General features: G+C 38.2%; 2 protein-coding genes across 3 annotated transcripts; one reads left to right on the forward strand and one right to left on the reverse strand.

Annotated features, from left to right (window-relative positions):
- The first annotated feature begins 29,030 nt into the window (after positions 1-29,030).
- On the forward strand, positions 29,031-44,236 carry LOC131955673 (uncharacterized). Its single transcript, XM_059319870.1, has 30 exons — positions 29,031-29,281; positions 29,641-29,700; positions 30,206-30,350; positions 30,785-30,981; positions 31,256-31,425; positions 31,659-31,858; positions 32,308-32,399; positions 32,850-32,891; positions 33,104-33,303; positions 33,406-33,499; positions 33,648-33,734; positions 33,848-33,942; positions 34,083-34,483; positions 34,918-35,038; positions 35,468-35,819; positions 36,124-36,195; positions 36,402-36,494; positions 36,651-36,738; positions 37,073-37,198; positions 39,207-39,283; positions 39,549-39,689; positions 40,032-40,159; positions 40,285-40,389; positions 40,576-40,709; positions 41,341-41,427; positions 41,688-41,777; positions 42,023-42,183; positions 42,674-42,863; positions 43,144-43,250; positions 43,721-44,236. The coding sequence occupies exons 1-30, from the start codon at positions 29,139-29,141 to the stop codon at positions 43,905-43,907; spliced, it is 4,185 nt and encodes a 1,394-aa protein (XP_059175853.1). The 5' UTR covers positions 29,031-29,138; the 3' UTR covers positions 43,908-44,236.
- Positions 44,237-44,244: 8 nt separating this feature from the next.
- Positions 44,245-110,431, reverse strand: LOC131955674 (protein bicaudal C homolog 1-B). 2 transcript variants are annotated; one of them, XM_059319872.1, is made up of 21 exons: positions 110,210-110,431; positions 100,723-100,772; positions 89,457-89,526; positions 74,564-74,643; positions 69,087-69,248; positions 67,800-67,853; positions 62,804-63,031; positions 61,529-61,741; positions 59,270-59,327; positions 57,900-57,973; positions 54,287-54,443; positions 53,964-54,089; positions 53,341-53,478; positions 52,987-53,067; positions 52,284-52,575; positions 51,702-51,853; positions 51,272-51,432; positions 50,156-50,285; positions 49,930-50,075; positions 48,697-48,796; positions 44,245-48,225 (listed from the first exon to the last, which is right to left on the reverse strand). In XM_059319872.1, exons 1-21 carry the CDS (start codon positions 110,394-110,396, stop codon positions 48,026-48,028), a joined length of 2,859 nt encoding a protein of 952 aa, XP_059175855.1. In that variant the 5' UTR covers positions 110,397-110,431; the 3' UTR covers positions 44,245-48,025. The 2 variants fall into 2 exon arrangements, with proteins under 2 accessions (XP_059175855.1, XP_059175856.1); XM_059319873.1 differs by having other exon boundaries at positions 52,284-52,572; positions 110,210-110,430.
- Positions 110,432-123,839: the final 13,408 nt, after the last annotated feature.

Here is a 123,839-nt window from a genome sequence, read left to right on the forward strand (position 1 = left end):
TAACTCAGTTTGTTCCACAACCAGGTTCTGTTGATATGAGTGAACCAAGTTGTCTGGAGTCAGAAAATGTAAATTCTGGAGTTAATGATTTAAATCCTAGACCTCCTGAGATAGAGAATCCAGATGGTCAGAATCTTGAGTCACCAAGTCAGAAGCCACTGAGAAGGTCAAGCAGGACAATCAAAGTCCCAAATAAGTTAGACCTATGATTTTAAAGGTCAAAAGGACTTTGACATCATTGTTTTGTATCTTGATTATGTTGTGGCATATTGTGCATTGTTTGTAAGGATGTAATCTACCATAATGTTCATGTTACAATATAATTGGTGATTTTAGGATACTATCAATTGTTCTATTGAGAGATGTGTTATTGTGTTCTAAGGGTAAAGGGATGTAATAGATTGAAATAATTGTGAGGTCAAGGGAACTCACTCTTCTGTATTAGTTATATTTATAATATTGTTATCTTGAGTGATGTCCCTTGTGTACTTCCTCCGCCCTCTCTGTGTGTTACCATCGTGGTAGTTAGACCCAATTAAATGTGTTATATACAACCACAGGCTTCTGTCGTCAATCTATTATATTTATAATATTAATGATTATTAGCTCTGTAAAATGAATGATTGTTTAATCATTCTTATATTAATTTTTTAAGCAATTAATTAATCGAAATGGTTTTATTCCGTTAGCTAGTTTGTACTGTTTATAACTATAATTAGAGTCTCAACGACAGAATCAAATGAGAATAGTATGGGATCGGCTGCTTAAGACTTAAGCAAACGAGTCGTAGAGTCTAGATCTAGATAATTTCAAACCTTCATTATTTTATATAAATATTTGTTTGGTTAATTAAAGATACAATTTAATTTGAAAGTTACTACGACTAGACTTAGATCTAGATCTATGCGCTTAAATCAAGTTGCACAAGGAGACTCAAAGTATTAAAGTATAGTATAAAAATACATCTGTGACGTATGAGTTAAATAGCTAAGTTGCTAGAGTAATCGGCTTGCATGCGGATGGCACGGATTCTAGATCAATACGTCAATGATAAAAAAAATATTTTAAGTTTATTTTATTTTTTAGATGTGAATGATAAAGTTGCCTATCTGAACTTGGCGGGATACAGTGCAGGTGAAGTAGAGTTCATCTGTTTATTTGTCCTAAGTATATGAAGGGATAGTGTTGTCAGAAACATGCTCGGCTGGAATCGTTTTTTTAAACAATAAAAACATGTTGTCTGAGACTTGGCTGGACACTGGGCAGGTGAAGTAGAGTTGAGTAAGTCACCTGTGACGTCAGTATATGAAGGGATAGTCCGAAATCGGTGTTTTCGGTGTTTTTAAAAGATAAAAATCATCTTTTTGAATGTGGGGTCTGTTTTTTTGTGACGATGAGTGACACTGCAGAAACGTAGCGAGGGGGGGGGGGACATATGTCCCCGGGCGCCGACCTTAGGGGGTGACAAAATGGGTTGGAAAAATAAATTGAAAGGTTGAGGGGGGTGCAAATCAAAAGTTTAAGGGGGGGGGGGTTGCAAATCGAAATCTTGAGGGGGGGGGGGTGCAAATCGAAATCTTGCGGGGGGGGGGTTCAAATCGAAAAAATTGTCCCCGGGCGCAGGGAAGGGTCGCTACGCCTCTGAGTGACAGGCGTGATGTTTTTTATGGATGACCCCCGAAACCCACAGTTATCCAACGGATGACGGGTAGTCTAGTAAATTATTAAATTTTAACCAAACAATCTTTTAAACAATCCAATATTGAAACTCACAAACTTATAGATCTAGAATTTAGCATGCACACAAAGTTCTACAGATAGAGAGTCTATCTAGATCCAGATCTATTCTAGTTATAAGATTCTAGGCTAACGTGTTCCCAAAAGAAAAGTCAATCGGGGATCGGATGCTTCAATCTTCTAAACAGTTTTTCTTCCAGACTTTTTTCTCCGGGGGGGGGGGGGGGGCTGTCTACATTTTTTGGAGGGGGGGGGGGGGGGCGGACACTAGTAGAAGTGTATTTTTACTATATCAAATCTATCTCGTTCGGGGGGGGGGGGCGAAGAGATCTCTGGAAGAAACTCTGCTTCTAAAACAATGCAAGTCGGTTGGTCGCTTGGGCCAATCGAGTGTAAGAGAGCTGAAACCCCTAGTCCAGTGGTTCCCAACCTTTTTCGAGTGGCGACCCCCTTTTATAAAAAGTAAGTGACCCGCGACCCCCATAAAATTAAAAAGCCGAATTTAGTATGGAAATTAATAAGCACTAAAATAAGATTTTCAAGAAGACTTTCAATATGAACTACTCTTGATAACTGTTTTGATACGATGAGTAAAATTGCATGCTATTTACTAATCATTCGCGGTTAAGTTATTGTTAACGCCAACCTATGTCATTATCAACATTCAATTTATTTCTTAATTTTGTTTTTAATCGGAGAATAGTGTTGAAAGGCTATTCTCGAAAAGTCGATCAATTTTACGTTTGGGTATGAATGGTGAATAATACACCAAAATTGTGTGAGCAGTTTTTCATCTTAGGCGGAATCATTCTGCAAATCAAAGAATTCATCTTGTAATTCATCGGGAATGCTGGCAACATCAAGGGAAGTAGAGAATGTGTAATGCGTCAATGCAGATTCTTCTTCTTTCAGCTCAGAGAAATAGCGCCGCAGTTCGTTTTCAAGAGATTCAAGATGCCCAGAAATCGCTTCTTTCAAAATTTTAATTATCTCACAATCAGGTTCATCTACCACACTGCAGAGTTTCTCAAATGTACAACATTTCCAAGATTTATTTTCTTCGCCAATTTTGCAGCTTTGATAAAAATGCCCCGAGATTATTATGGAAAGTAATAATCCTCGTTCATTTTCCCTGAAGATTCAGATTAAGCTTACGTTGATGTTCGAATATATCTGCTAGGTATGATACTCTCCCCAACCACTCTTTGTCGTTTTAAGAATACCTAAAGGTCTTGTTTCCTTTGCACTTCCAAGAACAATTTGATTTCAGATTTCAATTCAAAAAACACGATTCACAACAATTCGTTTGACAGCCAGCGTACTGTAGTGTAGAAAAGCAGAACCTCGTGATCTATATTAATGTCTTTGCTCCAGATTAAATATAGAGTACGACTGTTACTAGCAATGGAGTCTTGATGATGAGGGCGTACTGGTAAATCACGCAGTGGTTAGTTAGGGAGCTAAATCTTTTCTGTTTTCTGAATGCCCGATTTTGACCTAAACCTGGATAGCGCACCATCCATACAAACCCCCACAGCCGTTTTAATCTTCCAGTTTAAAAAAAAAATGTAATTATTTTCTCCATGCTATTTCACAAAATAGCAACTCTTCTTTGCTATCATCTGAATGAATATAGACAAAGACCAGCAACTGCGAACACGAACTCACGTCTGTTGATTTATCAACTTGAAAAGCAAACAATGGTGAACGCTTGATTTCATTAAAAATTTGTTATTTAATATCTAAGGATACGTCGGCTATAAGCCGCTGAGCAGTATTATTAGGCAGAGATATTTGTTGCATCTTTACTGCACTGGAATCCCCAAGAATTAAATTTACCATCTTCAACATGCAGCGTTTGATGAGATTTTCTTCTATTGTGTGTGTTTTTTTTTTTTTTTGCTTGGCATTTTCTATCGCGACTTTATTTGATGCTTGCGCTAAAGCTGTATTTCCTTTGTGAAAACTTCCTGTTCGATCAAGTCTCCGACGTACGTTTGCAACTAGCTTCATGCCGCCGAAAGAACACGTTATCTTTTTTAGTGTGTTCCGAATGACTCGTCTCAAATGACGTTTTAGTTTTGAAGATTTTATAAACTCGTGACTGAGAACAACTTTGCACAGTAGGCCTACGCTTTGCTTCTTCTCTATTTGAATTCCAGTGATGTTGGTAAAGCCGAACTTCAGATATTCTTCTAAATATTTATGTTTTGTTTCTCATTACTTAGGTTTAGGACCACCAGTTGGCGACCCCCACAGAAAGCTCTTGGCGACCCCCAGGGGGGTCGCGACCCCCAGGTTGGGAACCCGTGCCCTAGTCTAACGTAGGAAATGGAATAACAAGGAATAATGAATGTCGGTAACGTATAAAAAAGATCGAAGGCTTACACCGCGGTGTCACGACATGTCTATGCTATACTCTACATTTTTGAAACACAAAATCCGCCAAAAGTTATTTTTATCTGGAACAATTTTTTCCACAGAACATGTATACTTTAGCGTTCACACTTACAGAACATGTTATAGAGTATTTTATAAAACGAGCATGACCTTTGACACGGAGCGTCTGATATATAGACCCAGACAATTAAAATAAAGAGTAATCAAAGTAAAAGAAAAACAACGTAGATAGTGGGCAAACAACTTTATGTTTTTAAAAAAAAAGGCAAATGGTGTAGCCACGGTGCTTGCGAAAGTGCGATTCAACAATGAATTAGATTTCTATCTAGAAATTAGAGAACATGCAAGATTTTATAAATTTTATTGGAGTGCCAGCAAATGGAGTTTTTTTATAAATTTAATGCTCGGGTTGTAGACATTACCCACATATTATTACCCCCAGAGTTTCTTCCAGGTATGTGACACGCATTACCCCTCCCCTCTTAGTTTCTTTATGTTAAGTATGTCCCATCTAAACCTAAACAATTAGCCTATGATTTTTTTATCTGCCTGTTTTTCTATAGTCAGTTGAGTATGTGTGATCCCACGAGCACATTCTGGTGGGCTTATCGATTTATTCATGTCAGACGGAAACTGAAAATATGTTGATACACTTAAAACAAAACATTGGTCAAGGAAAAATTGGAGATACATTTGGTTAAATTACATTTTTTAATTAATTATTTTTTTCGTAATTAATACCTAAGGAGTCGTCCATAAATGACGTCACACTCGTAGGGGGGAGGGGGGGGGGTCCGTAATTTTGTGACGGTGTGTGATGAGGGAGAGGAGGGGAGGTTCAGCTGGTGTCACGTCACACTTTTGCATTATAAAAAAGCAATGTTAGAAAACGGTTTTAATAAATTGTAATAGGAATTGAAAAAAAATACTCTGTTGACAGAGTTCTGACAAGATTTTGGAAAATTATCGATGTTTTAAGAAAAAAATAGCAATTTTATGTGTGTGTGGGGGGGGGGGGGGGGAAGGGGGGTTGTAGGCTGAGGTGTGACGTCATTTTAGGGGGGGGTCTGGCTTTTTGTGACGACGTGTGACGGAGGGGCGCGGGGGGGGGGGGGATTGTCCAAAAAAGCGTGACGTCATTTATGGATGACCCCTAAACTGGTTTTAAGGCAAAATTGTAATGCCTTGGACATTCATCATGATCATCATCATTCATTTGTGGCACCTGGGGAGCAAAGGGCTGCAACCACACATTTCCAGCGGACTCGGTTTTGGGCTGCTCCCTTAATCTGTGCCCATGTGAGCCCAGCTGTTTTCGCCTCTTCTTCAACCATTCTTTTCCATGTTTTCCTTGGGCGGCCCGCACTCCTTTTTCCCTGGGGACTCCAGTCCATAGCATGTTTTGCGATGTTTTCTTTTTCTCTTCCTTTTTCTTTTTTTACCGGCCTTGATATCTTTCTCTATTGGCTGTTGCTTTAAAATTTGCCACAGGTCTTTGTTTGATATTTTGTCTGGCCATCTTATTTTAAGTATATGTCGTAAGCATTTGTTTACAAATGCCTGTAGCCTATCAGTATTTGTCTCCGAGCCATAGAGCAGCACTGCCTTGACATTTGTGTTGAAAATCCCCATTTTGCTCCGGAATGACAGGGCCGTGCACCTCCACATTGGGCGCAGTGAGTTGAAGGCACATCTTAGCCTTGTTGATACGGCCTTTTATGTCCTCGTCTGCTCCCCCGTCCTTATTGATCATGCTCCCCACATATGTGAATGTGTTTGTCTCTCGTTGATCTTCTCCATTTAGATGTATGGGCAGGTCCTGAATGTTATTGATTCTGATGACCTCTGTTTTATTTTTATTGATTATTTAGTCCAACTTTAGAGCTTCTTCAGATAGCTGATTTAGTTTGGCTTGTGTGTGTTGATGCTTGTGAGATAGTAGGCAGATGTCATCGGCAAAATCAAGATCTTCCAGCCTTTTGGTGAAACGCCACTGGATTCCTGTGTCGCCTTGGACATTACATTTTTAAAAATTAAAACGTGTTTGGGATTTAATTAAAGAAACAATAAGTTATTAAAATGTAATTTTTAGTAGGGCCTAGAGAAGTTATAAATAATGAAATCGCGGGCTCAAAAACTCAAGATCAGTATAGCCTATATTAATTTTGCAATCAGCCGAGACCTAGGATGCACTTATTACTTTTCGACGCATGCGCACTCATCTTAAAATTCAGAACGTGTCATAAGTTTTCGCGTGGTTTTGTGCCCAGCGACTCAGAAGATGTTCCATATACTCGTAACATGTTTATTATACACTTTAGTAGGTCAAGTCTAATATACAGTATAATACATGTCGTAAGTGTAAACGCGGCAAACGAGAAAATTGGTCCGTTGAGGAAGGATACAACGGGCGCTAGGTTGATAGTGCTGTCTCTTTTCTCTAAACTAAAACCAAAACCAAAATCACCACCTTAATTCAATTTAACCGGAAACGAAAAATGACATTGAAAACGGATTTTTATTCAGAATCATCATTTTTATCACATTTAAGCTTGATCTACACGTAGTTATCGCGCATTTATACTAAATATACTAAATATATTTAATATAGTCGTAGCCATACCTCTAAACCAGGGGGTCTTTCAGTCCGAGGGCCAATTTCTTCCAGGCATGTCTTTGATTTTTCTGGGCAAAGTTCCTCAGCCATCACCAACAAACGTTTTTTCCGTGGACAAAAAGATCTCCGCGGGCCGGATGAGAGGACCTAGCGGGCCGCATCTGGCCCGCGGGCCGTAGTTTGGAGACCCCTGCTCTAAACTATGCACCTAATCTAAATCATGACAAAAGTCTCATTTAGAGTTTCTTTCAGGCAACTATTTGGGAGGAAGGGGCTCCGCACAGCCCCCCCCCCCCACACGCATCAAAGCACCCCTACCGTCCCATTCAACAATATATAATTATATACTTTTTCCAGTCCGTCCCCTCGCGGAAAATTCCACCCCGCCCCAGAAAATTTCAAGCACCCCCACCCCTCTCCGGTGAGGAAAAAGTCTGAAAGAAACACTGGTAGCATTTGTTGATCATACAAACTAAAGGTAGAGCCTGGGAGGGGCTTCGCCCCTACCGGAAGAGATTTTGTATTTGTAGATCAAACAGACTCGTTACATCGTTTCCTACTTTTGGCCGATAAACCTTACTCTCGCAGACAGTGTTTCTTTCAGATATTTAACTGGGGTGGGCACTTGAATTTTTGCAGAGGCGAATAAAATTATCAGGGGCGGAGGGAGGACGACACTGGTAAAGGTAAAATATATTTTCTATATCAATTATATTTCGTTTTTTTTTTAGGCGGAGGGATTAGACGTTCTATCGCGCGGGGGGGGGGGGGGGGGGGGGGGGAAATGGGCTTCGCCCCTACCCGAAGAGATCCATGAAAGAAACTCTGCAAGCAAACATTTTTAGATTGGACACATGAATTAGGCTGTAATTTTATTATAGAGTATCGATGACGACATTTCAGTTTGGTGGGGAGGGGCGGCTTAGACGTTCTTACGCGGGGGATGGGCTTCGCCCCTACCCGTAGAATTGTATGAAAGGAACTCTTCTCGCAAACCACTTTTAAGATTAGACAAAATTAGCTTTTTAATTTAATGTTTACTCCAGAATCAATGACGTCATATATCTATCTATCTATGCTGACTTGTGTGCCACAAGTGATTTAGTAATTGGAGGTAGTCTCTTTCATCACAAAAGGATACATAAAGCGACATATCTACGGAAAACCAGATAGACCATATATGTATCATAAAAAAGTTCAGGAGATTGCTTCAAGATGTCCGTGTCAGGAGAGAAGCTGATGTTGCTTCAGACCATCACCTACTGGTAGCTAAAGTAAAACTCAAACTGAAGAAAAACATGTTGGAAAAGAAAAGGAAATACATATACAACACAGGCCTGCTTAAGGCCACCTCTAAAATCAATGAATTTAAACTCCATACTTCCAATAGGTTTCAGGCTCTACAAGAGCTAATAGAAGAGGAGATGATAGAGGAAACGTGGGAAAAACTAGAAACATTAACATCAACATTTGAAGACGTGCAAGGCCCTATCAAAAGACAAGCTAAGGAGTAGATTTCAGCAGATGCCATGATACCCCTCAACGGTCTTCGACACATCGATAGGAGTTCATACGCCTCATCGCCATCAACACATTGATAATTCCAACTTTTAAAATGGTTCTCAAATCACAGACAGTTGATACGCCTCAACGGTCCTCGACACATCGATAGGAGTTCATACGCCTCATCGTCATCAACACATCGATAATTCCAACTTTTAAAATGGTTCTCAAATCACAGACGGTTGATACGCATCAACGGTCCTCGACACATCGATAGGAGTTCATACGCCTCATCGCCATCAACACATCGATAATTCCAACTTTTAAAATGGTTCTCAAATCACAGACGGTTGATACGCCTCAACGGTCCTCGACACATCGATAAGAGTTCATACGCCTCATCGTCTTCAACACATCGATAATTCTAACTTTTAAAATGGTTATCAAATCACAGACGGTTGATACGCCTCAACGGTCCTCGACACATCGATAGGAGTTCATACGCCTCATCGTCATCAACACATCGATAATTCCAACTTTTAAAATGGTTCTCAAATCACAGACGGTTTATACGCCTCAACGGTCCTCGACACATCGATAGGAGTTCATACGCCTCATCGCCATCAACACATCGATAATTCCAACTTTTAAAATGGTTCTTAAATCACAGACGGTTGATACGCCTCAACGGTCCTCGACACATCGATAGGAGTTCATACGCCTCATCGTCATCAACACATCGATAATTCCAACTTTTAAAATGGTTCTCAAATCACAGACGGTTGATACGCCTCAACGGTCCTCGACACATCGATAGGAGTTCATACGCCTCATCGCCATCAACACATCGATAATTCCAACTTTTAAAATGGTTCTTAAATCACAGACGGTTGATACGCCTCAACGGTCCTCGACACATCGATAGGAGTTCATACGCCTCATCGTCTTCAACACATCGATAATTCCAACTTTTAAAATGGTTCTCAAATCACAGACGGTTGATACGCCTCAACGGTCCTCGACACATCGATAGGAGTTCATACGCCTCATCGTCATCAACACATCGTTAATTCCAACTTTTAAAATGGTTCTCAAATCACAGACGGTTGATACGCCTCAACGGTCCTCGACACATCGATAGGAGTTCATACGCCTCATCGTCTTCAACACATCGATAATTCCAACTTTTAAAATGGTTCTCAAATCACAGACGGTTGATACGCCTCAACGGTCCTCGACACATCGATAGGAGTTCATACGCCTCATCGCCATCAACACATTGATAATTCCAACTTTTAAAATGGTTCTCAAATCACAGACGGTTGATACGCCTCAACGGTCCTCGACACATCGATAGGAGTTCATACGCCTCATCGTCTTCAACACATCGATAATTCCAACTTTTAAAATGGTTCTCAAATCACAGACGGTTGATACGCCTCAACGGTTCTCGACACATCGATAGGAGTTCATACGCCTCATCGTCATCAACACATCGATAATTCCAACTTTTAAAATGGTTCTCAAATCACAGACGGTTGATACGCCTCAACGGTCCTCGACACATCGATAGGATTTCATACGCCTCATCGTCATCAACACATCGATAATTCCAACTTTTAAAATGGTTCTCAAATCACAGACGGTTGATACGCCTCAACGGTCCTCGACACATCGATAGGAGTTCATACGCCTCATCGTCATCAACACATCAATAATTCCAACTTTTAAAATGGTTCTCAAATCACAGACTGTTGATACGCCTCAACGGTCCTCGACACATCGATAGGAGTTCATACGCCTCATCGCCATCAACACATCGATAATTCCAACTTTTAAAATGGTTCTCAAATCACAGACGGTTGATACGCCTCAACGGCCCTCGACACATCGATAGGAGTTCATACGCCTCATCGTCATCAACACATCAATAATTCCAACTTTTAAAATGGTTCTCAAATCACAAACGGTTGATACGCCTCAACGGTCCTCGACACATCGATAGGAGTTCATACGCCTCATCGCCATCAACACATCGATAATTCCAACTTTTAAAATGGTTCTCAAATCACAGACGGTTGATACGCCTCAACGGTCCTCGACACATCGATAGGAGTTCATACGCCTCATCGTCTTCAACACATCGATAATTCCAACTTTTAAAATGGTTCTCAAATCACAGACGGTTGATACGCCTCAACGGTCCTCGACACATCGATAGGAGTTCATACGCCTCATCGTCATCAACACATCGATAATTCCAACTTTTAAAATGGTTCTCAAATCACAGACGGTTGATACGCCTCAACGGTCCTCGACACATCGATAGGAGTTCATACGCCTCATCGTCTTCAACACATCGATAATTCCAACTTTTAAAATGGTTCTCAAATCACAGACGGTTGATACGCCTCAACGGTCCTCGACACATCGATAGGAGTTCATACGCCTCATCGTCATCAACACATCGATAATTCCAACTTTTAAAATGGTTCTCAAATCACAGACGGTTGATACGCCTCAACGGTCCTCGACACATCGATAGGAGTTCATACGCCTCATCGTCATCAACACATCGATAATCAATACACGAAAGTGGTTCTCAAGTCTTTTAGAAAGCATAGATAAGCGGATGTCCTTGAAGTCTTATTAGAAAATAATCCAGAACTGTTTACCTGTGCGTCCGCTTACATAGTCGCGTAGTCGCATCGAATATTATCCAAATAACACGATTGAGTTTACCTGGGTGTCCGCGCATAGAATTGTCACGTCATTGATTAAAGTAAACAAGAAAAATAAAAACTTTTACAGCCAAAAGGAACGAAACTTCCCAAAGCTACACGAAAAATAATGACGTCATTGATTGTAGAGTAAATAAATCTTATTACAAAAAATAAAGCACATTAACAGTGACGTCATAGATACTGGTTAATAAAGACGTTAACATACCGCCTGATGGACACTAGTGAGTTGACGAAAATCCTTTCGTAAATTTGTTGACATGGAATAAAAATCTAGTAAAAGTAAAAGAAGACTGAAAGAGTAAAGAAGACTTCGTAAAGTCAAGTGACCGTCTAAAGAATCAAAGATTAAAGATAGGCTGTTGCTCGTAGATTTAAAACTCTAATTTCAAATAAATTTATACCACAAAAAATTATTCTGTATTATATCCTGGCTACATCTTGGCCCAATAATGGCTATAATTTGGCCCAATATGGCCAATAATGGCTATACCTTGGCTCATCCTGTATTATATCCTGACTACATAATGATAATACATATTGGCTCAAAATATTATTTTCAACATACAAAAAGATCCATTCTCATATCAGTCATATTTACAAAATTATTTAAAAATGTGAAAGAAACTTTAATCAAAATGTAGTAAAGAGCAATACATGCACAAAAACTGCTTATCTATCATAGTCTGTATCATACCATCCATTCAAATGTAAGAAAACTATAATTAGACTATAAAGTACTGATTGAAAGCGAATATCCAATATGTAAATAGTAGTGTAGTAACTTTCATTTTGACTTTTATACAAATTAAAAACAAATATACAATCATTTTCATATAATGTAACAGATGTTAATTACAGTTTAAATTAAACTAATGTAAAAACTTAATTTACTGTACAAGAATACAGAAACTGTCATGTACTATATGGTACGTAAAAATAACATTAAAAATTAAAAAGTATAAAATATTTGTCTAACAACATTTAAGTACATAGCTCGTTTAAGTATTCTTTTTAAAGCAGATTACAGTTTAATGCTGGACTAGTCTGCCTTGTACATTGTACATAAACCGAGCGAAAATATTTTCTGGATCTCTAGATAATAGTTATGGTTAAAAAGTAGTAAAATGAATGCCATAGTCAGTGTAAACAAAATGCACAATTTTCTTAAAAGGACTGGTGGTTCAAGGGTTTATATGCATTGTGTATAACTGGAATATCACTGCGATATTAAATAAATATGTTTTTTCAGCCTCGAGTGTGAGATATTTTATTATAGTAAACTGAATATATATTAATTTACTTCATTAAATAAAATTAAATATCATGAGTAGAAGTATTGTCATAACTTTAAGAAACACAAATGTTGCAAACTTTTTCAGATTGTACAATGAAATGAAATAATGAAAGAAGTTTGCAAATAATTCTTTAAAGAAAAAAATGTAAATTGTACACTGCATCTCAATTAGCACCTTAAATCTACACTAAACATACATAAAATGCAAACTTAAATTGTGAATTTATTAGATTATTACAAAGGGAAACAATTTATAAATTTACAAATAAGCATTTTTCTTAGACTATTTTGGTAAGATAATCTTTTCTTTTCGTTAAGTATTTAAATGCAATATGTATCAAACTGTTAGCTTGATCCAATTGATAAAAAAAAATTGAAAATCTGATCTAAAATTATTTTGAAAATCACTGTCGTCTGTGGAGCTGAGGGACACAACACCTCTCTATCATACTTGGTTTTGGGAGATTCCCCAAAGTTGGGTCCATGACATTCTGCCTGCTTGTGCTTTGTTGGTCTCTGATAGTTTCCATGTTTGTTTTGGATAACAAACTTTTCTCTTTCCTTTGGGATGCAAATCCAATATAAAATTAGGTAAAATCTTAGTTTAGCGTTGTAAATTCCAACGTAGATCTTGCTAGTAATGTGCGATGAACGTAACTAATGAGTATTTCTTTCATTTGGCCATATTTATGTCATATTTTACATAATATAACAGATAATTGAATAACTAATCACAATCCAAGACCAAAAATATCCTGGAATAAACGGAATAAAGCGCAAAACAAAAAGCGCAACAGAAAAAAGGGCAAACGGAAAAAAGCGCAAAGAGAACAAAGCGCAAACAGAAAAAGCGCACACAGAAAAAAGGCCCAAAAGGAAAAAAGCGCAAAGAGAAAAAAGCGCAAACGGAAAAAAGCGCATACGGAAAAAAGCGCAAACAGAAAAAAGTGCAAACAGAAAAAAAGCGCAAACAGAAAAAAGCGCAAACGGAAAAAGCGCAAACAGTATATATATATATATATATATATATATATATATATATATATATATATATATATATATATATATATATATATATATATATAAGCGGGCAAGTAGTGTGTCAGTCCTTCCTTCCGTCATCGCTATAGATTTTGGAACCATAAAAGTAAACATCGCACCATGTAGTGCTTTGCAGTGCATCGCATTGTCTTATTATAAGTATTAGAGTAGGGTTTGTTTATATAAATCGACATAGAGCTATTTTATAATTTCCACTGTTTGTACAATTTTGCATAACGTAAAGAGAATATTAAATACACGCACATTGCTAAAACATATTAAAAGGATCAATGTCAAATATCGTTTTCGTTAATATTCCTAGAAAAAGTGGATACATTTTAATAACATAATAACTGTAGGTTAGAAAAATCTAATTAAACTGTTTAGTAATTTTGCCAAGGGAGGTATTTTAAAAATAAATTGAACTCACGCTAAAAATGTGAATGCAAAAATCTGCAAGAAGGAATAATTGTTGGAATATATAATTAGCAAAATGTGAATGCAAATTATGCAGACATGTAAGAGTAGGCCTACATTATTTTTAGAATATTATAGTTAGCATTGATTGATAAAAGGCTATCTTTTATTTATTTTATTCACTTAATGTACAGTTTACTAATTATAATTTTTTAATCAACTATTCCGCAATATTATAGGACGCGCCATCACGTTCATTGGGTGCGGCAATGGTTTTAGTTATAAAACTATTGTAAAATTTTTAAATTTAAAAGTACTGGAAAAAAAGCGTGAATTGATAAAGTGATGTATGGTAGGTAAAACACGGATGTTTTAAATATTGCCTATTATTTATTGTATGTTATTTATTTTAATTCTATCTTTCGGCTTGCGGACAAGCTGGGGGTTTTATAGGAGAGACGTAGCGAGTGGGGGGGGGGGGGGGAAAATTGTCCCCGGGTGTCAAAGTGGGTTGGAAAAAATTTGCGACGGGGGGGGGGGGGGTCGAACTCGAAAGTTTTTGGGCGGGGAAGGTGGGTGCAAATCGAAAGTTTGAGGGGGGGGGTGCAAATCGAAAGTTTAAGTGGGGTTGGGGTGAAAATTGAAATTTTGAGGGGAGGGGGTGCAAATCGTAAGTTTGAGGGGGGGGGGGGGGTCAAATTGAAAGTTTGTCCCCGGGCGCCGGAAAGGGTCTCTACGCCTCTGTTTTATAGTCATTCACTGTGTCAGGACGCGTCCACCGGCGCTCGGAAAGGGCGCGATTAGGCGCTACGGGCTAGACTGTGAGCAATATGCCTTTATGATTGCATTTAAGATGTGTTTATGTTATGAGTGTTGTGTTTGTTTTTCGTTTTTTTTTTGCGTTCGTTTGTGTTGTGTTTAGTTTTGTTCTGTTCCCAAGTTGGTACATTTAAAAAAGATTTACCGTGGCGGTGCACGGGATGCAGCTAGATATATATATATATATATATATATATATATATATATATATATATATATATATATATATATATATATATATATATATATATATGTATATATATATATATATATATATATATATATATATATATATATATATAATATTATATATATATATATATTATATATATATATATATATATATATATATATATATATATATATATATATGTATATATATATATATATATATGTATATATATATATATATATATACATATATATATATATATATATATGTATGTATGTATATATATATATATATATATATATATATATATATATATATATATATATATACATATATATATATATATATATATATATATATATATATATATATATATATATATATATATATATATATATATACATATATATATATATACATATATACATACATATATTATATATATACATATATACATATATACATATATATATATAATATATATATATATATATATATATATATATATATATATATATATATATATATCAAGGTATACAAATGATTCGACAGGATGACATAATTTTTACTATTTATTGCATTACATACAAAGGACGACTTGAACGAACAATACCAAGATTTCGACATCACCTACACTAAAACGTCACATTCTTGCGATCCGCCTAACTATTTAATGCGTCATTAACTTTCGCACTAATATTCTACCACACCAATCCTTGTTTAAACATACATAAAACATACATAAAAACTATATGTATATATATATATATATATATATATATATATATATATATATATATATAGATATATATATATATATAATTCTCTTCTGGGAGCCGTTAGAAAACAAGCTGCAAGCGCCTCCTTGCAGCCCCTCTCTTTCTCTCTATCGCTATCACTACCACCCCCACCCCACCCGACATTGTCTGGTGAGCTGTGGTCACGCTAAATGTTTACAAAGGTAAATGTTTACAAATCGTAGAGCCGGGTTTCTATTAGGGGCAGATAATTTAGTTCGATTTTAAACTTACAGGAGGTAACTAAGAAATAACTAAGAGGAGGCTGCTTTCACGGGGGAGGGGGGGGGGGGGGGGGGGGGGGGTGTAGGGTCGGGGTTAGGGGAAAGAGGGGGGGGGGGGGAGGGGTTAGTGTTTTAAAGCAAATATTTTCAGTGGAAGCATTGGTATTCTCGAATTCACAAATTATGAATTACTGAAAAGTAGAAAATAAAACAACTAAATAGCGGCGTATGATACGCTGCGGGTCGGCTCGTATATATATATATATATATATATATATATATATATATATATATATATATATATATATATATATATATATATATATATATATATATATATATGGTACCAGAAGGAACCGCAACGGAAAAAAGCGCAACGGAAAGAAGCGCAAAACAAAAAGCGCAACCGAAAAAAGCGCAAACGGAAAAAAGCGCAAACAGAAAAAAGTGCAAAAGGAAAAAAGCGCAAAAGGAAAAAGGCACAAAGAGAAAAAAGCGCAAACGGAAAAAAGCGCAAACAGAAAAAAGCGCAAACGGAAAAAAGCGCAAACAGAAAAAAGCGCAAACAGAAAAAAGCGCAAACAGAAAAAAGAGCACACGGAAAAAAGCGCAAACGGAAAAAGCGCAAACAGAAAAAAGCGCAAACAGAAAAAAGAGCACACAGAAAAAAGCGCAAACAGAAAAAAGCGCAAACGGAAAAAAGCGCAAACAGAAAAAAAGCGTAACCAGAAAAAACACAATGAAAAATGTGCAAAAGAGAAATTTAGTACAAAGACCATATGGGACTACATGACACATTTATACATGATTGTTAGGGCTGCTGTGAGAGTGTGTGTTTGATCACGTGATCTACTACCATTTAAAGCGTACCACTACCATGTGCATTCCCATCACCACAATACAGGCGATAATCACTTTACACAATGCCTATTATTTTCTTGCTCAATAATTATTCAACTACTAGCGTACCCGCCCCCCGCGCGTTGCCGCGGGGATAGAAGAAAGTTTGACGAATATATTAGAAGGATTTCACCAACACGTTACATAATCCTATATTCTTAGACGCGTGACCTTTTCTAAAAATGAGTTATTTAAATGTAAACAATGCCTGCGCTTGGATCATAAATATCAGGACACGGGTTTACCTACACTACCCCATGAAAACCTAGTGAGTACATTAATCACTCACCGAAATAATGGGCATTTTAATTGAACACCAACATTAGTAATCAAATTAAACGTCGCATAAGTGTTATTATGAACACCACTCTATCAGTTAGATAGCTGGCGAACGTACCCGGGTTCTTTTAGATGGTTATACACAGATGGCATAAAGCATAAATGATAGCTAGCACAACAGTTAACGAGGACACGTACTTAACGTCTAGGGGATACACTCGATGAACTCCTGATGCCAACAACACATTTAAGACTCTAGCTTTATACAGAATAAAATGAATGAGTAGAATAACAAAAACCCAACTTACAATTTGAAGAAAAAACACTATTTAACACTATCACAGGATATGGCACTTAGGAAAATCACCACAGCTTATACGACACTACTTAAAGCACAAAATATTACTTAAAACCACAAGTAATAAAGGAAAAATGCTGCTTAAAACTATAGGCTACAAAATAGTGACACTCAAGGCTTTCTCTCTCAAAGATGTCTGGTCTGACTTGCTGCTATGGACTGCTGCGGTGGACTGTCTGCAGAAAAGTGTGTGCAGACTATTTGACACCTGAGGCAACATGGGAGGTCACCTTCAAAACATGAGACTATTGGTTGGGACATCTCTGATGTCCGAATCAACCAATCGAAAGTATAAAAGTATTGCACCACCATTCGTGATGGAAAAGTACTGGGTATATGTCTTTCTTAGAACTATGGAAAATTACCGGTGGTTGCACCACAGGTCACTCATGGTTGAGTAATAAAAGTCAAACAAAAAAATACAAGACCTAAATAGGTTACAGTGTCAAAACGGCAGTGCTTGTTTTTTTTTTCTTTTCTATAAAATTAGCCAAACGGTCGGTGGTACCGGTCCATGACGTCACGCGCGAGCGTTAACTCAGTGACGATGTGCTAAGTGGGGGAATGAAAAGATGGGGTTTAAGAAATGCGACTCAGCATACTTTTTACTTTTCTTGACCCTTCTTGAAACTTCTATCGTCCCCCGCTGAGAAAATGGATCACCAATGAATGACGCGTCATACTTCTACAGCTGGTCTTTCTCCCACAACCATCCCGTTTTCAAAAGAAAAAAGAACTGACCCGTCTCAAAATCACATCGCTGAGTTCTACTCAACCTCTCCTCGCCACAAATCACAATTTCTATCTGAAACAATATTCTCATATGTTTGTTCTGTAATAATGCACGCTGTCATTACTATCTTAAGAGCGACGTCATTTATGGGCGATCTAATATTAATTTGATTACTGCAAAAAAAGTGTTCAAAAGTTCGACCTCCCAACTATTGTTGTGGTCTTGGATGCACACTATTAAGTCTGAAAAGGTCTATTAGTCATTCATGACAACTATATTGAAAAAGAAAAATTACTATACAGGCATATATTAAAACAATACAAAACAACCATATTAAACCACAAAATCTACACAACAGACATGCGAATAGAAAACTTTTCAAAGGAAACTACTCTATTATTGTTTTTGAAACATGGCCGCTGCTTGTATTTACTAAGTGTTATCTCGATCGGGGTAGTTTAAAGTTTATTCCAGGATATTTTTGACTGGTTTGGTTATGTATTGTGATTTGTTATTCAATTATCTGTTAAATTATGCAAAAAAATTCATAAATATGGCCTAATGAAAGAAATATTCATTAGTTACCTCCATCGCACATTACTAGCAACGTTGGAATTTTCGACGCTAAACTAAGGTTTTACCAATATACTTATATTTAATGACATATTCATTAATTCACTCTCTCCCACATTACTAGTTTTGGCCGAATTTACGACGCTAAACTAAGATTTTACCTAAAATTATATGCCTGGTGCTGTTGTTTCTGATTTGTGCAAGGTATGTCATAATCCATCCACATTCTAAAAAAGAGATGTAACATACTATAAATCATTTATGGAATAATTACAATACACTGCTTCTTTTGCACCAAATTTGTATGTTTATTTTATTTTGCACTGTACTAAACATACCACAATAAGCCCCTAATATCAGGTTTGCTACCTTAGTAACGATATATTATGTAGGTATAAAGATTGGTGGTCTGGAGTGTTCATGCTACCTAGGTAAATAATAAAAAGTGGCCATATATAATTTTAATTAATAGTAGAACTGCAGTTCCTTGCTGCTCAACAGGATCCTTTACAATGTGCCATTACATCACTGCATATATATATAGGCCTATATATATATATATATATATATATATATATATATATATATATATATATATATATATACACACACATATTTATATATATATATATATATATATATATATATATATATATATATATATATATATATATATATATATAGGCCTACATACATACACACATATATACATACATATGTATATAGTTACCTATGTTATATATGTTTCTTTTTATAAACAAAAGTGAAAAACAAAGATCTTTTAATAGAAACATAGTATGTATCCCCCTTACCTTATGCCTCGGAGTTAAGGAAGTGCCAGACAACTTTTGAGCAATTTCATCAACTTTATCATTTCAGTAAACGATGTGATCCCTTCAGCGTGACCCAGTATTAATGCTGTGTGCTGAAATTATTTTATTACTATCAGTAATGGCAGAGCCGGCGTTAGGAATACGCGGGGCCTATGGCCAACCATCCGCGCGGGGCCTGCTTTTTTCCATTATATATATATATATATATATATATATATATATATATATATATATATATATATATATATATATATATATATATATATGTGTGTGTTGTGTGTGTGTGTGTGTGTGTATATAGTCCTATATAATATGCATACACACATAATAACACATAAATGTTTTGGAGTTTATAAGACTTTAATAACAGATGTTAACCTCTCCCACGTTTTAACCCAATGTTCTTAGTGTTTTTTTTTTCTTGCTAAGATATTTAATAACTTTTGACAGATATGTAATTCATACCAAATCACTTAAGAAAATTCAATCACGTGCCAAATAATTAGGAAAATAAAGTTGTTTAAATTGTTTGTTGATGACTAATTGTTAATATAAAAGCATGGGCGTAGCGAGGGATGGGGTGCGGACCGCACCGGGTGACACCATTTAGGGGGGGGGGGGACACCAAGGCAAAAAAAATAGCATAGCAAAACATATACAAAAAATGATAGTTCCACTTTAAAAAGTGGTTAATTTGAGTGTTAAACAGAGTTTCTTCCAGGCATCTCTTCGGGGGGGGGGGGGGGCTTCGCCCCCCCCCCCCCCCCCCGAAAAATTTTTACCGCCCCCCCGAACGAAATGAAATTTATATAATTTATATAGAAAATATATACTTTTAACAGTGTCCGCCCCCCCCGAAGAAAGTCTACCGCCCCCCCGAAAATTTCAACCGCCCCCCGGAGAAAAAAGTCTGGAAGAAACACTGGTGTTAAATAGTCTTTAAAGAGCAAATTTGATACATTCCGACAAGGGTGGAGAGGGGGGGGGGGGTGACACCATGACGTAAACCTGCTAATGATAGAAAAAACATGCTACATCAACACTTTTAACTTTCTTCAAAAGAAATAATAATAAATCACTCTGTCTAATGCCCCTTGATATAGATCCTAAGGGCTTTCCACCCCCCCCCCCCCCCTCCTCATCGCCCTCTTCCCACCCCTCTGCACGCAACTGAATATTACTTTTTTTTTATACCAAGACAAGTAGGCATACATATACGACATCTACAACAAGAAAGTCAGGACTAGCGTTCATCAGGTCACTAACTGTCTACTACAGGCATCCCTCTGCTCACTAAAACGACGTCTTCATCGGTCCGCATACAATAGAGTATCTTTTTACCTGTTTCCCAAATTTACATCCCATGTCAGGTCGTGGGCTAATTCTCGACTGCCTTCTTCAGTCAGCTCAGGTCAAATGCCAGGCGACCGCACCCTACAGGGGAGGTGTGTGACACTGTTTTCGTATCGAATTACGGCCTTTCCCAGTTCAGGGGGGTGATAACTCACCAACATCAACCGTGGCCTCAGTTATAACAATCAACAACGTCGGCATTCGACCATTTAGTTTTTCCCAATTGAATTCAGCAACAATTTATTTAAGTTTACAAACTAATTAAGATAACAATGACAGTGCTGAAGCGCGGGGCCCCTTCAGGCGCGGGGCCTAGGGCGGCCGCCCCGTTTGCCACCCCCTAACGCCGGCTCTGAGTAATGGTATTAACTACAAATGCTGATCAGTAAATGCAAACAGAAATTACTAAATTAATAATATTATTCACTTTGAAACAATCTGAACTTACAGTTATTAAGTGTTAAGAACATTTAGTCATCTTCTGGTGTGAAACTGTTTGGTGAAGTATCAAGCAGTGTGGACCTTAATATTTAGTAAAAGATTGATACAGTGGGCTGATGATGCACACAACACCTGGAGACCTGCAAATAAATGTCATTCTTAGTTATCTATATACTACTAAAACTCAAGTTTATTTACATGTTTGAATATTTATTTTTTTTGTTTGTCTGATCGATTATTGTGAATACTTCTATTCTATCTGGAGAGCTGTAAAATAGTATGTAGGTAGAGAATAATTTTTTATTGCAGACAGACTGTTAATCACAAATTTATTTAAAGACGTTAATTCATTTATTGATTTATTCATAGGTAGATTAACCACATTTTTTAAAAAGATTAGAAAGACCAATACACTCGACGGAAACAGTGACGTCACATGATGTGTTTATTTTTTTACATCAATAATGGCGGCCTATCGAAGAAGATTGTGTTCCCATTCCAATGTTTAACGCGTTCTAAAGCTAATTTTCTGTCTGCTTTAACTTTAACAATACGTCCGTTTGCTGTATTTATTACGTTCCAACACTTATATCAATTTTCAACTGTCTTTTTCATTTAGTTTTACGATAAATTTCTCTAGATCTACAATCTGTCCTACAAAGTTATTTATAGATCTAGATCTAGAATCTAGCTCAAATCAAAGATTTATTAGTTATAAATACAATCCAAAAAAACGAGACTTAAGCAAACCAGTCGTAGATCTAGAATATAGATAATCCTATCTAGATTTAGATAATAATGAGTTTCTATATACTAAAATATTTTAGACCTTTATTATTTTGTATAAATCTTTGTTTCGACTATGCAAATTTTGAAATGCTGGATCCAGGGCCTATTTGCGTAGCTTAAGATTCATACGCGGCTTCGATACCGGTAATTTTGCTAAATTATAAACGTAAATTCTAAATATAGCTCAGTCGTAGATCTAAAATATAGATAATTCTATCTAGATTTAGATAATAGTGATTTTCTATATACTAAACTATTTTAGACCTTTATTATTTTATATAAATCTTTGTTTGGAATATTCTAATTTTGAAATGCTCGCTCCATGGCATATTAGCGTAGCTAATGATTAGATCTAGATTCTAGATCTAGATCTAGATCTAATCATTAGCTACGCAAAAACTAAACTTAAGACTTAAGCAAACGAGTCGTAGAATCTAGATCTAGATAATTCTATCTAGATCTAGATAAGTTCAGACCTTCTTTATTTTATATAAATCTTTGTTTGGCTAATTTAAGATAAAATTTAATTTGAAAGTTACTACTACTAGACTTAGATCTGAACTTGGCAGGAAACAGGGCAGGTGAAGTAGAGTTCATCTGTTTCTTTGTCCTAAGCCAGGGGTCTCCAAACTTTTCAGTCCGAGGGCCGCATTAACTATCAAATTTCAGTTCGGGGGCCAGTTTCTTCCAGGCATGTCTTTGATTTTTCTGGGCAAAGTTCCTCAGCCATCACCAACAAACGATTTTTCCTTGGACAAAAAGATCTCCGCGGGCCGGATGAGAGGAATTCGAGGGCCGCATCCGGCCCGCGGGCCGTAGTTTGGAGACCCCTGTCCTAAGCATATGAAAGGATAGTGTGGTTAGAGACATTCTCGGCTGGAATCGTTTTTTAAACGATAAAAAACATGTTGTCTGAGACTTGGCGGGACACTGGGCAGGGGAAGTAGAGTTGAGTAGGTCACCTGTGACGTCAGTATATGAAGGGATAGTCCGAAATTGATGTTTTCGGTGTTTTTAAAAGATAAAAAACATCTTTTTGAATGTGGGGTCTGTTTTTTGTGACGATAAGTGACACTGCAGTAGCGTAGCGAGGAGGGGTGGGAGGGGAGACATATGTCCCCGGGCGCCGACCTTAGGGGGCGCCAAAATGGGTTGGAAAAATAAATTGAAAGGTTGAGGGGGGTGCAAATCGAAAGTTTGAGTGGGGGGGGGGGGTTCAAATCGAAATATTGAGGAGGGTGCACATCAAAAGTTGGGGGGGGGGGGGGTTGCAAATCGAAATCTTACGGGGGGGGGGTCAAATTGAAAAGTTTGTCCCCGGGCGCCGTTAAGGGTCGCTATGCCTCTGAATGACAGACGTGATGTTTTTTGATGGATGACCCCTGAAACCCACAGTTATCCAACGGATGACGGGTAGTCTAGTTACACCTAAAACTAAAATTGAAAAACGTCATCCCAAACAAACTTGCATACTATTCAATACACAAAAAGCGCTGCCAAAATTAACAGGCCTCTTATTACGATTTTAGTGATTTAGTATTAAAATCTAGATTCTATCTAGATCTAGTAGTAGACTAGCACAATAATTAAAATAATTAGCCTAAAATTAACATTTCTGAAGGTAAGATATTAAGATTAAATTAGACAATCAGAACTTTAGATTTAATTTTATATTTTAATGTTAGTTTAGATAGACTAGTTATTTCTTTGAAAACATAGATCTACATATAGAACTGAAAAACCGTAAAACGATCATTTAGATCAGGGGTCTCCAAACTTTTCAGTCCGAGGGCCGCATTAACTATCAAATTTCAGTTCGGGGGCCAGTTTCTTCCAGGCATGTCTTTGATTTTTCTGCGCAAAGTTCCTCATCATCACCAGCAAACGACTTTGCCTTGGAAAAAAAGATCTCCGCGGGCCGGATGAGAGGAGTTCGCGGGCCGTATCCGGCCCGCGGGCCGTAGTTTGGAGACCCCTGATTTAGATTATTGTAAAATTGTACCTAATGCCAAAATAAACATAACATAGAGTCTAGTACTTTAGATCTAGATTTAGAATCTAGGCTCAAAACCTCAAATAAACTACCTTCTAATAAAAGTTTGATTTAATGACATATAGATCTAGATCTATACTTAACTATACTAGACCTAGATCTATACCGTGCTGACTATACCTAGATCTACGTCACACTCGTAGACGGGAGGGGGGTCCGTAATTTTGTGACGGTGTGTGATGAGGGAAGCGGGGGGGGGGGGGGAGAGTTCAGATGGTGCGACGTCACACTTTTGCATTATAAAAAAAGCAATGTTAGAAATAAGATGTTTTTTCACGTTTAAGAAAACTGTTTCAATAAATTGTAATATGAATTGATGAAAATACTCCATGTTGACAGAGTTCAGACAAGATTTTGGAAAAATATCGATGTTTTAATTAAGAAAAATTCAACTGCAATTTTGAGGGGGGTTGTAGGCTGAGGTGTGACGTCATTTAAGGGGGGTCTGGCTTTTTATGACGATGTGTGACGGAGCGGAGGTGGGAGGTAAAAATCATCAAAAAAGCGTTACGTCATTTATGGATGACCCCCTAAAGGCCTAAAGTAAAGTTTCCAACAAAGAAATACGAGTTTTCCAGATTCTGTATAAATAAAGTTATACTACTTCTCACTATTGAACGAAAATGGCTACCAGAGGCATAGCGACCCTTCCCGGCGCCCGGGGACAAACTTTTCGATTTGCACCTCCGTCGAGATTTCGATTTGCACACCCCCCCTCAAACTTTCGATTTCCACCCTCACCCCCCTCGAGATTTCGATTTGCACCTCCCTCAAACTTTCGATTTGCACCCCCTCAACCTTTTAATTTATTTTTCCAACCCATTTTGGCGCCCCCTAAGGTCGGCGCCCGGGGACACATCCCCGCCCCCCCCCTCGCTACGCCACTGATGGCTACAGTGGGCCTATCTGTTTTACTAAGATTGGATACAAAGCCTTTTGTTAAGAAAAATGGCGAAGAACCGGGATGCTGGCTTGCGAACAATAGGAAGGAATGTGGAGGAATATGAACAAAGGGACAATACGCGATAGGGCCGGCAGTAGCGCCCTAAATTTTTAAAAGTTTAACACATGCAACATAGTTGTTTTTATTAACCTTATGTTTAAACTAGAGCATGATATTAAAAGATAACTTATTTTAGTTAACATATATTAAGTTTAACAATCATATTTTACTAAAAATGTCTGCAGTGAATACATAAATCATTGTAATCTTGGCAGCCAGGGTAAAAACGGTTAAATTTCAAGGTATCAAGGGATGCAAGCGCGTACACATCTTGGCTGTATCCTGGCGTAAGCTTGTCCCGTGTTTAGCCAAGAAAACGACATTGGGCAAATGTTGGGCCAATATGGATTTCGCATACTGTGCTGACTGGCCTATCATTGATTTATTACATACATGAGATGAAGCGTGCTCATTAGCCAGGCTGGATATCACTGTCATTGGTGATATGCCTCTCGAATGCGTTTTTTTAAAGACCAATAGGACAGAATAACCCTACTATAATGCTAGTATCACTCTCCTAAATGTGTATCATTATTAAAATAAATTCCATAAATTAGATAGATTCCAAGCAGTGTTTCTTTCAGACTTTTTCTCCAGGGGGGACGGGACGACGACACTTGAAACTTTCGGGGAGGGGGGGAAACTACATTTTCCAGGTGAGGGGGTTGTCTAAGCGGTAGACGTTTTTCGTGTGTGTGTGTGGGGGCGTTGAGGGGCAAAGCCCGAAGAGGTATCTGTAAGAAACTCTGATTCTAAGTTGAGAAAATCGAGGAGTTCGGAGTGCCGATCGGTTGGGGGGGGGGGGGGGGGGTGACATCATCAGACTTTTGCAATTTAAACTTTTTTTTAAAAAACTGAGATTTTTTTGTTGTTTCGAAAAAAAAAAACTAGCTTTTTTACTTTCTCGTATATACGAAGTATAGAGAAAGTCTTGTAATCGTGCAAAAAAAATCGAGATTTTTACAAATCTCGACGTTTTACACCTCACTGATGCGGAAAAACATAATTTTGCAATCTTAACCGTATGTCTGTGTGTTTGTGTGTGTGCGTGTGTGTGTCTGTGTGTAAACACGATAACTTGACAGCTAAGTTGATGAAATTTCATATATAAGTATTTTATCAAAATCGTAGATCCGTATCAACTTTTGAGCGATTTCCGATAACCGGAAGTGGTACTTTTTCTACTTTTAATTTTTCAAAAGCCTATAACTTGAGTACTATTTTAGATAGATAAATGAAATTTCACATGCAAGTAGAAGATCTAATTCTCTACCTTCAATCAAATTTTGATTAATTTCCGTTGACCGGAAGTACTAATTTACGCTATTTCCGATTTATCAAAAAACGCATGAAAATTTATAAAGTACTAATAATATTGCGCACTATTATGCATATTTTGTTTTGGCGTTCGATTGGTGCGCAATTTTTTTTCTATGAGATTCTATTTATTTATAAAAAGTTTAAGTAATTAAAAATCATGTCTATCTTCCGAGTTGCCATCCCACGTAGTGTTATATAAGAATATTCGAGAAAGTTTAGGGGAGATCACTCCCGGTTTATTTCTGTTGTAATCGTTTAACTATATTTTTGTATGTGATACGGTGTGGTGTATTTTAATTTCAGTTTTGATAATCGATATTGATATTACGCCCTTTTATTTATTGTTTTTGTTCATTCAATAAACTGAATAAATATGACAGCTCTAAACAAAACTTGTTGCCTTTTTTTTAAACACTTGAAACAAACGCGTTTACCTGTTTCATAAATAATGTGTTGCATTAATTCGTTTATTTTTAAATTTGTTTTCCGGGTTAGTCTGACGACCTACTTTCTAGAGTTATTTTTATTGTGATAAAAATATTAAAACCTAGGTTGGGAAAAGTTACGGAATTATTTAGTACCGGGAATAGGTTTAGCGTTAAGGAATTATAGGTGCGTTCATCTCATATGTCCTATAACGTCATGCGGATATTTTTCTGACATCATGAAGGCGGGGGTTCCCAGCCGGCAGCTTTTTCGACAAAAATTAAGCCCACGCATAGGATTATGTTAGGATAGTATTATTAATAATAATAATAAACTTTATTTTATAGTGGTAACAACAATAAAAACGGAGCATATTATTTTTTTTTTACATTGGCCGTTTTTTAAACACACATAATAACAACAATTTAATTTAAATTAAATAAATAACAACATTTGAATTTTTAAAAAAAAGTAATTAAATATTAAAGACGCGGTAGTAAAATAACATTTAAAATGTGAATTAAAAAATAATTCTACATTGTTATTTATAATGCATTATATATAAACATGATGAAGGAGAAATTCTGCGATGACTCAGTATCTAGGCTACTCCTGATGCTGTGTTGCAGAGGTGTAGCGACCTCTTCTGGCGCCCGGGGACAAACTTTCAATTTGGCGCCCCCCATATATTTTTTGTTTATAATTCAAAACTGCAGCTAAAATGAGCTTTTTATCTTTTTTTCCAAACCTTTATGGCGCCACTAGGGTCGTCGCCCGGGGACATATGTACCCCCCAATACCCCCCCCCCTTCGATACGCCTCTGCCGTGTTGATACAATTTTTACTCGACCACCGTTTAAAGAAAAATTAAGTGGCCTATTCTATACCTCACCGAAAGGAACAGATAGTTAAAAAAAAACTTGGTAAAGTTATCAATATCATGACAATTTCAATTCGAACACCTTTTTAAAAAAATAAATAATTAAATAGCCTATTCCATACCTCACTAAAAAGAACAAATAGTTTTAAAAAAAACAACAACCTGGTATGCATTATCAGACCAGATAGCCTAAGTGGCTATAGATCTAAATACAAAGCTGTATTGGCATAGCTTTTAAAAAAAGCTTACAAATAGTAAGCCAAGTTGAAGGTCGTGCTTATCACATTGTTTTCAACTGCTGTACAAACTGTTTACATATATGGTAGGTCATCGCGACCCTCTTTCACGCGCGCCGTTATAAAATCATGTTTAAATAACAATACGCGAGGGCTAATTAAAACTTGTGATGCTGGAAAAGTACCTCATGTGGCAAAACGAATACTAAGGGAGAGAAAAAAATGTAGAAAATACAACGTTTTTAGATGGACTTCAAGCTCAGAAATCGGGGTAAAACAACACTTGGTTCAAAACAAAATTAAAACGTAGCCCCTGTAAGTTTTTCCGTACGTGATATTACGTATGTACCTGATGGACTGGGATTATATGTTTTTGTGACGATTTGTTGTGTGCTGTTGGGAGGGGGCGGGGGTAAGAAGAAGAACAGGCACACATCTTGACCGAAATAGGAAAACATAATTTATAGAGAACATACTTTGACCAGTGTCCGACCCTCTTCCCCATGAGAAATTTCAAGAACTACCTGGGGGTGGGGGATGACTGAAAGAAACCCTACATATGAAGCATATTTGTCATAGGCGGCCCGGCCGCCATCCATTTTGATTAAAATATTGATAAAGACAAATTTCATAAACTTCTGTTTAGCCTTTAGGCCCCACTTAAGCGATATTATCTTGGTTATTATAATTTCGGATTTCTGTCATATTTTTTTATCAATACTATTTAGAATCTAGGCAAACGATTCTGTCGTTGAGATGATCCGCATGGGGTGATCTAGGTAACATTTGAGCACAGTTGTCACGTTTATATCCACTCCAGCTTTTGACTATACATTGTCGTTTTTATTTTGAGCTTAGAATATCAAATTTGAATATAATATGAAAAAGATAATTTATTTTTTAACCTAAATCACAATATCAGCGCCTATACAGCTCCTATATAAAATTAAAAAAAAAAACTCGTTTTAATACGAACATGCGCATTAATAACAAAGTTGGCTTCAACTGGGAGAATTAAAAAATTACCTGGTATGCTTAGCCCAATGTCTACAATATTAAAATTTTTATCTGGCAACCCTGGCGGTAAATTTAACTTCTAGGTTAATCGAAGGAAGACAAAACAAAAGTAGCAAAGGCTGGCTGTTTTTAGACATAGAGCTAGATTCCAGATCTAGATTTCCACTGAAAGACTTAAAATGGAAGTAGATGATCACGAATGGGAACTAAGTAAGGAAAATGTCCAACCACTTCGACAAGGTCGCCGTATATCATCTCTCGTAGCGGCGTTGCACTCTGATCAAGGAGACGACCAACACAAAATAATAAAGGAACAACAAAGGTAAAAAATAATAATAAAGTAAGACAGTAAAGTAAGAGTATCTTGTCCTCATCTTACTAACTTATATAACTATCTCTAGATGCTAGACTAAAATCTAGATTCTAGAGATCTAAAATCTAGTCTAGATCTAAATCTCAAGTTCTTAACTCCTACAAACCTACACCACACACTGTCACTTACACTACAGTCTACAGTGTCACTAGATTTAGATCTAGATATAGATCTAGTAATAAATCATGGTATCTAGCTTGAAGTATAAAAATGTGTACCCCCTGGTGAGCGATCATTTTAAATTCAAATTTATTTTGTGGCAGACATAAATAATAACATGTAGCCTAATTATTTCTTCAAATTTTCAGTAATTTTGAACTAGAACTTCGTACATATAATGGAGATGATCCCTTTGATGTTTGGTATAGGTAAGTTAGATTTGTTGTTTTTCAGTGGTAAACCTGATTTTATTTCATAGCAATAACTCAACTGTAAAGTAAAATAGTTCATAGTAGAGGTGATATTTTATTTACTTACGATGGGCTTTTTTACTCCAGGGTCAAGAAGTTAGAACTATTATTGATAAACTGAGCGGTTAGTTTTTGGGGGAAAGTGTTCAGTAATACCTAGATTGTTCTGGTCCTCTATACTGTTGACCTATTATAATATTGAACTAATTTAATTTGGTGGTATTGATACCTAAACCTGTTATTCCAAATTTTAACAGTAACACCAGTTAGAAAAGAGATGAACTTGCTGGCATTAAGAAACTCATTTTACAGTCCTAAATGAAAAATGGCAACATTATTTTAAAACAGAATCAAATTATTTATTTTTGCTGTTTTATGCTTAGAACATTTAGAAAACAATTTTGATTGATTGATGTTTTTCAGAATATTTATTATCAGTTGTTTATATGTATTATATTTTCAGATATATAAAATGGACTGAGCAATATTTCCCTAAGGGTGGTCATGATGGACACTTGTTAAAGTTAGTTGAAAGGTGCCTTCGAGAATTTCAGGATGTCGACAGTTACAAGAATGATCCTCGTTTTATTTATGTATGGATAAAATTTGTAAGTAACTGACCTAAAATAGAAAACGTTAAAAAAAAAACTTACTTTCTTCCAGGAATGTTGAAGTAGAGAAGTAGAGCTAGTTTCTTGTGACTTGATTTACTCTCTCTATTGCTCTCTTACTATGTATGAGTTAAATAAATGTGGTTGGGGATATATAATTTGTTTATTAAAGTAAAATATAGTAAAGTTCCCCTTTACACCTAGAGATCCATAAGACAGATGAAGTAGAATTCATGTTTGTTGACCTCGCCATATAAAATTGATGGTGTCAGCACTATGCCCTGCAGCCTTTACTTTCCCTAAAGTGAGTCAGGCATCCAGCAGATCTGGGTGGACTGCAAGATCAAATCTTAATTAATATTTTTGGGTTAGCTTTGTGAATTTTAAATGTACCTTGGTAATATAGTCTTATGATTATTTGTAATTTTTAGGCTAGCATCACAGACGACCCTTCAGAAGTCTATGCATATATGTTTGACAATGCTATTGGTGTTCAAGTTGCAAATCTCTATGTTGAGTGGGCCCTTACTTTTGAGAAGAAAGGAGATAACAAAAAGGCAGATGCAATATTTACAGAGGGCTTAAAACGCTGTGCCGAACCAAAGGATCTGCTGCTACAGAGACAACAGTAAGTAGTGTTAAAACTGTCCTACAGAGTTTTTAACCTGTGCCAGCTTGTACATTCAAATTAGCAGTAAGTAGTGCTAACACTATCCCACAAAATGCAAATTCTATTTTAAATGTTTTTGTATAAACAGAAATTATTTTTATCAAGATGTTAAACATTTATTGATATTGAGACATTATTTTTAGTGACCACAATGTTTTAACAGTGTACTGTGAATGATCTTTTAAGATTTAAATAACTTGCTTGTAATTGATTATACAACAAATAATTCCAGACAGTTTCAGAGTAGAGTTGCGAAGAATATCACTCTCCAAATAGCTGAAAGCCAGAATCCAGGTATGGACATAGGGAGTGATGCAGATAAGAGGACAGCCTTAGTTCGACTAAAGCCAACAGGATCATCCCACAAAGTTGGTGCTGCAAGAACAGGATCTGTTGTTTTAGGCATGTTTCTTGTTCAATTTTTAAATTATCGTTTTACCTTAGTTCTCTATTGCAATGTTACTGAGCACTGTTATAAAGTAAAATAATTAAAAATTAATAAAATTTAAACAATGTCTATGTTTGTCAATACAATAAAAAAATTAACACAAGGGTCTTTATGTTATTACTATAATTAAATGATAAATAAATTTTAACTATAAAATATTTAAAAGTAGTTTATATTTATATTCCAGGCTCAGCTGGCTCTTTGAAAAGTTCCCATGTACCTGCATCCAAGCAGATCCCGTCTCGTGGTATTCCTATTTTCCAAGACAGTGAAAATAACCCAGAAAGTATACAACCTCAGCAGACATTTGAGTGGCAGTCTCTACCAGTAAAAGCAATCAATAACAGGGAGAATGATAAGAAGCCAGGGGTTTGGACAGACGCTAAGGTTTGATGTGTTTATGCTATAAGGGATCAGGCATATATTGTGACAAAAAAATGTGTGTGTTTCCTATCCCAAAGATCATTGAAAATCATTTAATTACTTAGACAATCTTTCCTCTCTTTTTAAAATTTCTTGGAACCCTCTCCCCCTCCCAAACATGAAACAATATATAATTGCATTGAATGAATTTTTAAATAAAATATGGGGGGAGGGGCTGTACAAATTAAGCACACTAAAGAATATATAAAGCATAAAGAATATGCTGATAAAGGGAATGTTGTTAGACATTGCTTACTACCACCACCCCACATAACGATAAACTACTACTTCAACCCCATCTAATTTAGTTTGCACATAATCCATTACAACTGTATCATAGAGTATATATATATATATATTGGAGCCTACTATCAATACACTTTAATCAGGCTCCAGATTTCATGTATTACCAGGTGAAGCAGAAACCAGGTTCTGTGCCTGAGGTTCCCCCGCCAGCCCCTTTTCAAATCCACCAAGATCAGGATGCTGAGATTTTATCCCATATGTAAGTCAATGAGTCTTGTCTTTGAGATTAGAAAAATTTCTGCACTGTTGTCCACAAATCAATTGCTTGGCAAGTCACTGAAAACTTCTAATCCTAAATTCAAGATGTATAGTAAAAAAGGTTTCTGTCCTAATAAATTAACTTTATTATTTCATTTTCTACACTGTATGTAGTCTGTCTATTGGTTAATGTGATAATTAGCTATCGAATAATCATACAAATGTATAAACAGCAGCCTGGAAAGGCCAGGGGAAAAAATTATTTTTTCTTAGAAATCTATTCAACAGTCCAAATATAGAAATGTGTAACATTGTCATGTCCTTTCTGAGTCAGAATCATAATCACAATCCCAGTGATTTGTTTTACATGTATGAGTTTCTTTTGCCTATCCAACATTCTCCACAAATATTACTGTAATTAAATGTTTATTTATAAAACATTTTTGTTTAGAACACCAAGAAAAACAACACTGATCAACACACAACCTCTAAGGTAAGTTCAAGTTGTTTTTTTTTAAGTTAATTACTTTTCAAAATAATAATGATCTAATCATACTTGTACCATTTCAGTGAGAGTTCAGGTACTCTATAAGATATCAAATCTCTGAAATTATTATTTCTCAAAAAAGGTTTTATATTTTATATTATACGTAAGATATTAATAAACAAACCCATGTTAAGCTATAAGACTTTCTTTTCCCGCAGCTCGCGTAAAGCTATACAGAAAGATCTTCTGTGCAACATAAAACAGCCACAGTCTTCTTCAGATTCTGGTATCCCCATGTATCAAAAACTTAAGGTGTACCAAGGTCTTGAAGAGTTTAGCTTTGAGGAGCTTAGGGCTGTCAAGTATTTGCAGCGAAAGAGAGAGAGGGAAATGGAAGCAGAGAGACTTCGTAAAGAAGGTTAGCAAAATCTGTTTCAGTTTATTATCTTTTAAAGATGTTTGTTAAGCTAAAAAAAAATTTTAACAAATGTAGCTGTCATTTAAAATCTTTTCATTTTAGAGGAACAAAGACAAAGAGAAGAGATTTTACTCAAAGAACTTGAGCAAGCCAAGGAAAGGATAGCTTTGCTTCAAGCCCAATTAAGTATTAACAGGTATAAGTTTTTCTTTGTTATTTATTTAATTTATATTGTTAGCTGATAAAAATAATTTATATCATCAAGACGGTGCAGTCAAAATTTTAATCCAGTTTAGAGAAATTATTTTGTAATACAATTTTAATGCTGTCTTAATTTCCTCTAGTTCTGGTAGCTCGCAAAAGTTATCTGTCTCTAATAGTGATATAGGACATCCGCAGGTACTTGCATCACCATTAAATGCTCTAGACAGGTCAGTGGTCATTTTATTACCTATACTCCTGGTACAGTGCTAGATATTTTTTTTTTACTTAAAGCAGTTTAACCATGTAGAACAAAAACCTTAATTTTATTTTATTAATTCAGTCACTCATCGTCTGATAACCATGAGAAAATGGAAGTCACTGACTCAAAAAATGAAATAGTAACACCAGTAAATATTACCAATCAATCTTCTTATGGTATGTATGACATGATATTCTGTTATGGAATCATCTCTTGTATTCATATTTATGTGTTAATATAGATTAGTTATGCATGAAATACTTTTACAAATTGGCTTATTAAAGTAAAATATTCTGTAATATTTGTGCACTTCTAGCTAAGCCTGGATACTCAGGGATAACGCCAAGCTTTAACACCTCAAGCAACTCCTCTGGAGGCTTATCCTCTGCTAGCACCTCTCTCTCAGGCATGGTGAACAGATCTAACAGCGCAGCCACAAGTAGCGTCAGAGCTTTTGTACAGGGCAAACATTTCCCTCCAGCTCATCAGTCCAGTCTCACCCCATCTCTGCTTGCTTCAAGCAGCACCAACACCAGTAGCTGCAGCAATGAAACCCCAGCTAGCCACCCTAACACATCATCAGTTCCCAGTGATACACCTCTGATGTCCCTTAAAGCCTGCGAGTCTTTCAGTGCCTCTCAAGGCCTTTCAAACCTTAGCCACTTGAGCACACCACACAGAGGTCCTACGCCAGATAGCTTTACATTTAAAAAAGGGGTATGTTTACGTTTTGACCATTGGCTTTCTTATAAAATATTGATTACTCTTATTCAAGAGTATGAGCCTCCAGCATTAACTGTTAAATGATTTATTAATTTTTTTTCCTTTTTCTATGCCTATACTATTTAAAAATCTGTTTTTATAAAAACAAATATTTCATATATTTATCTACTTAAAAAAAATAAAGCTCCCCTTTCAGACCTAAATTCCATAGGACAGATGAAGTAGAGCTCATATATTTCTTCTCCTCAGTGTATGAAGGGATAGTGTCGTCAGCACTATGCCCAGCTGCTTTTACTTTCCCTAACATGACTCAGGGGAGTCGAGGTACTAAAGTCCATGATTAGAACTTTTGAGTTAGTTGTCAAGTGCTCCACCACACAACTGTCCCATCCCATCTACTTATGTATCCCAAATAAAATTTCTTTCAGAGTTTGACTGCAGCATCTCCTACAGTATTTACTAAAGAGGCCATGCAGTTTGTGAATGGAATGTTGTTTAATACATCTTTCAACAATGACAGTCAAACTGCTGATTTAGAGTTTATTAGTGGTGAGTTTTCTATTTTATGTTGGGTTGTGGCAGGGGTCGGCAACCTTTTGAAGCCGAAGAGCCAAAAGTTACAATTTTCAAAATTTCCCTGATTTTAAAGAGCCACTAACATTTTTTTTATTTCAAATATTTTATTTTTTATTAAGATTATTAGTATTTGTACAAGGAGCTGGAGAGCCGCAGGTTGCCGACCCCTGGGTTGTGGTAATCAGATATAGTAGTCTTTATGTGGCTGGCTTTTTAGTTTTACTTTCTCTTATATTGTAATTGTATGATGAAAAAAATTGATATTTTGATAAATCTTGTTGTTTTAAACATTTTTGAGTCAGAAAATGAATTCCTTGTCTGTTATGTAGCTCACTCCTACTTTAAAATTTTTTCTTTTTTTTTTCCAATTTACTTTATTTAAATTTTATTAATTGTATACAGCAGCTTCAAAGCCTGTGCATCGTGCACCCTTTGAGATTTATGACGGCTCCACTGCACCTAAGGTCCATGGTCTAGTCAATACAGAGCGAAGACCTTTTGTAATATGTGAAGACAGGCCAGTTGATCCTCCGAGACAAAATTTAGTGGCCCCTGCACATGCCCCTTTTAAAATCCTTGAAGATGATTGTGAATATAGAGCCGCTGATCCTCCTAGACAAAATTTAGTGGCCCCTGCACACGCCCCTTTTAAAATCCTTGAAGATGATTGTGAAACCCAGCGCCAGGCTTTGAAAAGTTCTAACCGCGGAAAAGGTCTCCAGATCTTCTGCGACTCTGAGAGTAAAGAAAATATGTATGTTGATTTCTTACTTATTTTTAAATATTACATATTTAGTGCTTATGGCTATAGTACTTATATAGAACACTTTCAGTAGTTAATTTTCTAACCCAACCACTTGACTTGCATCAAACACCATTAAGAGTGAAGTCATGCACAGAAATTCTACTTCACACACAATTTGTTTGGGTCATGTGTCATTTATCCTTTAGTATACATTTTTTATTTTATTGAATGATGCAGCTGTTGAAGATGTTAATGACCAAATCTATGTAATAACAGTCACTAGTAAGGATAAAAAAAATGATTTGTTCCATAGGCCTAAAGAAAAGATGGCCACTTCACTCAAGGCATCCACAGGAATCCAGATCTATTGTGATGCTGAAAATGAGTAAGTCAGCTATTTTTTAAAAAACGTTTTATGTTATTTGGCTTAAACAAAGTTGGATGTGATACTTTTGAACAGACATTTTACACCAATGATTTTTTCTTTCAAGGCAACAGAATGTACCAATGTTTTTTTCTTTCTAGAGAACAGCATTTACCAATGTTTTTTCTTTCTAGAGAACAGCATTTACCAATGATTTTTCTTTCCAGAGAACAGCATTTACCAATGTCTGTAACCAAAGAGAACAGCTGTAGAAAGGGATTTGAAATTTATACTGATGGTCAGCAAGACATTGAAAATGGGTAAATTTGGTTTTCTCAAGAATTATTCTCAAGCAAGCTGTTCTTTGTAAACATAATGGGTTAACGTAGATTCAACAGCACGAAAGCTGTTGGGAAAAAATCATATTTAAGAAATCTATCATTGCATATGCAACTTTTTAAAACTTATATTTACAGCCTGAAGGCAATGAGTGTGAAAAAGAATGCATGTCGCAGCCTAGGGTTCCAAGCTTATGATGTTGAAATGGCAGATGGTGACCAGGAGGTGAGTGGACAGTGTGCTTGTAACTAAAACCTTAAACTACTGATTTAGATTGATTTTTTTCCTGTTCTTCCACCATGGTCTAAGAATGAGCAGATAATTTTAGAGGTCAAATTTAGATCAATTTTAAAGCAAATATTTTTAGCTCACTTCATTTAGAGTGAATTACCTAATAGTGAAAAATAAAACAAATATAAAAACATTGGTCTCTAAAATGTGTAAGAGATCTCATGAGCGACCAATGGTCATATTTTCTTATTTTTAGTGCACCAAAAAGCTTATCATCATACGGTCTTTTGTGTATTATTTCTAATAATTTTGTATACCAATGTTTTAGTGTCAGTTTGCTGACTACACCATAGAGTGCCAGGCTAAGAATGATTTGACTCTGGCCCCACTAGATAGTTTTGTCGTTCAAGCTCGATTAGCCTCAACTCCATGTGCTGCTAACTCACAGTCATCTGTAAGTCTCACGGTCAAACCCCATTTACATTTACCGACATGTTTACTATGCATACATGTCTAGAGAAAAAAACTCGCAACAAGTTATGTGGAAATATTTTCCCACTGAACAAGTGTTTTTACTTGTTACATTTTTTCCCACGTTTTCTTTAACTTGCTTTCGCGTCTGTTTGTTTGGTTCTCCAATCAAATCTTGCGATCGAAATTTCGGGCACTTCCCAGTTAGCTAACGCGCTGAAATTTTCAGGAAAGCTTTGTTTCCCATGACAATAGAATATTCAATTGTTATTATTACTAAATTGATCCATGGAAAATTTTTATTGATCATTTTAGGCCCCTATATATTTGTACAAAAAAAGGGACATAACCTAGTAATTGTAATTTGATGAAAACAAGGTTCGGTATTCTCCCTCTTTTGGCTTACTGAGTAGTGGTCACGCGGTGTTTGTGTACAAACAACGGTGAAAGAAACGGCAACACAGAAAAAAGGTCGATTGGAAAAGGCACGTGTTTTTTACGAGTTGTCTTCGTTTACCCAAAAAAAAAAGTGAATGCGAGAAGATAAAATCGATAGCAAGATTTGAATGCAAACAAACAGACAAAGACTAAAAGTAGAAAATAATTATCATTAAAAAAGTTTTAAAAAACCCACGTTTTCTGATTGAACTAAAAAGTAGATAATAAATGCTATACATCACAATAATGCAAGCGATCACTCTACTATAAGCGATGAAAAACGTGGGGCGCCGTTATTTTCTTACAGTTTTTAATACTGTTGACTCTCTACAAGCTCCCTAATAAAACTCAATAGTATTATCCAATCAATAGTAATATAACTTTTACATCTTATATTAACAATGACCGATAAAAAACTTTTACTTCGGCGCCCCACGTTTTTCATCGCTTATAGTAGAGTGATCGCTTGGATAATTGTGATGTATAGCATTTATTTTCTACTTTTTAGTTCAATCAGAAAACGTGGGTTTTTTAAAACTTTTTTAATGATAATTATTTTAGACATGTATAGTATAAACATGCTGAAGAAGCCAGAGAAGTAGCTTTTGGGGAAATACGCTTTTTCTGTTTGAGGATAATTTCCCATAAAAAAAAAATCCAAATTCTTTCAGCCAATCAGTTCTTTTGCTTGCAAATAATAAACAGGTGGATTTATTTGAAGACCTATTTAATTCAAGTCAGGAATTAATGAAGTCAAGAAAATCACTATTTAAGAGAGAAAAAAAAAGTATATATACTCTATGATATATACATATGATGTAAAGTTAGTTATTTTGAGTTTATTATTACTTTGAAAAATACTAGATCCATTTACATAGTCTAAGCTTTGACACAAGTAAATGATTTATTATAATTTATTATAATTTGATCATACAATTTACCAGGGCCTTGATTTATTTGTTTTTAAAATTATGTTTCAGTTTTTTAAAATGACTAAAGAAATCTTGAAATAACTGAATTGTTTGAAAAAATTACGGCTGCTACTACTGCCCCCTATCTTCCTGCTCAAACACCCCGCTTATAAAAAAATTCCACTTTTTTTTTCTTTTTGCGGCCTCTTACATCTCTGTAGAGTGTATTCGTTTAAGCTCACTTGTTTATAACTGATATGACTATATACATGCAACTTCCACATTGTGACAGTTTTTATTGTACTCAGGGAAATCTTGTTCCACTAGTTTTATGTTGTTCAATGAAAGATATTTATAAGGGTGCCATGTAGAGCACACAGTTGCTAACTTGTAAGTTCCTTGAGTTTCTGAGTATATCCCTTCATGAGCCTCATTATCAGAAACTGGTGAACTCTACTCAATCAACCCTATTAACAGTGTCTATTTAACAAATATTTAACAAAATACCTTGACCCTCTTTACATCAGAGCAAAGGCAGTCACTTTGGTTTTAAAACTACCATTGCAATATTGCATAATATATAGATGATATTTGAAATCATTTAAAGAAACATAATGAAGTTAATTTTACCCTTGCTTCAAGAAAATGTGTGAGTCTACATACTCAAGTTCTGTTACTGCAGAGAACATTGAGAGAAATACTCCTTCCAAGCATCTCAGGTGAGACAGACATAGCATCCAACAATTCTTCATCAAACTATGCATATAAATAATGCTTATAATTAAACTAACTTGTCTTAACATACATATTTTAAAGCAAAAATTTCATTTTGGTATTTGAAGTACATTACATTAGTTTTGTTTGGAAGAATAAATATTAAAAACAAAATTAAGATCGAAAGGTCATTTATAATAAAATTGAACTTTTTCAAAGAAAAAGTTGTGAAATTTTGAAAATGTTCTAATAATTTTATTTTTTTACCAGTCCCATCTTTGAAGGAAGTGGGGATGGTAGTGGAGAATCATGTCAACAGACAACACACTATAGGAGTGGCATTGAGCCAAGTAAACTACACACAGAAGAATCCATTCCACAGAAAAATCTGGTACAAGAAAGTATTCACAGGTTAGTGATAATCAAATCAAGTACTCATAAACATGTGTTACAATCATTGAGGTGACGTAATAAACAGGCAAGTGTCACTATACTCACATATATACACAGACCAGTGTCACTATACTCACATATATACACAGACCAGTGTCACTATACTCACATATGCTAAGACAAATTTCACAATACACAAATAGACAGACATGTGCCATATTAGACAAATGTTTTTTAAAAAGTTGTCATTTTTTTTTTTGTTAAACATATGTGTGTTATGTTGTTCTCATACAAAATACAGTGTAAAGTAACAAACCATTGTAAATAAAATGTAAAAAAAATCCTCTCCTACCACCACAGTGATGGATACAATGAGAGCCCATTGGACAGAACCTGCCAACATTTTATTGATACAACAACCTGCCTGCCAGAGCCTGAGAACCCTGCTCAGCTGGCTTTGATTGATCCGTTTGATGATAATGTTATTGGTAAAATAAAATTTTTATGTTAACAACCCTGTATACAGTATAATTAAATTATATGACAGTGTTAGTCATGCTCGATTGTGAGTTTTGTTGATAATTTTCTTACAAACACTTGTTTCTATTTTCAGCCTCCATCTTAAACTCACTTGAACCTCCATTATCTGATTACCCAAACATTCACTTATCCTCTGGCCCAATGCCTGAAATCAAGGAAATGTCCTACCTCTCAGACCGTAAGTTTTCTTGATGTTTCATTGAACTCTATAGTTTTACACTACTTGATGGTACACTTTGTTAAGTTACTACAATGGTACATCAGCTCCCATTGCATTTTCTATTTATTTTAAGCCATCTATTGTAAAAATGACAAGGAAATTAATTTCTAACCATGGCTATGTCTGTTCCTTTTCTCTCGATAGCCACAGCAGATATGTTCATCACTATTGATAAGTGCATTGGCGAAGGGGGCTATGCTAAAATCTATAAAGGCTCAACAATATTTCTAGAAGCTGATGAATATACAGTGTCTGGTAACCTAGAGAAAGTTTTAAAGGTGAGGAAAAATATCAATTTTATACAACAGGGGACATGGAATCTAAAATAGCAGCTAACTCTAGCTGTTGATACCCTAATTATTTTAACATCATCATGTTTTCCTGTTTGTGCCCAAGACACTTGCGGCAGATAAAGAGTTCATCTGTTTCAGTAACCTTGGTATATGAAGGTGTAGTGTGGTCAGCATTATGCCCAGCTGTCTTGGTTTCCCTAACCAGTCAGGTACCCATCAGAGCTGGGTGGACTCAAGGATGTCTACTTTTGTTCATTACCCTAATTATTTAGGTGTCTTGTACTATTTTAAAAAATCTGGACCCAAATATCCTATGGTGGCCAACTATATGCTAGTGTATATTGTTACACTAGATTAACCCATTACTTGTATCTGGTTGTTCATTGTGTGTAGTAAGTAGAGTGATTTAGAAATTTAGCTGCTCAACTTTTTATGCATCAATGCTAAGTTAACACATCACAAAGATTTCTAGATATTGTTTATATATGACTTTACTTATGTTTACTGTTTATGGTCTATCTATTGTCTTGAAACTTGACTTTTCTCCTACATGACTGTTTATGGTCAATATATGGTGAATATGACTTGAAACTTTACTTTTCCCATCTGCCTGTAGGTTCAGACTCCCCAGTGTTACTGGGAGTTTTATGTCAGCTACGAACTCAGGAGGAGACTTGCACAGCTCAAGTGTAAGATGGATGTGGTATGTGGATCTCATTCTTTCTAAAAACTTTCTCCTCAGGCTTTGGAGGCCTAGTTTTATAGACTAATACAAGTCTAACCTAAATCTTTGTGTACTTTCTAAACTTTACTTAAATTATGTTTAAATCTCACCTTTCTTGAAATGATTGTATGTTAATGTACCATCAACATCAAATGTTAATGTATCAACATCAAATGTTAATGTATCAACATCAAATGTTAATGTACCATCAACATCAAATGTTAATATACCATCAACAGCAATCAGCTGTGATGGAAGTGGAAAAAGGATTGTTCTACAGTGATGGAAGCTTGTTGATGATGAAATATGTTTCTGTTGGCTCTTTACTTGTAAGTTTGGTTCTAATATTGTGTTGACTTTTGACTATCAGATTCAAATTCAAAGAAAGTTCATATCTTTTACTTTGTTTTTTATTATAGGAATTAAAAATAATCCACACTAAAGATGGTAAAAAATAACCAGTTTGGCTCTGAAAAGCCTTCCAATTATAAATTTTATTACCATGAGTAAAAGCAATAGATCTAAGTTCTGTTTATTAATGACCACTATGTATTGTAAAATATTCTCTGGACAGAATGTGGTGAACCTGTACAAAAATGACAGAAATTTGCTCTCTCATGTGGAACCTTTTGCCTGTCTGCTGACCATTGAACTGCTGCACATGTTTGAGCAGATTCACAAAACTGGTTTTATCCATGCTGACGTCAAGCCTGACAACTTTCTTTTCCTGGGACTGTAAGTTTATATCTACAACAATAGCATAGCTCAGATTTCTTGTCTTACAAATATGCTACAACAATAGCATAGCCACTCAATGTCATTGACCTGGTGGGCTGAGTGGTACCAGGCCACCATTGTTGACATGGACTACAAACATTTTTGTCCATAGTCTTATGAGTACCTTTACACTTTAAAAAAATATTTTGTGAACGTCTAATTTATTATTTACATAACTGGTAATTACCAAAACAAATTAAAAAGGATTATGTTAAATATTAATAAATAAATTAAATTTATACAAAAGTGATGCTAAAAATACAAGTTTAAATTTGTTACAAATAATTTTAACCATAGCTTAGTCCACATCACATGTTTAATACAAAGATTTTATTCTAACCACCTATCAAAATTTTCTACTGTCTATTACACAGCTTCAGTAACACTCAATTACTATTTATATTAGTTTAAATAGAACTGAATAAACTAACTTGAAACCTAATGTCAGTCCTAGCATCAAGAAGAGCAGCAACCCTGAGGAAGTCTTTGGGTCTTGTCTTCGTCTGGTGCAGCTGATTGACTTTGGTCAAAGTATTGACATGACTAAGTTTCCTCCTGGGACAACATTCCGTGCCAAGCTGGCCACATCAGGGTTCCAGTGTATTGAGATGATGACCAACAGACCCTGGACCTACCAAGTAAGATTCTAAGTGCTGGTCTTGTTAGATTAACCCTTTCAGGATCAAATAGTTCACAGAATACACTGACTGGTTAGTACTATGCCCAACCCCCTTTTTTTAATAACTTTCATAGATTAGGTATTACACATTAAGGGTTAATAGACAGTGTAAAAAAAACTTTATCACTCTGACCCTTTGTCATACTAGTTTAACACAAAAAATGTACTTGTAAATGTTAAATTACATCTTTTGTATGTGCATATTTTATTTAGATAATCCTCAAATATTTGTTCCACAGACTGATTTGTTTGGCCTGGCTGGGACTATACACGTTGTGTTGTTTGGATCTTATATGAATGTCTATCAGGAACATGGAGTCTGGAAGGTTACTGGCAACTTTGTCAGGTAAATATTAATCTCTTGATTCTTGTAAGCAAGTGGTTTTTTTTTTTATTCCTGTAAGCAAGTGGTTTGCCAAGACTACAGCTGTATTGCGTTTTGTTGTAATGATGCTTCATGCATTGGAATAAATAAAAATATAGCATATTACAACCACTATGATTATATAAGTGAATTCAATGATGAATAAATTGGCTTTATATAATTTATACATCAGTCATTGAGTTCCTTGTAAATTTGAATGGATTGAATTCTTTCATTACACCAAAAGGTGAAACAGAAACATTTGTGAAATAAAATGTTTCATAAACAGCAACAAAAGAACCATTTTAAAAAAAAATCTCTTTGAGAATTGACCGAGATAAATGAATAATACAGATGGTTATAAGGAATTATTGAAGAAGTGTAGTATGGTTAAAAGTTGAATAATTGAAGAAGTATTTGAGAACTATGTTAACAAAAAAATGTCTCAACAGGAAGTGGAACGTGTCCTTATGGAAAAAACTGTTCAAGGAGCTTCTGAATATACCATCATGTGACCAGCAGCCAGACCTGGCATCTTTAAGACAAGAATTTGAGGACCACTTCATGCAAAACTTGATCCCAAGCTACAATGATTGGATGCCACAAATCAAGAGAAAGCTAGAATACAGCACTTCTTAAAGCAAGATTTCTACGATTGTACTTTAATAAAAACCTAAGTAATTGAAATGCTCGTCAGATTTGTTGTACTGGTTGAACAGTAGGCAATTGTGCCAGTTTAATGAACTACTTCATATGGTTCATATTGGAATTATTTATATTTTTGTCCATTTTATTCTAGGGGTTGAATTTGAAATATTTGGTATTTCTTACTGTTATGTCCTAATCAACTTGATTTTAGAATTGTTTTAAATTTTTGTACATTCTATTTGTTGCATTAATTTAATATACTTTTAAAAAAAATTTCTTGCTACAAATATGTATACCTACAATTCATTTAATAAATGTTTCAACAGTACAAATGTATTTATATAAATGTAACATTAATAACTGTTTAGAATGTATTTTGTAAAAAAATTTCCTCAACTAAAATTGTGCCTTATATAGAGTCAGTAATTACTAGGTAATCCATGAACTTTAAGGAGCTTGTAAAGATAACTAATATGTTTTTGGTCTAAAAATGTACTTTATGCACAATTTTTAAAAACAAGAATAAAACAAAGAATGTTTTAAAATGTATTTCTGTAATTGCATAATTCATATCACTTCTCATCTGAAGATTTTCTCAACTAAATTTAAGACAAAAAGAAATAAATCAAATAAGATTTAAAACAGCTCAAATAATACTAGCTGGTGAAAATGGACGGATCTACAACTAAAATCTTAATCATAAAAAAAAAAAAGTTGAACCCTCAGACAAAAATAATCAAAATTCTACTTTAAAACAAGCATATTAGAATTAACATCTGTAAGCTATTCATAGCAGCAGTGACCCAAAGACAACATCAGAATCATACCATTCATACATGACAACATTAGAAAAACCTTAGAATGACTTTGGCTGCTCTAAGCAGGCAGCTCAAGCACCACATTTCACTGGCCAGAAACTGTAGACCTCAGCAAAGCCAAATTTAAAAGAATTAATTTCAATAGGTTCTTTAGAAAAAATAATTTTGGACTTGTTTTTTTGGTAAATGCTCCAGTGATTGTGTGGGTGAGCTGCCAGCCTCTTCCCCACAGCCTGTGTGGATTGTGTCATTGGTAAAGCCAATCTTATAAAGCTTCATGGACCATCATGTTTTCAACCTAATCGCAGTTCATAGTGCTTCAAAAGAATACATTTGTCAATGTGTTTTTTTTCTTATCATGGCAATTTGTGAGGAAAACCCCCTTATTTGTTGGGTAATACTGCAGATTTTTCCCACTAACCATTATAACTTATATAGGTACATTAGTCAAAAGCTTCATTTTTTCTCTTGAAATAGCTTTATAACACTAACAGACAGCAAAAATAATTAAATGGTAATTAAAATTTTGAGTGAAAATTACAAGTTTTTTATCAAATAAAAAAAGTTTTTAATTTTTAAAAGTACACTACATTCAAATAGATATAACATCAAACTTGAAATAGATTCTAAGTGAAAAAATTTAAGATTGAATGTAGTTTGGGGTGCAGATAATTAATTACCATTCGTCAAAGTTAGGAATGTCGAGTCTAACGAGCTCTAGATAATGAACCAGGTTGTTGAGAACATGAGGGCTGGGGTGGGCGCGGTGGATCTTGCTTGGGGTAACAACATTGAAAAATTGAACCAAAAATTTTAAAATGAATTATTGAGTTAAACAACATAAACTTGGTTATTTGTTTGTATTTGAGCATACAGAAATAAAAACATTTGGTATATACAACTATGGACAAACACTCTAGTCCCAAAAACCATCAGCATCTTACATCATCAATAACAAGTTATGGAATCATCTAGTTGGATAATTACACCAACTTTCCCAACCACTTCATAAACACATTCTATTTAAACAAACCGATATATTGTTTCTGTTGCTATATTGGGACGGAAAAGTTAATATATTTACAAATTGGGATACAGCACCAAAGGAAAAATGATCACAGTTATATAAACATGCATTGTTATATACAGATATATTGTAAAAATGAGTCTGTGTGACTTGCCAACCATTTGGCTGTATGTAAAATACCACAGCTTGTAAGGGGAGTAATCTATGTGAGACAGGAAGTTATCACCAAGTTTTGTTTGCGCTTCCTCGGAAACCAAGATGGAAGCCAGTTCTACATTTCCCTAGTGTAGAAACTCAACAACAATTTTTAATAAAAAAAGACTGCTGCTTAAAATAATGAGTGGATAAAAATAACAAATGGTATAACAAAGGAGAATACATCCTGACAACCACTAGAAAAATGTAACTAAAACTGTGGAGAGAGATGTGCGAGGAGTTATCAACAAATCCTGTGACTGATCAAGCAGTCTGATATTCATGTCTAACATTTAATTTACCACAGCTTATTAAAAAAAAAAGTGTAACTCCATTAAAAGTATTAAAAAAACCAACAACCATGAATTGACTTATATTGTCAAATGTGTTAAGAAATTAATAAAAAAAACATGAGTTGACTTATCAAATGACCAGACAGACAGGCCAGCACTGGTACAAAGCTTCACTAACCTTTCAAGTGCGTATAGGAAAATTAAAATAGGCAATCTAACTCTTTGCTACATTATAGATTTTTTTAAAAATTCTATTTATGTGTAGTAGAAGCGAGAGAAAGGTAACTTTGGATTTAAGTGGGTTTTTTTTTTGTAATGTCAAGGAAAAATTCAAGTGGTTTGAATTAAATGATACATTTTTCTGGAAATATTTATAAATAAGTAATTTCAGTGTGGTAAAATTAAGAGAAAAACTTGTGGTTTAGATGTTATGTAAAGGAAACAACATATGTGGTTTTAATACAATTTTAAGGGAATTAACCAAGAGGTTTAAACAAAAGGGAAACAACTTATTGTCAGTGGTTTAAATCTAAGATTTACATGTAAAAGATGAAATGTATTAGTATTAGAGAACTTTAAATGTGAAGAAAACAGCCAGTTATACAGTTATTTTAAAAAGTAGTTTCAAATGATTAGGGATTATGTGAATTAGCTTGTTCCTAAAAACCCAATTATTTAAGTCCAAAAGGTTGAAAATGTCATTTTGATAATACATTAAAAAGCTTTAAAATTTTTATTTTTAAAAAGTGATAAAACTGTACATGAAAAATTATTATTAGTCACTGCTGCATAAAAAGAAATGAATCACCTTTAGTAAAACTAAGAGTCAAAAATGCAATTTAACTTTTAATAAAATAATAAATAGTTGGCACAAAGTTTGGTCAGCAGCACCTTTAGGCAGCTTTATCAAATTTACAATTGTATCCAGCAATTTGGATAGAAAAATACTGCTCTCATCAACACAAACGTAGAAAATGAATAAGACATTGCATAATTTGTGAAGATAAAAAAAATAAAATGCCATCTGATGTTTTCTAACAACAGAACGGGGGCAAGTCCATTTATGGCATCCACATGGAGGGGGGTGGTGTGATGAGTTTGATGGTCAGCCATTGCTGACTTGCGATGACTGGGGTGGTGTTATTAGGCCTATGTGGAAGTCCACATGCTGAATCAATAAACTTATAAGCAACAAAAAAGAAAACAATTTATCTCAATACAAAATGTTTCTGATTGAAACATCAGAGATTACATTTTAAAAATTCTGGGCTACTTATAGATTAGTTTTATAAGGATAATAAATTCTGGAGTGGGGGCATTGTTTGAAGGGGATTAATGTGGATATCATAAATGGATGGCTCCACAACAAATTAACAATAACTCCTTTAATCTAACAGCAGAATTTACTTTTTTTCAAAGTAATTTTTTGAGTCAAAAAGTTTAAATTTTTTAAACTTAAAACAATAACAGGAAATAGAAAAAGTTAACAATAAAAAAAACCAACATCAAGCAAGATCCACTGCTCAAATTTGAGCAAGATTGTTGTCATGGGAACAAGAGCATCCATTCAATAAAATTTCGTCCTATGAGTTGTTACGTTATAAAAAAAACAACTGAATGACCTTCTCTCACGAGAGACAAAACACCAGCTGATCAACAAGTTAGGTCACATGACCAGCTGACTGTTATTGATTGCTGTTTGAAATGAGCTTCATTGGACGGAGGATTGAAATTGTCACACAGTTATCTACCCTGTTTGCTGGTTTTTTGAGACTTTCACCAGTGACCGTTAAGGCTACCAAGGTCAGGGCCACCGCGAGCACTCATCAGAGAAGGGGTGGGGTTGGGGGAGGGGAACAGCTCACTGCTGCCGCTGGACAACTCCCTGTCTGGACCCTGGGGGCTGGAGGCCACATGACCCATGGAGGATGTCCTTGAACTTGCAGCAGGCAGCAGAGTGCCGCGTTTGTTCAAATCTGAGAAGATAACGTTGGGTTAACAGTAACACACATTGTATTATTTGCTCTCTCTATAGTGACATCTGGTACCATACAAACCTTATAGGGCAGGTGAAGTTAAGTTCATCTGTTTTAGTGATCATGGCATATGAAGGGTTAGTGTTTTCAGCACTGTGCCCAGCCGCCTATACTTTCCCTAATGAGAGTCAGGTACCCATCATAACTGGGTGGGATCAGGGATGTCATACAAACTTGAGCCCTGGATCCAAACTCAAGACTTTCGGGGTAGCAATCAAACACTCTACCATTAGACCACATTGTTCCTTCCAGATACTAACCATAACCCAAATTTTAGTCCTAATCCTAAAATTCATGATATAAACCAATAATAAAATTGTATAGTGTTATATTACACTAGCTGCCCCCCCCCTCCACTATTTGAAGACAGCAGAGACCACCCAGTGTAGGAGAGAGGTTGTGATCACTGACCTGCAATAGCTAACAACATTTTTCTTCTAGCACCAAATGTTGAGATTCCAAGTTCTCTCAGGTCATGGTCAGATAGTGTGAGAAATGTGCAGAGATCAATCTGGAACAGACAATACGGTAGGTGAGTTACCTATAGCTTGTGATGCAGGTGCAGAGAAGCAACTAAGTACAGGCGGATGAGTTAGTAAATCTTCGGTTACACAAAATGTAATAAACAGGTGAGTCGGATGATGATGTATAACAGGCAGATGATGTGGGTGTGTAACTAGCAAATGATGTGGATGTGTAACAAGCAGATGATGATGTGGATGTGTAACAAGCAGATGTGGATGTGGATGTATAACAAGCAGATGATGATGATGTATAACAGGCAGATGATGTGGATGTGTAACAAGCAGATGATGTGGATGTGTAACAAGAAGATGGTGATGTGGATGTGTAACAAGCAGATGATGTGGATGTGTAACAAGCAGATGATGATGTGGATGTATAACAAGCAGATGATGATGTGTAACAAGCAGATGTGGATGTGGATGTGTAACAAGCAGATGTGGATGTGGATATGTAACCAGCAGATGATGATGTGGATGTGTAACAAGCAGATGATGTGGATGTGTAACAAGCAGATGGTGATGTGGATGTGTAACAAGCAGATGATGTGGATGTGTAACAAGCAGATGATGTGGATGTGTAACAAGCAGATGATGTGGATGTGTAACAAGCAGATGATGATGTGGATGTATAACAAGCAGATGATGATGTGTAACAAGCAGATGTGGATGTGGGTGTGTAACAAGCAGATGTGGATGTGGATATGTAACCAGCAGATGATGATGTGGATGTGTAACAAGCAGATGTGGATGTGTAACCAGCAGATGTGGATGTAAGTGTAACCAGCAGATGTGGATGAAAATGTAACCAGCAGATGATGATATGATATGGATGTGTAACAAGCAGATGATGATGATGTATAACAGGCAGATGATGTGGATGTGTAACAAGCAGATGATGTGGATGTGTAACAAGAAGATGGTGATGTGGATATGTAACAAGCAGATGATGTGGATGTGTAACAAGCAGATGATGATGTGGATGTATAACAAGCAGATGATGATGTGTAACAAGCAGATGTGGATGTGGATGTGTAACAAGCAGATGTGGATATGGATGTGTAACAAGCAGATGATGATGTGGATGTGTAATCAGCAGATGATGACAGATGAATGTACTCACTTCTTGTTGCTGAAACAAGTCTGTGTACTTGCCCAGGCTGAGGGCACTAAAAAGTTCAGCCAGGTCAGTTTTTGTTGACCAGATGGCTTTACTGTTGGGCAGACTGGCACTGTCCACGTGGTTGCTATGGCTGAGGCCATATTGAACTGGAGGAAAGTGGAAAGTTGTCAATGATACAGCAAGGAAAAAAAAAACATCAGCCATTAACAACACTGAGCATGCTCACATTTTTTTCTGGGACTTGGATACTCTCCTGGAGCCTTGTTGAGTGGACGGTTGTTGACCACTCTCTCGGGACTTGGCTCTTCACTCCAAAGATCTTTATCAATACTGAGGTCAATTTCTGGACGTGATGTCTAAATGGTAAAAAATAAAATGTATTAGAGACCATCAGAATAGTTTACACAGTATAGCAATTTTAAGGTGGGCTCGATAGCACCACCATCAAAACCTTCAACCCTGATTGAAGTGACAGGTCACTAACCTCAAACCCAGAATGTAGGGATGTGTCAGTAACCTCAAATCCAGAATGTAGGGATGTGTCAGTAACCTCAAACCCAGAATGTAGGGATGTGTCACTAACCTCAAACCCAGAATGTACGAATGTGTCACTAACCTCAAACCCAGAATGTAGGGATGTGTCACTAACCTCAAACCCAGAATGTAGGGATGTGTCAGTAACCTCAAACCCAGAATGTAGGGATGTGTCACTAACCTCAAACCCAGAATGTACGAATGTGTCACTAACCTCAAACCCAGAATGTAGGGATGTGTCACTAACCTCAAACCCAGAATGTAGGAATGTGTCACTAACCTCAAACCCAGAATGTAGGGATGTGTCACTAACCTCAAACCCAGAATGTAGGGATGTGTCACTAACCTCAAACCCAAAATGTAGGGATGTGTCACTAACCTCAAACCCAGAATGTAGGGATGTGTCACTAACCTCAAACCCAGAATGTAGGGATGTGTCACTAACCTCAAACCCAGAATGTAGGGATGTGTCACTAACCTCAAACCCAGAATGTAGGGATGTGTCACTAACCTCAAACCCAGAATGTAGGGATGTGTTACTAACCTCAAACCCAGAATGTAGGGATGTGTCACTAACCTCAAACCCAGAACGTAGGTATGTGTCTCTAACCTCAAACCCAGAATGTAGGGATGTGTCAGTAACCTCAAACCCAAAATGTAGGGATGTATCACTAACCTCAAACCCAGAATGTAGGGATGTGTCACTAACCTCAAACCCAGAATGTAGGGATGTGTCACTAACCTCAAACCCAGAATGTAGGGATGTGTCACTAACCTCAAACCCAGAATGTAGGGATGTGTCACTAACCTCAAACCCAGAATGCAGGCTGGTGTCAGTGACCCTGGCACTTATGCCCATCTGCCCCAGCTTGTCCCTGATGGCAGACTCTGGCATAGACTTAGAGAAGCCCATGCCAGCCCAGATGTCTGTGGGGATCCTAGATTCACCCTCAGGTTTTTTCTGCATGGCTGGAAAAAAAACAGAAACATCAAATTGTTGATGTGTTGTCTTATATCAGTTTTTTTATGTCGGTCATTGAGGTTTAGTTATGCCTACATCACTAGAACAAGGAGATAAGCAACTTTTGTTTCATTAAAAGTTTGAAAGATGTTTTTTTATGTTTTAACTCGTAATTAAAAAAGGTGGTTCTTTGTTGCATAAAAGCAAAATATAAAATATATCAAATTTTGCAATGTCTTTACAAACTGATTTGAGAAAATAATACTAGAAAGCCTACCTTTCATGGCTAACAATTTCTTCTGTTCGTAATCAAAGCCAAACTGTAGTGGTGAATTGAACAGGGAAGTGCTGGAGTTTTTCCTCTCAATCCCTGGTGCCAGTTTCTCTGACATGTCCACGGGGCTAGACTCTCCAGTTTTATCACCATTTCTACAAGAAACACGTGTTGTTTTAAAGTTTAATATTTTTTAAGGAAATTTGTTTTTTTAAAGTTCAATACTTTTCAAGGAACATTTGTTTTGAAAAGTTTAACATTTCTTCATTTGTTAAAAAAAAGTTTAACATCAGCATTTGAGTACAAGTAAATCCCCCACTCCCCCCTAATGCTAATATTTCAGTTGGATGTATTCAAGGTTATTATTTTGCCAGCATCATTACCTCAACCCTAGCTGTGACCCTAACCCTGATAGCTAAATACTCAAGATAATACTGTAGTGTCCTAGCAGCAAGTTGTAAAGAACACTAATGTGTGCTGCATCTCTACACAAATCCGGAATATCACACATTTTGCTATATCCACATCCAACTCGGAGATAAAGACCACATTAATCTCTTGAAGTTGAAGATGGCTGGGACTTACAACATGTGTGAGTGGGTCAGTCCATTATACAGCTGGGGGTTGGCAGGACTCTGTGAGAGTGAGCTGAGCTGGGTCAGGGAGCAAGTCTTGTTGAGCATGTCCTGGGAGTGACAGCTGTGGTGGTGCGCATGTGTCTGGTGCGTCAGGGTCTGGTGCGCAAGTGTCTGGTGCTGCACCTTCTGCTGGAGGGTCTGCTTGGGGTGGTGGTGCAGGGCCCCCACCAGCAGACCATTGGTGTTTTGTGACAGGGCCTCCCCCAGGGTCCCACGCTTCTGTAAGTTGGCCAAGTCTGCTGAGGATATGACAGCGTTAACACTGTACTATCTAAACAAATATCTAGCCAATATAACTTAACTTTCTCCAGCATGAACTGAAGATCTTAATGCTTAAAGTGTACTAGGATCATATTTTTATCACAACCAAACAATAAAAAAAGTAGTTTCTATTACTCTACTTTAGCTTTTCTAAATTAAAATAAGAATTTGTACATAATTACTGAAGACACCCCCCCCCCCCCACTTTTAATACAATAAAAAGGACATTTCATGTAGACTGCCTGAATTTGTAGCTCCATTACTACAATGTTTATTTCTGACTACCATTTCAATACTTAGTCAATAATCAGATACTTAGTCCAATTAAATAAGCCATTTGAACGAGTAATATAATACACGGTCAGAAGGTTCTAGAAGGAAACACATACCTGCCGTGCTACACAGAGGAATTGGACTGTTGGAGGGGGAGTTGGTTGGGCTGGCGGTGCCACTGTTGCTGCTGCTGTGACCTAAGATCAAATCTCAATGTTACTAACATCAATCACACAGTTTCAAACAAATTTAATTTATCCTGGGATTAAAATTATTAAATCACATAACTACTTAAATGCTAACATCAACCACAGGTTTGAAAAAATATTTAATTGAAAGAACAAAACCAGTATAACAGTATCGCTTTGGATTTTATGAGTATAGCAGTATGTAACAAGGTAGGTATTTAATATATAATTTTATTTTAGTCTTTTGCTTAGGATATGGTGAGTGAATAAAAGTCTACGTACCATGGTCCAATGGAGTTGGGACTCTGATGAAAGCGCTGGTAGAGAAGTCAGGGTGGTAGCCATTTGAGCTGGGGCTGAGCATATCTACAGGGGGGACGCTGGTGGCTGGGGTCACCACCATCAGGGGGCTGTAAACACCTGTAACATACATGGACGTACAACACTAGGTGAGTGGAGCATACAACAGGAATGTACAACAGTAGGTGAGTGGAGCATACAACAGTAGGAGAGTGGAACATATATGGACATATAAATATAGGTAAGTGGAATGTATAACAACGCATTAGAGGAATATACACCAGGTAAATGGAACATATAACACAAGGTAAATGGAACATATATGGACATACAAGTATAGGAAAGTGGACGTACAACAAGAGGTAAGTGGCACATAATAGACACCTACAGTGCTGGGCAATTAGTAACTGGATTAAAATTTACGTCATACAAGTCACATTTGCAACATACAACATTAAGATACATAAGATACATCAAACACTTAAATTCTAGAACAAAGTATAACTGATCAACAACTACAATATAAGACAATACAAGTCTAGCACAATTCACCCACCTGGACTAGGACTAGATTGTAGCCAGTGGTTGTGGCTGAATCAACTCACCTGGATTAGGACTAGACTGTAGCCAGTGGTTGTGGCTGAGAATCTGACCGCTCACACAGTGGGTGCCGTTGACACCTGAGCTACCCAGCTGTCCATTGAGCAGGAAGTTGTTGGGGCTCATTAACCCTGGTCAATAATTATTTAGTATGATTACACATACAAAACCTGATCAGTAATTAAGCTTATTACTTCTGGTCAATATTATTGATCATGAATGGACGTATATTAACCCTGATAACAAAATATTTTATAATTAAACATTATAATTAAAAATTGTACATGCATGGAAAAAAACAATAGTTTTAAAAAACTGGGCAACTCACCTAATCCTGTCATAGATAGAGCAGCTGGTCCCAGCTGACCAGTGTCACGCTTCAGCGCATTGACAGGGGAGTTGGCATCAGACTTGAGACCCAGCAGTATTTCTCTGGTCCAGTACATGTTGGCAGCATTTCTTTCAATACTTTTGACTATCACAGACTAGACACAAAGTACAGCTACATTTATTTCTTTGTTCATTTTAAACTGTCACAGACTAGACACAAATACAGCTACATTTATTTCTTTGTTGATTTTAAACTGTCACAGACTAGACACAAATACAGCTACATTTATTTCTTTGTTCATTTCAAACTGTCACAGACTAGACACAAATACAGCTACATTTATTTCTTTGTTCATTTTAAACTGTCACAGACTAGACACAAATACAGCTACATTTATTTCTTTGTTCATTTTAAACTGTCACAGACTAGACACAAATACAGCTACATTTATTTCTTTGTTCATTTTAAACTGTCACAGACTAGACACAAATACAGCTACATTTATTTCTTTGTTCATTTTAAACTGTCACAGACTAGACACAAATACAGCTACATTTATTTCTTTGTTGATTTTAAACTGTCACAGACTAGACACAAATACAGCTACATTTATTTCTTTGTTCATTTTAAACTGTCACAGACTAGACACAAATACAGCTACATTTACTGTCAAAGTTCATTTTAAACTATCAGAGACTAGACACAAATACAGCTACATTTATTTCTTTATTGATTTTAAACTGTCACAGACTAGACACAAATACAGCTACATTTACTGTCAAAGTTCATTTTAAACTGTCACAGACTAGACACAAATACAGCTACATTTATTTCTTTGTTCATTTTAAACTGTCACAGACTAGACACAAATACAGCTACATTTACTGTCAAAGTTCATTTTAAACTATCAGAGACTAGACACAAATACAGCTACATTTATTTCTTTGTTGATTTTAAACTGTCACAGACTAGACACAAATACAGCTACATTTATTTCTTTGTTGATTTTAAACTGTCACAGACTAGACACAAATACAGCTACATTTATTTCTTTGTTGATTTTAAACTGTCACAGACTAGACACAAATACAGCTACATTTACTGTCAAAGTTCATTTTAAACTATCAGTCAGAGACTAGACACAAATACAGCTACATTTATTTCTTTGTTGATTTTAAACTGTCACAGACTAGACACAAATACAGCTACATTTATTTCTTTGTTCATTTTAAACTGTCACAGACTAGACACAAATACAGCTACATTTATTTCTTTGTTCATTTTAAACTGTCACAGACTAGACACAAATACAGCTACATTTACTGTCAAAGTTCATTTTAAACTATCAGAGACTAGACACAAATACAGCTACATTTATTTCTTTGTTCATTTTAAACTGTCACAGACTAGACACAAATACAGCTACATTTACTGTCAAAGTTCATTTTAAACTGTCACAGACTAGACACAAATACAGCTACATTTACTGTCAAAGTTCATTTTAAACTGTCACAGACTAGACACAAATACAGCTACATTTATTTCTTTGTTCATTTCAAACTGTCACAGACTAGACACAAATACAGCTACATTTACTGTCAAAGTTCATTTTAAACTATCAGAGACTAGACACAAATACAGCTACATTTATTTCTTTGTTCATTATAAACTGTCACAGACTAGACACAAATACAGCTACATTTACTGTCAAAGTTCATTTTAAACTATCAGAGACTAGACACAAATACAGCTACATTTATTTCTTTGTTGATTTTAAACTGTCACAGACTAGACACAAATACAGCTACATTTATTTCTTTGTTCATTTTAAACTGTCACAGACTAGACACAAATACAGCTACATTTATTTCTTTGTTCATTTTAAACTGTCACAGACTAGACACAAATACAGCTACATTTATTTCTTTGTTCATTTTAAACTGTCACAGACTAGACACAAATACAGCTACATTTATTTCTTTGTTGATTTTAAACTGTCACAGACTAGACACAAATACAGCTACATTTATTTCTTTGTTCATTTTAAACTGTCACAGACTAGACACAAATACAGCTACATTTATTTCTTTGTTGATTTTAAACTGTCACAGACTAGACACAAATACAGCTACATTTATTTCTTTGTTGATTTTAAACTGTCACAGACTAGACACAAATACAGCTACATTTATTTCTTTGTTCATTTTAAACTGTCACAGACTAGACACAAATACAGCTACATTTATTTCTTTGTTCATTTTAAACTGTCACAGACTAGACACAAATACAGCTACATTTATTTCTTTGTTCATTTTAAACTGTCACAGACTAGACACAAATACAGCTACATTTACTGTCAAAGTTCATTTTAAACTATCAGTCAGAGACTAGACACAAATACAGCTACATTTATTTCTTTGTTGATTTTAAACTGTCACAGACTAGACACAAATACAGCTACATTTATTTCTTTGTTCATTTTAAACTGTCACAGACTAGACACAAATACAGCTACATTTATTTCTTTGTTCATTTTAAACTGTCACAGACTAGACACAAATACAGCTACATTTATTTCTTTGTTCATTTTAAACTGTCACAGACTAGACACAAATACAGCTACATTTATTTCTTTGTTCATTTTAAACTGTCACAGACTAGACACAAATACAGCTACATTTACTGTCAAAGTTCATTTTAAACTATCAGAGACTAGACACAAATACAGCTACATTTATTTCTTTGTTGATTTTAAACTGTCACAGACTAGACACAAATACAGCTACATTTATTTCTTTGTTGATTTTAAACTGTCACAGACTAGACACAAATACAGCTACATTTATTTCTTTGTTCATTTTAAACTGTCACAGACTAGACACAAATACAGCTACATTTACTGTCAAAGTTCATTTTAAACTATCAGAGACTAGACACAAATACAGCTACATTTATTTCTTTGTTGATTTTAAACTGTCACAGACTAGACACAAATACAGCTACATTTATTTCTTTGTTCATTTTAAACTGTCACAGACTAGACACAAATACAGCTACATTTATTTCTTTGTTGATTTTAAACTGTCACAGACTAGACACAAATACAGCTACATTTATTTCTTTGTTCATTTTAAACTGTCACAGACTAGACACAAATACAGCTACATTTATTTCTTTGTTCATTTTAAACTGTCACAGACTAGACACAAATACAGCTACATTTACTGTCAAAGTTCATTTTAAACTATCAGTCAGAGACTAGACACAAATACAGCTACATTTATTTCTTTGTTGATTTTAAACTGTCACAGACTAGACATTAACAACAGTAAAAAATTACTTCCCTTGCTCATTTAAATGGTCACAAATATAAATGTTACTATTTTTGGTAACCATTGTAAACTAGAAATAAATAGTTATAATTGTTTATTTTTCCATTTTCAATAACTAATTAACCTAAATTATCATATTACTAGATGATAAGTCCGTTGTCACATAACTAATTAACCTAAATTATCATATTACTAGATGATAAGTCCGTTGTAATAATACTTTAACTTTGATAGAATGATGATCACTACAACAGTTACTTTAACAGTGACCTACTGACCTTGCTTGGCTGCTTTGGTTTAGGTTTAACAGTGATGTAGACATCCAAGGTTTCCATCAGGTGAGTTATTCTACCTGTAGATTACAACAATCAGGTGAGTTATTCTACCTGTAGATCACAACAATCAGGTGAGTAATTCTACCTGTAGATTACAACAATCAGGTGAGTTATTCACCTGTAGATTACAACAATCAGGTGAGTTATAACACCTGTAGATTACAACAATCAGGTGAGTTTTTACACCTGTAGATTACAACAATCAGGTGAGTTTTTACACCTGTAGATTACAACAATCAGGTGAGTTATTACACCTGTAGATGACATCAATCAGGTGAGTTTTTACACCTGTAGATTACAACAATCAGGTGAGTTATAACACCTGTAGATTACAACAATCAGATGAATTATTACACCTGTAGATTACAACAATCAGGTGAGTAATTCTACCTGTAGATTACAACAATCAGGTGAGTTATAACACCTGTAGATTACAACAATCAGGTGAGTTATTACACCTGTAGATGACATCAATCAGGTGAGTTTTTACACCTGTAGATTACAACAATCAGGTGAGTTATAACACCTGTAGATTACATCAATCAGATGAATTATTACACCTGTAGATTACAACAATCAGGTGAGTAATTCTACCTGTAGATTACAACAATCAGGTGAGTTATAACACCTGTAGATTACAACAATCAGGTGAGTTATAACACCTGTAGATTACATCAATCAGATGAATTATTACACCTGTAGATTACAACAATCAGGTGAGTAATTCTACCTGTAGATTACAACAATCAGGTGAGTTATAACACCTGTAGATTACAACAATCAGGTGAGCTATAACACCTGTAGATTACAACAATCAGGTGAGTTATTCTACCTGTAGATTACAACAATCAGGTGAGTTATAACACCTGTAGATTACAACAGTCAGGTGAGTTATAACACCTGTAGATTACAACAGTCAGGTGAGTTATAACACCTGTACATTACATCAATCAGATGAATTATTACACCTGTAGATTACAACAATCAGGTGAGTTATTCTACCTGTAGATTACAACAATCAGGTGAGTTATAACACCTGTAGATTACAACAGTCAGGTGAGTTATAACACCTGTAGATTACAACAGTCAGGTGAGTTATAACACCTGTACATTACATCAATCAGATGAATTATTACACCTGTAGATTACAACAATCAGGTGAATTATTCTAACTGTAGATTACAATAATCAGGTGAGTAATTCTACCTGTAGATTACAACATTCAGGTGAGTTATTATACCTGTAGATTACAATAATAATGTGATTTATCTACCAAGTCAATGGATCAACTCTAATACATTGAGTTCCCTTACCTTGATCAAGCTCTATTGTTTCTTTCACATCAAACATCAACACAAGGGGCAGACAACCCTGAAATAAAGAGTTGTCTCATTTACTTTACACATTTTTACTTGATATTTCAGATGCATAAAGCTACATAAACATAACCCTTCTTTGTAGCCAAGTCCTGCACTAAGCTCACAGCAACATTTATTTTCTTACACAACTATTGTGAAGATAAATGTGTTGCCGTGGCAACTGACAAGCTTCACTCCTCAGCCTTATCAAGTTTGGTGCACACTGAGCCTCCAGTGTCTGGCTGAGATTGGGAGTTTGAAATACATAAATAAAGAAATAACAATAAAATCTCTGGGGGAAATTGATGGCAGTAGGGGGTAGCAAGTGAAACATTAGAAAATTTTATTGCATCAATGTCGTTTTAGAAATGTTTAATGTATCAATGGATTATTAAAAAACTGGATTGGGTCAATGATTTAGGAAATTTTGAATTTATCAGTTTATAATCAATTGTATTATCAGTGTATTTTATTGTATCAATATCCTTATAGAAATGTATATTTTATCAACGTATATAAGATAATATTTTAACAATATCCTTCTAGACATGTGTATTTTAATCAGCATAATATTGAAATATTTCTAGCTATGTCTTTTTCGAAACTTTTATTATTTCAATTCAATATTAGAAAATGTAATTGTCCCCTTATAAAATTGCATCATTTGAATTTCCTAGTACAAAACTTGATGCTGATTTTTTATTTGACTAATTTTAATTGTGAGTGTTAAGAAAATAAACTGCAAGAATTCTAGCACAATGGTAGCAATTGAACAATTAAATAATTGATTCGGGTGACCATGATGAATCAGGAAGTTTTAAAGAGGAGAAGATTGATTCAATGTAGAACTAATCAATACACCTGCTAATACTGCTGGTTAAATCTATATATGCCAACATGAACTAGATGCAAACAGAAATAGAGAGAGGGGGGTGGGGGAGGGGAGAGATGAGAAATGTATTGAAAGCTGTTCAATAAAAAAAATCAATACAAACATTGATTGCTACACAAACAACTATCAGCCAATCATAATGATTTTATTTTATTGACCTGTCAAAGAAACTGGAAGCGATTCTTTTGTTTTGCTTTAGATCAATAGAAACTAACTAGTCACAAACACAAACAAAAACTTCAAAGCAGCACATCAGATCTGACCCAAACAATAGCACATTTTCTTATGTAAATCTTTCTCCCACCTGTTCCTATTTTATTTTCAGATGTCACACAATCAACAACTAAGATTATTTTCTTAGGACTAATTATGTGAATTTAAAAAAATAAAAAAATAAAACATAGGCCTATATATATATATATATATATATATATATATATATATATATATATATATATATATATATATATATATATATATATATATATATATATATATATATATATATAGATATAGATATAGATATATATATATAGATATATATATATAGATATATATATATAAATAAATAAATAAATATATATATATATATATATATTATATTTATATATATATATATATATATATATATATATATATGTGTGTGTGTGTGTATACACACACACATACATTCACATCAACACTAATCTATTAATCATCTAAGCCTATAAATAATGTACCATGAAGTCAGCCTAAACGCTTTATTTCCCTTCACAACCATCAATCTTTCACCTGTCCTAGAAAATGAGCTTACCCCTACAGCCTACCCCTCCACCCAACATCAATACTAGTCACTCAAATTTACGCCAGAATTTTTTTTATGGTGCTTTGATTTCTATTTGAAAGGAAATTTCCCTTTTTATTAAAAAAGAAATACGACCTAGAAAATTTATCTGGCACAGTTTTCAGAGAGCTGGGTAGCAGGCATGTAAGTAATGATTCATTAAGCTTGGCTGTAGAAAGTTTCTTATCTACAGCACCCTGACAAGGAGAATGCAAGAAACTCAGGGCAGATAGCTGGCTATCTTTCAGTTTTTGGTTTACATATTAAATATCCGGTCCAACTATTTATTTCAATATTTTTTGTTTAGTCCTACATTTTGTTTTAATATTTATTTTATCCAACCCAACAATATAAAGAAAAAATTTTAATCTGGTTTAACAATTAGTTTTAACATTTATTTTATCCAGTCATACAATTTATTTAATATTTACTTCCTATTATCCAACACTATTATATAAAATTTCATTTCCAGTCCAACAATAAAAAAATGAGAACTTACAATCAGGTGCTGCCGAGCCAGAAAGACACTTTCAATAGTTCCGCTGATGAAGACGGTTCCCTTGCGCTGTGGTGTTGCTGTGTTGGGGTCTGGGAACATGATGTTGGCGCCAGTTTGCTGCATGATGTGTTTGATGTTGACGCCAGCTCTGCCAATGATGAACATGTGGTGCTGTGGGGCTATCTCCAGCTGCATGGAGACTGGGAGGCTCACCTGGTCAATTCAACAACAAATATTACATTCAGTTTTAACCAAACAACAACAACAAATTTAACAACAAATATTACATTCAATTCTAACCAAGCAATAACAACAAATTTAACAACAAAAATTACATTCAGTTTTAACCAAACAACAACAACAAATTTAACAACAAATATTACATTCAGTTCTAACCAAGCAATAACAACAAATTTAACAACAAAAATTACATTCAGTTTTAACCAAACAACAACAACAAATTTAACAACAAATATTACATTCAGTTCTAACCAAGCAATAACAACAAATTTAACAACAAAAATTACATTCAGTTCTAACCAAACAAATTCAACAACAACAAATTCAACAACAACAAATTCAACAACAACAAATTCAACATCAAACATTCAATTCAGTTCTAACCAAACAAATTCAACAATCATTCAATTCAAATTTAACCAAACAAATTTGACAACAAACATTCAATTCAATTTTGACCAAACAAATACAACTACATACATTCAATTGGGTTCTAACTTAACTTTTGTATACTTTCTTCAACTGTTAAATGTATTTATTTTTTTTAGCTCAAATAGAATCATGTCACAGCTAAAAAAACTAAAATATTGAATTTTTTTTAATGATAATATACAGAGGTAGGGTCTAGGTTATTACTAGGCATAGCTGGAAAAACAATTTTAAAATAAACAAGACAGGTATCCAACTTTTTAAAGTTCACATAGTGAAGAGGAAATAAATGAAAATAATTTTTTTTAAACTTTAATTTCCTACTTCGAAGAAAATGTCTTAACAAAGCAAAATGTATTTTGATTTATCTGGATTTGTCTGAAAGCGTAAGTTGTGGTTAAATTATCAACTCATGACTCAGGTGTTTAAACAGCTTAGCTACAAGAGCAAGGAAATATCTTAAAGAGCTGAGCTAAAGAAAGAGCTTACATTTCCTGTCAGCTGTAAGTTGTGGTTAAATTATCAACTCATGACTCAGGTGTTTAAACAGCTTAGCTACAAGAGCAAGGAAATATCTTAAAGAGCTGAGCTAAAGGAAGAGCTTACATTTCCTGTCAGCTGTTCCATCAGGTGTGCTGTGACCTGCTTGACACACTTGGCGCTGTGGACTGACCCCCTGATGATGACCGCATACGTCCGGGGCCTCTGCTTGAAGTTGATGGTGATGTTGTTGGCCTGCTGCAGCTGCTGGATGAATGGTGACGTCACATCTGGGACGGGTGTCACTGGTGATGTCACTGGCAGCTCAAACATGAACACTAAGGGCAGTAGTTCCTGGAAGAAGAGGGTTGGTATTTTGTGAACAATGCTATACTTAAACACTCAAGACAAGTTTCTGGAAGAAGAGGGATGATATTTTGTGAACAATGTTATACCTAAACAATAAAGACAAAAGTTTCTGGAAGAAGAGGGATGATATTTTTGTGAACAATGTTATACCTAAACACTCAAGACAATTTCCTGGAAGAAAGGGATTGATATTTTGTGAACAATGTTATACCTAAACACTCAAGACAAGTTCCTGGAAGAAGAGGGATGATATTTTTGTGAACAATGTTATACCTAAACAATAAAGACAAAAGTTTCTGGAAGAAAAGGAATGACATTTATGTGAATCATTTTATTCAAGAGTAATTCTCGTTATATATACACAATACATGGTTATATATACAAATTACACAGTCAATGTGGATTACAAGAATACATTTTCTAGTGTCCTGGTCTGACACCAGTCTATGGTTTGTGTGTATGAACAAAACAACATTTTTACATACATCTAAATCCTAGTTGAAAGAAGGAGATACTAAGTCAACATTTTTCTAACATCCAGGCCACAGCATGCTTTAACAAAAGAAATATCAACACAACAGGGAACATGCCAACATTTTTTGGTGTTTTGTTTCTGAATGTTTTGTTATTTAACACATTTATGCTTCTAATGATGTAAAAATAACCATGTCTTGTAGGAGAAAGCAAAGGTTTGCTATAAGTGTAATCATTACATTGATCCAACATCTCTTCACCATGCCATTTCAAATGTACCATAATAATGCTAAGTTGTTGTTTTATAATTTAAACATAATGATGAAGACATTTGTACATTTACTGAATATTTACTAGAGATTTTTACGTATTAAATCAGAAAATTAGGCAGGAAAATGAAGATTTGCCTCTACACCTAGGGATCTCATACTTTAGCTGGTATAACTCCCCACCACACAATTAAAAAACTAAGCGGTGTTGTTAGAAGTTCAAATCTTTTCTGCTCAAATATTTTTGAAGGAAATTAGTAAGATTAGGGCATTAGTTGCAGTGACCTTTTGCTGTAATAACACAACTGGAATAATGGTGCAGAAGGTGAGTATTTTACACATCAACTACATTTTTAAAAATAAATTATTGGAACAGTCTGGTTTTTTTACCAGTTGCACAAGTGTGAGAAATTCTTATTTGTTTATAATGCCTACAGTTTCTCCAGTTTAAAAAAAAAAGCTGACATAAAAAAAAAAGAGTGCAGCGTATTTTTTGTGTTAGTTTCCTGGGTGAATTTAGCAGGGGGGAGATAAGATGATGACAACAGGCCATGATAACTAAAAGGGTATTGGTGAAGCCATCTGATACAACTGTTATAGTGGTCTGACACAAGGTAATTGTTATAGAGATCTGAGTAAAAGGTAATTGTTGAAAAGGTCTGACGCATAGTAATTGTTGAAGAGATATCACATAAGGTAATTGTTATATAGACAGATTAAAAGGGTATTGTTGAAGGTATCTGTTGTTGGGTGTATGTTTTTTATGTGATTGATTACTGTTAATTATTTCGTAGTCCTACTTTTTAAGTTTATGTAAGTGAAAGTCAACTCTATGTGTATGTGTTTTATATTTTTTTCTTAGTCTGATTTGGATCCATGTTCATGTCCTATGCATGTATGTGTGTTAAGTCATGTGTAGATTTGTTTAAGCTTGTTATATTCTGCATAAGTTTGTGTATGTTTTTATATCCTATATGTATATTATATGGATGTGTTAGATCATGTATATGTTGGTGAATTTTAGTTATATTAGGTGTGCTGTATGTATATGCTATATTCCTTGTATATGTGTGTTGCAGGTATATGTTAACATCCCCTCGTATGTGAGCTATATGTAAGTGTTGAGTGTATGTTTGTCCTGCAGGTAAGACAGGTTCCCCTGCTGTCAGTGCCGTGAAGCTTATCTCCCTGCATACTCCCATGAACTGGTGACAGATATCTGGACCATCCAATGGGAGGTAGACACTCATCAGATAACCACTGGCAGCCATCTTGGCTACTCACACACTGCATTTATTTACAGGTGGCAGCAGCCACTTCAACATTTTGGACCATTTTATTGTGTACCTGTTTAGTCCACAGACCACTGTAGTAGATAGTCACAAGGTACTACTTGTGTAATGTAACAAGATCAATAAGCTAGGGAAGTAGCTAGACTATTGCTGCAGCTAGGTTAGTAACAAGACTATTGCTGCAGCTAGGGAAGTAACTAGACTATTGTTGCAGCTAGTAACCAATGCTATTACTGCAGCTAGGGAAGTAATAGGACCATATCTACAGCTATTGAACAAGAACATTGCTGCAGCTAGTGAACTAGGCTATTAAACTAACAAAGCTATTCTTATAGTTGTACACTAACAAGGCTGCTCATACAGCTATTGCTACAGCTAGTAAAGATATAAGGTTATGATATTGCTGCAGCGATTAAAATAACAGGGGGAACACCAGACAGTCAGTCCACTGTGCCTTCTCTGGCTGTTTCAATTAAAGGTAGATAACCACTCACATAGGGGGGGGGGGAGAAGGTTGAGGAGAGGGGTGGTAGCAACAGGGTTATATTACAAGTCATATGTCAAAACTGGTGAACAAATTGGTAGCTGGAGAAATGTTAATGTGGGTGTACAGGGCAGTAGGTGTTCAACTACAATCAAACAGGAATGTGGTGCTATAGGGACTGGAGACAGTGCCAGAGATTTTAATGCACGGTAAATATACACTGGAGTGGGTGGGTGGGTCATTACACAGCATCCATACTAGGTCATGTACAATGGTGGGAGGGTCATTACACAGCATCCATACTAGGTCATGTACAATGGTGGGAGGGTCATTACACAGCATCCATACTAGGTCATGTAGCATGGTGGGAGGGTCATTACACAGCATCCATACTAGGTCATGTAGCATGGTGGGAGGGTCATTACACAGCATCCATACTAGGTCATGTACAATGGTGGGAGGGTCATTACACAGCATCCATACTAGGTCATGTACAATGGTGGGAGGGTCATTACACAGCATCCATACTAGGTCATGTAGCATGGTGGGAGGGTCATTACACAGCATCCATACTACTAGGTAATGGAATGTACTGATACTTTGAACTATTGTCAGAGAGTTTGTACAAGTTCTTATTTTAAAAAAAAAAGCCTTCAGGACAATACAGCAACAATCTGATGGAAAAATCAAGCAGGTTTGTCATGTGAGACCCACACAGCTTCACACATACTCCACACAATCAACATGGATGTACATCACACAGCTCACACACAAATACATCTCAAATACACCCACCACACAAAATCCTTATGCACACACTCTCCATACACACATACCATACACACCTCACACACAAATACACCACACATACACCTGCCATACATAATCCTTACGCACACACACAAACCACACACACACAAATCTCATCACACATACACACTACATATGTTTCCACACACACACACACACATGATTCAAGCCACAGATGTTGAAACCAAACAGAGATGAAAGCTATGCTAATTATTTCCAGTGTTGTGACATCACAAGCAGGTGCCTGTCTTGTCAGCACGGAGGAAATTAAAACTTCTGACAATTTCGTGCAGACTGGTGACACATATCAAACAACTTTTTTTTCTCCAAACAGCCATGAATTGTTCATTAAAGCTGTTCATTAAAATAGATACTTGGCAGGTTGCATCTTTTATGTGGGGTCTGGGTTGTAGGGGTAACTTCATTAGGGGGAGTTGTCTTTGAAAATTCCCACCTGTTTTACAGGGAGACAAGCAAACTGAGTGAGTCATTTGAAGAACAGGGTGACCTTCTCTTGGTTTTGTCAAGAGGGTTATCAATGTGGATTTGTGTAATTCTTAACAGAGCCATCATTGTGTATTTGTTGTTTGTGCAATTAGTTTGTGTCATCATTGTGTGCTTGCTGTTTTTGAGTTCTTAATAGAGCCATTATTGTGTATTTGCTGTCTGTGTAATTGTGGGTAGTGTGTGTAATACATTACTGTTTCTATCATGAAGTCTGTGAGTCAGCATTGCCTGATTAGTGCCATCTGCCCCATGACATAAGCCTAAATATCTGGCACTCAGGTTTTCAAACCTATCCTGCCACAGGTGATAAGGTATCCATGCTAGATTTTGTGACTATCATATAGTATCTCCATGTTTTATAAAGTATCCATGCTATCTTACAGTATCTCCAGACTGTTATGAAGTATCTATGCTATCTTACAGTATCTATATACTTTTATAAAGTATCCATGCTATCTTACAGTATCTCCATGCTGTTAAAAAGTATCCATGCTTTTATAAAGCATCCATTCTATCTTAACTCCAAGCTGTAATACAGAATCCATAATATCTTACAGCATCTCTATGCTTTTATAAAGTATCCATTCCATCTTACAGTATCCATGCTATCTTACAATAACTCCAAGCTGTTACACAGTATCCATGCTGTCAGGATGATGTAAGAAAGAAACAAAACTGTCTTACACTAGGCTGTCACATATGAGACACTTGTCACACATGAGACACCTGTCACACATGGGACACCTGTCACACATGAGACACCTGTCACACATGAGACACCTGGCACAGTTGAGACACCTGTCACACATGAGACACCTGTCATACATGAGACTTGTTACACACGAGACACCTGTCATAGATGAGTCACCTGTCACACATGAGACACCTGTCACACATGAGACAACTATCAGACTTACCCTGATCTGTGCCCTGGCTGTCTCTACACCATCTGGCTGACCTGCTATTGATACCTGGACAAAACCAAACAAATACCAGCCATTACTACACAGAGAGCCTACACTAACAAGTAAACATGTGCATCTCAGGAGTCATTTCTTACAGCACCTTAGGTGACCTGTCTATTGTTAAAGTTGCCCCCCCCCCCCGTCATGTAACTGGTCTACTGAAAGTTGTCAGCCTTGTTAACAAACCATTCTGTTGGAAGATGTCTCCCTGTCATGTAACTAGTCTAGTCAAAGTTGTCCCCCCCCTGTATTGAAAGTGGTCAAATGAAAGTTGTCCCCCTTGTCATAAAATTGGTGTAATGAAAGTTATCCCCTCTCTAATGTAACTGGTCAACTGAAAGTTATCCCCCCTCTCATGTAACTGGTTTACTGAAAGTTGTCCCCCTTGTCATGTAACTGGTTTACTGAAAGTTGTCCCCCTTGTCATGTAACTGGTCTACTGAAAGTTGTCAACCTTGTCAAGTAACTGGTCTACTGAAAGTTGTCCCCCTTGTCATGTAACTGGTCTACTGAAAGTTGTCCCCCTTGTCAAGTAACTGGTCTACTGAAAGTTGTCCCCCTTGTCATGTAACTGGTCTACTGAAAGTTGTCCCCCTTGTCATGTAACTGGTCTACTGAAAGTTGTCTCCCTTGTCCTGTAACTGGTCTACTGAAAGTTGTCCCCCCTGTGGTGTAACTGGTCTACTGAAAGTTGTCCCCCTTGTCATGTAACTGGTCTACTGAAAGTTGTCCCCCTTGTCATGTAACTGGTCTACTGAAAGTTGTCCCCCTTGTCCTGTAACTGGTCTACTGAAAGTTGTCCCCCCTGTGGTGTAACTGGTCTACTGAAAGTTGTCCCCCCTGTCATGTAACTGGTCTACTGAAAGTTGTCCCCCTTGTCCTGTAACTGGTCTACTGAAAGTTGTCCCCCTTGTCATGTAACTGGTCTACTGAAAGTTGCCCCCCTTGTCATGTAACTGGTCTACTGAAAGTTGTCATCCTTGTCATGTAACTGGTCTACTGAAAGTTGTCATCCTTGTCATGTAACTGGTCTACTGAAAGTTGTCATCCTTGTCATGTAACTGGTCTACTGAAAGTTGTCCCCCTTGTCCTGTAACTGGTCTACTGAAAGTTGTCCCCCTTGTCCTGTAACTGGCCTGCTGAAAGTTGTCCCCCCTGTCATGTAACTGGTCTACTGAAAGTTGCCCCCCCCTGTCATGTAACTGGTCTACTGAAAGTTATCCCCCCTATATCACCTACCTGATTACTTTTCTCCTGAATATTATTCCCCCTGTTGGAGTCAGGGAAATGAATGTGACACCCTGTGTCTGTCATGACCCTCTTGATGTTGTTGCCCCCCTTGCCTATGACGTGAGAGTGCTCTGTGTGGGACACGTCCATCTTTAGGGTCACCCGGTTACTCTGGACACAAGGGACGGGTATTACTTCTTCATTACAAACATTACATACTCATTTTAAATGTAATATTATATATTATTATAATATTATATATATATATATATATATATATATATATATATATATATATATATATATATATATATATATATATAAATATATTATATATATATATATATATATATATATATATATATATATATATATATATATATATATATATATATATATATATACATATATTTATAAAACCCATAGACAAAAACATACATCACATTTAAAATATACACAAAATGACACATTGTTAATATATTCAGACATCTAGTATCACACTGGCTGTTGTCTTGAGATATGTTACTGAGGGTTGCCTATAGATTACCAGTTGATACACAAACTGTCTAAACACCTCGGGCGTAGAAGTTGTTCGCGTGCTTGCTGTTTTTTATACTACTAATACTAGCCCTCGAGTGAGTTATACCATACCAGACTATCCTGGCCCTGATACAATAACTAGACACATGGCACAGTGAGGGTTCTTGACCAGCGCTAAAACACAGTTGTGGTAGAGTTCAGAGGGGTCAAGCAGATGATGGTTGGCGCGTAACGCATGAGGTACCAGCAGTGGCGTAGCGAGGTCGGGTGTCACCCGGTGCGGCACTTAATGGTGTCACCCCCCCCCCCCCCCCAGAGGCATAGAGACCCTTCCCAGGGACAAACTTTCAAATTTTCGATTTGCACCCCCCCCCCCTCAAACTTTCGATTTGCACCCCCCCCAAGTTTTCGATTTGCACCCCCCCCCCTCAAACTTTCGATTTGCACCCCCCCCTCGAGTTTTTCTCTATATATTTTGCTCTTTTTTGCCTTGGTGTCACCCCCCTAAATGGTGTCACCCGGTGCGGTCCGCACCCCCCGCCCCCCCCCCCCTCGCTACGCCCCTGGGTACCAGGGTATAATTGTGGTAGAGTCCAGAATGGTCTAACAGTGTATAAGCAGTGGTCCACAAGGGTCAAACAGACGATGGTTGACCCAACGAGCCAGTTACCAAGATATAAGCTGTGGTAGAGTCCACATGTGACGTTACAGATTAGGCGGAGCTCGTCGTGCTGATGATTAGAAGATGGCGAGACATAAACAAAGCTGACATTTGACCTTTGAGTTGTCTCCCCTGAGAATCAACAGCCAGACAATGGCCGCCCATCGTTGTGTGTCTGAGACAACCACCGCCCATCGCTATACGAGCCTGGTTAAGCCACCCCATGTCCTATAATAAGAGACTGCTTAGATACCCTAGAAACTGCCATGTGTCTGGAACCACAAGTGCCAGAGTAAGAAATCAAGTGCTCGTTTGATACAGACATCACGTGAACGGTGCCTGACCCTGGTGGTTATGTGTGTGTGTGTGGGGGGGGGGGGGGGGGAGATTTCGTTTAGGCCACAAATACTTGATGAGATTGCAATGACTTAGGTACATTATTAAAATAATATTGTCAGTCTTTGCAATAAAGTTAGCTCTCGAGCTCAATAACATATAGACAGCTTTTTTCTCCGGCAGACAATGGTAAAAGTATATAACTATATATTAACTATATAAACTCCATTTCATTCGGGGGGGGGGGGGTCAGACCCGAAGAGATGCCTGGAAGAAACTGATCAAGTCAGACCAGTGGTGGATATTACTCTGTGTATACTAAATTGACTACAGACAGGATAAATAGGCTAACAAGTATTCAGTCTAAAATCGCTAGTCTGTAATGTACTCCCCCTTACACCCTGTACCTATAAACATAGGAGTACAAGGTGGACTTTTGACACCCATGTAGATTGCGCGGAGGAAGGGGGGGGTGGGCGCTCCTGTCCACCCACCCACCCACTGCCGAGGTGTATACACCAGCATCTATTTGCACACACAGACTTGATGAAATTCCTCACAGGACAAGAAACAACCAGGCCCAGTCCAAGTTTTATCTTGACAGGAACCTTTTTACGAGTCTCTGGCCAACAGACCCCCCGTTGTGTGCCAGCCAACTCTGACTGTACCAGAAAACCATTCAGCGAAACACGGGCTTGTCTCTATACATTCTATTGATGGGCTTGATCCGCGGATAGGGAGAAGAAGAAAAAAATCTATAACCAATCAATGATCACATTCACCAATAATCAACTTCGCTGAGTTCTTTGTCAAACAGTGCGAGCGTGTTTTTTTTTTTTTAATTCATTGAGACGTACTGCCGGTTTTTAATTTCAGTCCCGTCACTTTCTTATGGGACGTGCTGTTTTAATCACGTGGTTTTTGGTGCTGCTAGCTGCGTGCCAGACAAAGGCGAGACACAAACACAAGACAAGTGGTGATTTCAATGGTTGCGAGACGTGTTACGACAAAAGGAGACGTCACTGGGTGGAGGTAAAAAATTTTTTTTTTTAAATGGGCAAGACGGTGACGTCATTGATCCAAAGCGATCTAAGACCGGATAATGACGTCGTCGATTCGAGACGCATTGCACGGTACAATGTCAATATATGTACAAAAAAACGGCAGTTGTCCACATGTACAAAAAGATGGCAAATTTGTGTTGATGAAAACTTTACCAAGGCGGGTAAAAAGACGGGACGATGACGTCACTGGAGACTTGCTAAGACAAGACGACAAGGACACGGACACAACCCACACAAGATGATGACCACACAGACACAACATACACAAGATGATGACCACACGGACACAACACACACAAGATGATGACCACACAGACACAACACACACACACAAGATGATGACCACACAGACACAACACACACACACAAGATGATGACCACACAGACACAACCAACACAAGATGATGACCACACGGACACAACACACACAAGATGATGACCACACAGACACAACCCACACAAGATGACGACCACACAGACACAACATACACAAGATGATGACCACACGGACACAACACACAAGATGATGACCACACGGACACAACACACAAGATGATGACCACACGGACACAACACACACAAGATGATGACCACACGGACACAACACACACAAGATGATGACGACACAGACACAACACACACACACACAAGATGATGACCACACGGACACAACACACACAGATGATAACCACGTCTATACAACACACACAAGATGATGACCACACGGATACAACACACACAAGATGACCACATGGACACAACACACACAAGATGATGACCACACGGACACAACACACACAAGATGATGACCACACGGACACAACACACACAAGATGATGACCACACAGACACAACATACACAAGATGATGACCACACGGACACAACACACACAAGATGATGACCACACGGACACAACACACACACACACACACACAAGATGATGACCACACAGACACAACCCACACAAGATAATGACCACACAGACACAACCCACACAAGATGATGACCACACAGACACAACACACACAAGATGATGACCACACAGACACAACACACACAAGATGATGACCACACGGACACAACACACACAAGATGATGACCACACGGACACAACACACACACACACACACAAGATGATGACCACACACACACACACACACACAAGATGATGACCACACAGACACAACACACACAAGATGATGACCACACGGACACAACACACACAAGATGATGACCACACGGACACAACACACACAAGATGATGACCACACGGACACAACACACACAAGATGATGACCACACGGACACAACACACACAAGATGATGACCACACGGACACAACACACACAAGATGATGACCACACAGACACAACCCACACAAGATGATGACCACACGGACACAACACACACACACAAGATGATGACCACACGGACACAACACACACAGATGATGACCACGTCTATACAACACACACAAGATGATGACCACATGGATACAACACACACAAGATGACCACATGGACACAACACACACAAGATGATGACCGCACGGACACAACACACACAAGATGATGACCACACGGATACAACACACACAAGATGACCACATGGACACAACACACACAAGATGATGACCGCACGGACACAACACACACAAGATGATGACCACACGGACACAACACACACACACACAAGATGATGACCGCACGGACACAACACACACAAGATGATGACCACACGGACACAACACACACACACACACACAAGATGATGACCACACGGACACAACACACTAAAGATGATGACCACACGGACACAACACACACACACAAGATGATGACCACACGGACACAACACACACAAGATGATGATCACACGGACACAACACACACAAGGTGATGACCACACAGACACAACACACACAAGATGATGACCACACGGACACAACACACACACAAGATGATGACCACGCGGACACAACACACACAAGATGATGACCACGCCGATACAACACACAAGATGATGACCACACGGACACAACACACACAAGATGATGACCACACAGACACAACACACACAAGATGATGACCACGCCGATACAACACACAAGATGATGACCACACGGACACAACACACACAAGATGATGACCACACAGACACAACCCACACAAGATGATGACCACACGGACACAACACACACAAGATGATGACCACACAGACACAACACACACACACAAGATGATGACCACACGGACACAACACACACAGATGATGACCACGTCTATACAACACACACAAGATGATGACCACATGGATACAACACACACAAGATGACCACATGGACACAACACACACAAGATGATGACCGCACGGACACAACACACACAAGATGATGACCACACGGATACAACACACACAAGATGACCACATGGACACAACACACACAAGATGATGACCGCACGGACACAACACACACAAGATGATGACCACACGGACACAACACACACACACACAAGATGATGACCGCACGGACACAACACACACAAGATGATGACCACACGGACACAACACACACACACACACAAGATGATGACCACACGGACACAACACACACAAGATGATGACCACACGGACACAACACACACACACAAGATGATGACCACACGGACACAACACACACAAGATGATGATCACACGGACACAACACACACAAGGTGATGACCACACAGACACAACACACACAAGATGATGACCACACGGACACAACACACACACAAGATGATGACCACGCGGACACAACACACACAAGATGATGACCACGCCGATACAAAACACACACACACACACAACGATGAGCACACTGATAACAACAATAAAGACTCACCTTGGTATCCAGGACCGTCATGATCTTAGCTTTAGCTGAACTGACGTTCTCTGGATAGCCAATCACCTTTATGTGTGGATCTGAGGAGGGAATAGTTTAGCTGAGTTTACCCTCGAGTTTGGCTTTGTTACCCTCAAGTTTGGCTTTGTTACCCGGAAAGTTTGGATAAGTTAATCTCAAAGTTTGGATGTTACCCTCAAAGTTTGGATAAGTTACCCTCAAGTTTGGATAATTTACCCTCAAAGTTTGGATGTTACCCTCAAAGTTTGGATAAGTTACCCTCAAGTTTGGATAATTTACCCTAAAGTTTGGAAATGCTACCCTTTTGTTTGGTTTAGTTCCCCTCAAGTAGCTTACATAACCATACGGTTGGTTAAGTTGTCTTGGGAGACTGCAAACAGCCGGGGACCGGACAAAATGGAAGGTTATGGTTGACGCCATATTGACCACAAGGAGTGAAGATAAATTAGGTAAGTTATCCTCAACCATGGCATAGTTTGGGTCAAGTTCGGCTTAGTTACCCTGTCATGTAGCCGCTGTCCCAAAGAGCCACCTGTTTTTGTACAAACAGGAAGTTGTGTGGGCTATCATCTTTATTTGTATCGCATCACGTGACTTTCGCCTGAAGGATTTAGACGGGTGCCATTGGTTGTTTTTTTTCCTTCTTTTAATTTGAGACGTGTCTTGTTAGATCGGAAATTCCCACGGCCGTTTGTTGGTTTTTCTTGTTTTTACAGTGTAAGTCTATGCAATTTGGACAGCGGTAGGGGAGTGGGCTGAGGAGAGTGAGGGAGGAAGGGAGGGAGAGGGAGGAGAGTAAAGTTGTTCATACAGTACAACCAGTGGCGTAGCCAGGATCGTCTCAAGGGGGGGGGGGGTGTTCCAATTTTCACCCGGGGACAAACTTTCGATTTGCACCCCCCTCAAACTTTCGATTTGCACCCCCTCATACTTTTTATATATATACCGAGGGGTCTATGGGGGGGGGGGGGGTTATGACCCCCCCCCTGCCTACGCCACTGACTACAACCAACATGCTACACAATACAAATTTAGAAAAAGTAATTTAACACTGTATGGTATGCGGTTTATACTGTTTTTTAACAAGCGAAAACAAATTGGAGGGAATGGATAGAAAGGGTTCAGGGATTTTTATTTTTTTATTTAAAAAAAAATTGTGATGAAAGTTGTTGGAATCGGATTACAGGGGCTTGCCCTCCAACACAAGGTAGATCTTTTACTACGCTCCTTACATTAGCGACTGGGCTGTTTTGGTTCTTGTAGACACCTAGATCCAACACACCAGAAAACTGAATATCAAATATACGACACGAGTGATCTAATGAAGTTGATTCTGCTAGTAAAATGATCACAGTAGAGCTAAAACCACCAGCCGAAAAGTGCTGTTAATGGTGTGTGGTTTTAACGAGATCAGCCACAGTGATTAAAGTGTTTGTTTATTTTTCGTCATCAGTATCTGGCCAAACGCGGGTTAGCAGAGACTAGCAAGGGTTAACACAGATTGACGTATGTTAAACCAAAGTGAATGTGTCAATGTTCTTTCATTTCTCATTCCATTTAGCGAACGGCGTACGGTAGTGTTCATGTGGTTAATTTAAAAAAAAAACATACATTTGTTTAATGTTATAATGGTACATTCTAATACCATTTCAGCCGTATAAAAAAGCAATTACTTTTAAATACAACTATTATATTGGGTAAAACACTAGGCGTTAAGAGAAACAACTTGTGTATGATTCTCTGAAGTAGAAAAGGTTACTTTCATGAGTAGTAAGCCTAGTGATAAACATTTGTTCCAGTCATTTGTAGGGGGGGGGGGGAGGTCATGTAATAACAACAACTGAATACTAAACCTTGTTCTTACCAAACCCCTAGTCCTTACAGTAAAGGCTAAAGCTATGGAGATATGAGAATAAAATGTTTATTTATAGGATTAGGCTATATGAAAAAAAAAAAAAAAAGAAACAACATCTTTTAACAACTCGCTGGTTTCAATAAGTTGGAGGGGGTGGGAAGGAACAGTTAACCCTTTGTCAAAAAATTCAATTTTTTTTAAAGCTGTTGATGTTTAATGTTAAAATAATCCGAACTAAGATTTAACAGTTAACATTGAGCAGAAGTGAGCGTTTCACTAGGCCATGAGGCGAGCGCGTGAGGCGAGTTTCACCTGTCCCAGCGCTCACCCTGCCTTCGCTGCAAGATTTCAATCCTAGAGGGGGGAAACTCGAGACAGGGGGGTGGGGAGGGGGGGGGGTGGAATAAATTTCTAGAGATGTGAAGTGGCAGGAGATTTTTATACAAGGAAATATTTGAAAGCTTGGATAAATGAATGGGAGAAAGGACAGCCGCGGCCATTTGTTGATTGTAGGAGTTGTTTACTACACGCCCGTCTTAGATAGGGACAAAAATATTGGGTGGACGTACAATGTGTGTCTGTTGACATGGACACAGAGGGTGGACGTACAATGTGTGTCTGTTGACATGGACACAGAGGGTGGACACATTGTACGTCCACCCACATTTTTAGTACATTCCACTACAGCAGGGATCGGCAACCTTTTAAGACGGAAGAGTCAAAAGCTACAATCTACTAAATTTCCCAATTTTTAAAGAGCCACTAACATTTTTATGAGCACTTCGGTAGTGGGAAGCTTGGAACCATTGCCACAGGGCTGGCCACAACATAGTTGTGGGGCTGGGCCTAATGCTCATCGGCTGTCAGCTGTCCATATACGCTCTACTACACCTATTCTCAATGTTTTTTATTTTGTTTAAAGTTGTTTTCACAGTGTATTATTTTTTAGTTTTGAAAAAAAAAAAATTATTATGGAGCTGGAAAACCGCATCTTGACATTAAAACAGCCGCATGCGGCTCGCGAATTACAGGTTGCCGACCCCTGCACTACAGTCTTCTAAAATGTTATGTTGATAATAAAGACAATTTTAACTAATACACAGTTAAAAGGTTTTTAAAAACAAAAATTTTAAACTGAGATTTTCTGCTAAAAAACTAATGCTACAAGACAAGCACTTTTACCCAGACCATCAACGTTGTTGACAAGTATAACAGTATCAGAAAACAACCCATTTTAAAATGTTAGACGTTTGTTTTCATTTTTCAGCAACGTTTCTTTTTTTTCTAATCTAAATTTTTAAAATTCTAAATATATTTTCTAAAAAAAAATGGATTTGATTTGTCTATTTTACTGGTTTTATTCCCTTAAGCAACGCGTAAGTCTGGTATTACAATAAATAATGTTGTCACTATTTAAATAAAGCCATTTATTAATATAACCGTAACTTAAAATATTGGCCTATAACCACCTCATATAACATAAACCCTATGTAGCCAACTCACGTTTAGCTTAAGAAACTACCTCTTACACATAACTAGCCCATCTTAACCACCCTACACAGACCCACACACACACATAATTAGCCCATCTGTAACCACCCCACACAGACCTACACACACATAACTAGCCCACTTGTAGCCCCCTTCCCACATACACAGATCCCCACACACATAACTAGCCCACATTTAATAACCTCACAGACCCCCAAACACATAATTAGCCCACATATGATCAGCTCACACAGACCCCCACACACATAGCTAGCCCACATATAATCACCACACACAGACCCCCACACATATAACTATCCCACATATAATCACCACACACAGAACCCCACATGTAACCACCACACACACATAACAAGCCCATTTGTAACCACTCTCCTCAAAACTCATGTCAAACCGACCCCCTCTACAGAAGGTTCTAGAAGGGCAGCACCAGCTCCGGCCTAGAAAATCTGCACGTGTTTTGTGAAAACTGTTTTCGCCGTGGCAATAGTGTCTGGTGTGCCTTAGTGTCTGGAGCTTGGTGATGCGCATATAACGAGCTGTTCCATGACCAAGAGATGAGCTCTTGTAGGACGCACGTGCTTAAGTTGTTACGCGGGTGGAGGTCAGACTGACACCTGTGCTAGATGTATAGGTGAATATGTGTACTAGTGGTCTCAGTATATCCAGGAGATTATGTAGTGTGTAGGTGGCAAAAGGGTAGCGAGGGAAGGAGTGGGCGCACTTGCTAATTTAAAAATTATATCCATATCATACCTCTCACTGTCGTTATATATATATATATATATATATATTTATATATATATATATATATATATATATATATATATATATGTATATATATGTAACTAGGGGAAGTTACCAAGAGACATAACGTGTTACAGTCTGACGTCACAGTGCAGGTGTTGGCTGATGCCAAGGCGTAATATCTCGGGAAGCGATACGAAAGACGGTCTGTCAACTTTGATGTGACAGGATGCAGGTGGCTTATTAAAATCGGACTGTACGACAGAAGCGGCGTAATTAACAGTCTGATGTAACGATTAGAATCGATTACAATTACGATTATGATAGGACCGAATATGAGTACGATTATGAAGGGGATATAAGGAAGGCGACGGCTGAGCTCGAGGTCTCTCAGTGTCTCTCAGAAAGGCAGTCTCTCTCAGTCAGTCAGTCGGTCAGTCAGTCAGGGAGTCGCACTCTCTCTCTCAGGGTGGCAGTATCAAGTTGGTTATATTGTGTTAAGAAGGACGTTAGACATGTGTATTCAGTTAGATGAAGCCTAGTGAGGACTGTTGGGGGTCCGTTGATTCAGACTATTATTGTGAAACCTCTCTTGATTCATTATATTATTGTGAAGCATTCTTTGATTCATGTAATAAAAGGATCAATAATGAACCTGCATCTTCGAGTATCTATGCTGTGGTCAATGTTGTGTGGAATGAGTGGTTAGACTCGGGAAGGTCACATTTGGCGTTGTCGGCAGGGTAGCCAGAGACTCGTTACATTTGGCGTTGTCGGCAGGATAGACTCGGGGACTCGTTACATTTGGCTCTGCGAGCAGGATAAGTCTCGTTACATATGGCGCTGCGAGCAGGGTATGCAACTTGCCTAGGTAACAATTGGCGTCGTCGGCCAGGATGAATTCAACGAGACTTGCCGCTTTAGGCACCCATAGTCAACCTAGTTCATAACTGTGTTTAGTGTGTGTGTGAATTCGGACATTCAGGAACAGTGAAAATTGAGGAACGAGGAAAAAATTTTTCATACACACACGGTAAGAAAGAACTCTTTTTTTTTACTAAAGGAATAAAATGTCTACTCTGGACGAGAAGCAGACCCATATTGTGGTCCTGCCCAGAGAGTCCCACATTAACAAATTTTACGGGGACGGTGATCCAGCTTTAACCAACAGGTTCAGTGAAGAGGTCAAAGCGGCCTGGGCCTCGAGAAACATGTCACCAGAGGAAAGATTAAGACTGCTGATGGGCAGTATAGGAGAGACGGTTAGGGCAGAGGTCAAATGCCACGATAAAACCGTCCAATCAGATCCAGATAAGGTGCTGGATCTAATTATGGAGACCTTTGGGGAGAGACGGTCGGGATCGCAACTGCTAACGGGGTTCGTAGGCTTACAGCAGAGAATGGCGGAGAGTGTGATGGAGTATTCACACCGAATAAACAGGGCCTTTGATTCGGTAAAGGGCAAAACACCTGACATTGATGTACGCCTACTGAGGGACCAGTTCATCGAGGGGCTAGCAACCCCGATCTTAAGGAGAGAGTTGAAAGAGGAGGTCCACAAAGACCCGCAGTTGACCTTCCTTCAGGTTAGGAACTCAGCGATCCGCAGGTCCGAGGATGAGGACCAATCGAACTGTTCGGTGGACAAAGTCTCTGTGCCGGAACAGAAACAATCCCCACCCACGGGGACCGGCACGGTGGAAACCATGATGGCTCAACTGTTGGCCCACCTGGATAAGGTTAACCAAAGATTGGAGAGGTTAGAAAGCAGGTCAACAGCTGAGAATCAGGAAAAGAACGGGACAAAACAGAGACAGGTTGGACGGCCGCGACCCGCCGGTCCATCGCTCCGGTGGACGGCCGACGGTCGACCAATTTGCTTGTCCTGTTCACAACCCGGACATATGGCACGGTACTGCCAGGGAAACGGTCGTCCTCTGTAAGGCAGGGCCAGGCTACAGAGGGGCGAGGTTATGGCCCAAGAAGCAAAATGATGGGAGTCTGTCCCGAAATGGTGATTACGATTGGGGACATCGCGGTGAAGGCAATTGTGGATACAGGCTCCCAGGTGACGACAATCACGGAAAATTTTTACACCAAATGGATGAAAGGAAAAGACCATAGGTTGAGGTCTGACACATGCATGCGCCTGACGGCAGCTAATGGACTAACCATTCCTTACTGTGGTTATTTTCTGGCGGATGTCGTGGTGGCGGGACATAGGTTGAAGCAGGTTGGGGTGTTCGTTACGAAACACAACCTAGAGACAAATGTGTCAAATATACCTTGCCTGTTGGGCATGAATATTCTTGGCCAGTTGCCAGAATTTCTTACAAATATTGTCGGATCGACCACACCAGGTCGGGGATCCAAGTTGGCCAGGTTTGCCAAGACCAGAGGATGGATATCAGTCCCGGCAAACACGGTCAAGGCAATCACATTACAAATTGGTGATAGAAGCGTGAATGGTGATGTGATGATAGAACCATGTGGCGCCGCACTGAGGGCAGGCGTCGTGTTACTGCGGACATACACATCAGCGGAAAATGGACTAGTTCAAGGGTTGGTAGCAAATGTTTTGGATGAGGAAATTTTTATACCGCCTAATACTCTGGTAGGAGTACCACAGAACGTCGAGGTACAAAGGTCGGCACAGTGCATCGAACTGAGCAATACCAGCAGTAATGAAGTAACAGTTAGGTCGGTCAATGTGACGGCCGAGGTGAAGAAAGAGGATGGCCGATCATATACATTCCCGGAAACTGAGGACCCAAAACTAAATGAATTGTTGAATAAGTACAGGGATATATTTGCCTCGTACGAGGGTGATTTGGGTTACACGGAAGTAATAAAACACCAGATACCCTTACTACAAGACAAGCCGGTGGCGCAACCTTATCGAAGATTACCACCGAGTCACTACTCTGCGGTGAAGGCACACCTGAACGATCTACTAAAAAAGGGAATTATTACAACCAGCACGAGCCCGTATGCGGCACCGATAGTAGTGGTAAAAAAGAAGTCAGGGGAGATAAGACTGTGTTGTGATTACCGGAAATTGAACAATATCACAAGAAGGGATGCATTCCCCTTGCCTCGTATTGATGAATGTCTTGATGCGTTGGGGGGAGCAAGATTTTTTTCTACCTTGGATTTGGCTAGTGGCTACCACCAAGTGGCCATGCACCCCAACGATCAACATAAAACTGCATTTATTTCTCCACTGGGACTGTACGAGTGGACCCGTATGCCGTTTGGTCTAACTAATGCACCTGCTACATTCCAGCGAGTAATGCAGAGTGCTATGAGTGACTTTCTATTTCAAATAATGTTGGTGTACTTGGATGATATACTAGTTTATTCAAAAACTTGGGAGGACCATCTAGAAAGATTAGAACAAGTGTTTCTCCGTCTTAGGGAGATAGGAGTAAAGCTGAACCCAGACAAATGCTGCTTCGGTCTGAAATCGGTACATTTTTTGGGTTACGTGATTTCGTCGGATGGCATCGCCACTGACCCAGATAAAATTGCAGCTGTTAAAGAATGGAAACAGCCAACAACTACGGTAGAGGTCAGATCATTCTTGGGCTTTGCTTCCTATTATAGAAAATTTGTGCCTGGTTTTGCAAAAATTGCCGCACCATTGCATGACTTGGTAAACAAAATGACAAAGAAACACAGTAAGGAGAAAAAGAAAGGTAAAACACAACTGATAGGTGAATTATGGACTGATGAATGCCTGAACTCGTTTAAGCTATTGAAAAAGGCTTTGACAGAGGCGCCGATATTAGGATACGCAGACTTTGACAAACCATTTCGGCTAGAAATTGACGCCAGCTCTAAAGGTCTGGGAGCTGTGCTATCACAACAACAAAAGCAAGGCTTCAGGGTTATTGCTTATGCCAGTCGAGCTCTGAAGGAATCAGAGAAGAACATGACAAATTACAGCGCCATGAAACTAGAACTTTTGACATTAAAATGGGCTGTGACGGAAAAATTCAGGGACTATTTATTAGGTGCTAAATGTGTGGTATACACTGACAATAACCCCTTGAGTCACCTAAAGACAGCAAAGTTGGGATCCATCGAACAGCGATGGGCAGCAGAATTGGCACTCTTTGACCTGGAGATAAAATTTCGCCCGGGGCGGTCCAATGGCAATGCGGACGCTTTATCAAGGAATCCTTACGAGAGACCGGGCGATGAGGAAGAAACGCTGACAGGAATATGTGAGGTCAGAGCGTCAACAGATATCCCTCACGGGGTGCAAGTGAGGCAGAACGGACAGACCGGGGTGGAGCACATTTCCACAGAGCCCGGACATATGGACATTGGTGATTTTAGTTGCCTTAATCACAAAGAGATAAGAAATGCCCAGAGAACGGATAGTGGCTTACAGCCGCTGTTGAAACACGTCCAGGAACAAAAATTCCCAGGAAGAAGGGAAAGAGAACAATTTGGTCGAGAAACAAAGAAAATACTGAGTCAGTGGGACCGTCTCAGTATAAAGGATGGTGTTCTCATGCGGAGAATTCATGACCAAATTGATGGGACAATACACCAGGTGGTGGTGCCTGGACAATTACGAGAAGAAGTGCTAAGGTTGGCACATGACAGGGCAGGACACCAGGGTCAGGACAGGACGCACAAAATATTACGACGGAGGTGTTACTGGCCCAATATGGAAATGGAGGTCAAACGCCATTGTGAGGCTTGTGTGAGGTGTCAGCATGCGAAAATGCCAGTTGTCAAAATGAGACAGCCATCGGGACACCTATTAGCGACAAAACCACTAGAGATTGTGGCTATGGACTTTACGTCGTTGGAGCAATCATCGGATGGGACGGAACATGTGTTGGTAATGACTGATGTTTTCACCAAATGGACTGTGGCGGTGCCCACACGAGATCAGACTGCCAAAACAGTGGCAAAGGTCTTAATAGAACATTGGTTCATCAAATATGGCATACCAAGACAATTACACTCTGACCAAGGAAGGGCCTTCGAGTCAGAAGTAATTAACCAACTGTGCAGCCACTACGGGATCAACAAATCTAGAACAACCACATTTAATCCGAAAGGAAACGGACAGTGCGAGCGGTTCAACCGCAGCATGCATGATTTGCTGCGTACTCTAGAATCTGAACAGAAAAAACGTTGGCCTGATTTTCTCCCAGAGTTGGTATATCTATACAACTGCACCCCCCATGCCACAACCGGCTTTTCGCCACACATGTTGCTGTTCGGACGGGAGGCTCGACTCCCCCTTGACTTGTTCCTAGGAAAAAAGGAGAGTATGACTGGCTCATACACTGCACTGGAATATGTGAATGAACATATGAGACGAATTAGAGAAATGTACAGGGTAGTACAGGAAAGACTAGAACATGAAGCACGGCGAAGGGAACCGCCGGTACAGACAAAGGACCCGCCACTCAAACTGAACGACAGGGTATTACTGCGTAGCCACCCGTTAGGCAGAAACAAAATCCACGACCTCTGGAGACAGGAGATATGGCAAGTCGTGGAGATGCCTAAAGTAGCAGGTGGCCCCTTTAAGATAAGACCCATCGATCACACCAAACCGGATCGGTGGGCGAATATTGCTCAATTAAAGAAATATTATCATAGTCAAGAAGAGCAGTTACACACAAGGAAACCCAAGACAATTAGGGAACCGGAAACTATAACGGAAATTCTCATACCCATCCCGGAACCATGTCACCATCAACAGAACAACAGCGACACACAAGGGGAGGATACCGGCAACAAGGAGGATCCCGGTCCCTCCAAAAGCAGAGAGACAGTAGACCATCAGATAAGTGGTCCGCGGAGAAGTTTGAGAAACAGAAAGAATACGAAATTTTTTGTCAGCAACCATCAATTCTTTCATGGTCGCGCTGGTATGAAAACAGACTGTTCAAAAAGTCATAAAAGTGAACTGGTGAAGGCACCAAACGAAAAAAGGTGGATGTGAATTCTAGAACTGTTTTGTGTCTGAGGAAGATGATGTAGACACATTGGATATGTGAAATAGGGATAACTGTCAATCTTATACGAATGTGACGACATTGACAGTGAGTGGAACAATGGATTTTTTTTTACGGTGGTGCGATGGACTTTGAAGGACTGCACCTGCCAAGCGTTGTTTGTGGTTGATAACACACAAAAAAAGGCAGGGGTGGATGTAACTAGGGGAAGTTACCAAGAGACATAACGTGTTACAGTCTGACGTCACAGTGCAGGTGTTGGCTGATGCCAAGGCGTAATATCTCGGGAAGCGATACGAAAGACGGTCTGTCAACTTTGATGTGACAGGATGCAGGTGGCTTATTAAAATCGGACTGTACGACAGAAGCGGCGTAATTAACAGTCTGATGTAACGATTAGAATCGATTACAATTACGATTATGATAGGACCGAATATGAGTACGATTATGAAGGGGATATAAGGAAGGCGACGGCTGAGCTCGAGGTCTCTCAGTGTCTCTCAGAAAGGCAGTCTCTCTCAGTCAGTCAGTCGGTCAGTCAGTCAGGGAGTCGCACTCTCTCTCTCAGGGTGGCAGTATCAAGTTGGTTATATTGTGTTAAGAAGGACGTTAGACATGTGTATTCAGTTAGATGAAGCCTAGTGAGGACTGTTGGGGGTCCGTTGATTCAGACTATTATTGTGAAACCTCTCTTGATTCATTATATTATTGTGAAGCATTCTTTGATTCATGTAATAAAAGGATCAATAATGAACCTGCATCTTCGAGTATCTATGCTGTGGTCAATGTTGTGTGGAATGAGTGGTTAGACTCGGGAAGGTCACATTTGGCGTTGTCGGCAGGGTAGCCAGAGACTCGTTACATTTGGCGTTGTCGGCAGGATAGACTCGGGGACTCGTTACATTTGGCTCTGCGAGCAGGATAAGTCTCGTTACATATGGCGCTGCGAGCAGGGTATGCAACTTGCCTAGGTAACATATATATATACATATATATATATATATATATATATATATATATATATATATATATATATATATATATATTTATTTATTTATTTATTTATTTATTTATTTCTTTATTTATATATATATTAATATATATGTTAGGTTGTGAAATTCTAGGGATTGCACCGAGCGTTGAAATAATTATGTAGATCTAAATACGCAAAGGTGTGGGTGAGTCAGAGTGTGTTAGTTGTGGGTCCAATCTATGGTGTGCCAGTGGTGGGTGATAGTGGGTTAAAGCTGTGTTAACTATGGACCAGTGGTGGGTGATAGTGGGTTAAAGCTGTGTTAACTATGGACCAGTGGTGGGTGATAGTGGGTTAAAGCTGTGTTAACTATGGACCAGTGGCGGGTGATAGTGGGTTAAAGCTGTGTTAACTATGGACCAGTGGTGGGTGATAGTGGGTTAAAGCTGTGTTAACTATGGACCAGTGGTGGGTGATAGTGGGTTAAAGCTGTGTTAACTATGGACCAGTGGTGGGTGATAGTGGGTTAAAGCTGTGTTAACTATGGACCAGTGGTGGGTGATAGTGGGTTAAAGCTGTGTGTTAATTCTGTACCAGTGGTGGGTGATAGTGGGTTAAAGCCGTGTTCACTCTATACCAAAGCTGTGTGTTAATTATGTACCCGTGTATCTGTCTCTAGCGGCCGACCAGTCTACAGCGGTATCGATGTCTTACCGTATCGACCACGATCGGCTGAGATCAATGCTAGACATACGGCGGTGTTGGAGCCGATCCTTTGTTCTGGTATCGACCGACAAGGATTTGATGAAGTTAGTTCTCGGCCGTCACTAAGTTGTTAGCCACTGTCTTAAGTTACTCGTCTCTACACGCCCATTGGGGCACCAGAATACACAGTTCAGCGAATCTGACTTTAAAGAAAGCTGTAGATTCCTAGTTGACGCGTAGTTCTTTTGTTTTGTCCAGCCAACGTTTAGACAAAAGTTTTAGCTCAAGCCACCAAAACACTATCTGTGAAGACGCAACAGCATTGTATAAGCTTCATCTCAGTCTGATGGACACCAATGGGCTGTATTTTTGGCCAGTCTGCAGCATCAAATCTAGACAATCTAAAAGGTCACTGTCAAGCGGGTCTACTGATTTAACAAGGGAGGATAAGCCTTGGTAAAAGTTAAGGATCTTTTCCAGATAAGCCCCGCCACAAATGCAAAAAGTGCACGCGCGATCAGTTACGCCCAAATACATTTAGCCAGCTACAGTCTAAAGCACGCAAGCAACCTTGAGGCAGTGTTAAAGGTACGAAAATACAGACCTTTCATGCAAATTATTAATGACATATTCAAATAAAAACTTAAAGTACAAGTTTCATATCCTCTTTATAGTCTGTTTTTAAATGGCGGGGGTTAACTTTTTGGAGGGGCTTGCTTTTATAGAACTTTTATAGAAGCGTTATGGCTATTAAAAACCCCTATACACTTCCCCTTCCACGCTACTGTCAGACGTGTAAACGTCTACTACACACCACAACAAAACACATCCACGTCCTGAGTTTTAAACCCGTGGGGGTGAGATCAACTCACCGTTCAAGGTCACGGTGTTTTCTCGCCGCACGGCATGAAACCAGCGACCTGTAAACAAGCCCGCTCCTCGCCGCGCCGCTCCTAGCCGCCGGGGTTTATCTTTATGCCTCCTTATTAACCTCTCGGGCTAATGGTAGTAATAATACAGGGGCGTCTGCCAAAAACATGGGGCCCGGGCTAATTAGACCCGAGGTGGGAGTCGTCGATAGGGGAAGGATTTGAAAGGTGGACGCGCTGGCTGGAGGTGGGGAAACAATTAGGAAAGTTGTGGGATGAGTGGTTGGGGCGTAAGAGTGCAGGTCGAGGGTGTGTGGATGTGGTGAGTGCAGGTCGAGGGTGTGTAGTTATGGTGAGTGTAGGTCAAAGATGTGTGGTCAGGATGAGTGCAGGTCAAGGACGTGTGGTCAGGGTGGGTGCAGGTCAAGGATGTGTGGTCAGGATGGTTGCAGGTCAAGGGTGTGTGGTCAGGGTAAATGCAGGTCAAGGGTGTGTGGTTAGGGTGAATGCAGGTCAAGGGTGTGTGGTTATGGTGTAAGAGTGTAGGTCAATGATGTGTGGTCAGGATGAGTGCAGGTCAAGGACGTGTGGTCAGGATGAGTACAGGTCAAGAAAGTGTGGTCAGGATGTGTGCAGGTAAAGAACGTGTGGTCGGGATGTGTGCAGGTAAAGAACGTGTGGTCAGGATGTGTGCAGGTAAAGAACGTGTGGTCAGGGTGAGTGTAGGTCAAGGACGTGTGGTCAGGATGGGTGTAGGTCAAGGACGTGTGGTCAGGATGGGTGTAGGTCAAGGACGTGTGGTCAGGATGGGTGTAGGTCAAGAACGTGTGGCCAGGATGAGTGTGGGTCAAGGACGTGTGGTCAGGATGAGTGTAGGTCAAGGACGTGTGGTCAGGATGGGTGTAGGTCAAGAACGTGTGGTCAGGATGAGTGTGGGTCAAGGACGTATGGCCAGGATGAGTGTGGGTCAAGGACGTATGGCCAGGATGAGTGTGGGTCAAGGACGTATGGCCAGGATGAGTGCATGTAAAGGACGTGTGGTCAAAGTGAGTGTCGTGTGGTCATAATAAGAGTGCAGGTCAAGGACGTATTGTTCGGATAGGAGTGTGGGTCATGGACGTGTTGTCAAGTTAAGAGTGCAGGTCAAGGGAGTATAGTCGAGATTAAGAGTGCAGGTCTAGGGAGGTTAGTCGAGATTAAGAGTGCAGGTCTAGGGAGTATAGTCGAGATTAAGAGTGCAGGTCTAGGGAGTATAGTCGAGATTAAGAGTGCAGGTCAAGGGAGGTTAGTCGAGATTAAGAGTGCAGGTCAAGGGAGGTTAGTCGAGATTAAGAGTGCAGGTCAAGGGAGGTTAGTCGAGATTAAGAGTGCAGGTCAAGGGAGGTTAGTCGAGATTAAGAGTGCAGGTCTAGGGAGTATAGTCGAGATTAAGAGTGCAGGTCTAGGGAGTATAGTCGAGATTAAGAGTGCAGGTCAAGGGAGGTTAGTCGAGATTAAGAGTGCAGGTCAAGGGAGGTTAGTCGAGATTAAGAGTGCAGGTCAAGGGAGGTTAGTCGAGATTAAGAGTGCAGGTCAAGGGAGGTTAGTCGAGATTAAGAGTGCAGGTCAAGGGAGGTTAGTCGAGATTAAGAGTGCAGGTCAAGGGAGGTTAGTCGAGATTAAGAGTGCAGGTCAAGGGAGGTTAGTCGAGATTAAGAGTGCAGGTCAATGGAGGTTAGTCGAGATTAAGAGTGCAGGTCTAGGGAGGTTAGTCGAGATTAAGAGTGCAGGTCAAGGGAGGTTAGTCGAGATTAAGAGTGCAGGTCAAGGGAGGTTAGTCGAGATTAAGAGTGCAGGTCAAGGGAGGTTAGTCGAGATTAAGAGTGCAGGTCAAGGGAGGTTAGTCGAGATTAAGAGTGCAGGTCAAGGGAGGTTAGTCGAGATTAAGAGTGCAGGTCTAGGGAGGTTAGTCGAGATTAAGAGTGCAGGTCAAGGGAGGTTAGTCGAGATTAAGAGTGCAGGTCTAGGGAGTATAGTCGAGATTAAGAGTGCAGGTCAAGGACATAAAGTGGTCAAGCACGCATCATTGTGAGGGTGCAGGTCAAGGATGTAAAGTTGTCAAGCACGGTTCATAGTGAGGGTGCAGGTCAAGGATGTGTAGCCAGGATGAAGAACAAGGGTCTTTTATATTTCGTAGCTATAATATAAGTTAACAAGTAACAACACAGTAAAATGTCCTTACCTTTCTTGGACTTGGCCCCAATCTTTAACTTTGATGGCCATGTGATCTGTGTGTTGGTTTCATCCATAATCTTTAAACAAAAATATGATTCCATCATTATCCATCATAAATCTTTTAAAAATATTATTCTATAATTTTCCATCCATAATCTTTAAACAAAAATATGATTCCATACATTATCCATCATAAATCTTTAAAAAATATTATTCTATAATTTTCCATCCATAATCTTTAAACAAAAATATGATTCCATCATTATCCATCATAAATCTTTAAAAAATATTATTCTATAATTTTCCATCCATAATCTTTAAACAAAAATATGATTCCATCATTATCCATCATAAATCTTTAAAAAATATTATTCTATAATTTTCCATCCATAATCTTAAAAAAATATAATCATCATTTCAATCTAAAATCTTTTTTTTAAATTAGTACACCTTAATTAAAAGTGAATTTACCTATTCTAAATAAAGTAGAAACCAGCAATTTTTTTTTAAAAATCTGTCATCTCATCTAATTTGCACGCAAGACTGAGTGACTCTATGATAGACGGGTCAAAGGTTACACATGTTTAGATAACCAATGAGCTCTTGTCAGCCTCATCACGTACTGAATCATTTTTTGTTGACTTTACGGTGGGGGGGGGGGGGGGGGGGGGGGACGGCAACATACATTCGCTCCATCAGTCCAAATTACTTTAAAAGCTTTAAATAAACATTTCTGATCAATGGCATGATTATAATGGCGCGATAATTATAATACGTTTTGAGAAAGATTGGCGTGTGATTAAGATAATTAAAGAGATGTTAAGAAGAGTGAAAGCATTAACTCCACATTTCTCCCCTCTCCCTGTAAATAACTGCAAATATCCACACACAAAAAGTACATACATAAACAGATTGAGAAATACTTCACTGATAGATTTTTTTTAAAAGCCAAACCTTCAACGTTAAATATTTTAAAATTTATTCTCCGATACCTGTCGACAAAACCTCTAGCAAATTTAGTGCCAAAAAATGTATACATTCATCGATACAGCTTGATCTATCTTGCTGATAAGATTTGTCAACGATTACATTAGTCATTTAGGCCTGGATAAAAAAAACCTTCTCTATGTCAATAAAGCAAGACGTTACGGCCCTTAGTGTGGGATTATGTAGCATATCAAATTTTAGACATGCAATAGACGGTGTTTGCGTGTTAAGTTCAAGGTAGAGGAACGACAAGCGATATTCGATACTATTCAGTATCGCTTATGAAACCCAACCCTAAATTTAACCTTAACCCAAAGACAAGAACGGCTTCAGAATCTGCAGTAAATTGTCTAATAGACATAACAAATTTCGTCCTTCTCTACAAAGAAAAAAAAATTATAACGGTGAAATATGTATCTAAAACAAGGATAAAAGACACAGACGGAACTGTTAACATATCTCTCACCCCATTTCAAGTGCTCCCCCCCCCCTCCCCTTGCATTACCGTTTTGCATAGAACCCGCTAAATCAAACGAATGGTCCACATGCTACAAGATCTATATTTAAAAACACCCAACACAAAATAGATGGTTCTAAAGAGCAGCGAGGGTGCCATTGAAAGCCCTCGACTGGCATAAAGTGCCGATGAAGGCGGATTGACTTATCAGCTAATTCCCTCCAGCTTTGAAGAACAACTTGAGCCTTGTCTCCGCCCGCACGTTTGACATTTGAAAAGGCGAGGATTCCATGCAATCATTTCATGGCCCACATAACAAGCAGGTATTATACTTTCTTCTAGATTGGTATCATTCAAGGCGGGCATGATCTCACAAACTTGAATGTGGAAACATTGCCCCTTTTTGTTTGACTTTCTCTCCCCCCTCCCCCACACACACACTTGGTGTAAAGCCGTTTAGTTTTAAATTACGTTAAATATCTTACAGGCACATGAACACAGCTATGGTAAGATCGTGTAGGACCAGATTTCTAGGGAACTACAGTGTAGAATATTTAAGAGGCCGGTGGAACCAGTCCGGCACGGTAGGATTGCCTACCAGTACGCTCCTCAGCGAAGACACGTCAGTTTGCCCAGCACTAAGTACTTGAAGGAATGAAGTCTCCGTGTGCTGACAGATAGGGGATATCTCTTCTCGTAATCTTGATATTGGTATAAGGGAGGGGGGGGCATCTTAGTGGCTCATGCTGTTAGCACACGTCCACTACCGTCTAACTACCAACACAACGTCAACTATCATCTAACTACCAACACATAACGTCACTACCGTCTAACTACCAACACACATAGTCCACTATCGTCTAACTACCAACACACTGCCCACTACCGTCTAACTACCAACGTATAACGTCACTACCGTCTAACTACCAACACAGAACGTCAACTGCCGTCTAACTACCAACACACACCACCCACTACCGTCTAACTACCAACACACACCACCCACTACAATCTAACTACCAACACACAACATCCACTACAATCTAACTACCAACACACAACGTCCACTACCGTCTAACTACCAACACACACCGCCCACTACAATCTAACTACCAACACACACCGCCCCCTGCCGTCTAACTACCAACACAACGTCAAATACCATCTAAATAACAACACATAACGTCACTACTGTCTAACTACCAACACACACCACCCACTAACACCTAGCTGTCAACAAAACAGTCCATTCTCCGTTAACGAAACAAAGATTTTAAAAATACTTCTTTTAAAAATTAATAGAAAGATCTTATCAATCTAATATATAAAGCTCAATTCTGTAACGCATATGTTTGTCGTTGGCATTTCTACGGATTTAAGTGTTAGATCAATTATCGTGCGCGTTTGTCTAAATTTATGAGTTAAAAAATTACTATTAAAAGTGTTGGGAAATCATTTTCATTTTTCAAATTATAGTAATAATTGTCGGCATGTTCATTAAACACAAGTTTTAAAAAAATATCATCTTTTACAAAAATTCTAATTATGTTTTTATTTAGTCCTATAGCGCTTACTTCCCTTTGATAAATTAGGCAAAACACAATTACTTCCCTTTATGAAACCATTGCATTAGTTGAAAAGCATTTACTTTTTAATTACTTTGTTTTGGTGTTGGGAAAAAAATAATTACATAATTAGCGGGGATTGATCAAGTGCAAATGTTTTAGGTATTTTACGGATAAGCTTGGAGTATTATAATTGTTCATTAAATTGAAACAGGCGCGTTCGTTTAAGTGAGTGCAAAAACTATGAATAAGTTGGGGTACTATAGTCGTTTATTAAGCTAAAACAGGCGATTCTGCCCCGGGCGTTTATGTTCGCGTTAGTGTTTTCTTTGTGTTTAGGTGGGTTTGCGTTAGTGGTTGCGTTTTGATTTGGTTCGTTTTTGTTCTTTCTTTTTTCGTTTTTGTTTGTGTTTTTTTTTGTTTGGGTTTGTATTTGTGTTTTTGGTTGGTTTTGCGTTTGGATTTGGTTTGTTTTCGTTTGCTTTTTCGTTGTTTTTTTTTGGTATTGGTGTTTGTGGTTGGGTTTGTTGTTAGGTTTTTGTTTTCGTTTGTTTTTTCTTTGTGTTTGTATTGGTGTTTGTGGTTGTGGTTGGGTTTGTTGTTAGGTTTTTGTTTTCGTTTGTATTTCTAATTGTGTTAGCGTTATGTTTGCGTTTTGTTGTTTTGGTTGGTTGTGGTTTGGGTGGGCAATGCCGGGTTTATGATGATTACTAAACACACAGGTAATGGTCTTTAACGGAAAGGTTTTTCACAGAAGCCAGAGCAGGGCCTGGCCGGGACGGCTAGTTAATAGTAAAATTGACTGTGATACAATCACACGATTGAACGATAGCTTCAAACGTCAATACAGAAATGAAGGCCATTCTGTTAGAGTTCAAATTATGATTGTTAAAATAAAAAATACACACACATACACAATTTCATAATATAAAATAAACTGTAGCAACCGAAATCATAAGCAATAAACAATAACATAAAACTAAAACGAATATTTTATCATGAAAAATAAAAAAAGCCTACAGAATTTCCCCTTCTGGGGAGATAACTCAAAGTGCAACTCAACACAAGAGCGGTAACAATCTCTCCTTTATGCCTTTATCCATTTTACCACCGGGCCACAAAGATTTGTTTTGTTACATACAAGTGGAAACCGGGGCGTAAGAATTAAATTTGCAGCAGGAAAAAAAAATATAATAATAACAAATCTGAAGTGGAAAAGAAAACAAAGGAAGTGCCTTGACTTGACACCGGGTGTTAGACGTCCCATGTAATAATCAACTTTCTCAGAGAGTACGGCATGCTAGGGAGGGGGAGGCTGTAATCACAGCCGTTGTTTCAGCATCTTTACAGTTACAAATGTCGTCTGTTTTCTGTCCAGTCCAGACCAGTGGATAGAGTGTTTATGTGGATAACAAAGGGTTTGGGGTCAATAGCCCCCACATAAAAAACAATGTGATGGTGATAATTGTAATGAACGAAAGAGTACGCATTACATTACAAAACACGTGATGACTTGAAAGAAATTGTATAAAGTAATATACTTATGTGTATATATTATATATATATATATATATATATATATATATATATATATATATATATATATATATATATATATATACATATATATACACACATATATATATACATATATATATACACATATATATATATACACATATATATATACACATATATATATATATATATATATATATATATATATATATATATATATATATATATATATATATATATATAGTGGTGTGTAACTATATATATTTGATGGCTGAAATGAAAGCCTTATAAACTACCCAACTATATATAGCTGATGTCCTGTAAGAAAATAAATGGTATAAAACACGGTAATAAAACCAAATGTTTGCTGGTGCAACTACCTGGACAAGATTATTCTAATAAACGTCTACAGGTGAGCAGGCTATTTTTAACTCCTCTTTTAATAGGGCAGCGGGAAGATGGACAAGAGGGAAGGGGGGATTTTAATTGAATGGAAAATTACTCATACACAAGACGTAAGCAGATGAAACCCATGCCTCCTTTCTCTTCCCCCCCCCCCTTCCGTTCGCCTTACGAGGGCAGCACAACAACAGCAAATGTAAACATGCACCAAAACAAACCATTCATACCTGCCCACACTGCCGCAACCAACAGGCATTCATTCATGGCTTTCAACTGGGGCTCAATGCTTTGATATTACCTACTGACGTCAGCAAGTTGGCTTCTAGAGGGTGGCCAGGAAAAAGGCTATTGCCGCAGTAGTGGTGGGAAATAAATGAAATAGTAGGCAGGAAAACGGTTATTGCCGCAGTTGTGGTGGGAAATAAATGGTAAGCAGGAAAACGGTTATTGCCGCAGTAGTGGTGGGAAATAAATGGTAAGCAGGAAAACGGTTATTGCCGCAGTAGTGGTGGGAAATAAATGGTAAGCAGGAAAACGGCTATTGCCGCAGTAGTGGTGGGAAATAAATGGTAAGCAGGAAAACGGTTATTGCCGCAGTAGTGGTGGGAAATAAATGGTAAGCAGGAAAACGGCTATTGCCGCAGTAGTGGTGGGAAATAAATGGTAAGCAGGAAAACGGTTATTGCCGCAGTAGTGGTGGGAAATAAATGGTAAGCAGGAAAACGGTTATTGCCGCAGTAGTGGTGGGAAATAAATGGTAAGCAGGAAAACGGTTATTGCCGCAGTAGTGGTGGGAAATAAATGGTAAGCAGGAAAACGGCTATTGCCGAAGTAGTGGTGGGAAATAAATCAAATGGTAGGCAGGAAAATGGCTATTGCCGCAGTTGTGGTGGGAAATAAATGGTAAGCAGGAAAATGGCTATTGCCGCAGTTGTGGTGGGAAATAAATGGTAAGCGGGAAAACGGTTATTGCCGCAGTAGTTGTGGGAAATAAATGGTAGGCAGGAAAACGGTTATTGCCGCAGTAGTGGTGGGAAATAAATGGTAGGCGGGAAAACGGTTATTGCCGCAGTAGTGGTGGGAAATAAATGGTAGGCAGGAAAACGGTTATTGCCGCAGTAGTGGTGGGAAATAAATGGTAAGCAGGAAAACGGATATTGCCGCAGTAGTGGTGGGAAATAAATGGTAGGCAGGAAAATGGCTATTGCCGCAGTAGTGGTGGGAAATAAATGGTAGGCAGGAAAACGGTTATTGCCGCAGTAGTGGTGGGAAATAAATGGTAAGCAGGAAAACGGATATTGCCGCAGTAGTGGTGGGAAATAAATGGTAGGCAGGAAAATGGCTATTGCCGCAGTAATGGTGGGAAATAAATGGTAAGCAGGAAAACGGTTATTGCCGCAGTAGTGGTGGGAAATAAATGGTAGGCAGGAAAACTGCTATTGCCGCAGTTGTGGTGGGAAATAAATGATAGGCAGGAAAACGGCTATTGCCGCAGTAGTGGTGGGAAATAAATGGTAGGCAGGAAAACAGTTATTGCCGCAGTAGTGGTGGGAAATAAATGGTAGGCAGGAAAACAGTTATTTCCGCAGTAGTGGTGGGAAATAAATGGTAGGCAGGAAAACAGTTATTGCGGCAGTAGTGGTGGGAAATAAATGGTAGGCAGGAAAACAGTTATTGCCGCAGTAGTGGTGGGAAATAAATGGTAAGCAGGAAAACGGCTATTGCCGCAGTTGTGGTGGGAAATAAATGGTAGGCAGGAAAACAGTTATTGCGGCAGTAGTGGTGGGAAATAAATGGTAGGCAGGAAAACAGTTATTGCGGCAGTAGTGGTGGGAAATAAATGATAAGTAGGAAAACGGATTTTGGCGTATTCATCATCTCATCTTTTCTCGCTCGTGCAAAAGACACATTGGGCAGATGAAGTAGAAACCTTGGCATATGAAGGGGTAGTGTGGTCAGGACTATGCACAGACATCTTTTATTCCCTAACGTGAGTTAGGTACTTTTCGGAGCTGAGTGGACTTAATGACCTGAACCCGGATTCGAACTCAAAACTATTTGGTTAGCAGTCTAGCTCTCTACCGCTAGGTCATGCCGTTCCGTATTGCCGCAGTAGTAGTGGGGAAATAAATGAAATGGTAGGCAGGGAAACGGCTATTGCCGTAAATCTAGTAGTGGTAGAAAATAAAATTTAGGCAGAAAAACGATTATAACCGTAAATCTAGTGGTGGTAGGAAATACATTAAAACGTAGGCAGGAAAACAGCTATTGCCGCGGAAGTGCAACATATGAGACGTCTGCTTCAACCGGTGCTAGGCACGTGTTGCTGTGATGTGAAAGCGGAAATAAATTGAGATCATCGGCCAGGCTGGTGGAGATGGAATTCCAGTCTGGCTGGCCTGGAGATGCCGGGGTCAACATCCTGATACCAGCACCGGGAGACACTGGCAAGTTTATCTGGGACAGGGGTGAGGGGGGTATACCGTGACAAGTTTAAATGATAAGTGCTAAGATAATGTTTCAGATGGAGAAAAAAAAACACGAGTCTGTTATTTTCCTCAAGTTGGCAACATTTTTGTTAAAGCAATTGTACAATTTCTGTCTGGTCTTTTTTCTTTGGTTCAAGGTTTGTGTTTAAAAAAAATATCGCAGCGATTTAAAAAAAAATGTTTATTTTTATTTAAGAAAATATAAAGAAAAAAGAAAAAGAGAGAAGGTAAGGCTAGGTGTGCTGGGTATGAAATCAAACTCCTGTACAGCCAGTACACGATATACAGTGCAGAAATAAGGTGTGCGCTCACCACCGTGTTACGAATATTTCTAAAGAACTTATTTAACTGATTAGATAACTACACAATTTTGATTCCCCCCCCCCCCCCACCTGTCCGTTGATTATTTTTATACTGCCAGATCCCGACGTGTCTAGTCGCGGGCCAGAAATCAGGAGTAAAACATGGCACGTACCGCATTAGTGAGACGGACCTGAGCGACATGGGATCAATCCAATAGCTATGGTTAATAAAGTACGCCGGGGATAAGCCACTTCACCCGAAGTGAGATTCTCTCGATAAGATAGACAACCAGAGATGTCCTCCAAAGATAAAGTAGTAGGCAACAGCCTGTCAGTGATAAGGGGGTACGGGCGAGGTGCGGAAAGATAGTGCAAGACGTATGGTTTAGTCTTTACAAATGGCACTATACACACGAAAAAGACGTGGTACTATAGAGTCAGTGGTCTGGACAAGGTGCTGACGGACGCGGACGAAGTGAGTTTTCAACAACAACAAAAAATGGCATTTTACACACGAAGAATAAACGTGGTACTATAGAGTCAGTGGCAGTGTTTCTTCTAGACTTTTTTCTCCGGGGGGGGGGGGGGGGGCACTTGAAATTTTTGGGGGGGGGGGGGTGGTAGACTTTCTTCGGGGGGGGGGGGGGGGAAACACTGTTAAAAGTATATATTTTCTATATATTCTATTTTCATTTCGTTCGGGGGGTGGTAAAAAATTTTCGGGGGGGGGGGGCGAAGAGATGCCTGGAAGAAACTCTGGTCAGTGGTCTGCACAAGTTGTCGACAGACACGGAGGAATTGAGTTTTCAACAACTAAAAATGGCATTTACACACGAAAAAAAACGTGGTCTGGACAAGGTGCCGACAGACACGGCAGGAACTCAGTTCTTCAAGAACTGGCAGTTTAGACACGATAAACACGTTGTACTGTGCAAACGTTAGTCTTAACAAGGTGCAGAAAGATCGGGTAGGAAGTGTGTGGTACAGTCTTAACAAGTGGCAGTTTTGACACGATAAAGACATCCCACTATATAGATACAGCTCTAGGCAAGGTAGTGTGAATACATGGGACCAGAGATAATCTGCACGGAAAACTTTCCATTTCAGTCTTGAAAATTCAAATGGCAACAATGTATTAAAATGATGTAATTCGTCACAAATGTTCCCTCCAGTTACAACATTAAAACAAAAGCAGCATATGCGCATCTTCAGCCTGGCCCGACGTTTAAAGCAACTGTCAAGGCTGCTTACAACGGAAACATTTTTGTGCCGCGCAGCCTGTGTAGCTAAATGTTAAGCCACCCAGAATCAATTGTATCATGTCTACAAGGGCCGTACATCCACTGGGCCAGCGCCAAATGCCAGTTGCTCTTGTTTTGGCTGAACCAGGTCTTAACGCTCATAGCAGATTGCAGCTGTCATGGGTCTACTGTGGGGGATGGGAACGTAACCAGACCACAGCCCACGTTATTTGTCGACACTAAATTTTGTATTTACTAGAATAATTCAACTTTCTAATACATAGGTTCCCAAAATTTTTTTTAGAGGCGACCCTTATTTAAAAAAGCGAAGTAACCCGCAACCCGCATATAACTACAACGAATATGTTTGTTTAGTTTATTCTACAAGTTAGCGACCCTCCAAAAGTCCTTAAACTGAGGAAGTCTGCTGTTTCTAGTCATGTTTATATCTTATTAAATAGACAAACCGCATAATTAGACAAGAATGACACTTTACGAGAGGGGGGGGGGCGACACCAAGTTATATATAATTTTACTATATCATGCATGTCGAAGATGGCGGAGGGGGGGGGGGGGTGTGACACCCTGGATTACCGCTAGGGGTGTCACTCGACCTTAGTGACGCCACTGCATACAGCTGTGATTGTCGAATTCCCCCCCCCCTCATTCCTGACGCTCCAAAATAACTTCCAGAAGGGCGTCCCTTAAAAAAAAACAATAATGCAAGAATAATCCGCCCCTGCCAAGGGTGACAACTCGCGACAACGTTTTGCCTGAGGTTACGTACCCTCAGGGTAAGAGAAAACTTTAGAGAAATAAAGACGCCCAGGCTTTCATGGAGGCTAAAGGCAATATACTTAGCCCCTGACCTTTAGAGAGCGACAACGTTATGGTAAACAAATAGGGATATTATTACACGGCCCCTTCTGATGGCACCGAGACAAAGACCACTACACCCAGCCGGCTAGAAACATGCCAGATACATTCGTCTCCCCCACACGGCCTAGCAGCGGGCGGCAGCGGAAACTCAGTCTTGGGCTAACCGTTTTATGGCTAGTTAAGTGGAATTGTCGGCTTAGGTTTTTGTCTTTTCTGTATCTGCGTTCGTAATTGTAATTTGGAGGGCTATGAGCTATACGACCCGTTGACTTCAGTATGCTTTTACTTTCTACATTTGCTTCCGTAGCCTTTGTCCACCCAAGAAAAATCTGTTTCTTCTTCTTCTTCGTTCTTAATTAAGTATACGTGTCGACTGGTTAGGCGCCACGGAGGCCATTGACTCCGATTTCAGCCTGCTTTTCTTTTTTGGATTTGCTTCCATAGCCTTTGTCCAACCAAGAACAAACTACAAGGCAGCAGTTGTTTGATTTTGAAGTTGTCTCTCCTAGAAAGCAGTGTCTGTCCCCAGCTAACGAGCTGTTTGATTTTGGAGTTGTCTCTCCTAGATAGGTTGCTGGACCCAACTAACGCCCCTCAACAGATCGGGGTTTGAATTGGGGACCTTTGGGTTGGCAATCATACGCTCTACTACCCAACCACGCTGTTCCTCGGGGGGGGGGGGTTGTATAATTTCTCAAAATGAATCGCCATTAATAGATGCATTAGTAAACTGTTCATGTATACAATTAAGATGTTTAAGTCAAGTATTTTAAGCCTAAAGTCAACAGAGAACCCAGAACATACTCTGCTTTGTAAAATTTACAAGGCCACTATACCAAGTATCTATACATGGCTAGCCAGTTTACAATCACAGCATAAATACACAAAGTAGATCTAGCAGGCTGTTTAAATATAATATGTAGCGACAACGTTAACAGAGCAAGATCACCAAGACGAGGCTACCTCTACTATACACTTACGTTTATCAGTTTTTAAAAAAACTGATTATTTTTATCTGAAACTCTAGAGCTCTATAAAAAAAAAAGCTAAAAAAAATACAAATGCCTAGGGTTCTATATAAAAAAAGATCTTTGACAAAAAAAGTCCGAACGTCTAGACTCCAGAAGACGTATTAAAAAAAAAAGCAGGTAGACCCTGGAGAAGAAATCAATCACTGTAACCAAGCCTTAATCCTCGGCTCTCCTTTGCTCTGTGCTAGCCCATCTTTTTACACGCTTAGCACTTTCAACTGTTTGTGTTGGCTACAGCTATATAGAATCGACTTGTTGCAGCCATTCGTACAAGTGGAGAGGGGAGGGGGTGTAGTTCTCTAGCGGGGTGAGGGGAGGGGTACTGCAAAGGGGAGTCGGTGGAGAAGGCCACAATTTTTCACCATTAAATTTTTTAAAGAAGTTCACGTGACAAGTACTCACCCTTTGAAAAAACTCCTCGGCACATTCGTCAGCATCATCGTTGGATGGAACTGTAAGAGAGAATAGGAAACGTGAGGGCTGAATGTGTATCTAGTAACTACTTACAGATAAGATATGTGCGGATTAAATGCTAACAATACACTGATAACATGTGTGGGGTACAGGTGTAATACAAATATAATGATAAATGTGTGGGGAACAGGTGTAATACAAATATAATGATAAATGTGTGGGGTACAGATTTAATACAAACATAATGATAAATGTGTGGGGTACATGTGTAATACAAATATAATGATAAATGTGTGGGGTACAGATTTAATACAAACATAATGATAAATGTGTGGGGTACATGTGTAATACAAATATAATGATAAATGTGTGGGGTACAGGTGTAATACAAATATAATGATAAATGTGTGGGGTACAGGTGTAATACAAATATAATGATATATGTGTGGGGTACAGGTGTAATACAAATATAATGATAAATGTGTGGGGAACAGGTGTAATACAAATATAATGATAAATGTGTGGGGTACAGGTGTGATACAAATATAATGATAAATGTGTGGGGAACAGGTGTGATACAAATATAATGATAAATGTGTGGGGTACAGGTATGATACAAATGTAATGATAAATGTGTGGGGTACAAGTGTAATACAAATGTAATGATAAATGTGTGGGGTACAGATGTAATACAAAAATAATGATATATGTGTGGGGTACAGGTGTAATACAAATATAATGATAAATGTGTGGGGTACAGGTGTAATACAAATATAATGATAAATGTGTGGGGTACAGGTGTAATACAAATATAATGATAAATGTGTGGGGTACAGGTGTGATACAAATATAATGATAAATGTGTGGGGAACAGGTGTGATACAAATATAATGATAAATGTGTGGGGAACAGGTGTGATACAAATATAATGATAAATGTGTGGGGAACAGGTGTGATACAAATATAATGATAAATGTGTGGGGTACAGGTGTGATACAAATATAATGATAAATGTGTGGGGAACAGGTGTGATACAAATATAATGATAAATGTGTGGGGTACAGGTGTAATACAAATATAATGATAAATGTGTGGGGTACATGTGTAATACAAATATAATGATAATAAATATGTGGGGTACAGTATACAAATTTAATGATAAATGTGTGGGGTAGGGGTATAATAACAATGCAATGAGTAAAAATATTCAGGGTAAAGTTATAGAGAGAACTACAAACATAACGGGTGGTCCGGATCAATCGGTGTTATGTATAGTGACCCCGTCTCGTTACCTTGAATCAATACAACCCAGTGGTTAGAAAATTTACTTTATAAATATTAAAAGACTTAGATCGATGTTAGCAAGACGTGCGTTGTTTGTGAGAACTTCAAAACTCTGCTAATGTCAAACAAAAAGTGAAGTGAAACTAAAAGTGAAGTGAAACAAAAAGTATTCACGCTTGGCTGATCAAAGTATTAATACTGTCTTGTTGCTCGAGTCGATTTTTTTTACATAAATTTTAATATAAGTAGGTCCAAGTAGACTGGCCAAAATATAAGGAGTCGCAAGTATAGGCCGTAGAATGAAAGAGGAAAGTAAATGTGTGCGGGGAGAAGCCAGGTTCTGTTGTACCAAGACGATCGTCTAACCTGTATTTACTGATTTAAAATGTGTGTTTACATTTCAGAACGGAAGGGGGGGGGGGTACGACCAACATATACCAGATGAACAACATTAATGTACAATGGACCAGAAATACACAAAGAGAAAAAAAATAGAACTGGACGGTAAAAACATCAACGTTAGGCAGGTCACACATTGGCATTAGTATTGCACACAGTTATATGTATCAAATACAAAGCACGGCAGTTTTGTCAGTAAGATGGCACAGGATAGAGGACTCGGAAGATCTTTGGACGCGGCCCATACCCCAGCAGGGATGACGGGCAGTGATGATGAAACCGACTTACACTTACATGTACACCACGGCTGTACAACTTCTTATAGACCTCGGTAGTTATCGGCTGTCCAACCTCAAATAGACCTCGGCTGTCCAACCTCAAATAGACCTCAGCTGTCCAACCTCAAATAGACCTCGGCTGTCCAACCTCAAATAGACCTCGGCTGTCCAACCTCAAATAGACCTCGGCTGTCCAACCTCAAATAGACCTCAGATGTCCAACCACACGTAGACCTCGGCTGTCCAACCTCAAATAGACCTCGGCTGTCCAACCTCAAATAGACCTCAGCTGTCCAACCTCAAATAGACCTCGGCTGTCCAACCTCAAATAGACCTCGGCTGTCCAACCTCAAATAGACCTCGGCTGTCCAACCTCAAATAGACCTCAGCTGTCCAACCACACGTAGACCTCGGCTGTCCAACCTCAAATAGACCTCGGCTGTCCAACCTCAAATAGACCTCAGCTGTCCAACCACACGTAGACCTCGGCTGTCCAACCTCAAATAGACCTCAGCTGTCCAACCTCAAATAGACCTCGGCTGTCCAACCTCAAATAGACATCAGCTGTCCAACCACACGTAGACCTCGGCTGTCCAACCTCAAATAGACCTCGGCTGTCCAACCTCAAATAGACCTCGGCTGTCCAACCACACGTAGACCTCGGCTGTCCCACCTCAAATAGACCTCGGCTGTCCAACCACACGTAGACCTCGGCTGTTCAACCTCAAATAGACCTCGGTTGTCGACCCACACGTACATGCTCATATAGACCACGACCACAACCTGATACAAACAACAACCTGATATAGACCACAACCTGATATAGACCACAACCTGAATCAGACCAAATATAGATCACAACCTGATATAGTCCACAAAATAATATAGACCAAAATCTTAAATAGACCACAAGCTGATATAGACCACAACCTGATATAGTCCACAACATAATATAGACCACAACCTGCTATAGACCACAACCTAATATAAACCACAACCTGAATGAGACCACAGGCTGATATAGACCACGGCCGCGTAGAGCAAGCTGAGCCGATGTCAGCTATATCTGTAAAGACGTATCTACTGCCTGTGGCATCTCTCAACCACCGACAACGTTGGCTAACTGATGGCGATAAGGACCGGTGAGCTGGCTTGTGTCTAATCAATGTCCTATTGCACTCTTCACCTAACTAGTTACATTGCTGAGCAAAGCTTCCTATTGTAACGTAAGTCGATATATTAGAGCTAGAGATGCAACATAGAAAACGTTTTTTTAGAAATGTTGCGGTATATATATATATATATATATATATATATATATATATATATATATATATATATATATATATATATATATATATATATATTACAAACAATATTAATCTATAGTACGGATTTTATTCAAACAGCAAAATAGAATAAAATATTTAGCTGTATTAAGTGAGAAGTGTATGCAGGAAGGGGTGGTTTACGTTTGAAGAAAATTACATTTTGTCAAAAAAAATAAACTTCACCCCGGGGACTTGTTTGCATAAATATTTATTTTACCTTTCGCAGTCGGTAAACTGACACTTTAGTTTATCCGTAAATTAGATCTTTAAAAAAAAAAAAAATATTGCATGTATGACTGGTTCTTGAGAAAATTACTGCTCAAGTGCAGCTCCACTGGCCACACGAAGCATGTATTTTCACCTGGAAAATCATGCCGCTACACAAGACTAAATGCAGGGTTGTATGCGCCAACACATAGTTGCTGGCCACACGAAGCGTGTATTTTCACCTGGAAAATCATGCCGCTACACAAGACTAAATGCAGGGTTGTATGCGCCAACACATAGTTGCTGGCCACACGAAGCATGTATTTTCACCTGGAAAATCATGCGGCTACACAAGACTAAATGCGGGGTTGTATGCGCCAATACATAGTTGCTGCCTTCGATAGTTGGCTCCGATCTGTCCAACCCAAAAACAGTTATTTAAACTTTTTTTTTCTCCAAATGACATAATATTATTTCTTGTTAAATGTTTGGAAAAGAATATTTCACTATTAATATTTATTAGTATAATTACACGAAGAGCTTATCCATTAATGACGGAGTACAATCTTTAACCATTCACCGATTCTTTTATAGACACAAGTCGTCGGAAAACTTCAAAGTAAAATGACTGTCAACACTCCAACTCTTGTGCCCCCTCAACTTTATTTCTAATGAATATTATTATTTTAAAATTACTTTTGTTCTTAGTTATTCCAAAGTATATATGTCACACTTCTAAACCCCAATGATTATCGTCAAAAAATCAGCCCCACCTCCACTTCCCCTCCCATCGATGTGTGACGTCAACTGTGAACCTATAACAGAAGGTTACGGCCCTTGTATGTTAGACATTATTTCCTTGAAGAAAAATAGTTTTAATACCTGATAATGATCTGTTAAACTAACTTTTTTATTCTACCACGATTATTACAATGCGAAAAAAAAAGCCGCACCATTAACGGAATCGATTGTGAGTCCTGCCTTGTTGTAATTAAAAACTAGCTGAACCCCATGTTGCTAAATATATTTTAAGATCGTTACACGGATTAAAAGGATCAAGTTTGAATATCTGGGTAGGACGAGCATATGTTAATAATGTCGTTAAGCTCTTTAATTCGTCCAGACCAAACGAGAAAAAAAAATCCGCACTTAGTGACGTGGCTCTCGGGTAATTACAGCCTACAGCAGATGGCAAAGATGGTGTTTAGCACCCGGTGGTTAGAAACATGGGCTGTTGTGGCTCTACTTTAACTGGGGCACTCTGCTAGTCTAAGTAGGTCAACATATGTAACTTGAACGTGTTACCATGTCGTTACGTGTAATAACTTAAACACTTTACGATACTAGCCAGTTACGCCACTCCCGTTTCACTCAGTAAACATTTATCTAAATTAAACCATTAAGTTGTGCCCAGTATATACGTAACTAGGCTAATCCCCACAGTTTTGTCCAGTATAATTTAAATAGGTCAAGCCCTCCAGTTTTGCCTAGTGAAGATTGTACCATTTCCAGCACTTAAATGACCTAGCATACATTTAATTTCGTCATTCGTCAACCACTCCAGTTTTAACCTAATAAATACATTTTCATTTAGTTCCCCAAATTGAATTTACCTAGTCAGTCACTCAAAATTTTACGTAAGTATAGATGATACTCGGGCTCGAGTCTTTAGGACGTCCCTGACTCATCAAAGGTTCGGGGTACCTGACTCACCTTAGGAAAACAAATGAAATCTACTTTATCTGCCCATGTGTTTTTGCAGCAAACGGGAAAAGATTATGGCGATGATAGATGTAAATAGCCTAACGACTTCATGAGCCCAGTGTCCATTTAACAAGCCCCATAATGCACTTGTCTAACATTGTAACAAGCCAGCTAATATTACGTTTTTACAAAGGATAACCTTATAGTTAATTATTAAAAAACGTTATTTTTTGTTGGCTTTTGGGGGTTGTTTTCTTTTGAAACCACATCTAATAAGGATGATTAAATGACTCAGGTTTTTAAACGCTGCATTGCTGCAAGCCGACTGCGGGTGGCCGCAGTAAGTAATGGCCCAATCCTCCTCTCCTGATTATGCAATTATCACATAACAAAAGGTTTTGTGAACAGCTGTATCAACAGGCAGTTTTCAAACCCCTATCACGGCTGTTCGTTACTTGACTACATTCACAGAAATAGAGAGGTCTCGTGGTACTTGTAAATGCCAGTGGATTGAGTACAATGTATAGCGGGTGCAGTGGCGTAGCCAGGATCGTCTCAAGGGGGGGGGGTGTTACAATTTTTACCCGGGGACAAACTTTCGATTTGCACCCCCCCCCACAAACTTTTGATTTGCACCCCCCCCCCCTCAAACTTTCGATTTGCACCCCCCCCCCCTCATACTTTTTCTATATACCGAGGGGTCTATGGGGGGGTTATGACCCCCCCCTAACCCCCCCCCCCCCTGCCTACGCCACTGAGCGGGTGTTTTGTGTTTGCGAATTAAATTCAAATAATCAATAAATGAAAATAATAAATGACAGACAAATTGAAGAAAATATAACTATTTCTATCACGCAACACACGTTTTACTAAACTAGAGTTAGATGTAAACTAACAATATAAAAAGTTGTCCTTATTTGTTGTAACACGTTTAAAATGCAAGTAGTAAAAACTTCCTTTGATAGTGCATTTATTTCGCGGGGGTCGCCATTACCTCTGAAATAGCACGCGACGATTACCATTCTCGTGCCTAAAGTCAATGGATGTCAAGACCGTAACCAGTTCGGTTGAATGGTATGTGCACATGTTACGGCATGGGGGGCATGTATTCAAAGGTTGAGTCATCCGAGCCATTTTTGGCTGGTGGTTTTTACCATAAACCCAAACGATACAAGTAACAAGTGTCACCAATGGGAGATACTGCAAAATCCCGGCATCCTAGATGACAGTGAAAAGACTGAAATTTTAGAAATGATCTATCCTATAATTTATTTAAAGTTTTTACTTATATTTACTTGATTAGACTAATTAATCACTATTTAATTTGATTTATAACAAGGTTTTAAAGTATTTTTTATTCACGTTGCAAACATGTTTTATAAAATCAATCTTCTTTAATCCGCAACACTACAAAGTGTTTTATGTAGCCAATGTGGTATTTAAAAGATGTTTGCAGCGTCCCAGGCTCCGTTTTGTCTGGGGGTTTCCCCGTGGAAACCAGGTGATGTTAATGGAGTATTTACTCGCACATTTAAAAAAAAAATTAAGTGTTTAAAGTAATTAAGGTAAGATTGGGATCAAACGTGAATATACAGGGGAATGTCAAGGACGAGTTTTCAGGACGGGAATAGGATCGTCAAGTTGTGAAGTTATCTTTTAAAGACAGAACACGGGCAGTGGGTGGAAAGTTTTGATAGAGGAATAATTAACATAAACAGATAGAAATGAAGAAAGTTTAGGGAAAATAATCTGCTTTATGACTTCTCCCAACGTCACGAAATCAACAAGGTCAGGATTTCAGTGTGGAAAATTCCATCGCTGTAGCACGTGTAACCTAGCAACACTGGCTTAATAAAACATCAAGAGAAACTCAAAACATGAGATACACAACTACAGGATCAGGCCACCGGTGGACGAAGAAGTGCCTCAGTGGGTACCCCGGTGCTATCAGATATTGTACAGTACATCCACCAGACTAATAAACCTTTTTTTTTTGTTTCTTCTCTAATGCCAAGGTCGCAGAGATACGCAGGCTAAAGGCCAGCAACTGCGCTCAACCAGAGGTGAAAAAACAAAGGGGGGGGGGGGAATTTAGCTAAACCAACTGGATGATTTCTACAGATTAGTCATGCATACCGTGTCTGTGTGTGTATATATATATATATATATATATATATATATATATATATATATATATATATATATATATATATATATATATATATATATATATATTTAGTGGGTGAGAAATGCAATTTGTAAAGCAAAAGAGAAGAAGAAAGACAAGGAGGAAAATAATACAATACAAAAAAGAGAAGAAAAATAAATTACATCTATTATCAAAAACCCACTATTAATTTTTTTTATTCCATTATTTTTTTAATTTATGGCATTTATAAGCAGCTTTAAAATTTGAACACACAAATTTTAGCACGATGTGGTGTTAAACATTTATGGAGAGGTAACTTGTAAGCTTAATTTTAAACCTATTTTAAACACTACTTATACATATAGTGTAAACAGTAAATGGTTGTTATACCTTAAATTAAACTTTTTAAATAATAAGCCTTTCATTTTCAAAGTATTAGTAATGTTGAAAATTGTAATGTTGCCTGATTCCCTAAGCTTCCCATATGAACTGGAATGACCATAAGCCTTGTCATCTACATGTGGTCATCAGAGTTTCCTCCAGGCACCTCCCCCCCCCCCAAACCAAATAGAATGTATATACAGAAAATATATACTTTTACCAGTGCCACCAAGGAGAAATAAGTCTGAGTAAACTCTGGTGGTCATAAAGTGTAGTTAAGCATTTTATCCATACTATCTATTTACCTAGGTGGTTGCAGGAACAGGTGAAGTGATTTAAAATGACCTACAACAATAGAGCTTACAACTATCAGACCAACTCTGCTAAAAAGTTTTTAAAAATGTTTGTTTTTATTAAACTCCAGCCGCTGAGATTAAAAAGTGAATTTAAAACAGCAGGGTATTTAGTGAAACATTTACAAATTGCTCCTTACAACATGTGTTCTTTTAGATTTAAATTATTTAATATATTTGGTATATTAACTTGAATAAGTAATATATATATTAACACACAATTTGAACAGCTGTAAAAGTCGAGTTTCATTACTTAGACTTAGACCTACTTGTAAAACAGAAACTATCTGAAAGTTATATTTTAAGGTGAAGTTACTTTAAACTTTAAAGCTAAAAATTGTCTATGCGTCAGAACTGTTGTAAAATGCACTATGTAGTAAAAAAAATAATTAAAGTATTAAAAACACTTAGGCTAATGAAATGTAATATACTAATATAAAACCTAATAATAAATAAATAGGTCTTTAATTAATTAATTATACAAGGTTATTATTAATAATAACTAGCCTAATTATTAAAATATTTATCAATAAGAAAAATTAATCAGCATAGTTAGGCTATAAAAATCAATATTAGCCAACATGCAATCATTTAAATTCCAAATTGTAATAATGCCTGATTTTTTTATTTTGAAAAAGAAAGACAGATTTTTTTATTTTGTGGGTGATGCTTAAAAAAATGTATTAGGCCTATGGGTGATGAATAAAAAAATTTATTAGGCCTACAATAAATCTAAAGACTTGAGTAAAGTATTCCTGGCGCCACCAATAATATAATTATAAATAGTCTAATGAGTCTAGTAGAAGTAGTCTAGAAGTCTTAGACTATGTGAAAAATTACTATGTAGACTGTAGGTAGACTCATGTGTTGCTATGTTTCAGTAAACTCTCAGTAAACTACTAGATCTACTAGAATCTAGATCTATTAATACTATTATCTATAATCTATTATTATTATTTCTACAACAAGACACTAAGCTAGACAGATAGAGTATAGATCTAGTACTAGATCTAGATCTATCTATAGAGTATAGTATAGTTAGAATAGAGAGTTAGTGAGTTAGCAGAGTATTTTTAATTTTTAGACTAGACTAGAGTAGAGTGATGATAGATTTTTTTTTTAATAACTAGATCTAGATCTAGATCTAGCTAGATCTAGATCTAGATGTGTTGTATAATATTCTAATGTATTAAACTACACTCTTATCCTTTTAGGATCTAGCTTAGACAATCGAATTTTGTTAAGATAGTAGATGTAGTCTAGATCTAGATCTAGATCTAGTAGAGAAATTTGAAGTACAGGTGTTTGAGTAGGAAACAGGGGAGATCACTGTTATAAAACATTCCAACATGATCACTGCTGCTACCACCAGATTCTAACTAAACTTACCAAGTTGAAGCATTTGCTCCAGCTTTTTCCTATCCACACGAAATCTATCTTCAATAAATCCAGGATCTCGATCACTAATTTCATCTCTGCTCCCCTGAGATCCAGTTTCAATATTATCCATAACATTATCTCCATGAAATAAGTTTTCTCTCATTCTCGTAGAGAGGACGGAAACACCTTCCGCCATAGCATACTTGTTATTATGTGAGAACGAGGCTAACAGACTGAGTGGTAAGGTTCCAGTACTGAACTTCTCTACGCTCTGCGAGGAACTCGTCTGCTTTCTATTACTAAAAATCTGGAACTCTTCCTTGTTCTTACGGGAACCCCCCAAAGCCTAAAGCCTGTGAAAATTTAATTCTAATTTTTTTTAAAGATTACATTAGGGTTCTACTTATTTTTAACTGAAAAATCTCTTGTCAAAAAATAAATAAATACGTTAACCGCAATTGATTACGTTTTTTGTTTTATAAAAGTACTTCTTTTAATTTTTAAGCTTATTTTGTTAAATGTCTGATTAATATATGCAAATAACAGTATTTCTAAAATCATACATTTTCTCCGAGGGAGAGGGGTGCTTGGAACTTAGAGGGAGGTGCGTACTCATCTATAAAATATTTTTACATTTTGTTCGGGGGGGGGGTATGAGTGTTTCCCGCCTGCCCCCCCCCCCCTCGAAAAGATTATAGGCACTGAGTTTTACGACTATTTTGCTTTGTTTAAAGACTGTTCTTGTAAATTGGAACAGAAACATGGCCATTTGATTGCATCATAAGCGATCCTTAATTTTAATCCGAAATCAGTATCAAAATAGCCTACAAATGTCTCATGTTACGATCAATGTACGTTTTACAAACGTCTCAAGTTACGATCAATGCACGTGTTACAAACGTCTCAAGTTACGATCAATGCACGTGTTACAAATGTCTCAAGTTACGACCAGAGGCGTAGCGACCCTTCCCGGCGCCCGGGGACAAACTTTTCGATTTGCACCCCCCCCCTCCAGATTTCGATTTGCACCCCCCCCCCCCTCAAACTTTCAATTAGCACCCCCCTCAACCTTTCAATTTATTTTTCCAACCCATTTTGGCGCCCCCTAAGGTTGGCGCCCGGGGACATATGTCCCCCCCCCACGCCCCCCCCTCGCTACGCTACTGGTTACTACCAATGCATGTGTTACAAACGTCTCAAGTTACGATCAATGTCTGTCTAACAAAAGTCTTGTCTGTTTGCAGACGATGATGGTATTACGAACACGATATCTGTTCAGTTCTGTGTAAAAATTCACATAGCCTACTAGATATGATAAGGTTTTTAAAATATAAAATGAGTAACCTAGTAATTACTTGATCATGTTTTTTTATGTTGGGGGTCATCCATAAATGACTTTACGCTTTTTTTGACAGTTTTTACCTCCCCCCTCCGCTCCGTCACAAGTCGTCACAAAAAGCCAGACACCCCCCACCCTACTAAAATGACGTCACACCTCATCCTACAACCCCCCCCCCCCCCCCCGCATCAAAATAGCTGTTGAATTTTTCTTAAAACATCGATATTTCCAAAAAACCTTGTCAGAATTCTGTCAACATCGAGTATTTTGATCAATTCCTATTACAATTTATTAAAACCGTTTTCTAAAACGCAAAATAACGGCTAAAACTCGTTTTCTAACATTGCTTTTTTATAATGCAAAAGTGTGACGTCATACGATCTGAACACCACGCTCCCCCTCATCACACACCATCACAAAATTACTGACCTCCCTCCCCCCTACGAGTGTGGCGTCATTTATGGACGGCCCCTTGAGAACATCGCTGTTGTTTAGTTTAATCCCCATATTAATTAAACCATCCTAAAGCACCATGTCTATTGGTAGTGTGGCGAGGTAGTGTGACATCATACTTTATCACACTATCACACAACCCAGTGAGGCCTAATGTCCCATACTCTTGGCCAGTCTAGCCCTGGTTATCGTAACTTGGGATGTCGGCACTGGGTTTGTTATTCTCATATGAATGCCAAGGGGGGAAAAATTAAAATATAAATAACATGTGGGATTACTTTACTATCGTCTTGCCAGCTAACAATGAATGGGGAAAAAAGGTTTGTGTGGTTCATGGCCTAAATGACATTGCGCTCCTGTGGAAGTGGGGTTTGTTGCCAGTGTTTCTTTTAGACTGTTTTCACTCGGGGGTGGGACGGACTTAATTTTCCGTGGAGGGGGGGGGGAAGTTAGGTTAGGGTCGACGGGATGCCTGGAAGAAACTGTGTTTGTTACTTTTAGCGACAGTGCTACAATGGGGAATTACCTTGCCACTGCCACCCAAAGTTTGAACAGCTCTCTATTCGCTCTTGGTGTTGGAATTTAGTCTTTTGTCAACAACTCATATTCCCCATATCCAGTAGATAGTTGTTGTTTTTTTCGCTTTTTGCGGCGTTCGCTTGACAGCTCTACGTTTTAACCATTATGTAACAATTAACAATTGTGTGATAGTTTTATTTCAGGCCTAATTACTGTGTTTAGTATAAAGATTATTTTTAAAAAAAAAAGCCAAATTGTTATTTAGAAGAAAGAAAAAAAAAAATACCTGGAAAAATCAAGGGATGGAACTAGCAAAATACTAAACCATACCAATTTACTAAGTTACCTCCCATTACTTAAAGCTACACGCATTTATAAACACAACTTCACTTGGGGGAGGTGCGCACTTTAAAATTCAGGGGGGAAGGGGGGGGGGCACACTAGTTAAAATAAAAAAATTTCTTTATAATTTTTTTTTTCTATTTCGTCCGGGAGCGGTGGACGTGCAGTGCCCCAAGGAAATGCCTAAAAGAAACTAATCCCCTCGTGAAAGGATGTTCTAAACTAATTTCAACGTGGATACTTTTTTAGGTGTCGTCCTGTCCGTAGCAAATCCTAACTCTCCAACTGACCACTATATGAACCTCTGGCTAATTGGTGACTTCCTGACCACTACTGGTCTCAAGATGTCGGCCTAAAGACGACTGGAGTGGAAACAAGGAGCTCACGTTTTTTAACGGATCAGTGTTGCTTGTTTATTTATAGTTTTCCTTTAATCAGGTGTCCGGGCAAAAAAGATACATTAAAAAAACTTGACATACCCCCCACACCCCCACACCCCCTCCACACACACACACACACACACACACACACACACACACAACATAAATTCCACGGTCATAGTTTCGTGTTTTGGAGTGATGAAGAGAAAAAAACTTTAACAAAAACGAATATTAGTATTATCAGTTACGGAGGTGTGTGTTTTGTTGTTGCATTGTATAATTAGAATTAAATACATTGTTGTTATCGCATATTCTGAATACATTCATCTACTTTTTGTAGACAAACGTTTTACCGTGTAGCCTACTACTCGGTACTCAAGGAGTGACTTTGATTGTATTTGTCTGACACTACTATAAATGACCATCAGGGCCATCATGGTTTCTTTCAGACATTTTTCTACGGAGGGTGCACTTGAAACGAAGGGGGTAGATACTGGTTCAAATATTTTTTCTATATAAATTGTATTTTTTTTCTATTACGTCGGGGCAGGGTAGTCAACGCGCGTGCTCCGAGGGTGGGGGTGGGGGAGGGGACTGACCTCCTGAGAAATGCCTGAAAGAAACTCTGATGATCATTGCGTGAAACATAAGTAGCACTGACAACACCTTTGTTATATAACGAGAGGTTTCACTACTTCATTCGTTGCTAGCGGTAAGCATAATTTAGAGCAAAGAAATGTTTTTAATGACCAAAAAACACATCAAACAACACTAATTGTAGATTATTTAATATAACACTATAAACTTCTAATTAATGCAGAGGCGTAGCGACGGGGGGGGGGGGGACGTATGTCCCCGGGCGCCGACCTTAGGGGGCGCTCAAAATGGGTTGGAAAAACAAATTGAAAGTTTGAGAGGGGGTGTAAATCGAAAGTTTGAGGGGGGGGGGGTGCAAATCGAAAGTTTGTCCCCGGGCGATGGGAAGGGTAGCTACGCCTCTGAGTTAATGTAAACTGTATTGACAGACGACAACGAGATGTACTTGAACAAATATCGGTATCTTATAACATGAAATGCTCATCGGGTTCGCTGGTGTTCTGATGAGTGCTAGCTATCCTGCTTGCCACTGTCATGGATGGTAGTGTTATTGGTTATTCGATACACTGCCATATGTCGCCCGTCTATCGCCAACACTGGCTGGGTCGTCGGTAATACATTTTCCGGGGGCTGCGGATACATTCTCGATGGAGTCCCGATAGACGCGAAATATTACTGGACAACATTGTTTACTGTGGCGAGTTCAGTGGTTGCCTTGGTTTTTGCAAATAAACAAAGCAAAAAAAAAAAAACAACAAAAACAAAAAAAAAAAACACTTTAAATCAGTTTCCTTCAGACATATTGATCTGATGAGAGGGGGGGGTTGCACTTGAAACTTCCGAGTGGGGAAGGGGGGTGGCACTTGCAACTTCCGGGTGGTACTTAAAAATTCCGAAATGGCGGACCATGGTTAAAGTATGTATTTTCTATATACATTTAACATTACCAACAAACGCCCCCCCCCCCCCCACTCACATTCAGCCTGAACGTAATAAGCTACTGAATCCGTTATTATTCGAGATAAACTTTCTAAGCCCTAACCCCTAGCATTCGCCAAGGAAAAAAAAATAACAATAATATCAAAATAGGTTGACGATTAATTAAAAAGGAAACTGTTACGTCACCAAGCTACCGGGTGCGAGAGTGTAAGATATGTAGGCCAAAAACAACATGTGATAACCCCTTGACTTGCCGTGTTATGTGAACACGACCGCCCCGATCGGCGGTGAATGACGGGGGCACGGTGACACAACAACCGGTGTTCACCAACATTCTAGGCCCGAATACAAATCTTATCAACACACGAACGTAACCTAGTGCGTCAATACCTTCCGTGTCTCTTTTTAAATGTTACACCAAAGGGACTACTATCTAATGTTAGTGAAGCTATTTTTGAAATATGAATTACCAGTTCGTAAAGTAGGCTAAGGACGTGTCCTATACTATAACCACGCCCTTCGTGTTAGCTTTAATAAACTCATCGAAATATTTATTGTTAAAGCAACAATTTTTTTTCGTATAGCTTGTGTTATAATAAATAGATAGATAATTATATAAGTATAATGCTACGTGTCATCGGCTTGATAGGTGTGTAAATTATATATCGCTTTATAATGACATAATTAGGCTAATTAGTGGTCTGTGTGAACTATGTGAATCCAACACTGCTACAACAGCTGTCACTCTAATGTAGGGAATAGCTGCTCAAAGGGATGGCACTCCGAATGTAGCTCTACGTTTTATTTAATGCCTTAAACGTGTTGTGGGACGATGGGGTCGGATGGTAGAGTGCTAACCCGAAAGTCTCGAGATCGGATATCGAGTCCAACCAGTTCTGATGGGTGCCTGACTCACGTTAGAGACTGACCATAATAGCCCTTCATATGTCGAGGTCACAGAAACAGGTGGACTCTACTTCATCTACGCCATCGGACCGCCCGGGTCTGAAATGACGTTAAGCCGATTACCTCTATGACCCAGGGTTCATCAAACGTAGTCACAAAAAAGGCACACTTTCCTAAAATAACGTCCCAAAGCTCCTACCCCCGCCCCCCTCCACACACACACTACTTACACATTTTTTGGTCCGAAATTCGACGTTTTCTTCATTTTTGTCCTCATAGAGACCAGGTTCTGTTACGTCACATCTCTTGAAACCCCCCCCCCCATACGTAGCCAATAGCCTAACTCCACACAGGTGGGTGGCTTATTATGTGAGCAAGGAATTTCTTCGTTGTGAATTGCTTTATATTTAGTGGCGGATATGGTACTGGTGGGGAGGGGGCAATTGTTTAAAATAGCTTGAATTCCTTTAGGCCCTCATCTCTTATTGTTATATTTGGGATTAGCGGTTAAGATATTGGATTATCTCTTCTTGTATTATTAGCAATATAACACAGTAGGCCTATATACGGCTCTCCACCACATTCCCATTTCATTACTGTTAATATCACGTGATTTTGGCCACCAGCAGATATGTACCATGCTAACTGAAATCGTTCACGGTAATCATTTAGAAGGGGGGGGGAGGGGGGGGGTCGCGTCTTAATCGATAATTTGTCAAATCGATACCATACAATTCATGGTTCTTGAGTCTTGAACAAACACAAGCACCAAATTGTTCCCGACGTTTACCGCACTGGGTATTATTTTTTTACACGTGGTGGGGGGTGGAGGTCGGGGCGACATGTTTTAGGACTAAAAGCGACTTGGCTTACAACAGTAAAACAACGGTGTTAGGCCTAAGTTACATGTGCGGGTATTGTGTAATCCTGTGGTGTGCGCATGCTCCAGAATCACCTCATCCACGTCATTACAAATACGTCACGAGACTATGAGATCGCCTGGTGATAAGGCCAGGGTGTATCATGCGTTAGCTTCGTAAGGTTAATAGGTACACAATACGATACCTTTGTAAAACCAAAAAAGGCTTGGATAAGTTAACTATGTACGGTAAAAAGGTGTAGGATAAGTTACCTCTTTATGGCCAAAAAGTGTAAGATAAGTTACCTTTGTAAGGCCAATAGGTATAGCCAGGTGTATGATACATTACTTTTGTATGGTCAAATTGGTGTAGGATAAGTTACCTTTAAAAGGCTAATATAGGGTGTTGGATATGTTGTATTTGTAAATCCTGTATTGGATATAGGATAGGCAGTAGGGCAGGGGTGCGGACAGCACCTGGTGACACATCCAAAGGGGTGACACCAAAACAAAAAAATAGTAAATTGTAATGAGAAAGTTTGCTTTCCTCTGCTATTTCAACAACTTATTAAAGTTGTATTCATCATTAGACACAGGGGAAAGGGATGACATCCAATTACATATTGTTTGAGCACTTCGTTGGCGAAAAGGGGGGTGACACTCCGGGTTACCGCTTACGGTGTCACCTGACCTAGAGACGCCACCGTGGCTAGGATAAGTTTCCTCTGGAAAGAGGGGGGGGGTCACCCCGGGTTACAGTTCTTGGTGTCACCTGGGCTAGAGACGCCACTTAGGGTAGGATAAGTTTCCTCTTCACGACCGCGTTGTTGCCTCTAGCAGCTGTGGCGTGTAGAACCATCATAACGCCAAAGACTACTTCTAGAGGACGCTTGTGCTTGTTCCGTTCGTAAAGGCCATACACAGCGGGCCGCTGATAGGCTGATAGACAAAGCTTGTGTTGCGGGCCTACTTTTAAAAAGATATTGATAAAATTATATTTGACTTTTCCGCGACCTCGGGTACGGGTAGACTGGTGCTCATTTTTTTTTTAAATATATACCTAGCCCTACATCCAGCTTTTAAAGTGGTATCTGATATCTGTTAGGGATTGACAAAAATAACATTTTTATCTTATCAAACTGACTTGTAGGCCAACAAAATAATGGTTGGCGAAGACGTGAAATATAATTTATTTTTGTGTGCAAGTCAAAAGCGTTGTTTTAATGTCATGGGTGAAAAAAGGAAAGAAGTTTTTCAAGTTCAAAATGTAGGCATATCGATAAACATCATTATATGTGGGCTGTTACATCTATGGCTAAGATGAGATGCCTGTCATATTGTTCATTTCGGTGATATAACAAGCGTAATAGCAAATATAAAAATTAAACATTTTACATCTGAATAATGCATGCAGAGTATGACCACTGATTGTTGAAAAAAAAATGTAATAATTAACTTTAAAAACATGAATGCACATATATAGGTCTATGTATTAAGATACAGTGTTATGATAAAATAATATAATATCAGCGATGTAAACATAATCCTAATTATTACAATGTATTCTTTTGTGCCTGTTAATAATCTAAGTCATGGGCTCCCAAACTGTTGGTCTCGACCGCGAGGGGTCAACTTGAACAAAAAAACTACAATAAAATCGGCTTTATAAACTTGTTAGCAATGGAATATAGAAGCCAAAACGCGTTTTGCGCAAAGTTGTTCTCAGGCATAACTCTATGACCCTTAGCAACACAAACGGCGCTTAGAGACGAATCATTTAAAATACACAGAATATTATTTTCACTTCTTTCGTCGCTATGAAACTTGTTTGTAAACGTAAAAGACTTGATCTAACAGGAAGTTTTCAGCTAGAGAGCTCAGCATATGTTCGCATGGTGGTTAATGGGGCGGATGAAATAGAGATCAGCTGTTTCTATGACCTGGCTAAATGAAGATATAGTGTGGTCAACACTGTGCCCACACGCTTTTACTTTCGCTAACGTGAGTGGATTCTGGCACGTCATATGGGTTCGAGTCCGAGATTCGAACTAAAGACTTCCGCTTTAACAATAGTACGCTTTACCGTCCGACCACTGTTTAAGGGGGTAGGCTCCGGTAAAAAAAAAAACGTTTTAAATACTAGAGAGCAAACAATTTTTTCTCTACGGCTTTTTAAGGTACATCCGATTATGCATTTCCACTCAAAAAAAAATGATAAAAATCGGTAATTATGACAAAATTAACCCCTCCGTAGGTTTTCCACTGTTCATAAAATATTACTTTTTAAGCCCAATAAACAATGAATTCATAATCTTCTACCATATTTTAGGGTACTCAGCTAAAAATTTTAAGTGCAGATCTAAAAACTAATTTCTTATGAATTTTCAAATAGTGGGTCCGTCAAAAACATTAGATTTAATGACCCAAAATTCCCCAAAATTTAGTGTTTTCTATGTGTTATTGAATTGCTTTATTTGTTTAAACGGCCAATGTGAAAAAAGGCCTTTGTGCCTACAATTGTAACCGTTGTTTGAATAAATTTGAATTTTGAATTTTGAAATTCTGATAACGAGCTTCTTCCTTCCTACACTGCAGTACAGTACGCTGGTTGTTGAAAGGAAATTTGTATCGTGTCAGGAATCGAAAATCAAAAAAATTAAAATAATTTATTTCTTGTACGTGCAAGGGCAGCATAAAGTTTTGGTATTCTCTAACAACAATTCATGGATGATAACAGTAGCATATCTCAGGCGGGGTAGGGGGTGCGGACCGCACCGGGTGACACCAATTGGGGGATGACACCAAGACAAAAAATTGCAAAATATATAGAAGAAAAAAGATTTGTGACAGTTCAATTAATGATTAATTAGAGTTTAAAAGTATTTTGTCTTAAATTGACGATCCCAGATACAGGGAGGGAGGGGAGGAAAGGGGGGGAGGGGGTTTGCAGCATGCTAACTATCGAGAAAACCATGAAACGTTGCTTTGTTCCGTTTGAATTAAAATATTGTATATATATATATATATATATATATATATATATATATATATATATATATATATATATATATAGCCTATAATATTTTTAATTTGTTGTGTGGGGGGGGGGGGTGACACTTGAGGTGCTGCACCGGGTGAAACCCGACCTAGCGACGACACTGGCATATCTCATTATCTGGCAGATATATTAGTACAGCTACACAGGCTTAACCTTAAACTTGAGGAGAAGAAACTAATTTTTTTTTTAATTGTTCAGTGTGTTAGATAATCTGCAGATGAATTAAATGAAAATCTGAAAAAGAAAAAAGAACTTCATCGTTACTTCACTGAACTGAAAGAAGAAAAAAAAATGTTCTTTGATTTTGTTGATAGCCAGCTTTCCTGATGATCAACCAGATTAATTTTATGAATTTGCAGTATGATTCCTCGGAAATGAAAAATATCCAAACCTTACTGGTGTAGTCATAATTCAAACCAACAAGTGACGATACTTGTCCTTCCAGTTTTAGTTTAGTCAGTGTTTCTTCCAGACTTATTTCACGGGGGGAAGGGGGGAGCGGACAACAATTTTCATGGGGAGTGGGGGGAGGCGGACACTGGTAAAAGTAAATCTTTTCTATATAAATTCCATTTCGTTCTAGGGGGGGGGGTAGACTTTTTTCGAAGAGATGCCTGTAAGAAACTCTGAGTTTAGTTCTCTGCGAGATTTGATTCTCACGTTTTCTTCGTTAAAAACAATTACATCAATAAAATGTTAAGAATGACACGAGGTTGGTGATTACAAAAATACACCTGTTAATTTTGAAGCTGTCAACAATCACAATATACACTTTTTAAAAGTTAAAAGTAAAACAAGACTAAACACATTCTTTTCGTCGTTGCTTTTTCCTTTTAATTTTTTTTTATTTTTAAGGGAGGAGTGTTACGCACGGGTAACTTGAAAAAATGTATACAGGGTTCGCCACTCGTCGCCTCCTGAACAAGATTGAGAACCTCTCGTAAAAACTTTTTCCGATCTGGTAAAAAAAAAATAAAAACAATCGAAGATAGTACATTAATCATTCTCTGGTGGTCAAACTGATAAAGAAATAGAGGACGGAGAGGGGGGCGGGCTCGTGTAAACATTCAGTGTCAATGGGGCCTGCTGTGATAGCGGTCCACACACTTGAGGCGGCTTATCGAGACGCACCTTCCATTTGCCGGTCACAACCGGCGGTGATAGCTTGAATCCTGCTCGGACCACATCACGTGATCAATGGCGTGGTCGCGCGACGAATGAGAGACTCGAGGCTACATGGTATGATATCGAATAGCGTGCGGTAGCGCGTGGTGGATGGCGTTGAGCACTTCAGCCGTGGTTCTAATGAACTGAAACATTCGCCTTTTTTTTTTTTTAAATTACTGATATCGCTGTTTTAGTCAGTAAGTCAGAGGATTAAGAATCAAGGTTAGGACACGATTACGATAAATTCATGCCATAATTTTTTTTTCAATTATTTTGGACACGTGGATACTATGGTGGCCGTCTAACTTTGATGTCAAGTCAATTTAGATGATTACCCCCCTCTCCTAGCTTCCTGCTTCGTCACAGAATGCCAGACTCCACTTATGATGTCACAAAACTTTAACCTCCCTCCCCCTCCCTCGGTAACAAAAAAAATCCTAAAGAAAATACTTTTCCCATTTTTTTTTCCATAAAAAAAGTAGGTAATAATTTTAACGTCACACTTTCTTAAGGGGACATCATTAAATAGCGTCACACTTTTTGACGGTTTTAACTCCACACCCTCCTCCAGGGGCGTAGCGACCCTTCCCGGCGCCCGGGGACATACTTTCAATTTTGCGCCCCCTTGGGAGCAAATTTTCGATTTGCACCCCCCCTCGAACTTTTCATTTGCACCCCCCCCCCCCCCCCTCAAACTTTCGATTTGCACCCCCCCTCGAACTTTTCATTTGCACCCCCCCCCCTCAAACTTTCGATTTGCACCCCTCGAACTTTTCATTTGCACCCCCCCCCCCCTCAAACTTTCGATTTGCTACCCCCCCCCCCTCGAACTTTTCATTTGCACCCCCCCCCCCCCTCAAACTTTCAATTTGGCGCCCCCCCTAAGGTTGGCGCCCGGGGACATATGCCCCCCCCGCCCCCCCCCTCGCTACGCTACTGCCCTCCTCACCGTCACAGATCGTCACAAAAAGCCACAACCCCCCCCCCCCCTAAAATTATGTCATTGTCATTGATTTCTTCCTAAAATAATTACTGATTTCGGTCAAGTTAATTAATTTTTAAAGCAATTTACAAAAACGGCTTCGTAAAAACGCGAAATAACGGCTGAAATTCAGCTTTTAACATTACTTTTTTAAAAAAAGTCTAACAGTGTGACTTCACGCGCACATAGGCCCCATATATTAAATCAGTATTATAGGCAGTGGGTATTAGATCGGTTATACCCCACCCCCCCCCTCCAAATGACAGCTGTCTTTCTCACGACGCCACTGATAGTAACACATTTTGAATAAGAATTTTTCCTACGTGTATATCATCAACGCACACCTAACTGGAGTTACATTTTTTTTCCTGCGATTGTTTTCTGAAACTTTTTTAAATGATGGACCAGTGACTCATTAGCGAACTCACATGATATTGTGATTCCTTTTTAGCGCAATTTCCATTCTGGAGAATTGCGTTTATTAACTCGTCTTTTCTGGGAATGAATGGATGGATGAATGGATGGATGGATGGATGTGTGTCCGCAGCTTTAAGTCGTATCTCCTCCTCAAACGAAGCAATATCGAGGACTAGTTCCAAAAGCAATTATGTTAAGCAAGTTACGAGGATGAACATAGGCCATAAAATTCCGGGTTTCTTTCATGGATTTCCCGAAAAAGCCAAAAAACCTCGAAAAAATGCAGTTATTGGCCCATATCTCGGCAACCAGACCACTTAGCGACTTAAAACATGTACCAATCGATTTCTGCCATAATTTAGAACAATATTGCCGAAGAAAGTTTTCAAAAATATCCTTTCGTTTGGTCACAAAAAAAAAATTTGAATTAATTAAAATTTGGACCGAATTAGTAGGCATTTTATGCAACCACACCACACGCGTCATCACGTTCAATAGCTGCGCCCATCACGTTCAATGGCTGCGACGTCACGTTCTGTAGCTGGGCGCGCAATGGTTTTTAGTCAAGTTACTCTATTGTAAATAAAACATGTAAAATACTGAAAAAAAAATTAATAAAAAACGTTTTAATAACTAACCGAGGTTTTACTAACCCTGCTCTTGATTTACGCTACGACAGAGCTATTTTTAGATAACACAAGGAAATTGCGCTAAAATTGTCACTAGACTTTTTTTAATTACTTGTTTTCAAAACTGGCTTGTTTTTCTTTAAAGAAGGCGAATTTTAATCAAATCGCTTCTTCATAATGGGAATTTTTAACAAATAAGTTGAGCATCGATGTGTGACAAGGAAGGGGGGGGGGGGGGGGGGGGGAGGGATGGGCTTACGTCATTTTAGAGTCCTGGGTCTAAGTGTAAAGAAGTTGGGGGAGGGGGGGGTTTTAAAAAGGGGGTGTGGGGAGCGTGATTTCATTTACCCACAACCCCTTATCCTATCAAAAACATGTAATCATTAAAAAAAAGATTTGTAAGAGAATTTTTTGGTGAGTTTGCTATGCGTTAATCATCGCTTCTCACATCATCGCGGGATTAGAATATGACCTTGTAATTATGGAGATTGTTGAGAAGTATGAGGACTAGATCTGCATAGCTCAGTGGTTCTTATGTTGTAGGGGGCAGTAGGTGCTGGTAATACGTGTATGTGTGTGTGTGGGAGGAGGGAGTCTTATTGTCATTGATGCCTTCTGATATGGTCAATTCAATAGTTTACCTGTTCGATATATATATATATATATATATATATATATATATATATATATATATATATATATATATATATATATATATATATATATATTTCCGACTCATATGATTCACAATCGGATTTTGTCAGCGCGGACAATAGAACTACAATGAAGTGTTAGGCGATTGCGCATATGAAACTGGAGAAGTTCGGTACCTCCAAAAAGGTTAAGATCCGCTGCCTTAACGGGAACGTTGTACATTAGTGAGAAAAGTTTTAGAGGCCCTGGTCTAGATTGTTTAATTTCTCGCGGCCAAACACGGCTCAGTAAAGTTCGGACAGAGTAAAAGCTCTCACTGGTGTATAAGAAAATAAATTCTGTTTGCCCTCTTTCAAGTTTTGATTACGTTATCAACACACTATTACAAATAATTAAAT

The sequence above is a fragment of the Physella acuta genome, unplaced genomic scaffold (genome assembly GCF_028476545.2).
Source record: "Physella acuta isolate Inbredline_101_S28 unplaced genomic scaffold, ASM2847654v3 ptg001092l, whole genome shotgun sequence".
Taxonomy (NCBI): Eukaryota; Metazoa; Mollusca; class Gastropoda; family Physidae; genus Physella; species Physella acuta.

What these genes read in the sequence shown, in the direction of transcription:
- LOC131955674 (XM_059319872.1), bottom strand. Translation starts at nt 110,396, where the DNA reads ATGGCGGAAGGTGTTTCCGTCCTCTCTACGAGAATGAGAGAAAACTTA. An exon ending in CCGAGGAGTTTTTTCAAAGG is followed by an intron (nt 89,527 to 100,722) that starts GTGAGTACTTGT and finishes TTTTGTTTAAAG; the next exon opens with ATTATGGATGAAACCAACAC. An exon ending in TGACGGTCCTGGATACCAAG is followed by an intron (nt 69,249 to 74,563) that starts GTGAGTCTTTAT and finishes CCTTGTGTCCAG; the next exon opens with AGTAACCGGGTGACCCTAAA.
- LOC131955673 (XM_059319870.1), top strand. Translation starts at nt 29,139, where the DNA reads ATGGAAGTAGATGATCACGAATGGGAACTAAGTAAGGAAAATGTCCAA. An exon ending in AACAGGATCTGTTGTTTTAG is followed by an intron (nt 31,426 to 31,658) that starts GCATGTTTCTTG and finishes TTTATATTCCAG; the next exon opens with GCTCAGCTGGCTCTTTGAAA. An exon ending in GTACAAGAAAGTATTCACAG is followed by an intron (nt 39,690 to 40,031) that starts GTTAGTGATAAT and finishes CTACCACCACAG; the next exon opens with TGATGGATACAATGAGAGCC.